The 121,896-nt window shown below is 40.9% G+C and overlaps 3 protein-coding genes across 9 annotated transcripts in view; all 3 read right to left on the minus strand.

Moving 5' to 3' along the window:
* Positions 1-7,181, minus strand: part of RWDD3 (RWD domain containing 3) — a 17,000-nt gene extending 9,819 nt beyond the window's left edge. Inside the window, exon 1 of one of the 4 annotated variants that reach the window (XM_073356975.2) lies at positions 6,944-7,181. In XM_073356975.2, the coding sequence (XP_073213076.1) occupies positions 6,944-6,970 (27 nt within the window). In that variant the 5' untranslated portion in view covers positions 6,971-7,181. Of the gene's footprint in view, positions 1-2,892; positions 6,897-6,924 lie in introns of those variants that run through there. The other 3 variants (XM_073356976.2, XM_073356973.2, XM_073356974.2) reach the window with 3 other exon arrangements.
* A 10,958-nt stretch (positions 7,182-18,139) lies between these two features.
* HCCS (holocytochrome c synthase) lies at positions 18,140-53,539 on the minus strand. 3 transcript variants are annotated; one of them, XM_073356987.2, is made up of 7 exons: positions 53,521-53,539; positions 27,085-27,246; positions 25,065-25,216; positions 24,256-24,404; positions 23,009-23,128; positions 20,786-20,872; positions 18,140-20,566 (listed from the first exon to the last, which is right to left on the minus strand). In XM_073356987.2, the coding sequence occupies exons 2-7, from the start codon at positions 27,197-27,199 to the stop codon at positions 20,368-20,370; spliced, it is 822 nt and encodes a 273-aa protein (XP_073213088.2). In that variant the 5' UTR covers positions 27,200-27,246; positions 53,521-53,539; the 3' UTR covers positions 18,140-20,367. The 3 variants fall into 3 exon arrangements, with proteins under 3 accessions (XP_073213088.2, XP_073213087.2, XP_073213086.2); XM_073356986.2 differs by lacking the exon at positions 53,521-53,539 and adding an exon at positions 28,606-28,694; XM_073356985.2 differs by lacking the exon at positions 53,521-53,539 and adding an exon at positions 28,125-28,694.
* On the minus strand, positions 50,884-101,014 carry TLCD4 (TLC domain containing 4). Of its 2 annotated transcripts, none has more exons than XM_073356988.2 (7): positions 100,772-101,014; positions 88,419-88,584; positions 77,005-77,094; positions 70,283-70,341; positions 68,947-69,041; positions 61,305-61,378; positions 50,884-53,605 (listed from the first exon to the last, which is right to left on the minus strand). In XM_073356988.2, the coding sequence occupies exons 2-7, from the start codon at positions 88,571-88,573 to the stop codon at positions 53,290-53,292; spliced, it is 789 nt and encodes a 262-aa protein (XP_073213089.1). In that variant the 5' UTR covers positions 88,574-88,584; positions 100,772-101,014; the 3' UTR covers positions 50,884-53,289. The 2 variants fall into 2 exon arrangements, with proteins under 2 accessions (XP_073213089.1, XP_073213091.1); XM_073356990.2 differs by lacking the exon at positions 100,772-101,014 and adding an exon at positions 90,802-91,924.
* Between the last annotated feature and the right edge of the window lie 20,882 nt (positions 101,015-121,896).

Consider the following 121,896-nt stretch of genomic DNA (forward strand, 5'->3'; position numbering starts at 1 on the left):
TCCCACATACGTATAAAACTGTCACATAATAAGTCACACAAACAAAGGCAGTGAAATTGGAAATTGCATATACAATTATTTCTGTTATAAAACCCTTTTTTGACTAAGATATGGTTCAAAGAGAAATAAAACAAAACTTCATTACATAAAAAGAGGGGACAAAGACCTAATCAGGCTACACAGCAATAAGAGAAAAAGAGGGTATTCAATAAAAGAAGCTCTTCCTCAGATCATCTCTCCTTAAACCTTTTGATGTATTCCAAACACTTCACCCCATTTCTTAAAGAATTGCTAAAATGTCAAGTTGTTTTTAAAATGAGGGCAAGAGGAGACAGATTTGAAAGGCAGAGTAAAGCTTACTTAAGTTTCAGATGAGTTCTTTTGAAGTGACCTGTCTTCTCAGTGCCCTTGTTTTACTTTCCCTTACATGATAGGCAGTTGAAGAATGTCTAATTGTCATTGCTGACACTGCCAACCAACCTCAGTGCCCTCTATAACATAACAGTTGAGCCCTGTTTAATAAGTGAAACAGCCTGAAAATGATCTGGACACTCTTTTAAGAGATCAGCCAGAGTTTTGTTTCCAAAGCCCCATCCTGGTTCATATGCAGAACCCTCTGTAACACTGTAGTAGAAAAGAAAAAGAAAGAAAAGAAAAAGAAAAGAAAAAGAAAAGAAAAAGAAAAGAACCAAGCCCTTCATACCGAATGATCAAACACTAACATTACATTCAGAAAGGTCTCCAAACACTCTCAGTCATCCTCATTCTGAATAAAAACACAGGGCCAAATCCACCAGTGGCACCAGCAGATGCAAATCCATTGAATTCAGTTGAATTGTACCGTCTTATGCTGATAGTTTGTTTGGCACCTGAGTACTAATACCAGGATTTCCAAAAGTGCCTGTGGGCATTAAGGGCCAGATTTTTAAAGGCATTTAGGCACCTAACTCCCATTTAACAGCCCAATCCGCATTCGCCTTCAAAAGGACTCCTTTGAAAATCCCAGCCTTTACAGTTTTTTAGAAGCAAATTTAGTGTTCATGAAAGGTGAAGGTTGAGAGCAGATTAAAGTCTCCAGATCTGTGCCTAACATAGACATATCCAGGCTCTCCCTCTACAGGCAGCAGCCCGCTGGCCAAGCAGTTGCTGGCCCACAACACTTCCAATGAACCTCAACCCTGACCTAGAAAGATTGCTTCTCAGGGTAAGAGATGAGTTCAGTATTCATCCCCCTTCAGTCCTTGGCCTCTCTGCTGAAATTGCCCATTATTAATTATTATTATTATTATTTGTTTTATTATTGTGAGAAGTTTGTGTATAGTTCACATTTGTTTGTTCTCTCTCTCTGTATACATATAATTTCATAAAAAGTTAATAGGGAAAAATATTATTTGTTTTGTAGTAGCGCTAGGCTCTGTACATACATATACACACACGACAAACCCTGCCCTGAAGAGTTTATAGTCTAAATACTATAATGTGTAATTACAATCTAAGTAACTATGATGGTAGTTTTGTATAACATGGACAACTGGACAATAAGAACTATAATGAGACCGTCATTTTGTCTCACACACATCACTAAATAGCAATCAATGGTAATTACTTGGTCATTACCACCTTAGGTCAGACTCAAACTGGAAAAGGGCTCTATATTCCATTTCCAATCTTTGAGTAACACAGTCCTCCCCTCCCCACTCTGCTTTCTGACTGAAACAATTTATATTATATTCATAACAAAGCATAAGAGTTCACCATTAATGTCCAAACTCTCTGGGCTGACATGAAGGGGGAGGAATCCTCACACAGACCACAGTTCTGCTATGGAGTCTCTATACAGCCTTCTCATTGGGGAGACAGGAAGATCCATCTAGCAGCAGATTCTCCAGCTTTATCACTGGCCTCCCCGTGCCCCCAACATCTTGTGTACTGCCACACAGGGACCTGGCAGTCTGTCTGTCTCCCTGGCAGTCTGTCTGTCTCCCTACTTTAGCTCTCTACTGCACATGGGATAACCTGCACATCCTTCTCACTCTAGCCTCTGTCAGCACAACAGGTACATTGCCAGCAAAAGTGAAGGCTGTATTTGCCCCTAATAGTACTAAGCATTTTTATATTCCTTTCCTTGAACCATCTTACTTAACAGTGTTCCAGTGAATTTTAAAGCTCAGACACTAAAATCAATTGGAGAAAAATTCATTTCCTGTTTAATTACTGCAACAGAAAAAGATGTTGCCATTCTGGTAATCCTACCATGTTTTTTTTTCACTAATTTGTAGTCCCAGATCTCACTGACTCAGAAGTAACTGATAGGGAGACAGACAAGCCAATCTTACCCCTCCGGCAAGAATCTCATGCTGCAGCGATCACATCCTTAAACCTACAACAATCTCACACCTTTCACTGTGGGAAACGCATTGCTATGATGGTGCACTAATCTGAAAGAAGCATCACAGCAGCAAATCTAGAGGCGTATCACTCTGAGCCATCATGAAAAAGGGCAATAAAAACCAGCCACACTCATTTACGTCTGCTGGAGGCAGTTACTTTTAAACAGAGGACTCGTGCAAAGTCTTTGTGGTCTTAGAATTTTTAAAAAAATCTAAGTATATTTACAGTTGATTTAACCATGATATTGGCCCTTTTATACACTCAGGTTGTAGACTGCTTGCAGCACAAAGACAGCAAATGATCAGCACCCTTCACAAATGTATTCTACAGAAACTGTTCCTATGTTCGCACAAACTACAGCACCTGAGTTGACTTCATATCAAAATGTGACAGCTGAAATAAAGAGCAGCATATTATCATTCTGATGACATTTAATGTGCTAATAAAACTGAGCCCAGTACAATTTTTTTCAAACATGTCGTCCTTCCCCTTCCCACTTACCCCTAGCATGCTTATCAGTAAATTCAGCTCTGGCATACTTCAGATTTTTTTTATGTTCCATGTCAGCCAGAGAGATCCCCTCCTCCTCTGCCAAAACACATACATTCCATTTTTAACTCAGAAACTACCTACAAAAGTACAAGCTTTGAATATGTACATATATTTTTATTGCAAGATTACCAAACAAACTAGAAAGAAGACAGTGGATTAACTAGTAAATTATGGAATTTTATCTGTAATACTAATCCTTCCAAAGAGGCATGTAAAGTAAGAGAGACATACTGTAATTAGCTCATTTAAATTAATCAACACATCATTTTTAATAAAAAACATCTTTTGCATGTTGAGCACATCATTGTTAAACCTTGGAAAGCTAAAGGTTTTAGTTTACCAAGAGATGTGCAAGAGCTTCTCCTCACATCCCTCAAAACCATCAGTCCCTAAGGCCCCTTTTCTGACCATGTAAATCAACCCAGGAATAACCTAAATTTCTCAGAGATCACATCATTTAACACAGAAACCTTAATGTAAAGTATCTCTGTGCACTGTTTATTAGTGACAAGTTGTATTATCAGAGAAAATTAAGCATAAGCAAATAGCATAATATAATAAACAACATAAGCTGTAAGACCTTAGTTTGCACAAACTCAGGGATTCTGCATCTCTAATCCAAAAGAGCTGGAAATTCCCTACAAAATCAATTACAAAACAATGTCCACACCCAAAGTGTTTTTCAGATTCCAGTGGAGAATGCTAGAGATCAGTATGAGAAATAAGAGACCAATGGATCGTAAAGAGAGCTTGGTTAAAAGCCATGCAAAGTCATATAACATTAAGGTAATTTAAATCTAGGAAGGCTTTTGAGCCTTTTACATTGAATCACTTATGAACATCTGAGACTATTCTCTCTATATATGAAAAAAGGCACAACAACTCTAATAGAATCCAAGAAATACATGAGTGTGCAATATTTGGGAAAGACTGGTATTTTAATATAATAATCCACTAAATTAGTTAACTACAGTCTGGATGCTACAGTTTAAAATCACGCTTGGAATAATTTTTCTGAAAAATCCAATTTTTGTTTTTTAAAAATTAAACTTCAACTGTTTCAGTTAAAATGTTTTAGCTAAGATGTTTTAAAACCATGACTTTTAATTCTAGTCTAGGAAAACTTTAATGTGTGTCATGTCAAGGGTACCCAGTTACAATACAATTCTACTTTGCAGTGCAGACAGATCATTAAAAGTGCCCCTGAATCGTGCTAATTCCTTTGGCTGTCTAAGAGTTTGTGTACAAACTACCACTGAAGTAACTCAATCAGTTTAAATCACACCTTTTATTTTGGTGCAAGTCTGTGTGTGGACATACATTTCATAATAAAACTGTCTTACTTTGATTTAGTTTAAGTCAATACCCTACTGATTTAAGTTAACTGAAAGAAAAGTGACATGGTAAGTGAGGTAATATCTTTTAATAGACCAACTTCTGTTGGTGGAAGATACAAGCTTTCAAGCTACATGGAGCTCTTCTTTAAGAGCATCCACACAGAAACTTGCACCAAAATAACAAAGACATGAATTAAAACCAGTTATTTCAGTCCCAGTATGCTTGTAGATAAACTCTAAGGCTTGATCATGGTTTGGGGATAAAGCTATGATCTTCTTTAAACGGGGTCCTGCAGCTCTGATTGTAACTGTAGGGTAGGCCCCTTTATATCACTCCAGCAGCATACAGGGATCTTCACATGGGTAAAAATGGCCCTCTCAGAATATCCTATGTGCAGGGGCCACCCTGGAGGCTCTGACAGAACTAGTGTAATGGCTCTACATTTACCCTGCTCCCAAGCCGCCCTCACAGGGGGCCTGACCAGAGTGCACCACACTATGGCTATTCTCTGCTTCCCCAGGGCTCATAGGGAGTCCTGGGAAGCATAGCATAAATTACAGAAGACCCGAGGATGGTCTAACTTACACCAAGCAGACCCCATGCAGTTCAAGAATATGGGGAACACAAACGTGCACAAAGCCACCTGTGATCACTGCACCAAGTGTAGGGCGGGAGTGACTGAGATTCAGGCCCCATGTGCGTAATGATAACTACCACCTATTAAACATTATACAATGCTATGTGGCCTCCAAGCCTTGTTACTTATCTGAAGTATAACTGCTTATCAAGTTAGTTTGTTACTGGCAGGTAGCAAATTCAGATTGATGTCATTAGCCTATTGTTATTTACTGAATGCAGGTGAAATGCTGGGAACTAGAGGAGATAGCAAATTGTGACAGGAGAGTGACACCCATTAGGATTTACCCTGTGCCAGAGATGCAAACAGTAAAAATACCTGGTAGGAAATTTACAGGCAAAAGACACCTTTCTGAATTTGCTACCACTAATAAAAGGCAAGAGATTACATGAGTACTTACAGTAGCATTTTTTGTGATGAGAAAACATGCAAAAATAGATTAAGATGTCAGAATTTGCTATGAGAAGCAAATTCTGACAGTCACGCATTTTATAATGCTACAGTCCAGAGAAACTAAGTGTTTCTCCAACATATTGGAAGCATATTTTATGGGCATTCGTATTGTTTAGTAGCCTAATAGTGAACTTCAGCAAAGCACCACAGAGGAGTCTAGGGTTCTTCAGCGGTGGCTGGCAGCAGAAAAGAATCCTTAGCTCAGCTCACAAGCAGATGCTAGGAGACAGGTACAATACAAGGGGTAGTGCTTGCTGTGAGGGTATATTATGGAAAGGTTTTTAATTGTCATAGATATTAGAGACCTCTTAGATCATCCAGTCTATTGCCCTGACAGCACAAACCTGGAGAGAAAGTGCATCCAATATTAAACAGACAAAAAAAGGAACCTGATAAAAAAGGAACAAGCCTGGGAAAATCATTAAGGGGTATGGAACAGCTTCCATTTGAGAAGAAATTAAAAAGATTGAGACTGTTCATCTTATAAAAGAGACAGCTAAGGGGGATATGAGAGAGGTCTATAAAATCATGAATGGTATGTATGGATAAAGTAAATAAGGAAGTGTTTTTATGACTTCACATAATACACGAACCAGGAGTCACTCAATAAAATTAATAGGCAGCAGGTTTAAAACATACAGAAGTACTTCTTCACACAACACACAGTCAACCTGTGGAACTAATTCCCAGGGGATGTTGTGAAGGCCAGAAGTATAAGTGGAGTTTAAAAAAGAATTAGAAAAGTTGATGGAGGACAGGTCCATCAATGGCAATTAGTCAGGATGGCCAGCAACACAACCCATGCTCTGGATGCCCTAAACCTCTGCCTGCCAGAAGCTGGGAACAGATGGATCACTCTGTAACTGTCCTGTTCATTCTCTCTGAAGCATCTGGCATCAGCCACTGGCAGAAGACAGGACACTGGGGTAGACGGACCACTCCCCGACCTTATAATCCACAGAACAGCAAAGAGTTAAAGGAACAAGATACCAGTTTTCCAGGGGAGAAGACACCCGAGGAGGTATCCCTTAGAACTTGTCTGACAATGCTTTCCACAGATCAGCACAACATCCTGCACAGGATGGGACCCCTGAATCCAGGACAGACTTGGCAAAAGTCTGCCTAGGACTGGGTGGGAAAGGGGGAGTTATGCCAAATGCTGGCCGGATTAGACACCCACCACCTTTGCCCCATCCCACCTTCACTGACCTGCTCACCCACTACAACTGATAGGAAATCTCCACGGACACTCAACCCGCGAAGGGGCCAAGTCAGTGGGCAGGAAAGGAAAGGAGGCGGGGAAGGGGGCAGTGGGGGACTTGCTACGAAGTGCTGCCTCGCGGTCAGGGGCTACCGGCTACTCGGCCTGGGGCAAAGCGGCCTATGTCTGCGGGGAGGGGACCGGGGGCTGCGGAAACAAGCGCTGCCGTGCGGCCTGACCCAGCCTCGCCCCACGGGACCCGCGCAGGCCGGGGGCTCCCAGCTCCCCGAGCAGGGTCTGCGCCGCTGCGGGGCGGGTCGGGCCGTGCGGGCAGCCGGCACAGCAGCCCCACCTGCGGCCGTGACAATCACCTGACACCGCCAGCACCGCGCACTCATCCGGCTGGCAGTAAATAGCCGTCAGAGCCGACAGCTCCTCCAGGGCCAGCGCCGACATGGCGACCACCGGCCCCTGCCAAGCGCTCCGAGGCCTGCTGGGGCGGCCTGCACAGGCCTCTTCCCCTTCCGCCGTCGCTAGAACCCGCCTCCGCCCTGCGGCGGCGTGAGCCGGACCAGCGGCCGCCAGGGGGCGCCCTGGCCCCTCCCCTCCTGTCGCAGCCGCCGCAGGTCAGTGAGCCGGCCGGGCGGAGCGAGCCGCCTCCCTCGTCACCTTCCCAGCGCGGCTCTCGGTGCAATGGCCCCACTCCGCCAGAGGGGGGCATTCCAAGGCAACGGGCTTACTGGCCGCAGAGCGCCTTTGGTGGGCCTTGTTCGCGTACAGCTCTGCCGCCTCCTTGTTGGTGGCCTTGGACAAACTCCTTGAACCTCCCTGGGCCTCAGGCTACTCCTCTCTACCATGGGGATAAAAACATTTATCAGCCTCCCAGGAGCGTCGTGAGGCTTAAGCAGTGAACAAAGCTAGCAAAGTGCTTTGAGACAGGCCATGAAAAGCACCATTTGGTACTAAACAGTAATAATAAAAATAAATAGTCAAAGCAGGGGATTATAGTGTTTATCTGGTAGCAAATGCTATAGTTGAAATGTCCAGTGAGGGGAAAGAGACTGCAGGGCACCTAGCACTTTTGCCTCAGAGATCAAGTATGGTTTGTGGAATCCTAAACTGTCAGTGAGTGGCTTTTCTAATGCCCCCATCTGAATGGACACTTCCCTATATTTAGTGCTGAATCAGCTTAGTAGAGACAGCCAGTTGTCAGACTTATTTCCTTTTTAAAATTGTTGCCTTTAATCAACATAGTGATAGCATTAACAAAATTCTTCTAAAACCATTAATTCCAAATATTATTGTTTGTATTGCATTGGCATTTTGTGAACCAAACCATCATGCTGTGCTAGACATAGTATGAGACAGTACATATCCTGTAGAATTTACAATCTAAAGAGACAAGGTGGGGAAATTATCTTCTTTTTACAGATGGGAAACTGAGGTACAGAGAGAGGAAATTACTTATTCAAGATCACACAGCAAGTCTGGGCAGAGCCTAGAACTGAACCTAGGTCTCTTAAATCCCAATCTAATACCTTCATCACAAGACCATCCTTCCTTTCTAATGGTCAGTCTAGAGAAGGCCCCTCTAAATTCTCTCTCATAGATATAAACCTGATAATTCCAGCTAACACCAAGATAGTATAATGAACAATAAGATAGTATTAAATATTTTCGGTATTTAAAAGTCCCCACACTCCATATGTGGCAGGATGTTATAAAGACTATACAAAAACTGACATCAGTGGGGCCCTTTTTTTATTAACATTTTATTTTAAAAGCAGTTTCTGAAAACTGCAACATAAACCCGCTGCTATTTTTAATTCCTTAAATCCTGTTAAAATAATGAAGAAATATTGGGAGGCTGAGCTGCAGATGAGTGAAATAGTGTGAAAAAAACAGAACTGAAGCTGTCAGAAGAGTTGCTAGGTAGTTCCTGAAGCTGTCAGGAAAGCATCTGTGGAAATTAGCCTTAAAATCGCCTCATTCTGTTATTAAGAACTTTCTTGCCACTAGTTCCCCCACACTCACACTTTTCCTAATCCACTTTGCATATTTCATTTTACATGTTTAAATAAAAAAAAGGTCAATGTAAACGTCTCTTAAATTGACACTATCACAAGGCATTGAGGTCTCCATGAATAAGTTACTGCACTCTGACATTTGGAAGTCATCAGATAAGACAGTATAATATTAGCTTGATATTTCTCATAGTATGAAAATATCAGCTTCATGTCAAAGATCTAAATTCCAACTTAATGTAATAAATTTTCTTGTATTCACAGACTGGTGAAATTGCTACACATTTATATGTGAACTGAACTTCTGCAGTACGGCCAAGCCTTCATATTCCATTATTATTAAAATGTAAGTCAAGATCTCTTTTCCTCTTTTTAAAAAATTCTTCAAACATTATGTTTGATAGAATATCATTAACTGCACTCACTTCTTCAAATGGATGCTTTCCCAGCAACACAAGAGAAATAGTTCAAAATTCCTCAGTTCTTTTGAGTCAGTCTATCTTAAAACAGCTCTGGCATCCTGTCATAAAATGGGTTTTACTCTGATGGAGCTAATATTTTCCACACATAGCATACAGCATTTGGGCCTTAATATATAAACACCAACAACTTTGGCAAGACTCTGATCTTCCCAGGGCTGTTTAAAAAAAAAGATATTGTCCTACACTATGATCACCTGCCCCAACAACTGAGAGACTTGCATCATCACTCATTATTGTGTATATATAAAGGGCATTTTAGACCTCTCTATTCCCCCAAATTATTTGACTTGAAGAGGAACCCTCAGCAGAGCAGCAGGAACCCAGCTGAAGAGGAAAGAGTAGCATGGAATGTTGCACGCCATATATTTACCACCAGCTTCTCCACTTATTCTCCATACAGGCTGCCTCTACAAAATTGAAAGGAGGGTGGACTTGCTACAGTGGACTGCCAGGGAACAGGTGGTCCATGTGCTCCATTTCTCTTTGTAATGGACACCTGGCACTTTGTAGGCATCCCTACAAATGTGTAGAAGAAGGATTTCATTCATTATGCTCAAAGTGTCATTATCTTTCCCCTTTTAGGGGTCACAGAACACAAATCTTGACTACGAGCCAATAATAGCATTGTAACTTGGATGGCTGAGATGTGGGGGTGAAAGAAGCATTGAGGGGTAAGATTCTCTGTATAACTAGGGAGGGTTCCACTTAATTTGATCCAGGTTTCCAATCCCTGACCTATGTCTCCCACCCCTACAGCACAGGCACTAATCACACCAGAATATGGGTTGCTGCTTCCGAAACAGATCCTCTAATCCTCCCCAACCCTTCAGGAAAATGCTACCCCTTGTCTCCCTCCGCCCCTCAACCCCAGAATCTTTTTATACTGAGCACAGAAAGTGAGAACCATTAGACTCTGTTCTGACAAACACATACATGAGTAACTTTACACGAGTATAAACTATGAGCTCAAAAGGACTAGTCACCTATGTAAAGTTACTCGTGCCTGAGTGCTGAATCAGAATCATAATTAACTTGTGGGACTTTTAATAATAGCATAGTTGCTTTATGACAACATTGTGGAGTGCTATTGCAAACGTGACTAACAGAATAAAGAGTGCATTTTTAATAAAAGCTTTCCATTACTCTGTAATATAAAAAATGCATAAAGATCTCAAGTAATTTGTTCTTGAGACAAAGCCAGAGAACATATGGTAAACACATATGGTATTTGTAGCCTTAGCTGAAATGAGAAACCACAGGTTACCTAATCCATCCAGGGTATGAATATATGGCTTACAATTTCCAAGCAGATGCTTCACCAGTTTGGAAGAGCTTATTTTACAGCTTCAGATTAGATGTCATAACAACAAGCACTTGTAAGTCTCTTTATAACAATAAAGTTACTGATGAAAAACCAACTGCACATTATACATTGTAAAAGAACTTTGATTTTAACTTTAAAAAGTACTTAATATCTACCTGACAGACATTGTACTTCTCAAGGAACTCAATATGCTACTGTATTATACTGCCGTTTATGTTAGGAAAAATAAACCTGTTGTGCACATGTCATTCCCAGACTTTCTAGGCAAACATGAAATTCTACTAACTTGACAAAACATTTCTTCTCTCACTTCCCCAATACACACATTGATAGACACCACATTAATTTTGTCTACAATAACATTTGTTGGGAAATCTCCTCCTGTTGCACCAGGAATAGTGCAGATCCTACAATCTCTGCTGACAGAGCACAGGCATTTTTACCACATAGACTTGTTCTGTGTAGGATTAGATAAAATGGAGGTTTGAGTTAGCAAATGGTCGATATTAATACTTCCACCGTAACAGCCACTTAATGCTAGCTAGTGTAATGGTGGGAGATTCTCAAAAAATCTAATACAGACACAGCTATAGAGAGCTAGATGAAAACCTATAAAACTACCCAAAATAAGACTAAAGGCAAGAAAGTAAGTAAAATGTTTAAATGGACACATCCATAGCAGATGTGAAAAAGATTTAATAAAGAACGAAGGGAGATTTTTCTTCTAAAAAATTATAAATGTGAGTTCTGCATATGCATTGTCTCCAGTAGAGCTAGTCAAAATATTTCCATCAAAAAAATTTTGGACAAAAAAAATTGGTCTTTTCAAAACAAAAATTTTGGCAGAAAAAAATTATTTAATTTGAAATTAAAAAATAATTGATGACAAACTGAAAAACACTTTTACAAACAAAAAATTGTTTTAAATGTTGGTGGGTTTTTTTGAAACTGAATATTTTGGTTTTTGTCAAAAAGGAAACAAAGGATCAAGATGCCTAAGAATATAGAAAATATCCGATGCTATTTGGCAAGATTTCAAGGATAGGCAAATATACATGAGCTAGATTGATGGGTGGCTGCATTTCAGTAGCAGACAAGAAGATCCCTATATATCTCATTGTTACCTCAATGTATTGTGGTAGTACTGGAGGCTTTCAGCAGGCAGCAAGGTTCCATTAGGCTAGGCACTGTATACACATCTAGGAGAAAGACTGCTACTCTCAAGAAGCTTACAATTTAGTTATATGATGACAGAGAACAAGACGATTAAAACAAATAAAGGGCGCACAAGATAACGGAGACAATTATGATAAGCTTGATAAGCTGCAGTCATGGCACACTAGCTGCCCAGCCACCACGCACTGTGCTGTTTCAGGCATTATATAATTATTTATAAAGCACATTTAAATCCTGACAATAAATTCATTATGTAAATATCAGGATTTGTATGGAAGAGATGTGCTTGTATGTTGTACTTTGCATATTCTGTACTTCTGTATTTTACCAGTGTGTGTCAGCAGAAGCTATGATAGCAACACAAAAGTGTATTTCATTCCTGTATATAGTTTGTAAAGTACTTTGGTAGCCACTGTGAAAAGAGCACAATACTAATAAAGAAAAGGAGGACTTGTGGCACCTTAGAGACTAACAAATTTATTTGAGCATAAGCTTTCGTGAGCTACAGCTCACTTCATCGGATGCATCACGAAAGCTTATGCTCAAATAAATTTGTTAGTCTCTAAGGTGCCAAAAGTACTCCTTTTCTTTTTGTGAATACAGACTAACACGGCTGCTACTCTGAAACCTGTCACAATACTAATGTAAGCTTATGCCTCAGGTAATACCATTGTTGCCAACTCTTGCAATGTTATCTCAATGTGCTGTTTATCTTAAAGCTAAATGAGAATCTCAACTTTCATTAAATAATAATAAGTTGCTAGCTGTCGTGGTTGCAGAGAAAAGCTTGAAATCATGAACCATATACACACTAAAAGCTAAGAAATTGGAAAACAAAATGAAACCCACGTTTTAAAAAAACCTCATGATTTTTTGAGGATTGTCTGGTTTTTGAAAATGTGGGATTGGCAATGCTGTAATATATAGAGCTTTTCAACCATAGATTTCAAAGAACTTGGCAGAGCTGGATAAGTATCATTATCCCCATTTTACAGAGGGCTGATAGTATAGTAAGTATGTTTTAGCTCACAAAGCAAGCATCTGGCAGAGCCTGAAACAGAACTCAGGTATCTGGACTTTCAGTCTGGTGCACTATCAGTTGGGATAGGTTCCCTCACCATGGAGCCAGAAGAAGAAATCTGTCCTTTCTTTTCCCTTCCTTGTCTGGTTTCTCATTTCTTTCCTTGGGCTACCCTCATTTTTTCTTGAGCTTCTTGCCCTCAAAACATCCCAGATCCAACTGCCTTCCCCTACTCTAGCATTTAAAGCAATAATTCTCCACTATACAGAATTACCCTATAAGGACTTCAATCCCTTCTAAAGGTGACCCACAACAGATGAAAATGGACTTGTGACTTCGACATTTAAAGGTGTGAAAGTTTGGGTTTGTTTGTTTTAAACAGGGATGTTTCAGGGCCGGTGCAAGGATGTTTTGCGCCCTAGGTGAAACTTCCACCTTACACCCCCCTCCGCCCTGAGGCGCCCCCCCGCAGCAGCTCCCCGCCATCCCCCCTCCTCCCTGAGGCACTCCCCCTGCAGCAGCTCCCCGCCCCAGCTCACCTCTGCTCCACCTCCTCCCCGAGCATGCCACCGCCGCCGCTTCTCCCACCTCCCAGGCTTGCTGCGCCAATCAGCTCTTTGGCATGCAAGCCTGCGAGAGAGAGAAGCAGAGCGGGGCCACGTACTCAGAGAAGGAGGCGGAGCAGAGGTGAGCTGGGGCGGGGAGCTGTTCCCCTGTGCGCCACCTCCCGCAGCCCCGTTACTTGCTGCAGGCAGCCCTCCCTGCACCCCTCTGCCCCAGCTCACCTCTGCTCCACTGCCTCCCCGGAGCGTGCTTTTGGCTGCCCCCAACCACTTGGCACCCTAGGCGACCGCCTAGTTCGCCTAGTGGTTGCACCGGCCCTGGGATGTTCTGCTTTTTTACATTACAAATTCAAGTCCTTTTTTAGCCTGGAATACAAAATAGTAACATCTCAAGAGTTAAGAAAATGTAAGCTGAGTAACTCTGAGGGGAAGAGAGTTTTAAATCAGGCTGTTTAAATGTTTGCGGTTCTGATATATGAGAACTAACAACTTCATACTCTGAGACACTCAAGTTCTCCAGCAAAACTACAAAAGACCTGTGATGATGTTTCTGATATTCCTCAAATAAAATCAAGACTTACCCTCGCTATTTGGAGCTAACATTAGTCCAGTTATCTGAAAAATAAAATTATCTTGAAGTATTTTCAGGTCTAAATTTTTATGACCTAAAGGGACTCATTTTATGAGAACACTCCCCTTCTTTAGTGTTTGAAAAAAGTAAAGCTCTGGCTACGCTGCTAGCAAATCTGGGTCTGTGCGACCCATGCCTGGAGACTTGGTGTTTCCAAACCCGTGCTTGAGCATCCACGCTGCATTGGAAAGCTGGGCCTCACAACCGTCCTGGCATGTCCATACTGCACTACAGGCCCATCACAACTTCTACTTCTGGGGGCTTATCCCAGGGTTCCTAGTGCTCTTGCCAGCTGTAGCCACTCTACGACTTGGTTCATAATGGTTTGTGGGAGAACTTATCTGTCCAGCTCATTGAACTTGACCAGAAGTGGGTTGAGCCCAACACATCCAGCTAAGACACGTCTGTATCCGAACACTCCGAGCAGCTAGGAGTCATCAACATGAACCCTGACCCAGTGGAAGAATGTCTTCAGCTCACACTGTCAGTCCTATTTCAGGAATCAGGCAGAGCATCTGTGAGACACTGGCAGTGATATCTGATCTGCCAAAGGCAGATTTCAGAGGATGCTATTGACATGGCAGCCATGACCCAACAGATGCAGTTCATGCCTGTTGCTGCAACCTCACATTCCCCAGTGCTTCTGGAGCAGAGCCACAGACACAGACTGGTGGGATCACATCATCATGTGGATCTGAGATGACAAGCAGCGGCTCCAGAACTATGTCATGAAAAAGCAGACATTCCTGGAGGTTTCTGATCAGCTTGTCATGACCCTCTAACAACAGGACACACATTAGGGAGGCCATGCCAGTCCAGAAATGAGTTAATATAACCATCTGAAAAACAGCTACTTAGGACTGCTATAGGTCAGTGGCTAACCAATTTGGAGTTGGCAAGTCACCTGTGGAGGCTGTTGTGGCAGAGGTTTGTGAGGAAATCAGGAGTGATGTACCCAAAGGTTGTGGGCACTACAAATGTTTCTGAAATAATTGCTGGCTTTGAGAGAATGGGCTTTCCCAACTGCACCAGGGCCATTGATAAGATTCATATGCCCCCAGTTTGCCCTCCACAAGAAGCATGAATACATAAACTGCACACTCCACCGTTATGCAGGCACTGGTCAACCACAGAAGCAGATTCATTGGACACTAACATGGGATGCAGCAGCAAGGTCGAGGGACGTGATCGTTCCCCTCTATTCGACATTGGTGAGGCCTCATCTGGAGTACTGTGTCCAGTTTTGGGCCCCACACTACAAGAAGGATGTGGAAAAATTGGAGAGTCCAGCAGAGGGCAAAAAAATGATTAGGGGACTGGAACACGTGACTTATGAGGAGAGGCTGAGGGAACTGGGGATGTTTAGTCTTCAGAAGAGAAGAATGAGGGGGGATTTGATAGCTGCTTTCAACTACCTGAAAGGGGGTTCCAAAGAGGATGGCTCTAGACTGTTCTCAGGGGTAGCAGATGACAGAACAAGGAGTAATGATCTCAAGTTGCAGTGGGGGAGATTTAGATTGGATATTAGGAAAAACTTTTTCACTAGGAGGGTGGTGAAACACTGGAATGGGTTACCTAGGGAGGTGGTGGAATCTCCTTCCCTCGAAGTTTTTAAGGTCAGGCTTGACAAAGCCCTGGCTGGGATGATTTAGTTGGGGATCGGTCCTGCTTTGAGCAAGTGGTTGGACTAGATGACCTCTTGAGGTCCCTTCCAACCCTGGTTGGTTTTTGGAGGGGGGTGAGGGAGTGAGAGAACCTGGATTTGTGCAGGAAATGGCCCACCTTGATTATCATACATTGTGAAGAGAGTGGTCACTTTGGATGGGCTATTACCAGCAGGAGAGTGAGTTTGGGGGGGGGGGGGAGGCGGAGGGTGAGAAAACCTAGATTTGTGCTGGAAATTGCCCAACTTGATGATCACTTTAGATAAGCTATTACCAGCAGGACCGTGGGGTGGGAGGAGGTATTGTTTCATGGTCTCTGTGTGTATATAATGTCTTCTGCAGTTTCCACGGTATGCATCCAATGAAGTGAGCTGTAGCTCACGAAAGCTCATACTCAAATAAATTGGTTAGTCTCTAAGGTGCCACAAGTACTCCTTTTCTTTTTGCGAATACAGACTAACACGGCTGTTACTCTGAAAATTGTTATAAATGGAGTTCTCACTGTTATTTCAGGGGAATTCCACTTAATTCTTTTGCCATGACTTCTGAAACAGTATCCTGAATTTCAGAAGACCTGGCAACAGAAGATTCAACGGCACACTCAGTAGCTGTAGCATGATGGTACAATGTGAGGACAAAGGAAAATCCTTTCACCTGGGTGGACTCAAGACACTGCTGGACTGCTGAATCAGTACACACAGCCAGAAAGCGCACCTGTCATTACTGGAGCTGGATCCACACATGCCATACAAATCAGGGTTTGCATGGTCCCATGCATGAGGGGGAATGAAATGGTATTTTTAATTGTGCTGTTTGTGGATGTGGGGCAGCTCTAGGAGATGTGTATTATTAATTGTGAACACTTGTAATGTACTTCTACACACAGTGCAGTGCTCACTATGCTGACACATATGGAGTTTTTAGTGTATTTTATAAGAACTGGCTACATATATAGCAACAGCTTATGGATTACTGTAATGAGATTGATTGAATTTTACTGAGACTGGACATATACATCAACCCACATCTTATGGATTACTGTGATGAAGTTCTACTTCATGACATATAATTAAAACTTGCTAATGAAGCCTTGTGTGGAAAGTCAATACGTTACTTCAACTATGACATGGCACTGTAAAAACCAGAAAGGTAGGCTAGCTGCCATCATAACATACAACACAATAGCGAAACAGTGCAAAAACAATGAAAGATGCATATTAATGCAATGGACAACTATTTTTGGGTGTCACCTGTCTGTTATTCTCAGCCTTTCTAGTTCATTTTTGTCACAGGTGCCACAAGAGGACTGGAGTGGAGGAATGCACTGAGTATATTTGACTGTTTCATGTACTAGTACTCATTACCTGTGACATGGTCCAGCCAACACCTGAATCATCCAAAGGCCGCATAGTCTGATAGCATGGAGAGAACTGACTGTGCATGGCTGAAGCAAGAACTAGACCTGGCACTAGAGCCTGCAATCAGGTGGACATGAGTGCAAGTAACCGCTCAAACAGCTCTTTGTGCTGCACTGTCTTCCTCCCTCAACCTGCTGACATTTCCCTAGAACTGTGCTGCCACTCTCTCCTCACACTGTGTGGTCTCTTTTCCCATCTTTCTTGCATCCTTATTTTTCTGACACTCAATCTGTTGATTGGTTTTATCAAGAACCTCTCCCATGAACTCATCTTGCCTATAGATGGAGGGTCCACTCCCACAGGTTCCTAGCTTACCGTGTGTGCCTTTCAAAGGTGACGCTCGAGGGCCTTGAAAGGAAAATAAAAGAGCATGTTATCTGACCATGATAAAAATAATTACATTTTTTACTCCTAAAGGAGCTGCTTCAATTCAAGGGCAGAAGATGATACTTTTTAATCAATGGATTTTATTTTATTCACACAAAAATCACTGGCCAATTTAGACGTCCTTTAGAACATGGTAACATACACATACAAAATTAAATTAAAATGATTAATAAATCCCCACCATTATTTTCTGGGCAGGACAGGAGGTGTCATATGAGGGGACCTTGTCACTAGCTAGTATCCTTTGTGCCTGGCAAGCTCTGGAGGATATTGATATTCTGAAGGTCCCCGAGTGGAAGTGAGAACTTTTGTTCCAGACCAGTGGAACACAGCTATCTGTGTATGCAACAGAGCTTCTTAGGCACCTGGTGGCTGACCAGCACATCGCCAAAAGGAGGGGGCTTGTGAGCTAGAGGCAGCCCTAAGTAAGCCCTGCCCTGGTGCATAACCAAGCATCTAGAGTTCCTACTCTGTGAGAGGTTTCAGAGTAACTGCCGTGTTAGTCTGTATTCGCAAAAAGAAAAGGAGTACTTGTGGCACCTTAGAGACTAACATTTATTTGAGCATAAGCTTTCGTGAGCTACAGTGAGAGGTTTTCCATTCATCCCCGGCCAGCAATGGGTGAAAATTCTCAGTAAAATTAACAAGATGCTCATTTAGCATGGAGACATAGTACAGTCTCCTCATATGAATATATACAGAGTGTATTCTCAGCGAAGGCTCTGACCCAGTTCTGTGTAGTTATGTAACAGAAGTAGAAAGGCTAGTCAAGTACAGGGTGTAAACAGGATCATTTCATTAATCACCAAACTTGGGAAAAGCCATCACCAGCACTAACAGCTTGGGTCTAAAACTAGAAAATATTACAACAGCAAAGTAAAAAAAGTTCACTTTATTAAAACAGAGAATCAAATGACAAGATATCACATTTAAGTAATAGTGTTCAAGCATTGCAAAGAATAAACCTGAATCCATACCACAGTCAGTGGAGCATACTAGAAAACAGGTAAACTCAAGTCGTGGTGTATATGACATCTTCTGGTTCTTCATTAAATGAATACTTCAATGATAATGAAGCCACTATGTTTCTGCAATCAATGAGGTAAGTGAGGGTTTTGGTTTTTGTTTTTTAAAGTTTTTGAATAACAATTTAAGAATTGCTACCTTTTCTGTTTTGCATGAGACATACAGCATCAAGACTGTATGTATCACAAGTTATCAAAACTGATTTGTAAGGTGTGAGGACACATCATACAAGGAGTATTGATGTCATAATTTCAACTGCTTATGTTGGGTTTGTAACCCTTCCACTAGCAAATGTAGGATTTTATGGGCTGTCCACTTATCTTCCTAGTAGCTCTGCCTCTTCTTGCACAATAGTAAATCAATCTCAGGTGGATTATTTATTGTCCAAAACTGCCTTCAATTCAGATGGCTATAGAACAGGATTATGCTGAACAAGGACAGAGAGAGAAAATGCACCTCAGTTATGTTAGACTTTAGGCTATGCAATACTTTCTGGAAGCCTCTGAAGGGGGATCTTTTCCTCTGGACAACAAAGGTGGTCTCCACTACAAGCATCAAAGTAGGAGCAATATGAGATCACTTCCTCATGAAGTGAAAGTCAGTTGATTGCAAAGCAGCTCTCTGAAGGCAGCTTCCTATATAAATCCAATTACACACAGCCCTTCATCCAAAAATTAGGATTATGTACATATTGGAGAAATTTCCCACCAGAGGGACTAGAATACAGTATTCAGTTACTCCTATCAATCCAAAGTGACATGCATGGATGGATCAGTCTCAAGAACAGGACATGCAGGAGGGAAGGAAAGATTAATTTAAAACTTTACACTAAGCTCCTGGTGCCATAGAACCCCGAAGTATGATTTATAGGGTATATCAAGTTTGTAATAGTTTTTAAGTAATTTCCCTTCCTATACACATGTAAGATTGTTCAAATTGTTACACGATATGCAATAATTTTAAATATCTACGTTATGATAGCAAGAAACAGCAAGTTAAATCAATAGCTTAACATTTCTGATACTTTACATTTATATCTTTTACATGACAACACATTTCAGCATACAGTAATTTACTGTCTACCAAATTTAAAAATATACTCTATAAAGTGTGAAAACTGAACACTGTGTCCAATTATCATCTTTTCTTTAAGAGAGGCAGTTACTTGCCACAAAAATTAAAATTTCACACACAAGACTTAATTCTGCTTTTCACCGTATCCATGTAACACCTACTGAAGGCAATGGGCTTTTAAGTATCGGTATATATACAATTAACTCAAACCCTATGGATTTTTCATAACTTCAAAAATGAAACTTAACTACTCTGAAATGTCCATTTTATTTCCTGCTTTTTGGAATACAATACAGAGGCAGCATTTTAAAAGAAAAAAGTAACCATCACACTGTTTCAAATTATTAATTGCATTTCTTTTTTAAAAAAGTCTGTTGAAAATAGGCACAACTCTTTCTACATTAGTTTCAGTTGAACATACCTTTAAAAATATTCACATGCCATATTTTTTATTTAAACAGTTAGTCCAACTGAAATCATCTCAGCAGATTTAGATACAAATGAGTAAAATACTGGTATATAACTGTATATAAATTAATTTGCAACAATAAGTTATCTACCTAGATTTTTACACCACACCCACCATCATGGTATCCATATACCACTTTTAATGACCAAGTAAAAACATTTACAAAACTCCCACTTTTTGTTATCTATACTGCAGTAGTGCCTAAAGGCTCAATTAGCATCAAGCCCCATTGTGCCTGGCACTTTGTGAGAGTCACTAATTTTGTGTAGTTTAGTCTTAATTGACTGTAAAGTACACAAGATTTTCCAGCTAGGAGAGAACTTGACCACTGAAATAAACCTAAATAGAGAAAAGCATGTACCTTACTTTTAAATTAAAGATGGTATGAAGTATCTGTTCATACAAAACTGCATAGTGTTTTCCCCCAGAGAGAAGGACAATGTTGGTTAATGAAGACAAGCACAGTTACTATAATCTTTATTTAAAGTTCAAATGGCAGCTCATCTTCAATCTGAGAAAGTACAGTTTCAGTGTAGTTATGAAGTCCAACGCCACCAAGCTACTTTCATTCTGTCCCACACAGCAGAGAGAGAATCAAATGCAGGACGGACATCCAAGATGGTGAACTGATAAGAATTATCTACTTCACCACCATCATAATAATCAATAACATATCTAACTTCCTTCCCACAACGATCAATAATCCAATCATGTCTGTCAAAAGGAAGTTCATATCTGGAAAGAGAATTCAGTAAATTAACACCAGCTATGAAATCAAGATGACATTTCATAAAATGGGCACAAGTCATATGTACTATATAGGCTACTCCTGCCTCTGTTATGGTAAATATAGTTTAAAATTGTCGTTCTAAAACATTTTTAAAAAAATCTACTTCTACATCACATTTCAACATATAAGGAAAAAACCCCACATTTCTGGTCCTGTAAACGTACCCCATCCATGAGCGAATTCTGGCTCTGGGTGAATACTCTTTAGCTTTACCTCCAAACCGGATCAATGATGGTCCACATGGGCATTCCCTAAATACATTTTAAACAATTAAAAAGACACTTTCAGTTTTAAGACAGATAACGTACAGTTTAAGAACTTGTTTTACTGATACATAAATTGTATATTAGAAAAAGTTGTGGTAAAAAATCAGTTATTCAAATAATAAAACAGTTACTTTAATAAATCTTTAAAATAGATTTACAAGTCAGCAGTAAGCTCTCAGTAAATGTGAAAATAACAGTGTGACTAACATATCTCTTCGGTATCTCCATCGGGGAGGACAGCAATAAGAGTACCCGTGACAGAAGAAAACACTAGAGATCATTTCTGGCCAATGGGATCACACTGGGTCAGATTCTCTTTTTTGAATAGACCACTCAAGTAAAGGAGGAGACTGTGGCCAAGCATTACCCACAGCACGGGAGCTCTCAGTTGGTGTAAAAATGGCAGAGTTGGATCCTACACCAAACAGCCACTCACCCCAGTGTAAAGGGTGCGTCAGAGGCAGATGGTGCGGTGGACCTCTGCTGATTCTCAGATGACATATGGTTCCCTAGGGTGGACACAATAGAGGTCGATAAAATCATGAATTGTGTGGAGAAAGTGAATAAGGAAGTATTATTTACTCTTCACAGAACACAAAAAACAAGGGTTGCCCAATTAAATTAATAGGCAGCAGATATAAAAAAAGCATAAGGAAGTACTTCTTCATACAACACACAGTCAGCTTGTGGATCTTCTTGCCAGGGGATGTGGTGAAGGCCAAAAGTATAACTGGGTTCAAAAAAATAATTAGATAACTTCATGGACAAAAGGTTCATCAACGGCTACTAGACAAGATGGTCAAGGATGCAACCCCATGCTCTGGGTGTCCCTAAGCCTCTGACTGCCAGATGCTGAGACTGGATCACACAATAGTTTCCCTCTTCTATTCATTCCCTCTGAAGCAATAGCATTGGCTACCATCAGAAGACAGGTTTCAGAGTAGCAGCCGTGTTAGTCTGTATTCGCAAAAAGAAAAGGAGTACTTTTGGCACCTTAGAGACTAACCAATTTATTTGAGCATAAGCTTTCGTGAGCTACAGCTTACTTCATCGGATGCATAAAAGTGGAAAATGCAGTGAGGATGTTTTTATACACACAGACCATGAAAAAATGGGTGTTTTTCTCCCCTCACCCCACTCTCCTGCTGGTAATAGCTTATCTAAAAGTGATCACTCTCCTTACAATGTGTATGATAATCAAGGTGGGCCATTTCCAGCACAAATCCAGGGTTTAACAAGAACGTCTGGGGAGGGGAGGGGAGGAAGGGGGTAGGAAAAAACAAGGGGAAATAGGTTACCTTGCATAATGACTTAGCCACTCCCAGTCTCTATTCAAGCCTAAGTTAATTGTATCCAATTTGCAAATGAATTCCAATTCAGCAGTCTCTCGCTGGACTCTGGTTTTGAAGTTTTTCTGTCTTTCATCAGAAGACAGGATACTGGGCTAGATGGACTATTGGTCTGACCCCGTATGCCCAGTCTTATGACCACATATTGCCAACACAAGTTAAAGAAGCCCCTAGGTTATTCTAACTTACTCTGAGAGACGAGCATTCTGACCCACATGACAGGATCTGTAACCAGCTTTCAGATAGCCTCTGCCACCAATATCCTGCACAAAGTGCATCTCAGATGTATGATAATCTAATACAATAGATTTTAAGGCCAGAAAGGAATTTATGATCATCTAGTCTGATCTCCTGTATATCACAGGTCATAGAATTTCACCAGTAATTCCTGCATGTAGCCCCTGCATCCTCTGGCTGAATTACAACATATCTTTTAGAAAGATAGATCATCTTGATTTGAGGACTCCAAGTGATAGAGAATTTACCCCATCCTTGATATGTTCCAATTGTTAGCTTATCCAGTCAATATTTTCATCTTGTTTCCAGTTTAAAAACGTTGCTGACTTAAACTTTCAGTCACTGGATCTTGTTAAACTTTTGTTCCTAACTAAGGGATTTTGGTACTACAGCCAAAAAACACACAAGTCTTAAAGTCTTGGAATTATAAACATCAGGTCATTTTCTGGGTAAATTGAAACCATTCCGACTTTTAAAGACTTACATTAGCAAGAACCAAAGAAATTTTTTGTTTTTCCATCTCAAATGTACTTACACAGCATGAAGAGCTTCCCACTTTAAAATCTCTTTCCAAGCCTGCTCATTGTTCTGATTGTGAATCTTGATAATATTATTCATATCTTTGGGGTTTATGTCATCATCTTTCCACCTCCATCTAAGAAAGGAACACTATATTGGAAATTTTTACAAATATTGGAGCTTAAATTCCCCACCTCCTCCGAGAGGTGAAAGATCTGCCCCAAGGTTACAGAGCAACTCTGTCAGAGTCAGAAGTCATGCATTGCTAGCTTCCAGTCCCCTGCTTTAGTCCTCTTAACTTTCTACGTACAACTTATAGTTATCTAACACTAATCACAGCTTGAACAAATAAACAGCATGAGCTAAGTCATGGTATTGGAATGTGCTGACAAAGCTATCTATAGTTAGTTTACATTTCACAACGCTTAGAAAATTTTGTGCAGGATGCAACCCAAATTCATTTTTGATAGATAAATGTACTAGATAAAGAAAAAAATTCATGTAAGAGTCATGTACAAATAACTCTCTTATTCCCTAATCCGGCACACGCGTGTTAAGATAGTTTATAATAAATGGACTAAAGTTTTACTACTTTGAATACAGTGATATAAATAACTACTGTATTTTATCATCAATTGGACCTTAAAAAGTTTAAATATGACAGTTTCAACAAAAACCCACTTTACACATGTATTATTTGTATGAAAAAAAAAGTTGTCTCACTCTCCCATTACTGATCCAAAGCATTTTTTAGGCTAAGAGATTTGTGCGCTTCATTCAGGCCTTGTCTACACTTAAAAAAAAAAAAAAACCCACAACACAGAAGTCACACTATTGCTAAACCCATTTCTATACTAGTCAACACTAGGCAACCCATATTGCTACCCAAAGCTCCTGCAGCCACCAACATTTTTAACACCACTTTCTCTTAACCTGTTTAGTGAATGTCTAACTGATACTGACAGACACAGAAACCTTGTCTACACGAGGGGTTCCATGTTGCTAACACCAGTGGACCTGATCTAATGTTCAAAATGGAGGAACTTCCGTTAAAAAAAAAATCCACAGTAACCAAGTTTTTAAGACCAATTTCCTCTTGGGAAAACTTTTTAAAGGGATACTGACTTCTCTGAACAAGCTGACTGATTACTGCCTGCAGCCCACCAACCCCTTAATTAAATGCCTACAATATCAACGCATAATGATTTATTTTGCAGTCTTCTGGCTAGCACACCTTCTACTGGGTAAAATCAGTTTACTTACCCTTTCCTTAGCATAGCATTCCAGAACATTTGTTCTGACGGATAAACCCATTTTTGTTCTGAATGCGCTCTAGGAATGGAAGACTCTTCTCTGATAGTTGATAATGGAAATGGTTGATTCAGGGATGGCATTTGATTAGGCGGTGGCATCTAAACACAAATGATTGCTTTAACAAAATCTCAGAGCCAAAAGTGTTTTGATATATCATAGTATTTTTTAAAAAACAATCACAGTATAACTATACAGTTGCTACAGACATCAAAAAGCATGGTCCTCTGAAGAAATAACTATTTCTCTTCTGAAGTTGGTACTCCTCATCCATGCCTAAGACTGCCAGATGTCCTCTTTCTCCTCTTTAAACCCAAAGCTCCACATCACAATTTTACTTTAAACAGAGAGAACCTTGCTGAGGCCCTGCAAAAGACCGATCTGAGGAACTCCATCAGGTAGAGCTCATCATTCAACATACCACAGTGCTCACATCCCTGTCAGCCTTGGAAATATTAAACGAACCCTTAACACACATATAGCAGTGGCTCTATGGGCCATCTTGTCTTTGTTGTTAAGTAGACATTTATAATTGTGAGGGCATTCCCTACCCAAGTGGAATGATTTTAAAAGAAGATCAACTTTTAGGCCTTAACTATTCAGCAGTTTATCTTCAAGAGTATTCGCAACACAAAGATAGAACAGCTTTAACATGGATAGTTCTTTTGTCTGTGCCAGTGCTACTACTGAGATCTCGTTTTCATAGCCACTTTAGAAGGGAACACACTACACAAAAGACACCCAGACTACACAAAAGTTACCATATTTCTAGGATCTATGTCATCTTTCATTTGAGATGTACTAGATTTCATCGGACACTCCACATATTCATATGCTCGTTCCTGATGTGCAGGATTATTATTATTTTGGTTCTCAACACCATGGTCAGGAGATTTCATGTGCATTGGACAACCTGAAAAAAAGAAAACATTAAACCATGCATTAGTACAAAAATACAATTCATAATCAAATGTAATGGGACTTGGAAAGGGAAGAACATGGTGTGCAAGTAGGTGTACAAGTCAATTTTCTTAGAGCTCACCAAACCACAATATAAACCAACCCCCTCCCCCCATCACCCCTTTGCTCTTTTCAGTTGAGAAATGGTTCCAACTCCCTCTGAACAAGATGCTATTGAGAGTTCCAATTACACACAAGTACTCGTCAGTCAAATAATTGGCAGTTTTTTTCATTCCTGTGCTCGTCCTTTCAACGCACCTCTTGAATTTATATTACCAATAACAAATTTTGCAGCTTTTGCATAAGTAATCTGATGATTCCTAAGAGAATGATATCCACAGATTTCATCTGATAAGTAACACACCAAAGTCTCTTGTTAAATGCTGACACCAAGCAACATGAAAATAATTCACCTTATTTTTTTACATCCATATACAACAAAAACCCTGTTCCTGAAATCCCAGACCCTATGTGGAGCCCCACTGACTTAGTTCAGACTCTCTACAGGTCTGCCTATACAGATGAGATTGCCTGGGCCTAAGGAGGAAATGATGAAAAAAAGAGACTTAATAGAGAAGAGTTAAAACACTAATTTTGTAATCACTTGATATAACAGAGCAGGTCATTAATTTAATGGAGAGCCTATAACAGTTTCTGTGATGAACTTTCCCTAAAAACAGTACTCCCACAATTATTATTGCAAGTGCCTAGTCGTGACCAATACAATTCAAGTTCCAAAAGAGTTTCTATTATAAAACCTTTTCCACATATTCAAATCTTTCAAACCCAGTTTATTTGGGACTGATGTTTCCATGCTTGTTTCTGCTCAAACATGAATTTATTGGGATGTTTTCCTCCCAAACTTTGTAGCCATCCAAATTCTCTAAGGGTATCAAATTTGCCCTGGAAGTTATAGGGAAGCAAACAGAATTTCACAATGCTATACTTACAGTCATTTCAGAGAAGACGCACACTTCAAGAACATATATTTCTACATCCCACAGCATTTGAGGCATCTTAAACGCCAAGACCACATTAAAGATTTTTAATTACTTTTAAGAATTCTAAGAACTGTGCAACTTAAGATTCATAGTTAGTTACCAACAGTCAAGAAATACAAATGCTAAGGTTTGGGGGAAAAAGAAAATCAACTCTGATGCTTTGCACATATACTGTATTTTCTGCTTCTGTTTTTCTGATTAAATGTGTAGTCTAACAATGTTTGCAACAGTATATACATAAGACTACAGGGCACGCAACACAGCTATGCAAATATTGCTGTTTGTTAGAACCTAGTCTTCTGCATGTTAATCATTATAAGTCAGAAGACTTATGTTCTTACTGTGGAACCCCAAACTTTAAATTAAATTAAAGTAGCTTCTGGCATTTACAGTTTAAAAGATCTCAAGTCACTAAGACTAGCCAGACTTAAAGAGTACATGCCTACACATTTTAAGAATGCATTTGGGAATCAGCTCCTCTTATCTTTCAAGACCTCAGTTCAGAGTTCTGTAGTTGAGGACACGAATAACAACTATAGCAATGTAAGAAATGAAACTTTAGACATCAGACACATCAGTCACTGTTACAGGAGACAGAATCCTGAACTATCACTTTAGCAGGTAAAACAGCTTGGTAAGAAACTCACACCTCTTTACCTTTAAAAATACAACTACTTGCAAGTTGCATTTTTGTGAAGGAAGACACTTGTCATACTAATACTCCTTTACTGATAAATAGCTTTCCTTTCTTGCAAAATACCTTTCAAAGCACTTTTCTGAGATTTAGATTTTGTTTCACTCTATTTTGGTAGGTAGTTACCTTCCATTTTTTCCTGGTGCATGGGACATTCTGAAGGTGGAGATGCTGTTTGAGGGTGTACAGATACATTTTCTGACTGAGCAGCAATAGATGGAGATGAAGTAGACAAACCCATCACAACTTCTAATTTTAGATCAGATTTGAAGAGAAAAAATTGTACATCTAAAAGACAAAACCATGGGCAATTCTTACTAAAACATAACCATGAATACATTTTCCACAGCAAATCACTAAAAAGAAATTAAAGTAAAAAACAGGCATAGGATGGTCAGCATATATAAATAGTTAAACAGTCAGCATTTACAATTAATGATGAATTCATAAACACCAGCAAAATATCTGGCTTTTTAGCAAATGTCCAAGACACTATCTATGAAGCTATATCAGAGCAATGTAAAAATGTGATTCCAAGTCCCTCAGTCTTCAATAAAAAAAAATCAGAACTATTATTTTTATGACAGTCACAAGCACCTTGAGTTATAGTCCAGTTCAGCCCCAATTTACCATGTGACCCCCAGTAAGTGTGGGTCTCCTCTGAAGAGTATCTTTAAAAATAGCACCTTAGGCAAGCCATCTGTTTCCTCTGTGTATACTGCCACATATACCAAAGCTGGTGAAAAAAATAATTCCTTTTGTTGTTCTTTTTAGACCTACATGAACTAATTAATACTGGTAACGGAGCATGAACTGAATTTTATACTATTTCCTATATCAACAAAACTGCTTGTTTAATTCTATTTGTAAGGTTAAATTTTACCTTCACCGTACTATAGCCTAATTTGAAGAGAAGAACAGTCCTGAGGTTAAAACACTGTATGTGGATTTGGGAGATCTGCATTGAACTCCTAATCCTGCCAGACTTTGGGTGACCTTGGACAAATCACTAGATTTCTCTGCACTTCGGATCCCCAGCTGCATAATGGGGAAGATACTTCTCTACCTCCTTGGGTGGCTAGGAGAACAAGTGTGAGCGTCTCCGGCAGGTGCCTAGATACTACGGTGATGGGGCCGTACACATCCAGCCGTAACCCAAGGCCTACCTTGAACAGGCGGGAGCCCAGGTCTAAGTGGGGCCCTAATCTGGCCCGGAGAGGGGCGGCCCTCGCAGTGTCATGCGGGGGGCGAGAGCCCCGGCCGCCCGGGGGCGCAGGCAGCCCCGAGCCCCAACACACGCGCGGCTCAGGAAGCCCGAGGGGCAGAGGCGCGCAGAGGTCACAGTGTGCGGGTCTCCTCCGGCCGGTGGTGCCCTGCCGGCCTGGCGGAGCGGCAGCGGACGGGCGTGGGGGCCCGCGGACTAAGAGCGCCCAAAGGCCCCAGTCCGCTCGGGTCGGCGCCAGGAACACGGGGGTGCCAGGCCCCCCGAGCCCGGCGGCGCCAGGCCCCCCGAGCCCGGCGGCCTCCGCTCCTCCCAGCGGGACCTGGGCAAGGTCAGGGCCGACTCCTGGCTGGCCCCCGCAGCGCCTTTCCCCGGAGAGCGGCCCACGCGCCCGCCCAGCCACGGTACCGCAACGTCCAACGCACCCGGCCAGTACCGGCCCTCCCCGCAGCCAACAGAACCCAGCACGCGCCGCAACTCCTCGCGCGGTTCGGCATGCGCCGCACGATCTGCGCATGCGCCAAACCGGAAAAGGGGGTGGAGCTAACGCGATGACAGAAGGGGCGGGGCCTACGGAACAGCGGGGTGAGGCGCTGAGTTTTGCCGTGCGGGTCGGGGACGTGAGGGGCGCTGGGAGACCGAGCAGCCGTCGGGGAGGTATTTTCTTAGGCACTTTTAAAAGGAGTGTCATGTAAACACCTTCCCTTGTTCCCCAAGCGGTGTCAGGCTGCGACCAGCCGGTAACAGCCGCAAGGGTGGTTAGAAACGGTAGCACCTCATGATAACGGGGCTGCCCAGTTACTTCCTTTAGCTGCGGGTCCCTGAGGCCTGACCTGAATGAGCTCTTCATTCCCCGCTGCAGCGTTTGAAAGTTGTGTTTACTGTGCAGCTGGATTTCCTGCCCCACTAGCCTTCGCTTTTGTTTGCAATCTGTAATACACCACGTCATATCAATTTAGAAGTGGAGCTCCGTCAGCTTTCGTGGACGCTGGAAAATGACAGTACGATTCGTGGATTTACAAAGCCCTGAGCACTAGCCCAGCCCCTATAACCTGAAGTAGCTGAAGAAACCTCTCATTTGTGTAACTGCTTCCTCAGCTCTGTTCAGTCCTCGCAGACAAGTGGAAGTGGGCAGCTTATTTAATGCTGCAATGCAGGTCGAAGCAGGAGAGGTTGACGCAGACTTACATAAGGAACCAGTTCTTCCCCTTGCACTTAAGCATGTAGCATGAAAATTGTTATGATGAATTCTCTAGGTCAACTACCATTTCTTAATTTAATAATTAGGTTGCTACTATGATAGAGTAACATGTAAAATGTAACTGAACATAGTTGAATTATCACTAGGAAATCAAAACACATTACCTTGCTATTGGTTGTGGGTACAGCACTGTTCTACTACATTTCAGATGAAGTTTCAGGTTGAGAAGTGGGAGATAGTATTTACCTTATGGTTATACCAAAGAGAGAAGCCTTTTTAACAATGTAGTAGTAGTTATAAAAGTTACAGAAAAAAATCCAAGTACACGAGCCATAAAACCTTGTTCTGAAATCAACACACCTGCCAGTTTGGGTAGAGATTTTTTTTTTTTTTTTAAGGAGGAGTTTAAAAAGAAATGAGAGAGAGAGAAGGTGGGACTGGTACATTGAGAACTTAGCATTTTGGGTGCCAAATATTTGTCTATGGAAGAAGGAAACTATCCCAATCACTTTCCTGCTGGTGAAAAAGTTTTAGTTTAAAGCATTAAAGAAAATGTAACTAGATGATTCATTTTACCCTATATAGTTAAGTGTGACTAGTAACTGAATACACCAAAAATAGCTATAGAATATTCTGATTCTAGCCTCACCAGTGTTCACAGGAATGACCAGAGTCCTCTCATTTAGGAGGTGACTTTCACCCTCGGTTAAGGCCACACACTTGAACACATTTGCTTTGAGGAAAAATATGGATCAATCATGACCTACTTCATTCTGTATGGCAAAACAGAAACACAAGTATTACTCATCTAGTAGTACTATAAGGGGGAAGCATGGATGTTGTCTCAGATGCACTCAGGAAAGCCTCTTCCTTGATAACAAATCTCTCTCAATTCTGGGATATACTCTCTGACCTAGTGTAGTGGGTGACTTCCTTGTGATTCATATAGGAGTTGATGCCCCACGAATTGCTTTGAAATTTGCTAAAACATCCGCTAACGTGATTATGTATGTCAGGGCTCAGATTCAGTCAGTACTCAGGCTACTACCTATTTCTCTAGAATCTCAGTATTCAGTTTTAAAAAATACATTAAGGCTCTCACGGTTATGACTGCACAGAAAAGTTAAAAAATCTGAACTCTGTAACCAGTGCAGAGATGTCTACTAGAGCCTACAGAGAGCCTGGAACAATAATTCAGAAAGACATGCACTCCACATTCATCTCAATGAGATGTTCACTCAGGGTACATCTACAGATTTCTTACTCCTGGGGAATTCTGCACCACTGTGCGCATACAGAATTCATGTGCCCTGAAATTTTTTTTCTCTGCAGAAAACACATTCTGCCAGAGAGGCTCTGCAGTTATGCCTTTTGCCCACAAAGGACTGCTGTGGTGCCAGAACAGAGGCAGTTGGCTTACCACTTACAGGCTGTAGCAGTCAGCAGCTGATAAGGAGAGAGCAGAGCCTTCATTCCTCACAGTGCACTCTCCGTAGGGCCAAGTGAGGAGGCACAGGGTATTGGGGGCAGGAGACAGAGAGAGCAGAGCACAAGGGGCTGCTGGGAGGTCACATAGACAGGGGTTCAGAAGGGCTAGTGGGGGGGGGACAGCCTGGAGCAGGGACTGGATGGGAGTGGGGGGGTGCAGGGACCCATGGAGATGCGGGGCAGGGAGGAAGGGACACATGGGGACAGGGGCAGATGTGCCTGAGTGAATGGAAGAGGCTAAGGGTCAGCCAGGATCTACATGGGTGGGGGAGCTCCCTAACGATCCTCGCCCCTCCACTCCCCGCCAAAAAACCTGTTCCATACTTCTCCCACTAGCACCGAACAACCCTCCACTTTCACTCCCCGGCTCCTTCCCAGAAATTACTTCCCTTTCCCTCAGCTCCTCCATTACCTCTGACTCCCCAACATTTGCACTGTTTCTGAGGGGTGCGAAAATTTGTTTCTGTATTGTAGTTTAAATGAATTATTACTCAAAGTTCTGTATTAATATACCTAATAAGGATTTATTCGTCAAAAAAACATTTCCTGAATCTTTTATGTTGTTTATATTGTTACAGACATAGTTGTTGACTGGTATTTTGAAATAAATTACCAAAATAATTGAAACTGGCATGATTATATTGTGTTATTATGACAAATAAAATATGCAGAATTTTAAAATATTGTGCACAGAATTTTTTTTTTGGCACAGAATTCCCCCAGAAGAAACTTTTGTTGGCATAGTTATATTGGTCAAGGGGTGTGAAGAGGTGTGATCCCTGATTGACATATAGCCATGACAGCAGAAGCCCCTAGTGCAGGTGCAGCTATACCAATGAAATTTGCCCTTAGCAGTACAGTTTGTTTTGTTTGTAGGGAGCAGTTTTACTATTCCAGTACAAACTGCAGCTTTGCCTGTATATAGACATTATCATCTCAGGAATCTGAGGCGATAATTTAAATGTCAACCTTGTTAACTGTTTTATTGCTTATGTAAGAAAGGAGCAGGAGGATTACAGATCTGCACAATTTACTGCAAGAGATATCTCAATTTGGTGTCACAAGCAGGTGCTGTCCCCTCCCGCCACATCCATGAGAGAGGTAAGCTGAGGGAGCCACCAAATCCTGTAGACATATTCAAGCTTCACCAAGGGGCGACCCAAGCTCAATGAGCACAGTGGAGTTCACAAAGCAAGCATGATCATAAGCAACTGTGCGTAGCACAGCAATTTGGTATCTCCCATAGGTGCTTATTCTGTCGGTAGAGCTTGAAAGACTTCTACCACCTCTTCCCCCCAACCCCAATTTTACTCCTGCATATGGTAAAACCTAGATATGCAAGTAAATGGAGCAGGAAGAGCGGGATACAAAACTAATGAGACTATAAGACTGCCCACAAATGACTTACCAAGGAAAATGGTCAATATGTTGGATCATATTAAAGACGTTCTGTATTAAAATCACAGATGAGTTTGATTTCCTCATAGTTTAAATTTCAGGGTATTACTAATTAAGAGGTCTCTTGGTTTTTAGTACTGTTTCTCTCCCTCTATGTGTGAAAATTGCAAGCTGCTTATTGTATTAGTACATTCTAAGACCGAGTCTGTTCTCAAAGCAATTCTTTGTAACAACAACCACTCACACAGAGAGAGACTCAAAGCAATACTCTGTAACAACAGAAACAGCACCCAGAGACTCCCCACCCTTTTGTTGTATTCATCTCGCTTTGTTAACAATTGTGATTAAAATAGAGATAGAGGATGTATGTGGATGGATGTTTGGTGTGGATAATAACTGAATGATCAGGGAGGTGCCAGCCTAAGAATCCAGTGTCCATCGGCTGAAGAAGGTGTCAAGTGGAAATAACCAGAGAACCCCCAGAGGGAAGACTGGAATCCACCCACCAGCCTCAAGCATGGGAGAACCAAAGAACAAGATAACATCTGGCATCACGGAGCCATCAGGAATGTGACATCTGCTGATTGATTCAGCCACAGCATGATGAAGCAATTCCCATAGACTGACATAGGAAGAAATTCCTATAAAAATGGACTCTGGAAAGTGAGAACTTTGGGGTCTGATTCTGCAAACCAACTTCCAGGAGCATCAGATGTACATCTGACGAGGCCCTGCTCCCTCCTCATGTCCAGGCCACCTGGCCAGTGGCTTGGCATGAGCAACTCCAAGGCTGGTAACTATGATAACAACCTTGCAGAACCTGTGTGTGTGTATGAATGAATGTATGAATACATATGAGATTGAATGGAATGTTATAGCCATAACTAATTGCTTACTATGAGTCTTTCTGTATTCACAATAAATGTGGTATTTTGCCTTTTCCCCTTTAATAAGATCATGCTGGTTTTTATTTTTTTGGTATAACAAATATACTGCTAATGCAACAGGAGAAAGTCAAGAAACATGCTTTACACATTCAAATTACAAATATGTTTCACAATCACCCATTTTTGGTAGGAGTCACTGTCCAATAAACCCATTAAAATTAAAAGTAGTTTGTTTATAAGATCAAGTTCTAATACTAACCTCGCCAAATTAGAATTTCTCTCATTAAAAGAACACTGTCACAATTAGAAATGTGGATAGTTTCAAAAATTGAGTTAGAAAGAGTGTCAGGTGTTATACCTACCCAAGTCCCCTCACCAATTGTTGCCATTTTAATCACTTTTAAAAATATATATAAAAGAAAAAGTCTCATCTTTTTTGCTGCGAGGAAGAGCTACCAATACACCAAGGTGAAAACAGACTATCATTAAAACAATGAAACTGTCTATACCAGGGGTGGGCAAACTATGGCCCGTGGGCCAGATCTGGCCCCTCAGGGCTTTGGATCTGGCCCACAGGATTGCCACCCCCGTGGCGCCGCGGGCCTCGCACCACCCAGGAAGCGGCCAGCGCTACATCCCTGTGGCCCTGAGGGGGGTGGAAGAAAAAGAGCTGAGCGCACTGCCCTTGCTCGTGGATACCTCCCCCAAAGCTCCCGTTGGCCATGGTTCCCCATTCCCGGACAACAGAAGCTTTGGGGGAGGTACCTACAGGTGAGGGCAGCGCACTCAGCCCTCTGCCCCACACCCCAGAGGCCCAACCCTTTCTCTGACCCCTCCCATACATCCGACACCTCATCTCTGCTCCAACCCCTTGCCCTGAGCCCCTTCCAGCACACCACACCCCCTCCTACATGCCAAGCCCCTGCCCCAGCCCCACATTCATGGCCCTGCATGCACTTAAATTTCCCCACCCAGATGCGGCCCTCAGGCCAAAAAGTTTGCCCACCCATAGTCTATACAAAACCTGCTGTCAAGTAAACAAAGTAAAGAAACTGAAAAATCATTTCCCTCTAGTCTTTGTTATAGAAAACTTGGGTATTACTAATTTCAGACAGAAGTGTGATTTTTAAGTTGGTGTTCTTTTAAAAACTTGTACTTGATACCCCTTTTATAAAAAAAATAAATAAATAAAAGCTCTAATCCTGTAGGATGAGCAAGGGGAGCTAACCTAAAATACTCCACAGGCTTTGAAACAAGAATCAGACCTTCATGGTCCTCTCCCCTTCCATAAGCATCCTTATTTACCATAAATCTGTCTGTTTCTAAGTCACTCTTAATACCAGCAGAGAACAGACTGATGGGACTAGAAAGCTATTACTTTGGCCTTTACTATCTGCATCAAGTCATGGAGTGTGCCTTGCTACCTATATGAGAATAGGCTTGACTTAAGTTACCTGTAGCAAACCCATATTCTACCACTGAAGGACAAAATTTTCTGTAACAGCAATAGACTCTAAATCTCAGATGTAGTGGTGTAGTGGCTAAGGGGGAGATTTTTAAAGGCACAAAGGACTGTTAGGTGCCTTACTACCATGTGTGCCTTTGAAAATCTGACTCCAAAAGCTTTGTTAAACAGGCACATTTGTTGTAAAGTTCATGGTATTTAAAATTAAATTTTAGAGCAGGGCACTCTCCTTTTCCTCCTCAATCAATACCTGTGTGACATGCTCTAGCAGATTGTCCTAACAGACCATTTTCCCTCCCATGAGCCCCATGTGGAGTTAAAGCACTGAAATCATGTGAATGCTAGCTACTGTTGCTTGGTAAATCTGGCATCCATATTTTCAATGGCAGCTTTATGCATACATAAAGATACAGAAATAGTTACACAGATAAAGATACATACTCTAAAGATACAGAAATAGTTAACCCTTGAAATTTGCCATTCTTAAGTGTATTTCAGATATAAGGGCCAAGTCGGTCTTGCACAATTGAATTCCAGTATAGCACTTTCTAGCTTTTGCAAAACCTCAAACAGATCTTCTCTTTAAAAAGTGAGAGGGAGATTTTAGTCATAATGGCTATTAAGCCCATCTTAAAAACAACAGTGTGCCCACAATTTGCTTGTCTTGATCTCCATAAGAATTCCTATCATTCAGGCTACATCAGGTTCTGAGTCAATTTCTACAAATCTCTGCATGGGCAACAGCCAAATAATCATTTTGATCATTGCCTTCGTTCCTGATAAACAAGCCCAGAGTATAGCAAGAATATCTAGCTCTTAGCTACCTCAGAGGCATCAGCAAGGGCTTGAAGTTGCCAAAAAATTGAAAACATCTTTCAAAATAAACTCAAGTCTTTTTAAGAAAGAGAATCTATTTTGAGATGCAAATAAGCAAATTCAAGGCTGTGGTTGGTGTAGTGCACAAATGCCACCATGAGAAGTGTCTTGTCTGTCTTTGGCTGCATACTACTAAAACAGCCCATATTTACTGCTGTACCATCTTAAATCAGGCAAACAGGCCAGTTTTGATTTGAGCTTTTCTGCAGTAATCCCAAATCAGTTTTTATTCCTTACGCACTACCATGAGCGGTTTCAAATTCCAAGTATATTATGTCAGTAAAGAGAGCATAAGGTTTCCCTTCATGCACAAATTAGATGTATACTACAGACTGTCACTCAGTTACTGACCTGTCAGTGGATCCACCAGCAAGCCCAATAATAAATTTAACTTTCTACATGGATTTCTAAAGACACTTCACTGAAAGAATTTACATTTGCCTCTTTCGAGTCTTTCATTCAGAGGGTTATAGTTAGATACAAAATTCTGGGCACATTTGGAGTGCAAGCTGCAGAGTATTGCCAAAATCTTTGACTACATTCATATTTAGAAGCTATGTAAGCATGGTTAAACAAGGCAGCAAACATTTGGCTCTCTTCTCCTCATGTTGCATTTTACAGAGCAATCCTAGTAATAAGAGCTTCTTGTGAGCAAATTGGAACCTTTTCTGCATCTAGGCATTTAACATAACAGGGGTGTCGATAACTGTTTATTTGTGGAGACTAGAGTTAAATAATAAAACAACAGCTGTTGACTATCACTTCAATGAGTAGTTTTGTACCATGATTAAATTTGTCCACTTTTAATTAAGTGATCTGAATGATCACACTAGCAGACTATCTAACCACAGTGAAATGTAGTAAACTAAGGCAGACTCTCACCAAATACAGGATCAGTGACCGTGAACTAGAGGTGGATATTGGAAGGCACAAAGTAGTCTAATCCCAAAGAAGAGCAACTGTGCACCCAAATGTGATAGAGGAGAGTGAGATACAAAACACTTTTTATATCCATATCTCAAATACAAAGTAGTACAAGAAAAAGATTTTACACTCTGGCTACACTTGGCTAGCTTGTCATGACAAAAAAAAAATCTCACTGAATTGAATCATACATTTGTCCTAATTCCATTTAGCTCCTCCTTTTTACTTTTCCCAAATCCAACAACTCAGTGCTGATATTAACGCCTTCCCTGAGACTGAGACTTCCTGCTTGCTGAACAGGGAAATAAGACACTTGTCCAAATAGCACTTCTGGGTCATTAGGTTTTCCACAGCATGCCTTACTTCATAGTAACTTCTAAAAGGAGACCAAATTATTTAGTAAACAGGTAGAAGAGGACCCATTTAATAAACAAAGACTATTACCCAAGAATGCCATCTACCAATTCAGGTAATTTTGCATAGTTCAGATTTAAAAAAAAAAAATCACAAGCAGGGGAAATAAAACCCTTGAAGCATTGGAGTGCTTTTCTCATAGTAAACAATTTGTGGTATAAAATTAAAGAAAATTTAAAGCATGAAGAACATTTGTGGGGTCAGAGAGATTAATAAGTAAAATAAAAGGTAGCTTCCTCTGAGGAAGTCATTTCATGAATTCTTTATAAAAATTCTTGTAGCTATCAGGTTAAAGATTACAGATTGAATCACCTTCCATTAAAGTCAATAGTTAAATTCCTATAAACTTCAGTGGAAATAGGATTAGAGCCTGCATTTTTTTTTAAATCAATCACTTAAACTTGGAAAGATGCCTTTTTATTTGAGCAGTTACACAGACAATTACATTGTATAGACATATCCATCTAATGATCTTGGTGCACATACATTTGTCAAGAGCTCCAGAGATGTGTAAACTCTGGGGACAAGGACAGTCATTATTTATTTGTACAGCACTATAGGGTCCAACCGGATTGCACCCATTTGGCACGATCACGCTACAAAATGTTAAATAGTATCTGGCTCTAGGGTATAGGCAAAGAGCCTGATTAAATGTCCTCCGATTCCCATTGGCTTCAATGGACTTTGGACAAAGCCCCAAATAGGCACACAGGTCATTCAAAATGTTCGGTAACTGTGGATTAATAGGTAATGATGATGTTCACCTAAGGCAGCAGAATCCCTACTCGTGGATCTCTCTTCCTTTTCCTTCATGCTCACTAGCTTTACATGGTATCCATATGTATGTATCCGTTTGTTCTTGCCCACATTAGGTGGCATTTATATAGTCTCAACATGATCTCTACACTCAAGTTAAGTACAACTTAAATTATTTTGTATTGCAGTTAAACCTAAACTGCCACTGGAAGTACAGCATAGTCAAGATGTAGAATCTCAGATGAGCATCCTAAACAGAGAATTTCAATAAATAAATTCTTTCTGGTCTTTTTAATGGCAACCATACAGTGTACAATAATGCAATTTTTAATTTCAGTGTAGTGTAGTTGAATAAGCTGGCACCATTGATTTTTTTAATTTTACTTTTCCAAAAAGTAGTATTTCTGGCACTTTAGAAGCTGCCCAAGCAGTTGTGCTGCCAGGTTTGGAGTTGTTCTAGGCCTATAATTGCCCGACCATATGGCATTATACTAGATGCCATATTCCTTGGATGGAATTTGATCCTGGGGGTTTATGGAGGCAGTCTTTTCATCCACCAGTAAATCTGACTCTGTAAATCTCTCTATCCAGGTGCCTTTTAATCATAAGGAATCTTCTTTTGCTCATGTTTTAAAAATTACCACCACCTCACTATTTGAAGCGTCAGTACAGTCTCCTGAAGTTAAACTTCATTTCCTCATCTCTCCCCTCATGTTCTTCCCCAACCTTAAAGTGCTGTGTTTGCTTTGAGCTATAGCTACTCCTTTGGCAGGCTCTCCCCATTCCTGGGCAGTCTGGAAAATGTTCATGCTGCTCTTACGCTGTCAGTTCACTTTTGCAGCATTTCTAATCAGATCTCTACTAGATACAGGTTTTGGAGAAGTTGTGGATCTCAAAACCACAATTAAACTTAGAAAGATGGAGATTGAGGAAATGTGGGAAGAAGATGGGGACAGAAGAGGTGGCAAAACAGTTCTTTGGGTACTTGCGAGACAATACCTGAGGCCTGAAAGCAAGAGCGAGGAGCCTTTAAGTAATCTCAAGTCAAGGGGAGAATATAATAGTAGGAGCTCTAAGAGATGTGGAAAAAAAAAAAGGGTGAGGTGCATGGCCTAAATTAAGGGTGGTGTTTGCTGGGAATGGCAAAGGCAATAGTTAAATGGTTTTTGTCCAACGGAAATCCAGTTATTCAGTTTATTTATACATGTGCAGTTACATGTAGGCTTCTAAAGAAATGAACTTTCCAGGGATTTAGCTTCCTTTGTATTATATCCATCTACTATAATAAAATCTTACTTTAATACATACAGTCACTTTATGATTGTTAGATCATCTTTGTTATCAAGATAACTGGAAGTGTGCACGTAACTACATATGAACAGAATGTAAGAACATAGGTTAAACTGGATTATAACAGTGTTCTGTCTAGTCCAGTATCCTGCCTCCAAAAGGAAGATGCAACAAATCACATTTGGAATGATCTGCCTAGTTGCCATTTTTCTTAACCCCTGTGATTTAGTACTTCTGTCCTGAAGCATGTGATATTTTATCTGTGATATATTTATCCTGACGTAATTGTGGGCATCCTCAACATCCATATAAAAGTGTAAATTTATTTGAATCCTTCTGAGCTCTTTGCCTCAGTGATATCTTGCATACATATGCAGCCTTAAAATGTAACCCTTAAAATTTAGCCATCACAAACAAAATTCTGACTACATTCTTCTATAGCACAGAACTATATTTTATGAATGATATATAACATGCACAGTTTCTAGCTACTGTACAAAACACAAGCCTTTCTGAAGGGAGCACAAAAATCCCAGTCCATGGGGCAGTTATTTTATTAACCACCCCACCCCATCATTTTAAAGAAAGAATCCCACAAAGGTAAAACTGCATTCTCTTCCTTTATTATGAAGTACTAGTACCTTGTGTACAACATGCAACTTATTGACCTTATTGCCCATGTCAATTTCAGCCTACAAAAATCAGTTTACATCAATTTATACAAACTGCAAGGCTGTTCAACTAAAATGTAGAAATACTTACAATCCTAGTGAAATACAAATATTGTTCATATGATTATTCTACAAGCAAAACCCGTAACATTTAATCATTCACACATTCATCTTATTACAATGTATGACTTTTGTAATCAATCCACAGTATTACCATTACCTTCCTAAATTCTTGAACACTACAATTGTTGCCATACAAACAAGATACATTATAGTTTGCAATTAATAAGGTTTCCATGATCTTCTCAGGCAATGCTGCAATATTAATTTTACTGCAAACAAAACTGTAGAGTTAATGGCAGTAAATTTAGTTTTTAACTTCACTCTACATAAGGCATTTCATACTGTATTTACCAAGTTTGTGTTTAGACAGAGGCCTATGTAAGGCCTTTAAGGACTCAACTGCAGTTGTCTAACTTGCAATTTTTTTTTAAACAATCTGTAAAATCAGTTTTGTATTTGGTTAGTTTAAATGTTAATTGTAAATAGGTATTTGGGATAAAGATCTGTAAACATTAATGGTATATGTATAAATATATTTGTTAGGGTATTTGAATATACATACACGACACGAGATATACTTATGCAAGAGTTTATTAGTAGCCAAAATCTTTTTTTTTCCCTCCAGTGTGCTGATTGCTTTCAGTTGAAATTCAGGATTAATTAAAATAGTAATTAACTTGAAAATAAATTCTTCATTACATTCAGAAGTTGCCTTTATGCCTATCACATTATATAAAATACTAAACTTTCAAACTTCAAAAAACAATCCTCATGCAACTTGACTCAGTCAGGAGCAATTCTTCAGAGCTCTAGTATTTCATATGCTCAAAAAAGTGTGTTACAAAACCAGTACAATATTTGACAGCCAAAGCATATACCAGGAGAATATACTACAAAGGATTTTGTTTGTGTCCATGTTTTAGATTTTACTTTCCAGGCATATAGCCCTAATGTATATTGAATTATAATATGGTTCAAATTGAGACAGTAAGGACTGAATTATATTGAGTTCAACACATTTCGTTCACAGGCATTTCCTTTAAAAAGTAGACATTTACTATTATACTCCTGGGTGCCAGGCATCACATTATGACACTGACCTCAGATCAGCCAGGCATGTGAATAGTTTTGTTTCCTAAAATCAGTTGCTCTATAGCTACCTTCAGTTCATCACCGGCTGCAGCATGCCTTCCCTTTTGCTATTAATTTTTAAAAAAGCAAGAATTTCAGGGTAAAATGTAAAGAGTAAGGAGGTGGCTAGTGGAGGTTTGATTACTACACTTTTTTTTTTTATAAAAAACCCAAACATCCTGAGTAATCTGCGTGCTGATAGAAAAGGAGTACTTGTGGCACCTTAGAGACTAACAAATTTATTTGAGCATAAGCTTTCCGTGAGCTACAGCTCACTTCATCGGATGCATTCAGTGGAATGAATGTGCTGATGTTATATACAATGTTGTTGTAACCATCTCAGTCCCAGGATATGAGAGAGACAAGGTGGGTGAGGTATTCTCTTTATTTCAAGCTCTGGTGTAAGCTTGAAAGCTTGTTTCTCTCATCAACAGAAGTTGGTCCAATAAAAGATATTACCTCACCCACCTCGTCTCTGCTGGCATTAGGTCATACACATCACCACATAAAAGTATGGTTTGGTGCTTGTCGCTAGAGTGCTACACAGCGCCGAGTGGCACACCACTTCTCTGTACAGAGAAACTTGAAATTGAATCAGGTAGTGACTGATTTCGCTTATTGTTGGGTGAATGCTAAAGTTCATGTAGATCCACCATTTCCAGTTTATTGACATCAGGATCTCACTAGTGAAGCAGTGTTTTCTCCATGTATTAATTATTTGATATAATACATAGGTTGTATTACAATGGGTTAGGAACAAGGAATGCTTCTTCATCCTTTGTTGTCAGTTGATGAAGCTATAGAACACAGGCCTTTTTAGGTCCAGTGTTCTGTGAAAGGCTCTTAATACCTTTGCTAAAGCTGGATCTTTGTAAAAGTTTCAGAATCTTGACAATTCCCCTTCAAAAGTTCGTTTCAGATATATTGTTTTTCAGTGATAAACATGGCCACACTTGGAGTCATCTTGGAGTGACCCTTCTTTTCTTGAAGATGAAGCAGGAAAAACCTTATAGATTTTTCAATCATCCATCTTTCATTGACAACCTACAAACTGATCAATAGCCATGACAAAAACCCCTTCCATATGTCTGTCAGTGACTGATAATTCATCATACATAGTGTATATCAAGACAGTGTGGTTACATTCTAAAAAGACCCCACACAGTTCAGGTATAATTTTGTGTTTCACATATCCTCAAACCTCACAGATGAGCCAAAGAGGGATATATCCCTTCCCTGATATTTGCCATCCTACTTAGATCACATATAGGACTCCTGGATTCTTATGCCCTGGACCCCTTCACTCCTTTTTACAATAGTGTTGCACTTATGTTTGTTACTTGTGTAAGAGGTTTTGTTTGGTTGGTTTTGCTGATTACAGTAGCTTTTTAATACTAGAAAACCCTCTTTAAATAAAAATACTTCTAGATTTATTTTGAAAATAAATTAAACATTGTCACTGTAAACCATCAGTGGAGAACCCCTGAAAAATGTGGACATTTTCTGTACCTTGCCAGCCACCTCTCCCAAACAGCCAACATTCACACAGAAATTGAATACAGGATCTGCTCTGCCAGCACATCTTTTGGAAGACTACTCAAACGAGTCTTTACTGATAGGGATCTACAAACGGGTATTAAGATCTTGGTTTACAAGGCAGTTGTCATCCTCACCATTCTCTATGGGTGTGAGACCTGGGTAATCTACAGATGACATCTCAAGCAGCTGGAGTGGTCCCAGCATCGCTGCCTCGGGAGGATTCTCAGGATCAGCTGGGAAGACTGTATGCCTGACACTCACCTCCCGAAGCAAGTACTCTCTCAGTTAAGTCAGGGAAGAAGGGCTCGCAGAGAGCAGTGGAAGCGTTTCAAAGGCATACTGAAAGTACATCTTAAAAAGGGAGGCATCAACCCAACAAACTGGGAGGACTTGGCGCAGAACAGAACACAGTGACACCATACCATACACCAAGCCACAGCTCACTTTGAGAACAGATGTGCTCATGAGACACAGAAGCGACAGGAGGAGGAAAGAAAGGGAACACTCCAGCCAACAACTATGCCTCCTCCAAGATTACACCTGTCACTTCTGTGGGTGTCATAAATATAAAGGGAAGGGTAAACCCCTTTGAATTCCCTCCTGGCCAGGGGAAAGCTCCTCTCACCTGTAAAGGGTTAAGAAGCTAAAGGTAACCTCGCTGGCACCTGACCAAAATGACAAATGAGGAATCATAGAATCATAGAATATCAGGGTTGGAAGGGACCCCAGAAGGTCATCTAGTCCAACCCCCTGCTCAAAGCAGGACCAATTCCCAGTTAAATAATCCCAGCCAGGGCTTTGTCAAGCCTGACCTTAAAAACCTCTAAGGAAGGAGATTCTACCACCTCCCTAGGGTAACGCATTCCAGTGTTTCACCACCCTCTTAGTGAAAAAGTTTTTCCTAATATCCAATCTAAACCTCCCCCACTGCAACTTGAGACCATTACTCCTCGTTCTGTCATCTGCTACCATTGAGAACAGTCAAGAGCCATCCTCTTTGGAACCCCCTTTCAGGTAGTTGAAAGCAGCTATCAAATCCCCCCTCATTCTTCTCTTCTGCAGGCTAAACAATCCCAGCTCCCTCAGCCTCTCCTCATAACTCATGTGTTCCAGTCCCCTAATCATTTTTGTTGCCCTTCGCTGGACTCTCTCCAATTTATCCACATCCTTCTTGAAGTGTGGGGCCCAAAACTGGACACAGTACTCCAGATGAGGCCTCACCAATGTCGAATAGAGGGGAACGATCACGTCCCTTGATCTGCTCACTATGCCCCTACTTATACATCCCAAAATGCCATTGGCCTTCTTGGCAACAAGGGCACACTGCTGACTCATATCCAGCTTCTCGTCCACTGTCACCCCTAGGTCCTTTTCCGCAGAACTGCTGCCTAGCCATTCGGTCCCTAGTCTGTAGCTGTGCATTGGGTTCTTCCGTCCTAAGTGCAGGACCCTGCACTTATCCTTATTGAACCTCATCAGATTCCTTTTGGCCCAATCTTCCAATTGGTCTAGGTCCTTCTGTATCCTATCCCTCCCCTCCAGCGTATCTACCACTCCTCCCAGTTTAGTATCATCCGCAAATTTGCTGAGTGCAATCCACACCATCCTCCAGATCATTTATGAAGATATTGAATAAAACTGGCCCCAGGACCGACCCTTGGGGCACTCCACTTGATACCGGAGACAAGATACTTTCAAAAGCTGGGAGGAGGGAGAGAAACAAAGGGTCTGTGTGTCTATATTCTGTCTTGGCCGGGGATAGACCAAGAATGGAGTCTTAGAACTTTTAGTAAGTAATCTAGCTAGGTACGTGTTAGATTATAATTTCTTTAAATAGCTGAGAAAAGAACTGTGCTGAATAGAATAACTATTTCTGTCTGTGTATCTTTGTAACTTAAGGTTTTGCCTAGAGGGGTTCTCTATGTTTTGAATCTAATTACCCTGTAAGGTATATCTACCATCCTGATTTTACAGGGGGGATTTCTTTATTTCTATTTACTTCTATTTTTATTAAAAGTCTTCTTGTAAGAAAACTGAATGCTTTCATTGTTCTCAGATCCAAGGGTTTGGGACTGTGGTCACCTATGCAAATTGGTGAGGCTTTTTATCCAACATTTCCCAGGAAAGGGGGGGTGCAAGTGTTGGGAGGATTGTTCATTGTTCTTAAGATCCAAGGGTCTGGGTCTAGTCACCTAGGCAAATTGGTGAGGCTTTTTTTTTTTTAAGCCAACCTTGTCCAGGAAGTGGGGTGCAAGGTTTTGGGAAGTATTTTGGGGGGAAAGACGCATCCAAACAGCTCTTCCCCAGTAACCAGTATTAGTTTGGTGGTGGTAGCGGCCAACTCAAGGACAAAGGGTGGAATATTTTGTACCTTGAGGAAGTTTTGACCTAAGCTGGTAAAGATAGTTTAGGAGGTTTTTCATGCAGGTCCCCACATCTGTACCCTAGAGTTCAGAGTGGGGGAGGAACCTTGACAGTGGGAAAATCTGCAGGGCAAGATTTGGGCTCCTCAGCCACTTAAAAACTCACCAATGAGCTCCCAGGTAGACATCATCCTCGCATTGAGGGATAGCCAAAGACGACAACGACTGTAAATTTAGAGCAATTTTTAGTAGATTTAAAAAAAAACCTTACCAAAATTAGAGATTGTTAAGAACTAAGGTCAGCTTGTCTCATCTCTGTCAATGGGATATTTTTTGCTATAAAGAGATGGTACATTATAGTTTAAAAATTAGGCTGAGAACTTACTGAACAACTTTGTATTGGCATATATTTGTAAAGACAATATGATCCACATGCAAAACTTAAAATTAGACTAGGAAAGAAAAACTATTATGGAATTCTTACCACTTTGAAGTAGGATACCGATATCCATTCAGAAGCTCTCTGACATAAGGCTATAAAACTCTGGCTCCTAACTCAGATTGAAAATCTATTAGAACACACATCAGGCAGAAAATCTTTTCCTGCAATAAAAACATTTTGAAACAATTCTCTACTCTATGTATAGTATACATAATTATGAGTGGGATATAATAGTACATTCAAATATGCCACAACACATCCAATTGTTTTGAAAGTGGCCATTCAAAAATGCAAAAAAGTCAGAAAATAGTACATCAATGCAAGAGAAGCTATATTTCAACATTTGCAGGTAACATCCTCCCACATCATATTACGTCTATGCCACATGCTATTCACAGAACAAAAGGCAAAAAAAATCCCAACCCCTCCCCCCCCAAGTTATTTAGGCACAGAATATTATACATGACTAACTCCATTAATCTACATTAACAAATGGAGATAAGGCTAGGACCAAGACATCTGATGCCATAGCAATCTTTTGATATACAAGACAATGATTGTCAAAAATGGAAGATCAAAACATGTGTTCATATTTCTTACATTATGAAGATAGTGTTCTACTGCAAATGGATTTAGCCAATTTGTTTTTTTCTAGGAAATATAGAAAAGATGGTAGGAAACAAGGCAAATTGTAGACAGAAAAATAAAGCAAATATTTAAGTTTTCTATATCAAGACTCTACATATTGATTGTGAAAATGTGTACAGGAAAAGCTCCTCAGGGAGGATCTTTGGGTATGTCTATACTGAAATGTAAGCCCAGGCTCGATGTTGTGAGCCTGAGCGTGCACACTGAGCATCAACCCCAGATGGAGAATTTCTGCAGCCTGGGTATCACACCTGTGCTCAGGCATTTACACTGCATTACACAGGCCCAAATCAAACTATCCCAGGCTTTGTAGCACCCTCCCCAACTGTAGATGCTCTAACCTTTGTTCGTGGTTCACTGTGGGAAAATGTCCAACCCACACATTACCGGAAGCCGTTGCAGCCCACCAAAACATCCTGCTGAGCCATCTTTTGGGTCTGCACACTCCCAACAAGCAGAGCCGCCAAGATGAGAATCACCATTTGAAAAACTTGTTTTGATTGGGCTTTCACTCCCGTTTTGGGAAACGGGTAGAGCATCCATGAGACAGTGGTGAATATTTAAATTGCTTTTTCTGACCTATCGAAAGCACCTATTAGAGGAAGGAGGATACAGACTTGAACTGGCTGGTGCTGCTCACGACTCCGAGTATTGCTCCTGATGCTCCCTATGTAGACTGGCACTTTTGGACTAGGGCCACAAGCACAGACTGGTGCAATCATTGTCATGCAACCTGGGATGACCTGCAGTGACTCCAGAACTTTCGCATGAAGAAAGCTACATTTCTGGAGTTGTGAGCAGCTTGCCCCAACCTTTCAGTGTCACAACACACACTTGAGGGTTGCATTGCCAGTCACAAAGTGGGTTGCTATAACCATCTGGAAACTATCACAGATTACCCAAAGTTGACTTTCTAGTGCCAAACTGGCTAGCAATGGACCTGTAGCAATCAGGCATGTGATTTACCCAAAAGGTGGTTGGTATAAAGAAACAATATCCATGAAGTAATTGCTACTTTTGAGGGACTGGGGTTTCTAAACTACACCAGGGCCACTGATGGGAATTGTTTGTCCATAGTTTGGCCTCAAGGAGTACAAATACATAAACTGCGAAGGGTACTACTCCATAGTTATATAGTCCCTTATGGACTACAGAGGCTGTTTTATGGATGCCAATGTGGGCTGCACTGGAAGGTTGATGATGCCAGGGTTTTTGGCCAAGAGTGAGTCTACCTTCATGGACAGACCAGTACACTATTCCCACCAGATGACATCATCATAAATGGAGTAACTGTCCCCACTGTTATTCAAGTTTGGTTACAATTTGCAGGAGACAATGTCACCTGAAAGTGAAAATAGGTGTTCGCATGGCACTGTTGTAGTCGGCGTCACAAGATATTTACGTGCCAGATGCGCTAAAGATTCATATGTCCCTTCGTCTTCAACCACTATTCCAGAGGACATGCATGCATGCAGATGATGGGTTCTGCTTGATAACTATCCAAAGCAGTGTGCAGCGACGCATGTTCATTTTCATCAACTGAGTCAGATGCCAACAGCAGTAGGTTGATTTTCTTTTTTGATGGTTCAGGTTCTGTAGTTTTCACATCTGAGTGTTGCTCATCTAAGACTTCTGAAAGCATGCTCCACACCTCATCCCTCTCAGATTTTAGATGGCAGTTCAGATTCTTAAACCTTGGGTCAAGAGCTGTAGTTATCTTTAAAAATCTCACATTGGTACCTTCTTTGCATTTTGTCAAATCTGCAGTGAAAGTATTCTTAAAACAAATATGTGCTGGGTCATCATCCGAGACTGCTATAACATGAAATATATGGCAGAATGTGGGTAAAACAGAACAGGAGACATTCAGTTCTCCCCCAACGTGATCAGTCACAAATTAAATTAACACTTTTTTTTTAAAAAACAAGCATCAGCATGGAAGCATGAAGGGACATGCAAATGTTTAGTATATCTGGCACATAAATACCTTGCAACGCCAACTACACAAGTGCCATGCGAACGCCTGTTCTCATTTTCAGGTGACATGGTAAATAAGAATCAGGCAGCAGTATCTCCCATAAATGGAAACTAGCTTGTTTGTCTTAGCTATTGGCTGAACAAGAAGTAGGACTGAGTGGACTTTTAGGCTCTAAAGTTTTCTATTGTTTTGTTTTTGAGTGCAGTTATGCAACAAAAAAAATCTACATTATGCAACAAAAAAAATCTACACTTTCACGATAAAGAGGTTGCACTACAGTACTACTATGTGGTGAATTGAAAAATACTATTTCTTTTGTTTATCATTTTTACAGTGCAAATATTTGTAATCAAAAATATATAAAGTGGGCACTGTACACTTTACATTCTGTATTGTAATATAAATCAATATATTTGAAAATGTAGAAAACATCCAAAAATATTAAATTTTAATTGGTATTCTATTGTTTAACAATGCAATTAATTGAGATTAATCGCGTGAGTTAACTGCAATTAAATTGACAACCCTACCTGTAATACATTTTGCATTGGTCATAAATCTGAAATTCCTCCCATTCCTATATTAAGAGCAACAAACATGGATCCAGAAATGTACCAGGCTCTGGGGCTACTTATGTCTCTTCTGTTTCTGCAGTTTCTACTAGTTCTGCAGCAGGCTCCTCCCTGGGAGTGGGGGGGGAGGAAAATCAAACAGCTCCTTGGAGTATGGACCCAGCATGTGCTGCAGCTGCTGTGGTGGTGGAACCTCTTGGAAACTAGTGTGAGCACCAGAGTCACTTCACTAGCTTGATCTGGTGCCTGCTGGTTCCCCTCTAGTATAGGAGTAGTTCAGGGGTCAGAAGGTCACCATCCCAGCTGACCAGGCTATCGTGAACTGCTGTTGGTTCCATGCTTGATGCAGTAGCCAACACCCAGTCAAGCTCCTCATTAAAGAGGCAGGATGTTGGGGAGTTCCCAAAGGTGTGGTTTTCAACCCTGGCTTTCCAATAGTCTTGAGCTGCCTAATCCAGATGCAGCACTGGTCACCAGTCCAGTGAATCATGCACACTGCCAGTTCATCTGCAATTTTGTAGTGAAGAGAAACTTGTTGCTTGCCTCGCACCAGAGATTAACCAATATCTGACTGTGGTCCTGTCACCAGGGAACAATGCGTTTGTCAATGGACTTATCATCGGTGGCCATAGCTAGCACAGAAGATGGTTCATTCTGTTGTCTGTAGCTCAGCAGTCAGAATACAATGTTAAACACTGAGCAGCTATACTTGAATAAGGGGAGGCTTCCATTTCCTGGGAGTCAGCTGGTTAGTCTTGAGATAGAAAGAACAAGGAACATTGGCCTATGGGACTGTGTGATAGAATTGGCAGATTATCAGGACATGAGTCTGGGGAACCCAGGCCCAAGCTACATCCACACTACATAATGATGCACTGTGGACTAGTGGGGCTTGGGTTTGGATGAACCCCTCTTGCTGGATCCTATATTCTGGGTCCAGGGGCTTACTGACCTTAGCTTTGTGTGTAGACAGAAGGGGGGTTAGCGCTCAAGCCTGAGTCTGAGCCCAGGCTTACATTGCACTGTAGACATACCCTCAGTGCCGTCTCTTCTACAGCACTGAGTGCCAAGTATGTAATAAGGGGAAGTGCCGTGGTATTCTCTTAACACATCAGCCAGTAGAGCTCGCTGAATGCAAAGATGGCAGGGGAAAAGGCAAACAATAAGCTGTGCTTTGCAATGGGCTGTTCAGGTTACTACCTCAGCTCAAAGAGGGAATCACTGAGTTCTTTTTACTTCCTAGGATGGCAAAATTCTAAGGAGAAAGAAATCTAGTCCCAAATGAATGTGTGCACATCTGCACACACCCCTTCAGATCTGCCACCCCAGACATACACCCACCAAAAAAAAAAACCCTGCAACTCCTCCTCCTGCCCAGAAAAAAAAACCAAAACACTCCATGCTGCTCACCACAGACCTATAGAATTTTGCAAGACTAAGGTGCATATGTGTATTAGATATTAATCATAAGTCCTTTACAAGACAGATGCTTGTGATCAGAAATTCTAGCAACAATTCTATTTTGAATAAAGGAGACAATTTAATCTGTCCAGTTTTAGATTGATACTTCAGATAGAGAAATGTAACTACTAAACTGAGTCTAGTAGAGGAACAAAACAGCAGCTGGTTTCAGTATTATATAATCTTAGTGACCTGTGAAGGAGCCCTAAATATAAAGGATAGGTGTATTCTGTCCATCACATATGTGCAATCTGTATATTTCTGTCCTTGCCCAATACATTGGCATTCATGACCATTTAAAAATTATTCTAGCACACAACTGCTGTGTGGTTATAGTATAACCTTGTAACACAAAATAAAATAAATCAGAGCTTAATTTAAACCAAATGGACATAGCAAATATGGTTGGATATATTTGCTGATCTTTTACAATGCAATTGAATCCTAGAGGATAAAAGCTATTCGGATCAAATGGATTAGTAGGTCATCTAGCCCATTCCTCTTCCACTGTAGATTGTTCCCCATGCTGTATTTACTAGGACTTTGTCCAATCTAGTTTTAATATAATCTTTCATACTTTTATAATAAACCTGAGTCTTAGTTACTATCTAAGATGTATAATGGAGAATACAAGGGAATAGACCATTTTAAAGTTTATAGCTTTAGTGAAGACTACATTGGAAATTAGGAATTTAATTTACTGTATGTAGGATTCAAATGCCATTAAAGATGAATGCTTAAAAAAGGATGGACTTCCAATGCAGTTGTCATGAAGTCCTTACTTCCTGTAAAATCATTTTCCTTATGAAAAATGTTTCATCCTACTGTATTTTCAGAATTAGTAAACGCCATACTTCTATGTTCAAGGTGTATTTTATCCAAAGTGCTTGCATCTACTCAATTACTGATTTTGAAACTGGCTAAGAGAAAACCAAAATGTAAACATAAAAGTTATTACAAATGCGCAAACTTAGTTATTAATCAGATTACAAAAAAACCCTCTTTCACTAGTTACCACCTTGAACACTAATACTTTGTGTACATATTGAATTAAATCACTATTTTTAAAAGTATCTGAATCTATATGTTGATAAAAAGGTTTTCCTTTGTTTTAATAAAAATGTAATGGAGGGCAATTGACTGATAATATGAATTTATTGGTACCAAAGACAAAAAAAACAATGTGCTAATTCAAGAATGACAATTAAAGAAAATAAAACACACCAGTTACTATGCTTTTTAGGACTGAACAACTCATCTACATAATAAGGCAACAGGACTGCCAAGAATATAGTGTAAGGAACTGAATGCATTAGCAATCTGTGCCTCCGACCCATTGAAAAATAAAGATAATGCTGAAAAAAATTACTGTTAAATAATGTAACTATGCCTGTAAGAGTGAGTATTATATCAACCCATATAACGATTATACTCTTCAAAGAGAAGAGCTGAACTGCTTTAGCCACAACTGCCTTGGCTATACTGCAAGACAATGCAAAAGACCTTTGCTAGCAGTTTGTGGAGTCTTCTTGGAGACCTAGGGAGACATAACCCTGATTTACACTACAAACTTATGTCAGTATTACTGCGGCACTCAGGGGTGTGGAAAATCCACACCCTGAGTGACGTAGTTATACCGACCTAGCCTCTAGTGTCAGTGCTATGTCGACAGGAGGGCTTCTCCTATTGATATAGCTACTGCCTCCTGGGAAGGTTGAGTACCTATGCCAACAGGAGAAGCTGTTCCATCAGCGTAGGCAGTGTCTTCACTAAGTGCTACAGTGAAGCTGTAAGTGTAGACAAGCCCACAGTAAATCATAAAGGGACAGCTAGTTCCTGGAAATTGTGTGTTTGTTTTACAGCTCTCCCTTCTAGCCCACACTAATAGCCAGACACCTGCGTTTGTTTAGAGGAAAGAAGAGAACAGCACACACACAAAACACACCACCTATTCCAATAGGACAAGAATTTGATAAATGTTAACAAAAGAAGTTGCTTGACTAGTTTGCTACAGTGTTTTTATGTAATAGCACCACACTAGTGAGTGAAAATGCAGTTTGAGCAGCACATACTAGCAGATGGTATCACAAACTACAAGTGATGACAAATCAAGTGAAGAAAGCATTGTTCCAACAAACAAAAACCACCACAAAACATCTAGCCCCTCAACAGTTATATGGGAAAAAACAAAATTCTCTCAGGTTGGCATCTCTTCCATATTCTGATCTTCCCACATTCTCAAATTTCCCCCATGGACATGACTGGAAGTTCTAGGATTGAAGAGAAAGCAGAATATCTGCCAAGGACTATGTGGATCCAAAAACAGAATGTTGTCCCTAACAAGGTTAGCGGCTTCTGTAACCCACTCTATAAATCTTCTCAGTTTTGAAGAGAACAAACTATTCTCTGTTGGGGCCACTGATAAGTCTTCTTGCTTATAAGATGGGATTTCTTTGGCCAGCACCTCAAATTTCCAGCCATATGAACAACAAGGAAACAATGACAAATACATATTTATATGAGCATTTGAACACAATATGAGCATTTTCATACTAAGGTGGCAGTTCTGGAGGGGAGAGGGTTACTGTGACATAGCCACATATACCAAAGTATTTAGTCTCCTATACTTAAGTTGTTTACACCCTAGAAGTCTCTTGGTTAAAATAATAAATAATAATAATAATACATTTAGAAGCAGAGTTGCAATACTTTTGAAAAGTAGTAGTAGCAGCAGCAGCCGCCGCCGCCTTCACAGTGAGAGCACTGTAGTAAAAAGGAGTTTGTTTCCACACACTGTTTATCATGGTAACTTTGGATCAGAATTCTGATCAGATTTAACAGTAATACTACTAGAAGGACATTAGCACAGCCATCCCTTCACACAAAAGGAGTTTTTAAAAGATAATACATTATACCAGTATCTGTAAAACTGTTTCATAAATTCCCAAAAGATTGTGTCCATGCATAAGGCAACAAAGTCAGTAAAATATTCATAGCATCAAAGCTAAATTCTTAGCCTTTGTTGCAAAAAAATAAAAAGTTGTCAAGGATGAAATCTTGATTGTTAACACCAAATACTAATAAGAGAAACCACAGAAACATGGCAGGAAACTTGCCATATCTGCATAACTTACAACAGAAGATCTTAACATTCACAGGCTTTTTAAAAAAAGCCACACACAACACATTGAGAAACCTGAGTGAAAACATTTTAGGAACATGCTGATAGAAGACCACCAACTAATCAGTCTGTTCCTTTTTAAGTTCATTTGTCAATTAAGTGCTTAGAACACAAGCTAGACTCATTTGTATGAACCTATACATACAGTATGTCATATGCTATTGTTTCCCATTCTATAGAGTGGGATTGTCTTTAAATGAAGTGACTCTGGGCATGCAGGCAGTGTGGCAAGAGAAAGGTTAAGATCAATAAAGAGGCAATACTTTGCTTCCTTAAAGGAGCATTTTATGGCAAAAGTGTGCATTGTTTCAATGAACCCAAGTGATCTTTATAGAGAAGTTCAGTTTTACATATATGATTTCTAGTCAGATTTTCCATTCTTACACATTTTGACTTCTTCTTGTCTAGTGAGACAAATAACTTTGTAGCATCCCTTTGTAATTTTGACCATCCACATCAAGTTCATCACATCCAAGACAACACTAGAGATAATCCAGGCGCTTTGGGCTGCAACTCCTACTCTGTGGAAAGCCTCTGTTCCAAACACAGAAATGACGTTGGCATAATAAACAGGCATGACTACAATCCTCACCATGAAGAACACGACCGTCATCAGCACCCCATTGATGATGTTGGCTTTTGAAGACCTGGGGTACCCCAGCACTTCAAAGAACCACCTGCAAGAGAGAAGTGTTCACAAAACCAAACAAGTTTCAGATTTTTCAAATCCCTTCTTATGACCAGTCACTATTCAATTTATCCTCAAGCCCTCCCAATCCTAAAATGCTGCCTTGTATTGTGGCTTCATCTAAAAGCTCTTTAGGCCAGTTAATTGTCTTGGTGCAAAGCATAGTGTAATCTCCATTACTACTTTAAAAAGTTTCATAACAATATTTTAAGGAACAGCATGTACAATAATCTCCTAATTTGAATTGTAAACTAATATGTAATAAGTATACGTTTAGTTGCTATCACTGTAGCGTACAGGAGTGGTTTTCAACCTTTTTTCGTTTGTGGACCCCTAACAAAGTTCAAATAGAGGCTTTGGAAATCTTAGACAATTTGTGGACCCCTGGGGGTCTGCAGACCACAGGCTGAAAACCATTGCTGTAGAGCATGGATAATTTGTTTTGTAAATTAACTTTAAAATGACTACTGTGAAATTTATTTTTTGTTCTTTGAACATTTTAATTTGCACTTTTTTTAAAAAAAGTGAAACTAAGCTGAGAAATTTAGCTCCAAACTTCCTCAGAATTATAGATTAAGGCCCCTACCAAATTCATGGTCCATTTTGGTCAATTTCAGAGTCATGGGATTTTAAAAATTGTAAAATTTCATTATTTCAGATATTTAAATCTGAAATTTCACAGTGTCGTAACTGTAGGGGTCCTGACCTAAAAGGGGGCTTTAGAGCAGGGGTCTCAAGGTTAATTTTAGGAGGGGCAGGGGGGTGTCACAGTATTGCCACCCTTACTACTGCGCTGCTGCTGGTGGCTGCGATGCCTTCAGAGCTGGTCAGCCGGAGAGCAGCGACTGCTGGCCAGGAGCCAGCTCTGAAGGCAGCACTGCTGCCAGTAGCAGCATAGAAGTAAGGATGACATGCTATGGTATTGCCACCCTTACTTCTGTGCTGCTGCCTGAAGAGCTGGGTCCTCTACTCTCCAGCCACCCAGGTCTGAAGGCAGCCCCGCAGAAGTAAGGGTGGCAATACTACAACCCCCCCACAATAACCTTGTGACCACCCTGCACCCCCTTTTGGATCAGGACCTCCCAGTTTGAGAAACGCTGGTCTCCCCTGTGAAATCTGTACAGTATAGGATAAAAGTACACAAAAACGACCAGATTTCACAGGGGAGACCAGATTGTATGGTCCGGGATGCATTTTTCACAGCTGTGAATTTGGTAGGGCCCTAATTATAGGGCAAGAAAGAAGTTTGGAATTGGTGTTGTGAGTAGGACCCCCATCTGTTATTTCACATTTGCTGGATTTGGGCTTTTGTGATTGGTGCCTTGCTACTGTCCTAGTAAGATCCTTTGAGATCAGTCTGGTCCCAAGCCAAAACCTCAGCTCTAAACATTACAAGTTGAATTCCATTATTATATTAATGCTTAGCTGTATGAAAAATGTCAGTGTGGCAGAGTAATTTTGAATAGGTTTTCTATATTTTGATGCCCTACTAGAGAGGTGTAACTATTACGTATAGCCTATTGCCTGGCAAGTAGAACCTGTAGGTTGGGTTCTTAAGAAAGTATTTATATTATTGTATGTTCCTCTCTTTCCCCTTCACTCACACAATAAAATCACTGCATTGAAGATTTGTACAGCTGTGACAGGTCAGAAAAAGGACAGAGAGGACCAAACCATAGAAAACAGCTTAACTGCTGAACCTGTGAAGGCATAACCAGCTAAAACTACTGACCATTAAGCAACAGATGTAATGATAGTTAGAACTTCCACTTTGTAAAACTAATCGTATAGCCTGTTACAAATTTATTACTAGGGGTCACAGCCATATTGACAGATGCTTGTGGTATGACTGATTATAATTACTAGGGATCTATAATGTCCAAAGTCAAAAATTTTCTTCGATATGCATCAAGATGCTGATTAGGTACTGTGCTGTGCCAGCATATTAATTTATAAATGCTTTTTAAACAATAAATGAAAAAATGGTAATAGCACAACTGCTCACAACCAAAGTCAGGCAAAACAAATTGTCATTCTATCACTGACTAAATCCATGCTAAAATTAAACTTGCCTTTCATATGGACAAGCCCAAATCAGAAAACAGTAGAACAGAAAGGAGATGCAAGGTAATAATTTAAGAAAAAGTAAAACCTCTATTTACTGTTATGACAATTTTTTAAAAAGTGAATTTAATGCTTGTGAAAGTGCTGGATTATTAGACAGCGCTGGAGACTAACTATAGAACAGATATAGCACAGACAGCATCAGAGCAGTTCATACTGCCCTCACTATTCTACTTATGTGCTTAATGCTGAGAAGAGTGACAGTCTCTAGGGAAGAGGGAGGTTCAGTCTCTAGGTCCATTTAGATCTTTGTCTTTATGCCAACAAGAAAGGAAATTGTGATAGTGTTTTTTGTGAAGTGAGCAGAGTAGTGCTCTGCTGGACTGTGGTTTAAACCTTTAAATTTTAGGCAGACAGTTCAATTCTACAGCTCATCTATTCCAGATAGTGTAGGTTCTGTCAGCTGGGTTAAAAAAAAGCATACATCTTTCAAAGAACAGAAATCTGCTCTATAAGAGCAAGACTTTAGTGTCCTGTACTATACTTTTTTTGCATTAAATTAGTCATTAGGAATACTGAACAAACTCTTTTCAGTAGTATTCATATTTACAGCTCTCCAGAAACACTTTCATCTGAGTCATAAAATTACTTTCTCAAAATATAAATTCAAGAGGTATATTATACCAATATTTTTCTAATTGCAAGATGGAGAGGAGAGGCAAGACTGACACTAAAATCCAGAACAATGGTCTGCTTTTTCTTCTATGGTTTTATTGTTCTAAATTTTGTCTTTAGACTACAATTTTTAGAAGAAATTATTGTAAATAAGAGGGTGAAAATATTTCACGTGCCAAGTATGTTATTTCATAACACTACATGCTACCATTAATTGGGCTACAAGATTGTTAGTTACAGTTTTCCTTTAGGGTTGTATTATCCCTACATTCAACTCTGGCACTTTCTGACAAGCTAAAACAAAACAATTTTCTTATGTTCTTTTAAAATTAAAATAAGGATATAGTGAGGTACAAATAGTTTAAAATGGTGAGATGAGATTTTTCATATGTTACAAAGAATCCTAAATTGAACTAAGTTGACCTGTATTTTGTATACTGTCTGGTGAGAATTTAAGCCAAATCATGAGAGTGATAAGTCCTGGCACAGTCAAAGAATTATGATGTGATTGGAACAACAGAGACTTGGTGGGATAACTCACATGACTGGAGTACTGTCATGGATGGATACAAACTGTTCAGGAAGGACAGGCAAGGCAGAAAAGGTGGGGTAGTTGCATTGTACTTGAGAGCAGTATGACCACTCAGAGCTGCAGTATGAAACTGCAAAAAAATCTGAGAATCTCTGGATTAAGTTGAGAAGTGTGAGCAACAAGGGGGATGTCATGGTGGGAATCTGCTATAGACCACCAGACCAGGGGGATGAGGCTTTCTTTAGGCAATTAACAGAAGTTACTAGATCACAGGCCCTGGTTCTCATGGACTTCAATCACCCCGGTATCTGCTGGGAGAGCAATACAGTAGTGCACAGACAATCCAGGAAGTTTTTGGAAATTGTAGGGGACAATTTCCTGGTGCAAGTGCTGGAGGAAGCAACTAGGGGCAGAGCTCTTCTTGACCTGTTGCTCACAAACAGGGAAGAATTAGTAGGTGAAGCAAAAGTGGATGGGAACCTGGGAGTCAGTGACCACGAGATGGTAGAGTTCAGATCCTGACACAGGGAAGAAAGGAGAGCAGCAGAATATGGACTCTGAACTTCAGAAAAGCAGAGACTGACTCCCTCAGGGAACTGATGGGCAGGATCCCCTGGGAGAACAACATGAGGGGAAAAGGAATCCAGGAGAGCTGGCTGTATTTTAAAGAATCCTTATTGTGGTTGCAGGAACAAACCATCCCGATGTGTAGAAAGAATAGTAAATATGGCAGGTGACCAGCTTGGCTTAACAGTGAAATCCTTGCCGATCTTGAACACAAAAAAGAAGCTTACGGGAAGTGGAAGATTGGATAAATGACCAGGGAGGAGTATAAAAATATTGCTTAGGCATGAAGGAGTGAAATCAGGAAGGCCAAATCACACCTGGAGTTGCAGTTAGCAATGGATGTTAAGAGTAACAAGAAGGGTTTCTACAGTTATATTAGCAACAAGGTGGTGGTCAGGGAAAGTGTGGGACCCTTACTGAATGGGGGAGGCAACCTAGTGACAGAGGATGTGGAAAAAGCTAATGTACTCAATGCTTTTTTTGCCTCGGTCTTCATGAACAAGGTCAGTTCCCAGACTACTGCACTGTGCAGCACAGTATGAGGAGGAAGTGACTAGCCCTCTGTGGAGAAAGAAGTGGTTCAGGACTATTTAGAAAAGCTGGATGAGCACAAGTCCCCTTAGATGCAGTGCATCCGGCCCCAGGTGCTAAAGAAGCTGGCAGATGTGGTTGCAGAGACATTGGCCATTATCTTTGAACACTTATGGCAATTGGGGGAGGTCCTAGATAACTGGAAACAGGCTAATGTAGTGCCCATCTTTAAAAAAGGAAAGGAGGAGGATCCGGGGAACTACAGGCCAGTCAGCCTCACCTCAGTCCCTGGAAAAATCATGGAGCAGGTCCTCAAGGAATCAATTTTGAAGCACTTTGAGGAGACTAAAGTGATCAGGAGCAGTCAGCATGGATTCACCAAGAGCAAGTCATGCCTGACTAACCTAATTGCCTTCTATGATGAGATAACTGGCTCTGTGGATGAGGGGAAAACAGTGGATGTGTTATTCCTTGACTTTAGCAAAGCTTTTGATACGGTCTCCCACAGTATTCTTGCCAGCAAGTTAGAGAAGTATGGGCTGGATGAATGGACTATAAGGTGGATAGAAAGTTGTCTAGATTGTCAGGCTCAGCGGGTAGTGATCAATGGCTCCATGTCTAGTTGGCAGTCAGTATCAAGCAGAGTGCTCCAAGGATCAGTCCTGAGGCCGGTTTTGTTCAATATCTTGATTAATGATCTGGAGGATGGCGTGGATTACACCCTCAGCAAGTTTGCAGAGCACACTTCACTGGGAGAAGTGGTAGATATGCTGGAGGGTAGTGATAGGATACAGAGGGACCTAGACAAATTGGAGGATTGGGCCAAAAGAAATCTGATGAGGTTCAACAAGGACAAGTGAACAGTCCTGCACTTAGGAAGGAAGAATCCCATGCACTGCTACCATCTAGGGACCGAGTGGCTAGTCAGCAGTTCTGTAGAAAAGGACCTATGGGTTACGGTGGACAAGAAGCTGGATATGAGTCAGTGTGCCCTTGTTGCCAAGAAGGCAAATGGCATTTTGGGCTGTATAAGTAGGAGCATTGCCAGCAGATTGAGGGACATGATCATTCCCTTCTATTCAGCATTGGTGAGGCCTCATCTGGAGTACTGTGTCCAGTTTTGGGCCCCACACTACAAAAAGAGTCCAGTGGAGGGCAACAAAAGTGATTGGGGGCTGGAGCACATGATTTATGAGGAGAGGCTGAGGGAACTGGGATTGTTTAGTCTGCAGAAGAGGAAAAAAAATGAGGGGGGGGATTTGATAGCTGCTTTCAACTACCTGAAAGGGGGTTCCAAAGAGGACAGATCTAGACTGTTCTCAGTGGTACCAGATGATAGAACAAGGAGTAATGGTCTCAAGATGCAGTGGGGGAGGTTTTGGTTGGATATTAGGAAAAACATTTTCACTAGGAGGGTAGTGAAGCACTGGAATGGGTTACCTAGGGAGGTGGTAGAATCTCCTTCCTTAGAGGTTTAAGGTCAGGCTTGACAGAGCCCTGGCTGAGATTTAGTTGGGGATTAGGTCCTGCTTTGAGCAGGGGGTTGGACTAGATGACCTCCAGAGGTCCCTTCCGACCCTGATATTTTATGATTCTATGATAATTGAGTTGTTTTTATATAAATCAATGGAATTTGGAGATTAAAATGCAATTGTATATTATAACTGCAGCTTGGTGTTATTTTTGTTAATACTATAGCAGAGTACAAACAACAAAAAGACATAATATAAACTAATCTTTATGAACAATTTACTTTAGTTACTGTCTCAGAGGTCTGGTTCTTCTCAAATTTAATTAAAGTTATATATATAAATTTATGGGACAATAAATCCCTTAATGTAATAGACTATCACCATCTTCTGCAGAGATTCCTGTTTGTCTGCTAAGATAATAATTCTGGGTATTTGAGGACACTTGGCCTCAGTCAAAGAACTTTTAAATAAACATTTAAAGTAAATTGTGTATCTTTAATTATATGATATGTTGTGATGCTTCATATCACAATCTTTTTAAAAAAAAAAAGAAGAAAGGATTGATACAGATACCACTGAAAAAATCTGGGTGAAATCCTGGCCCTATTGAAGTTAATGGGAGTTTACCCATTGACTGCAATGGGGGGGGGGGGTAGGATTTCATCCCAGGGAGGCAAGAATACCTTTTTATATAACCTTGATAAGGCCACAACTGGATCTTTTTCCTACGGACTCCTCAATACCGAAGTAATATTGATAGATTAAAGCAAGAACCACCACCTTGCAGTTTCTGAACAAATAAAAAGTAACCTTTATGGATCATTATAATCTCACCCCGTCTCTCTAACTGAAAAGCTGAGCTTGCCAACCCAGTGTTTGAGACAGACCCCAACATGGCACCTTCTCATAGAGCTACTAGAGACTATGTAGTATACTATACTCTACTGCAGGGGTTCTCAAACTTCATTGCACCACGACCTTCTTCTAACAAAAAATTACTACACAACCCCAGGACAGGGGACTGAAACCAGAGCAGTATTATAAAATATTGACAGCAAGTAATCTAGAACAATGATGAAGGTTTCTAAATATCAGAGGGATGAAGTTCTGGAACAGCCTTCCAAGTGGAGCCATGGGGGCAAAAAACTTAACTAGCTTCAAGACGGAACTTGCTAAGTTCATGGAAAGGATGGTATGAGACTACCTAAAATGGCATGTAGCTGATGTGCGACTGCTTGAAGCAAGTATCTTCAATAGCCACTGATGGGGAGGGCTCTGAGTTACTATAGAGAATTCTTTCCCAGGTGTTTGGCTGGTGGGTCTTGCCTTAGGGTCAGATTGCCAGAGACTGAGGGTGGTTTTTTCCCCCCCCCTTCCTCTGCAGCACAGGGCATGGGTCACTTGCAGGTTTAAACTAGTGTAAATGGTGGATTCTCTGTAACCTGAAGTCTTTAAATCATGACTTGATGACTTCAATAAGTCAGCTAGAGGTTATGAGTCTATTACAGGACTGGGCAGGTGAGGTTCTTTTTTATCTAATAACCTATTTATACCCATCTAATTTATATACTTATGCATACTCTTTTGTTCAATAGATTTATGCCAACTTCATGTTGCATACAGAATGCTATTTACAATAAGGAGGAACTCCTCTGGAATGCACTGGAACAGTTCTAGAAGTACAATAACCCGAAATTTTCATAGCAAGCAAGCTTTTTTCGGCTTATAAATCTGGCTATGTTCAAGTGTGACTACAGAAAGTGAATCAAATTTCTGTTATTTACAGTTAAATTCAGTTATCTAACAAGACAAGACAAGTTAAAGTAAAATAATTAACAACCACCTACCGCTGATTCACAAAAGGAGTAGAAAACTCTGCAAGTAGACGGAAGTTACCAAAATATGCCAACATTCCTTCATCCTACATAGCAAGATAAATATTAAAAAGAAGAATCAGGGATGTAAACTCTAGTCAGAAATTTAAATCTGAAGAACACATTGACCATTTCCATTTTGTTACAGTGTCCCAGCATTTGTAAAATTGTATAGGATCTCAAATACTTTACCAAATCTGAAAGTGTCAAGTAAATGTAATAAATTTCATAATCCTCTTTATAAAAAACTTTAAAGTAAACTGTTTAACATTTAATACTGCTGCCCTTTGATTTTTTTAAAAATGATAAATTAAGAAAGCAGGGAAATATGCAATGTGTCTTGTGACTCCAAATCATTGGCCAAGTATTCAAAATACTTTAGTTATTTGTGGAAATTAAACAAATGCCAAAAGTTGGCTAATAAATGATGGCACTCCCTAATCAACGTAAAAATAGTGGTAAGTTATGATAAATTAAAATGGATCTATTTTACAGTGATCTAAAATGATTCAAGAACATTTTGAATCTCATGTTTTAAATAAATCCAGCAGAACCATACTTTAAACTCAGAGAAAAGGAGTACTCGTTTAAGTAAGTTAGTTAGCCAAAACAGAGCCTGAAGGTCAGATCCTTGGTTCTGTTCCAACTCTTCTGCACTGCTCCATCACTGCAAAAGAGCTGGAAAGCCTGCATAACTAGCCAGCTGGATTCTCTCAGCTCAGGGGAAATCTGTGGATGGTGTAGAACAGACTATGCAAGCTCTACTGTAATCTTGTTAGAGGCCCCAGCAAAGGGGATAGGGTGGAGGAAGGGCATGTGGCTAGAATCTTTCTGCCAGCTGCAGATTGCCAGAGAACAGCAAGGCACCAAAGCACAGCTGCACAATTAAACTGAGCATTTTGTAAACTGTCAAATTACCCAAAACAACTTTGGATTGAGGTTTCCACTTATAAACCAAATCTTCCACTTATCTGCCCTGGTTCTTTCTGTCTACAGAAGAGTAAAGATATATTGTTCATCTCTATTACTTTTTGGCAGCATCACATACTCCTAAGAGCGGTAATTAAATGTTTGTGGGAGAAGCAGTTTGTGAGGCTGAATTCTACACTGGAACCCATTAAAAAGGTAGCATTCACCAACACTTGCCATACAGCAGTAGGTAAGGTGCCACGGTTTTTCCCCTATACTTGGAAAGAGGTAATAATGGCTGGCAAATATTGACTTCTTAATGACCACCACTGTATTGCTATAGGAGTTTATTAGTGTGCTCAGCATGTATAAAAAACTGAAAAATTGTGCATCCCGTGCTCTTACATTTTAAGGATCAAATTCTGCCATAAGATATATGTGCACAACTTCCACTGAAGTCAATGGTAATTTTATGCATATATCTGAGGGCAGAATTTAAACCTCGATTCAGTGATGACAATGACTTTTTTTTTTAAAATTCCAAGATCAATGTCAGAGATCCTATTATTTACCTCTTAAATCTCTGGGACTTGTTTTATTGTCATTGCAACTAAAAGAAGACAGTAAATATTTGTCATTCTTTGACTGGCCCTGGAAGGGATAACGTTGAATTTCTCTAATCTGGTCTCAGGAGTTCCATGATTCTACTGATACGTCTATTATCTTCAGCTAGAAATAGTCATCTTCTCTGATCCAGGTAATAGGAATCCTGAGACTAAATCCAAACCAAAGATTTGGACATGCAGATGAATTAACAACAGGCACACTGAATGATTTCAAGTGGCAGTAAGCAACTTTAACACAGGGGAAAGCATTGTATGTGAGAATGGGGGATGGCATATCAGACATTTAATGGGGTCTAGTACAAGGTTGCAGGATTCCTGCCATAAAACCAGCAACTGAGGATAGTTTGTTTCTGAATCTTCTTTAACAGCCCCCACCCCATGTCTATAGAAGGTGTAAAAGTTACCAAGAGAGGATTTCAGTGCATCAAGACTTCTTGTCTCCCCTTTTTCCCCATAGGTAAATGGGCCACCAGTGAAATCCAGGATCTCATTTACCTCTGGGAACTGGTCCCTTGTAGCCTTATCTGTACTGGACACTGGCTGCAAGTTGCAAAAAGCTAAAACATTTAACAAATTTAATATTAGGAAAGGAAGACTTAATTCTTATAACCTAACTGTGCTTCCATGATGCTGTGAGGAAGGGGGGAACCCACACTTTTGCCAATTAAGTCCAAGGGGAAAAATTTCTTCCTGATGCAGGCAGTTAAGTTAGACTTGCAGCATCCTAAAAACAAAGCTGTTATGCTACAACTAAGAGGAGTGAGTGCAGGGCAACTAGCTGGAACAAGAGGCTTTTGAAAACCTGGGGTGGGGGGAGGGAGTCTAAATAAGTGGGGGTGAAAGAGGCACTATGAGTACCAACTGGCTAGCCCATGCCCCTGTCAATGGGAAGCCTGTGGTCTCTCCCCCACCTCCATTCCCACCATGGGTGTGTTCTTGCATCCACCTCTCCTTCCCCACCTCCTGCTAGGACTGTGTACATCAGGGTGGGGCATTAAGAGTCAAGTGTATTAGTTTGTCAAACTGTAATTTTATATAAAAAAAGACAACCTCAGCTTTTATTTACATATAGCCTCCCCCTGATGTTTACAGGAAGAAGGTAACAAGTGAAAGCTTGCTGATATATTTGTATTACTGTATACTAGTTGCTCTCTCCATATTTACTTGGAAGGAACATCAGCTTGGGGGGGGAGGAGTCATTGGTCTGAAAAATATTTATGGGATTTCCAAATGTTCCTAAGTGATTTAGGAACACCATAAGACTTCCAATGGGAATGGTCATCTATGCACTTAGAAAATCCTACCCCACTATAGTTAAAATACATAAGATTAACTGAAATCAGTTAATTTTTCTATTTCCCTTCAATTTAGTTTGTGTATTCAAACAGCACTTTGTGTTTAGTCAATACCACTGTTCACCCAATAAAGTCATTTTTTCCCTTGCTGAAGGCACCCTTATCAATAGGAAAGAAGAACAGTGTCTACACTGCATTTAAATATATATATAATATTTTCAGGGACATTTTATTTAAATGATTCTGTACCGAAATCTGGAACGTTTAAAATTAGCTTTGTCAAAAAGTTGACAGTGTCTCTTTAATAAATACTTAACAATTTACATATTCAAAGCACTGTACCACCAACGATAAATATTAACATAAAGTGAGTGAGTGTCAGATATTAAAGAGACACCAACATAAATTAAAGTAGGATTCATTTCAGAAGTCTGCCAAAATAGGGCAGAGTTCCATTAACAATGGAAAGTGCTGTTGGGCTAAAATATGAAAAAAGTAAAGTGGGACAAGTTTTAAATCCCTTTTATCGTAATTGGATTTTTTTACACAGTAAAAAAAGAAAAAACACTGGATATACATACACTACACTTAGAGATCATGGACTTGTGGAAATGCATTGCAAATACAAGGAAAGTGGAAAACATGCAATTGCTTTTGGCTGTTTTGTCTTCTTCCTATGTGCAGCAAGCTACAGCTAAAAGTTGTCATCTACTTTTGGTCAGAGTGATTTATTTTAAGTAGTTTCCTACAGCTGTATGTGTCACCTAAATAATTTGTATCAAATATCTAGTTTAACAAAATTAAGAATTTTAATTCTTCATCTCATTAAACCAATGATTCCCAAATCATATCACAATCACAATCAAAATAGAGACTGCACTTAATCCCTTTCCTGGTTCCTTCTTTTGCACTTTCCAGTTGTTTGTTCCTCTTTTGTTTAGTCTTTCCCCTGCCCCCCCTTTCAGTCTCTCCCTCTATTGTCTTTGGAGTGTCAGGGAACAGAGGCTGCTCATTTGCGAGTGTAGTTGGAGCACCTTTCCATTCCAAAAAGTCACACTACTGGGGAAGTGTGCCTGGGAACTAGCAGCCCCCAAACCATCTAGAAAGCAACGACCGCTGAAACTCTATTCACAACCCCTCATAGACCTAAAATGTCTAGTGCAAAAATCAACATAAGTTTTCATTCCTTTCACCAAATTCAGAACATTGGGTAAGGACTTCAAAGTAGTAGGATCTTCAGAAGCCATATGCTGGCAATTCTCCATCAAGAATTGCCATATCTATATATATCCATCCCCTCTTGTATCTTAATTCCTAGGTTTCAAAATAACTTGTTGCACCTGCTCTGTAATTTCAAGGTCGACTAGATGCAGCAAGTCTGGATCAGGTAAAAAAATGCGGCCATCCTTTTGGGACAGAAGATCCGAAGACATTAGAAGAATGGCTCCAATGCTATTGCAAGGAAATCAGATTACCCCCCCACATACACACACAGAACCACCAAACAACCCCACACAGTAGTGATCATTGAAAAGTCAAATATTTTATATTAAACCTGCCATTAACTTAAAATATTTAGTACTTCTGAGGATGATTAAAGTCAGATGTCCAGTTACAAATTTACAACTTAAAGTATTAACTGACACCAGTTTTATACCTAGTATTTAGGTATCAGTAAATAAACATGGAGAGAGCAGTACACAGCAACAATGAAGTGCAGCTGCAATCTCCCACCCTATCCTCAATATAACTATCATCTACACTTTTAGGCAGCAATAAGCCTATAATAAAATGAAACACTGTTAGTCATGATTTGGAAGATTAAAATGTGTATGCATCATTGTATGTTATGTGGATTTCTTTGAAAGTGTGTAGAAGTACTTCATTTTAAACAGGTATTTGTTTCAAACTTTATGATGGGCAGTGATGCCTAGAGGATAGAGCACTAGACTAACTCTGGAGACTTGGGTTCTACTTCTGGAACTGCCACTGGCCTAGGGGGTGACTTTGAGCAAGTCACTTTGCTGCTCTGTGCCTCGGTTTCCCCATCTGTAAAATGGGGGAAATGATACTTGACTCTTGTGTAGCGCTTCATCTGTAGCTTACAAAAGAGCTAAGTATGAAATACAAGAGCATTGATGTTTCTTTCATTCATTTTATCAAATTACAATATATTCTTGACATAAAATTAGAGTCTTTCATAAGAAGGTATACGAAAGGACAATGCTGGTACACACTAGCAAACAGTTTAGAAACTTAAAAATAATCAGTACAATATGAAAAAAGGAGATTGAGGTTATTACAAGTCCTAAATTAAAATTTTAAAAACGTCTCTTTGAAACAAACAATAGTAAGGAAGTTTCAGCATTCATACTGACATTTCATACAAATAATCATTTCCTTTTTTATGTAATACTTCACCTGGGCACCTGTATAGCATTTTGCTGACTGTATTGGGGTAGATTAGATAGCTACATAAAATTTTTTTAAAACACTACATTCAGTATACTCTAAAGTTGAACTTTTTTAAACTTTAAAAAATCCCAGTTGCTGTTTTAAAAGAGTTATAGATTATAAATCTATATCTCCAGAGCTATTCAAAATGAATCGCAGTAAAAGTTATTTTACTGCTATTCTCCAGTAGGCAGTTTATGACCCAAAAAAAAAGAGAAGTGTTAATGAGCAGGCAGATGCTAAACAAACTGCGAGCTTTATAGTTAAACGTATTATTTGGTAGGAGAATTGTAAATATGTAAGTATTGTCGTTCATATTAAACAAAACCATTAGAATTTACCTTGACAAAAGGTGTCGTGAGAATTTGTTATTTATAAAAGCACTTTGAGGGTAAGTGCTCTGCCAGAGAACTTCTGGCAGAGTCAAACCTCTCTTGTGCATGCAAGTGATGAGTAGTACATTCTGCGTGACCAGCTATGGACTTGATCCCAATCCCATTGAAGTCAGGGTCAAAACTCCTACAAAGGGAGGAGGTATTAGATCAGACAGCAAGCTGATATTTTCCTGAGATTTAATCATTGTAAAGCTGAAAGATGAAATAAAAATTACAAGGCTTTTGAATAGTAGGTTTTTACAGGCAATATGTGCTGTAATACCTAGATAAATAGTGCTGGTTAAGTGCAGACTTTCAGCATTTACTCTGAATTTTGCAGTTTTTGTTGATGTAAGCAGCCATATACTCTTGCTGCAACTATATCCTTTAGTTTAAACATACAGTGTATATAATATATTTAAAGACATTAAAGACCCTTCCCCCACCAAGGAACAGGAAATAAACTTATGTATTAGGTATCAGTTGATAGCTCAAGTTAGCTCCCCCACAGCCATTATGTAGTACTGCATAAAAATTTATTGCAATAATTTGTAAACACCACACAAACAACAAAAGTCATTAGCTCATTGCAAAATAAAGTCTGAATAATTCCAAACTAGGTCATATGTAGAAAAAAGCTTTTTGAAAAGTCGTCTTAATTGCTGACATTCATGGAAAGTTTTAAGATTTAAAAGAATTCTAAAAAAACCTGTGTTAAGATCCTGATTCAGCAAGATACTTAAGCACATCAAAGCAACTACCCATAAGTTTAAAGTTCTGTGTTTTGCTGACTCAGAGTCACGTTTTAAACTGAAGACATTTGAGTTTTGGGAGTGGGCGGGCGACATTGAAATGTTCTTAAGCTACAGCCCTTTAACACAGAGCATATTTTTGTACTGACAAGCAATAAACTGGTAGAGAAAGTATCTTGCATTAGAAATCAAGTCAGTCTTAACTTTGTAAAAAGAGTTTTAACAGCATATACAACAATTTAATCTGTGAAAGAGAAAATGTTCAGTTCAAAACACATACTGGGTCAACTAACTCAAAGCTTTAACCGGTGGCCAAAAAATATCCTATAAAGTATTTCTCAGTGTTGAGTCATTGTAACGCAATTTACTGAAATTGCAAATATGGATAGAAAAAACCACCACCAAGAACAAATGTATGCTACCATTACATAGCTCAATACAGCTCTAATATTAGTCTATTGACTTTTAAACAACTTACATAATAAATCCTATTTCAGAAGCCAAATTGGGATCAACCTCCTTGAGCTATTGAACCCAGTATTAGAGTCCACCAGCTTTGGAGTTTTAGAGGCACTTATTACTTCCCAGTTTCGCTAAATCCATGCTGTTTGACTTACCTCTAACATCTCTTAATCTCTATCAGTATAATAAAGTTCTGGACATGAATGCAGAAGCCACCAGTGAAAGTCTAATTAATGGATTTTAGGATCTCAGATTATGCTGTGGGATTTAAGGTCTTAAAGTAAGCATGCCTGTGTGTGTTTAGGAATGCCTATGCAGCTGCTGGGAGTGTATTTCCCAATGTGGATAGACAAACACTAGCTCTGCTCAAGCTAGTGTCCTAAAAATAGCTGTGTGGCCACAGCAGCATGGCTAGCAACACAAGTCCATACCCATGAGAAGAGGGGTCAGGCAGGTTTATACTTGGGTGCCTAGTCTAAACCACCATTGACATACTGCTATTTTTAATATGCTAGCTCAAGTATAGCTAGCGCATGTATGTCCAGCCAGGCTGGAAAGCACACTCCCAGCTGCAGTGTAGACATACCTACCCTTGCTTGTATGTAGAAATACAAAAAGTGGAGTTTCTTGGGGCAACACTGTTGAGACACCAAACAGCCTAAATTCAGAGCCGTGAAATTCACCCTTAGTCACTATTCCCAATCTTGTCTGGTTGTTAGGATATTGGAAAATATAGCACTCACCAGTACAAAGTAGTAGGCATACAGAGCTGCCAAGTGATGAATTACAAAAAATTTATCACCAATTGCCTTCCAATAGTAAGTAATAAGAAACAAATCTGTAAGGGAAAAAAAACCCATTACTACAACGTAAGCTACCTAAGGACTATAATAGTTCTCTTTAAAGCTTTCAATATTACAGCAATCTAAAAGGAAAAACCCTTTTTGGTTATCTGAGCTATGCATATATTTTGCATGACAAATGGTGTCCAACTGAACCCACAAAAAAGAAAAATAATCTGAATTGTCTTGGACTAGAGCATTTTAAGCTCAAGACTTCTGTATTCCATCCCCCAAATCACCCTGCACTTCAGATGGACATTAAATGTGAAAGAAAAAATTAGGCCTGATCACTGGTTAAAATACTTTAGCTCTTCAAAAAAATGTTCATAAATCTTTATATTTCCTATGTGAAGGGAGCTGCCTGGCCACAGGAGGTACACTGTGAGCAAGAGTAGATCCAGGGACCCCCCAGTTATAGGTCCTGGTCTGGAAGAGGACTCATGAGCCCACAGTAATTGTATCAAGAAACCCAGAGAGAAAAAGGGGCTTGAGGACACTGCCAGAATATGACTAGGTCCACTATGGGAATGGTGGAGCAGCAGATATTAGCAAGGCAGGGACCCCTAATGCTAAAAACATTAGCTCTTTGATTTGTTGATTTTATTTAGTCAGTCCACCAGTGATCACAAAAGATAATGATAACCTATGTCAGATTATTTAAGAACAAATAATTGAGTGAAAGTACAACTATAAGTAAGGATGACAGCCACATCAGATAAAATTAAAGATATTTTCAACCTCTTTCACATAGGATCAGACTCTGGCTTAAAAATATATAGGAAGACAGGGACAATGGGGAGAGGAGTAAGTATGCAGCTGTTTCCCCCAGCTTTATTGGGATTGCAAAAAACTTGCACTCTATGGGCACAGGGGAGAGTGAGGATATTAAAACTGCCAGCAGCAGTAGACATCCCAAAAGGGGTTGGGGTCACAACTCCCATCCCTTCTGCATTGTCTGGAGGACCAGAGCTGAGTATTAAGGGTGTTCACTGGACCATCTTAAAGCATGCAGTAGTAGCCACACTACTGTTGGGTGTTCCTTCAGCACCTAATAAGGCAGTATTTCCATCTCTCTCCTCCACTAGCAGGTTACCACCAGAAACTGTACCACAGCTCACGAACACAGCAGTAGTTTTAAAAGCTACACTGGAACCTATATTGTTTATAGAAGCTCATCACATCTTCAGAATAATATTTAGATGTATCTTTGTAAGTGATAGACAACATATATAGTTACCAGAAATGAGGTAGCCTGTGGTAATAGCAATATTCAGTTTCACAATTGAAGGGTCACCCCTGTAAACATAAAAAAGGTACAGTTTCAGCCTTTATAATAAAAAGTTAAATTTGCATAGGACATACAAATATCGCAAACCATTCCCCTCCCCCCAGGCCACTCATGCTTGATCCAGCCATGTAGCATCATGGGAATTCAGGTGAGAGGGAGAGGAGAAGTTGCTAATTAGGAAGACTGATTCCAAAGACAGAACACATCTGCTGCCCCAGGGAGGCCAGCAGCAAGGATCACCTCATGCCTTGGGCAGCTGGCAAGGGAATGGAGCTGAAACTCAGTAAGTCCCCTGGCATACTGAGGAGATGAACAAAGGTCAGCTAATACAGAGTGCTTGTCAGCACCAGGGCCGGCTCTAGGTTTTTTGCTGCCCCAAGCTCCAAGAGCACAACTGCCCAAGCAAAAAAAGGGAGGTGGCAGGAATGCCGCCTCTGGAATTGTGCCACCCCAAGCACATGCTTGCTTTGCTGATGCCTAGAGCCAGTAATAATGTCAGCAAAGGTGCTGACCAGGAAACACCCCCTTTTATGCCTCTGATCCTGCTCTAATTTTAGCAAACGTAGTTTGGGATGATAAGTACCAGTTGAGTGAGAAGTGATTTTTAAAAAAAACCTAATCATAAGATACCATGTTGACAGCTAAGTGCAAGGGAACATGAAAATTACTCTCCTGTAACCAAGCTATTTAAGAGGATCTCAGCACAGTCTCACTTTTGGGAAGTGCTGAAATTGTAACTTGGACTGATGGAAACTTCTAAACAGCAGTGCCCACCGCTGCACTCTGTGCGCCCTGCCCCTCTCCTCATGGCTCCTCAAAGGGCAAAGCCATAAAAGCATACATGGTGTGCCAACCACCTCAGTTCTTTTACCACCTCAAGTCCAAAGTTGTAATTAGGACTCAGAGGAAAAAGGTGGGAAGCGAGTGTCATTATGCAGAATCCATCTCCAGGAGCTCTGGTTACAGGTGACTAACCTTCATTTGTTCTTTGAGTGGCCTCGGCACATTCCCACTCCTAGGAGTCTGGCAAGCAGTATTCTTCACTCTATACAGCGATCCAATGAGGTCTCATTAAAAATATTGTAAACTGCTTTACCAAATTGTGCATCTGATCTAGATGCCACATGTAAGGAATGTTTTATGAAGTATGAATTGAGACTAAGTAAAAGCTGTACAGATGCAGCTTTGTTCTCAGAGTGCACTCTAAGGTCTTTTGGAAAAGGTGCATTTAAAACACTCTTCAATACAGAGTCCAACCCATGTAGAAAGGTGTTGGGATGTGACTGCCCAAACTTCACTCTTTCCCCGTAAGAGACAAATAGTCTTGGCAATTTTCTGCCAGTCATAAAAGGCTAATGTTCTGTTAGCATCCAAGGTATGGAGTTTACCTAGAATGTAGCCTTGGAAAAAATACTGGCAAGTTTATGGATTGATGGGGATGATAGATGTTCATTAAACCCTTCAGAATCTTTTTAATTTATCATGACTAAATACAGTATTTTGTTCAACTAAGCTATAGTGAGCAGACATGGCTGCGAGATGTATTTTTACCAATCATATGGAGAGTCTCAAGCATTTCAGATTAATGAGATACTCCCATATGAATAGGAACTAAACCTAGGTTGACTGTTAGTTGCCCACAAAGAGAACCATTTCCACTTACGATCGTAAAAGTTGATGTTTCCTGGAGTTTAAACAGAATTCCTGTGCTTTTTACTCAGATCAGAACTATTCTATATCTGTCAAAATACTATTCTGCCCCATGGAGGCCTGGATGGCAAATCTGACCTCTAGGCTGGGCCCGTAATTCCAGGGAGAGACAGATAAACTGTTTATGATCGTTGCAGTAGATCCCACAACTGCCGTTGTCTCACACAGGCCAAAGTAACTTTAGCTTTCTCTTGTTCGAATATTCATGAGAACCTTGAATTAGAAGAATTTGGGGCTGAGGGACAGAGAGGAGGAAACCTACTCCCTAGTCTACAGGAAATGAATCAGAGATGGACCGGTTGTCCATTCCTTCTCTGGAGCAATACCTCGGACAATTGGCGTTACATCTTGTTGCAGATAGGTCCATCTCCAGGTACTCCCATGGGGAAGGGATGTCACTCTCTATAGAGTTCCCAAGTGACCACCTGTGCTGATCATGAAAGTCTGTCAACTGATCTGCCAGTATGTTGTCTTTGTCTGCAAAGTGAGGAGCTATATGATAAATTTGGTGTGCCATGCACCATTCCCACAGAGCCACCTGCCTGGAGTGGGCTAGACTGAGCTGCAGTTCTTCCTTTTCCTTCACCGAAACACAAAATTGCCATATCACATCAGACCAGTGGTCTTTAGATTCTAAAAGAGCTTCCATAGTGGACAGTGCTCGTTGGTGAAGTTTCATATTAATTCCTGTCAGCTAGTGATTTACTTATGACCTGAATCATAGAATATCAGGGTTGGAAGGGACCCCAGAAGGTCATCTAGTCCAACCCCCTGCTCAAAGCAGGACCAATTCCCAGTTAAATCATCCCAGCCAGGGCTTTGTCAAGCCTGACCTTAAAAACCTCTAAGGAAGGAGATTCTACCACCTCCCTAGGTAACGCATTCCAGTGTTTCACCACCCTCTTAGTGAAAAAGTTTTTCCTAATATCCAATCTAAACCTCCCCCACTGCAACTTGAGACCATTACTCCTCATTCTGTCATCTGCTACCACTGAGAACAGTCTAGAGCCATCCTCTTTGGAACCCCCTTTCAGGTAGTTGAAAGCAGCTATCAAATCCCCCCTCATTCTTCTCTTCTGCAGGCTAAACAATCCCAGCTCCCTCAGCCTCTCCTCATAACTCATGTGTTCCAGTCCCCTAATCATTTTTGTTGCCCTTCGCTGGACTCTCCCCAATTTATCCACATCCTTCTTGAAGTGTGGGGCCCAAAACTGGACACAGTACTCCAGATGAGGCCTCACCAATGTCGAATAGAGGGGAACGATCACGTCCCTCGATCTGCTCGCTATGCCCCTACTTATACATCCCAAAATGCCATTGGCCTTCTTGGCAACAAGGGCACACTGCTGACTCATATCCAGCTTCTCGTCCACTGTCACCCCTAGGTCCTTTTCCGCAGAACTGCTGCCTAGCCATTCGGTCCCTAGTCTGTAGCTGTGCATTGGGTTCTTCCGTCCTAAGTGCAGGACCCTGCACTTATCCTTATTGAACCTCAGATTTCTTTTGGCCCAATCCTCTAATTTGTCTAGGTCCTTCTGTATCCTATCCCTCCCCTCCAGTGTATCTACCACTCCTCCCAGTTTAGTATCATCCGCAAATTTGCTGAGTGCAATCTACACCATCCTCCAGATCATTTATGAAGATATTGAACAAAACTGGCCCCAGGACCGACCCTTGGGGCACTCCACTTGATACCGGCTGCCAACTAGACATGGAGCCATTGATCACTACCCGTTGAGCCCGACAATCTAGCCAGCTTTCTACCCACCTTATAGTGCATTCATCCAGCCCATACTTCCTTAACTTGCTGACAAGAACACTGTGGGAGACCATGTCAAAAGCTTGCTAAAGTCTAGAAACAATATATCCACTGCTTTCCCTTCATCCACAGAACCAGTAATCTCATCATAGAAGGCGATTAGATTACTCAGGCATGACCTTCCCTTGGTGAATCCATGCTGGCTGTTCCTGATCACTTTCCTCTCATGCAAGTGCTTCAGGATTGATTCTTTGAGGACCTGCTCCATGATTTGTCCAGGGACTGAGGTGAGGCTGACTGGCCTGTAGTTCCCAGGATCCTCCTTCTTCCCTTTTTTAAAGATTGGCACTACATTAGCCTTTTTCCAGTCATCCGGGACTTCCCCGGTTCGCCATGAGTTTTCAAAGATAATGGCCAATGGCTCTGCAATCACAGCCGCCAATTCCTTCAGCACTCTCGGATGCAACTCGTCCGGCCCCATGGACTTGTGCACATCCAGCTTTTCTAAATAGTCCCTAACCACCTCTATCTCCACAGAGGGCTGGCCATCTCTTCCACATTTTGTGATGCCCAGCGCAGCAGTCTGGGAGCTGACCTTGTTAGTGAAAACAGAGGCAAAAAAAGCATTGAGTCCATTAGCTTTTTCCACATCCTCTGTCACTAGGTTGCCTCCCTCATTCAGTAAGGGCCCACACTTTCCTTGGCTTTCTTCTTGTTGCCAACATACCTGAAGAAACCCTTCTTGTTACTCTTGACATCTCTCGCTAGCTGCAGCTCCAGGTGTGATTTGGCCCTCCTGATTTCATTCCTACATGCCCGAGCAATATTTTTATACTCTTCCCTGGTCATAAGTCCAACCTTCCACTTCTTGTAAGCTTCTTTATGTTTAAGATCCGCTAGGATTTCACCATTAAGCCAAGCTGGTCGCCTGCCATATTTACTATTCTTTCGACTCATTGGGATGGTTTGTCCCTGTAACTTCAACAGGGATTCCTTGAAATACAGCCAGCTCTCCTGGACTCCTTTCCCCTTCAAGTTAGTCCCCCAGGGGATCCTGGCCATCCGTTCCCTGAGGGAGTCGAAGTCTGCTTTCCTGAAGTCCAGGGTCCGTATCCTGCTGCTTACCTTTCTTCCCTGCGTCAGGATCCTGAACTCAACCAACTCATGGTCACTGCCTCCCAGATTCCCATCCACTTTTGCTTCCCCCACTAATTCTACCCGGTTTGTGAGCAGCAGGTCAAGAAAAGCACCCCCCCTAGTTGGCTCCTCTAGCACTTGTGCCAGGAAATTGTCCCCTACGCTTTCCAAAAACTTCCTGGATTGTCTATGCACTGCTGTATTGCTCTCCCAGCAGATATCAGGAAAATTAAAGTCACCCATGAGAATCAGGGCATGCGATCTAGTAGCTTCCGTGAGCTGCCGGAAGAAAGCCTCATCTACCTCATCCCCCTGGTCCGGTGGTCTATAGCAGACTCCTACCACAACATCACACTGAAGCATACCTTCCTCTTCCCCCCACCAATTTCTCTCTCCTATTCTCACACCCTCCGACTTCTCCCTCATTTTCATAACCTTAAACAATACCTAAGTAGTCTATAAAGTCAATGGTATTAAGAAGGGGGGGGAGGGGAACCTACTAATATGGAACCAATAGAAATCAAGGGAGCTTAGAATCTTGCAGGACAGAACCCTAAACAATTATAATATCCCTGTGAGGAAATAGTGAAAGCATTATCCTATTCTTAGGAATGAAAAACAATAGCATTAAAAAGAATATTCCCAAAGCCACACGTCAAGTCAGTTGCAAAGTTGTGATTAGAACTCCTAACTTCATAGCATCCAGTCCTGTTCAGTAGACTAGACCATATTGCATTCTATTACTGATCTGTAAACCGAACAATATCAAATGCAAACATTTTTTCTGTTCTTTTAAAACCAGATGAAATATTTTTTGCATTTGAGTTTAGTCAGATTCCCATGTTATGATTCAGTTTAAAATAAAGTTATGGTGGAAAGAAGAGTTAAAGCTTTAAAAAAAATAAAAAGTTTAATTATACAGGTAAAATCAACAGTATCTCTTATATTTAAAGAAAGGGAAAAGTCAGTCCCAATAAAGGGTAACAGCTTCAATCTCATGAATCAACTCAAACAAAATCCTGTATTATACTGCAAAAGTCTGTTGGGGGTGGGAAAAAAGGACAAACGCCAAGGACCAAAACCAGTAAACTTATTTTCTTTTGAGTTTTTAAGTTGTAATGCAGAAAGATCTTCTAGTTAGATGAACTACTGGAAAAAATCAGTGAAGGAGGAGCAGCAGCAGCATTTATTAGAGAGAGTACCTCTGTTGTACCACTATTGACAAAAATCTTTTCGGAGGGGGTGGGGAGCTGAAGAACTGTTATAGTGTCTTGGTTATACTAAAGAAACCAAAAAAATCCCCATCCATCTCATCTAATCTAACTTTTGGTCATAATCTCCCCCCCCCCAACATTCTGAGGGTGCAACCAACCTAATTTTCAATTATTAAGGGACAGTCTCCACTCATTGATATATTTTGCTTTCCACAACCAAATCTCTGTACAGCTTTTCATGAGTGATGTACCAGAGTATTCAGATTCTAATATCTAAACTGCGTTGTTAAATCTATTTACCTAAATTTGGGTTATTGCTGATTATGTACGCTATGTATCATATGACATTTAAAACTAACTTTATATTTGTGGATAATCTAAGCACTATATCCAGATGTACAGACACTTTCCCCAATCTATTATATATTTCTTTTTTTTTAACATTAGCTTTAATAAAATTTTTATAATTTCGCTGTTTCACTTTACAAGCAAAATAGTAAATAGATGCAAATAATGATGTTAAATCTTCAGTCACCTTTTTGACTGTTTAGGGTTGTATTTTCAGAACCGTGCATTAAAATTGGAGATTGAAATTCAGTTAAGTCCTGAGAAGTTGTAGAAACAGTTATACAGTAGACTTATGGCATTTTAATTGGCAAAATATTTTGGATTTTACCAGAGATAGTCAGGACAGACCTAAAATGGCCCTCTACATTTTAAGAGAAACTGAGTGATAATTTGGCTAGTTAATACTCTAACATGATAGCAACATCATGAGACAAAGATGTGGGGAAATGGGAACAAAGAAAAAAGTCATTCTTAAAAAGTCAGTTTGATATAACTTGTCTTACCAGACATGGTCAGCATTAACAGCTTCATCATACAACAAGATATATACACAAAAAGCACCAACCACCAAGGCATGGAATGTGGATACTGTCCTGAAAAAAGAATTACATTTGTGATTACCATTCTGAACGATACCACAATTTAGAATATACTATCTTAAGTGCAAGATGGTATATTTCCAAGGAAATTCTAAATGACATACAGAAGTTCTTGAATTATAAAGACATTTCATTTTTATATTATATCTATCAGCTCATGGATTGACTGGTTTTTAATACAGACAGCAAAAGTATACATGGGAAGCAGGAATTTTTTTTTATAATGACAAAGTAGTTAATTTTATGTTTTAACATACCTTGATAGCTGTCCTATTCATTGACACTTATCTGAAAAAGCAAACTCATGATTAAGCTCTTTAAATTCATTCTTCCAGCAGTGATCAACTTGTTAAATGGACCAAAAGACGTCTTGTACTTTATACTGAATTCAAAGTGGTCCATATATGCTATGTTAGCAGATTTCTGTTTGTAAGCACTAAATTTAACAGCTGGAATGCTTCCCCCCCCCCCCGCCTTTTTTTTTTTAAAAAAAGGTAGGTGGAGAGGGCTGGAGATTAAACAGGAACTCTAGCACTGACAGCTTCAGAGAGGGACAGTCTTGTGCATATGACCCAGCTTCTAGGTCTCATAGAACAAAATTTAGTAGTACAAGACAGCAAGATTGCAATTGCAAGACTGCAATACACAAATATGAGCATCATTGGTGTGCTGAGGGAATAGCAGCTATAGTATAAATGATCATGCTTATTTTGACACACAGCTTCATCTTCAGCAAGATTCCTAAACCCAATATATTCCCTCCCCTGCATTAAAGATGGCTTTGGAAGGGGGTCTGGCAGCATTTATGCTAGGCCAAATGCCTGCGAATTTCAAGTTGGATATATTTCATAGAAGACAGCATAATAAGGGGTGCATAGATCCAAAATTTGTGAAATGTGCAAACTAATCATTGTTCATCCAGTTGTGGATTTAAGACACTGCACAGTCAGACACAGGGGACACCATCTTCTCTCAAATTAGCACTCACCCCTACCTTTAAAATTTTAGTGCAAAAGGAAAAGCAAGGTGCAAAAATTGTGTTTACTGTAACAAATTTCAGACATGAAATTTCAAAATTATGTCATACAGTCAAGTCTAAAGTGTCAGACATTAGACAATTAAGGCTATATAATGCAATGCACACATATGCAAGGAGGCAAAGGGAACCCTATATTTGCCTTCTGCATTTAAAATACTAATAATTTGGAAAAAAATCAAATTTTCAATATATATAAACATTATCAGAGTCCCAAACACGTCTCTACAGGATTTAAATGGAAAACTACTTGTTCTGCTCAAGCCTTTCCCCAAATGACAAGTTAGTTTCTTACTCTCCCTAGTTACAAAAGCCATTCTTTCCAATCCCAATGGATTATACTGTAAATCTCCAATAAGAGATGTCTGGATGGTTTCCACTTTAATTTGTGTTACTGTGCTGCTTTCAGCAATTGCTTTTAATGGAATGTTCTACCAAATGGATAGAATATAGTCTTTTAATTAATCTTCAGAACAGTTAAATATAGCTGTATAGCACAAGTGTATTTACTGCAATAGGTTTTTTGGACAAATGCACAGAGTTGCCCACTCTTGTGATTTTATTGAAAATCTAATGAAAAAACTGATGCTTTAATAAAGGTCCACCTCCTGGAGACAAGTGATTTCAGGAGAACCTCAGTTTTTATGTTAAAAAAAAGTTTCTAATCTTCATGTTTAGATAGAAAATGTAATCTGAGAATACCCTGAAAGCTCATAAACTAGAAGGCAGATATTAAAAAACCCAAAAGGTTTCTTTTTTTCCTCCCTTTAAATACATTGTGATTTTTAAGACAATCCCATGGGGTTTCTGCTCAGGATTTTTGGAGTGGTCAGTACTGAAAGTGGTAAGTGTTAGATAATTTGTACAGATCTAGAGTACAGATCTTTACTTTAGAATCAGTTTCTTTTAAGAATGGCTGTTTTATCCAGAGTTTCAGAGTAGCATCCAAAGTTCACATTTTAGCACTTAACTTTTAAGATACACTACTGGTACAGAAACTGCAGGCTTCCTCCTTATCTATACACAGAGGTCCTCCACAGGGAAAGGGGGAGGAAAAGTACAACTCCTTACATTTACTTACAAATCTAGATCAAGTTTAATATATGCCTTGAAACCACTGTCAAATCCCACATTCTGAATCTATACACTTTAAAAATGTAAAGGAATACGTTGCATAGTATTATTTTACTATAGTATCAATATTAAGATTTTTTGCAACTGAATCACCACCACAACCAATAAGAATCAGGATTATATGAATGACAGATTAAAATTTTAAAACAATAACTGTGATGCAGTACAAATTTTGTCTTCACATTTAAGAATTGCAGAAGTAGTTACTGCAATGAAGCATAATTCCAAGTGATTGGAATACACAATCCAAATGAAGGCCAAACATCTGATCTATTAAATCCTCTGAATTCTAATGGCTTATCTACACCACATCAGTTAGCTCAAATTAGTACACTCAAGTGACTGCACCCATGCTAACCTAGCTTGAGTGAAAGCAACCGCACTAGGAAAAACTCAAACCATGCAGAGTAATTGGATTAGCAGTACAGAGCTATGAGATAAGCAACTGATTGAGCATCAACGGCACTAAAGCTTCAATCCATACTCCCCAATAGACCAGCCACCTTGAGCTTAGAGTACCACTTAACTCAAGCTAAACACTTTCAAAGAATAGCATTCATGGAAACGGCACTGGAGCAGGATAGTCGATAGTGTAAAGCAGTGTTGCAGATGCCTTACAATACTCTGGTCAACCACAAAACCAAGGAGTCTTGGTGACTTTTGGACCATAGAAACTAAATGAAGAATGAAGGAAGAAAGAAAACGTATGCTGGCTCAGTCATTGCCCAGACAAACAAGTGCCAGAAACTGAGGCGGGGGTGAAAAGTTTGTAATTGGAATAAATACAAACTTAATATTCAAAACAGGAAATTATGTGCTTAACTTCAAGGAAAAATATGTTTATTGGAACATACGAACAGTATATCAGGCTGGAGAACTTGATGCACAAGTTGAAAAGATATGAGTGGGAAAACATCAGCTATGCCAAAAGAGATGAGAATGCAAAGGAGAATTCTACCATGATAAACATAGGATATTGACATTGGGAAGAGAAGATGGTGGATACCAGGACAGAGCTGAATTGTGCTAAAGCCAAAGACAAGGCAGGGTCTTATGGCATTTAATCCAATATCTTCTCATATATTGAAGGAGAGATTTGGAATCAAACTTGGTACCGTTACAATAGTACAAATATGTGCTGACCTCAGTAGTGCCCAAGGAGAAATTGATTAATTTTATAATGATCTGCTGAAAACAATACAAGATGTTTCAAGACAAGCTCTGTTATTGGTGATGGGAGACATTCACGCCAAAGTAAAAGCAGACTGGAATTCCTGGGCTGGAGCAGTAACCAGATTTGGAACAGATGAAGAAAACAAAAGGAGAAAGACTTCTAAGGCTATGTCTACACCACATCTTATGTCAGAATAATTTAGGTCACTCAGGGGTGTGACTAAACCACCTCCTCGAGCAACATAAGTTAACTGACATAAGCACTGGTGTGGATAGTGCTATGCAGAGGGGAGAGCTTCTCCTGCTGGCATAGCTACTGCCTCTTTGTGGAGGTGGTTTATTATGCAACTGAGGGAGGGGTCTCCTTTTTGCATATAAAACCTTCACCAGATGCACTGGAGCAGTGCTGTAAGTGTAGATAAGCCCTATATCTCTACATAAGCAACAACCTGGTGATAACAAACATGCTATTTCAACAAAGCAAGCTGCAGAGGATGTGGACATGGACATCACTGACACTGGCAAACCAGGTGCCAGCTCTTGCCAAGGCTTTAGGCCTCAGCTGTGCACTGCCAAAATTAATTGCTGGAAACTAGTCTGTTTCACCTGTGCTTTAGTATGTTTAAAATGGGTATTAAACTTGTAACAATATGTTTAGTGTTTATGAAACACTTGTAAATTGCTGCATGAATTAGTCTCACTTATAGTAGATTACTAGGTAGAAGGTAATTAAGTTTTTGCTTTATCAAACTTTTTAAAAGTTTGCTCTGAAACTGAATCTGTTAGGAGGGATCATCTCCTGCTCATCAAGGCAGCTATGAAAACTAAAGTGGCAATTGTGGGATACCACAATACAAAGACTTTGTTAATTGCCCCTTGACACCCATGAAGAAGCTAAAAGCAAAAGGGCTCCTCCCATCAACATAAATTCTGGAAGAAGAAGAAGAGCTGACAAGAAATTCTTCTCTTTTGCTGTTTGGACTATGACAGGGCGAGAGCTAAGAAACAGATCTCCATGGTCAACCTAAAAGGCCTTCCGAGTGGACAGATTACTACAACTCTGCCACCTTTTGGAACCATAGTCTGTAACTCATTTGTTTATAGACTTTACTTGGAAGTGTTATGAGATGGAGTAAACACATGAACTAGGGATCACCAAATAAAGTTAAATAGGCAGCAGGTTTAAAACAAAAAGTATATCACAATGCACAGTTAACCTGTGGAACTCCTTGCCAAAGGATGTTGTCAAGGCCAAGATTAGACTAGGGTTCAAAAAGGAACTAGATAAATTCATGGAGGATGGTCCATGAATAGCTATTAGCCAGGATGAGTAGGGATGGTGTCCATAGCCTCTGTTTGCCAGAAGCTGGGAATGAGCAACAGGGGATGGATCACTTGATGATTGCCTGTTCTGTTCATTCCCTCTGGGGCACCTGGCATTGGCCACTGTCAGAAGACCAGATATGGGGCTAGATGAACCTTTGGTCTGATTCAGTATGCCCGTTCTTTTGTTCTTAACTAAAAAAGAAATGAGTTATTACAAGGTTAATAAACACTTAGTTTATTACAAGATTGTCTACAAGTGTTGTCTTTGATGAGATATAAAGAACAAATTGACTGGACTGCGAGAAACCTGAATATTTTGTGATCTTTGGTTTACAGCAACCAACTATCACTAAGGTCTTCTTGCCTGGGTGGCAAGATAGACTGGAAGGCCCAAGGAGACATTGACTCTGTAAGGTGGTTATAGTGCTTTAGGAGTTCACATGTGTTACTGGATTGGTGAAATCCAATTATAGATTTCTCCCAATTTGGGGCCTTTGCCCTGTTTCTTGAAAGTCTGCCCTGAGGTTGGCACTCATGGTTGTGAGCCACTCCAGACAGTGTAACAATCACCCGATAGGTAATTAAAGAACATGATGGACTTTGTACTTGTGAATCACAGGTGGAAAACAATTGTTGTGCAGATCATTTGCAGTTGATCATAAGTTAGTGCTGGCATCAATTGGGATGAAAAAGTGCCAAGAATTAAGATGTGGACAAATTGAAAGACAGGTATGAGGAAAGGATACAGAAGAGCCATGCAGAAAATCATCATACATCTGGTGAAAGAATAAATGAACATGAAGAGACATGGAACAGTAAAAATAATGGGATTACAAGAGTGGCTGAACAAATGTTGGACTACAAGGCCAAAATGAAGAAAAAAAGGTGGAAAATGGATTAGATGCTGCAACTGAGTGACAAGTGTAGGAAGCTGAAGGAGAATAAAAAGGAGGATAGAGAGTTTAAAAGCTCAGTACAATAGGCTGACTAGACATAAAACAGGAAGCAAAGACTGATAGGAACAACTGGATAAGCGAACAGTGTAAAGAAGCAGAAGACTACACAAAGAAATGCAACACAAGGGTTGTATTGCAAGATAAGAACTGTGTAAGACATATGAACTGCAGAGGTCAGTGGTAAAAGAAGTGTGGAGACATAATTGAGGATTAACAAGCAAAGAACAAACCATGAAAAAATATTTTGAAGAGACATACAATGTCTAGAACACAGAAGATGAAATGGTCTTGAACAAGCTTCCCAGCACAAATGAGGGAGAGCAAATGCTGGAATCCTTAGAAGTAAGGATCCCAATGGAAAGTTGCAAAGAAAAAAGGAGCCAGGAAAGCAACAACATAACCAAAAGCTGCTGCAAGCAAGGAACACTTGGTAAAGGCAATGCACAAGCTATTCAACAAGATTTACAAACAAGAACAAGGGCCGAGTGAATGGGGGAAAGCGACAGTAGTACCAATCTATTAAAAAAAAGTGAAGGCAAGAACTACAGAGGACTCAGCTTATCAACTGTGCTGGTAAAAGCATTCACCAAGATATTGCAGAGATCAAATAGGTGTGCGGAAATGGCACTTGCAGAGGAACAGGCCAGATTTAGACCAGGACAATGTACAGTATATCCGTTATTTGTGATATGATAGATATAAGAGGTACATGTAACAGGTTTGGTTGTGTGCTAACAACTGTATAGACTTCAAAACAGGCTTTTGACAGCACTTGGCAGAAACAGTTATGGCAACTTATGAGAATACATGGCATCTCAAAGAAAACGTCTACAGCAAGTTGATGAGTGCAGTAAGAGTAGACACGAAGCAGAGTGGATCAGGACAACCATAGGAGTGAGGCAAGGATACACACTATAATCAGTTTTGTTCACCTTGTTACTGGAAGCATTAATTAGTGTAGTACTGAGAGATGAAACAGGAGGAGTTATATTACGTTTTATGATAATGCATAACCTTAGATTCTCATACAATATTGACCAAGAAGGATTATAGATAATTGACAAGGTAGATCAGGAAAGCAGAAAAGTCAGACTGAAGAACACCATGGTGAAGAGAAAAATTATGGCAACTGGAAGACAAGATCAAACTCCGAGGCAAAAAACCAGAACACATGGAGGAAAAAATTGTGTACCTTGGAGGACCAGTATTGAAGAACAGGAATTGTGAAGAGGATATCAAAAGAAAAAAATTCAGACTAGTAGTATCTGAAGGGAGTCTGCCACTCATTTAAATGACATCTTGGAATGTCTAAATTCATCAGCCATTGATGGAGGAGAGGGCATTACCACTTCATCTGGTGAGTGCTGATTAAAAGAAAGGAAACAAAAGGGCAGGAATAAATGGTCAGTTTTCAGAATGGAGAGAGGTAAATAGCGGTGTCCCCCAAGGGTCTATACTGGGACCAGTCCTATTCAACATATTCATAAATTATCTGGAAAAAGGGGTAAACAGTGAGGTGGCAAAATTTGCCAGTGACACAAGACTGCTTTGGACTTAACTATCTTGAGTAGACTGAAAAGTTATAAAGAGATCTCACAAAACTGGGTGACTAGGCAACAAAATGGCAGATGAAATTCAGTGTTAAAAAATGCAAAGTAATGCACACTGGAAAACATAATCCCAAGTATACATATAAAATGATGGGGTTTAAATTAGCTGTAACCACTCAAGAAAGATCTTTGAGTCATTGTGGCTAGTTCTCTGAAAACATCTGCTCAATGTGCAGCAGCAGTCAAAAAAAGTGACCAGAATGTTGGTAATAATTAAGAAAAGGATTGATAATAAAACAGAAAATATCTATTGTCTCTATAGAAATCCATGGTATGCCCACATCTTGAATACCACTTGCAGATGTGGTTGTGGTCACCCCTTCTCAGAAAAGATGTATTGGAATTGGAAAAGACTGAGAAAAGGACAACAAAAATTAGGGTTATAGGACAGCTTCGATATGAGGAGAGATTAATAAGACTGGGACTTCAGCTTGGAAAAGAAACGACTAAGGGGGGATATGATAGAGATCTATAAAATCATGACTGGTGTGGAGAAAGTAAATAAGAAAGTGTTATTTACTCTTCTCATTACACAAGAACTAGAGATCACCAAATGAAATTAATAGGCAGCAGGTTCAAAACAAACAAAAGGATATATTTCTTCACACAATGTACAGTCAACCTGTGGATCTCCTGGCCAGAGAACGTAGTGAAGGCCAAGACTATAACAGTGTTCAAAAAGGAACTAGATAAATTCATGGAGGATAGGTCCATTCATGGCTATTAGCCAGGATGGACTGGGGATGATGTCCCTAACCTCTGTTTGCCAGAAGCTAGGAAAGGGGAACAGATCACTTGATGATTACCTCTTCTGTTCATTCCCTCTGAAGCACCTGGCATTGGCCACTGTTGGAAGACAGGATACTGACCTTTGGTCTGACCCAGTATAGCTGTTCTTATGGTACTTTTGAGGGGTGGTCTCCTTATCTGTCCTAGCTTTGTGTTCCGTCTTTTCCTGCTAGGGAATGGTTTGAGGTGGTAAAGATTGTGTCTCCCTATCATCCCAGTGGGCTAGGCTCAGAGCCCCATAAAATTGCTGTTTGCAGGCAGTCCAGGGATCCCAATATGGCCATTGTGGGGCTCCATATGGGAGAGGAGGTGGCATCCAGGATTGTCCCCACCATTTGGAGTGACCTTCCCAGGCTTCCTGCTTGTCTCTATGACTAACATGGAATGGGTTCCTATGAAGGTGGGTGGGAGAGCCCTACACCGAAATAGGAGAGGCTGACTGGACTCATTGGAGGTCCCCTTCATCTTCCATTGAACTATGAGGAGGAAGAGTTCCAGCTGAAAACGGTGCAAGGAGTCAGGCAGTACTGGTGACAAGCGGGTCTCGGTGCCAAAAGGCATTTGGTGCCCATGATCAGCAGCAACTCCTGTTCCTCTGCTACAGTCAACTCCTTCAAGTACCTATCTTTTTGAGGTACCAAATAAAGCATTGGTACCAATGTGATGATCGCTCTCTAAGTGGACAGTACCAAGGGTTTGGATTGCTCTGACAAGGACACAGACAGAGGCAGATGCTTCAACTTACAGTATACCAAAGGACCTGTCATGGGGCAGTACAGGAGGTAGGGTTGTGTACAGTAGTACAGCTGGAGGAATGTCTCTCCTTGCCATCTCTGACATGCCCACATGGTACTAAAGCTTGCTTGGAGCTGAGTTTGCTCTTAGAAGAGCTATGGAGTTTCCTGGCTCCACTGGTACTGCCAGGGTAGCCTGAATGGTACTGGGCAGAGAGGTTGATGATCCTGAGACCATTGACCCAGTGGGAGATCGAGATCTTTTAGGAAGAGACTCCCTGCAAGGTGAGTTGGAGTTCCTCTTCCTGGGGCTTCTGGAGGTCTCAGAAGCCTTCCCTTTTCTGGGGGAGTGATGAACTGAGGTTGACAGGACACTGGATGTGTCTGGAGACTGATGTACTAGAGGGGGAAGTCTCCTGACCTGCCTCTGAAGCAGAGAAAAGAGAACATGCCATCATAAGCCTCAGCTTGATCTTCCAGTTCTTCCTCACCCTGAATTTAAGGGTGAAACAGAAGTTACGCTCCAGTGGGACATACAAGTCTTCCAGGCAGTAAACACACTTGGAGTGGTCATTGCTAGCCGGGATGGTCTACTGACAAATGAGGCACCATTTAAAAAGAGGTGGACGTGCCCTCCCCAGGAAAGCAAACCTCCTGAAAGGAAGGAGGAAAAAAATGTAAAAACTAGACAGCTATACTAAGTTAAGACAATAAAATTTTAATAAATGAGGCACACTCAAGGTGGACATGCTAGAGCTCCATCTCAGGCTAAGGTGGATGAAAAGGAACTAAGGGTGATTCACCTGTCCAGCTTGATGTAGCCTCAGTGTGGAGCATGAGGTCATGTAGGGTGCATTGACAAGTCGAATGGAAATTTCCAATCGAAGGCATATGTGCATGTAAGCAGAGTCAGAATGAGCTCTACCCTGACATCTGGTGGTGAGCTGTGGAAAAGGACTTCAGGGGCTGATCTCGTTTGCCTGGGCACACCCACTCTGCCTAGCATGATGGGACTGCTTGCTCAAATGGTCACTTTGGCTTCTGTGCGATTCTCAGTCTTTGTTATAGGGGCAGGAGTAATAAAGTGTTGTTATCCTGGTTATGTGAATCAAGGATAGTAGAACTGTACTTGGCATTTTATGGTGGAGGGACTCGCCCTCAACTAAGTAGCACTCGCTAGGCAAGGGACATGGGTTCCAAAGCCCAGTGAATTGAGAGAGGCTGGCAATAAGTATTTGGGGCCCACACTACCAGGTACAAACACCACTTTGACCCCCTCCTCTCCCCACTGTGTAACAGAGCTAATTTTGACTCCATAAGGAGTCTTGTTACATGCTGCAGAGCTGAAATCACTGATACCTAGGTATAAACATTAGACCTACTTTGAACTAGTGGTTGAGTGCACCAGCACTGAGGCTGCCCTACTAACATAGCTCTCAGTGATTTTAGCTGTTAAGTGTGAGGGGAGGGGGCTGAAGACATATTGGTGAGCAGCCAGCAGGTAGTGAAGACTGCAGCAGAATCCCATGGAGAGTTGTGGCAATTGGCTGTCGACCCAAGGAGTGGAGCATGTAAGATGCCCCCAAACCTCCCCCTACTTCCACCCAGGCTGGGAGGTGAACTCTGGAGCTGCACTGACCAAGGACAGAAACTGTGGGTGGGGTGACTTTTGGGTTGCTGGACTTAAGACCCTGAGGGGAAAAGGACACTGTCAAACTTACTTGGGGGTGGGTCTTTTGCACATGGTTTGTGTTATGAATCCTGTTTGTGGTGTTTCCCCAACATAATGAACATTGTTTTCCTCCTTTATTAAAAGGCTTTTGCTACACTCAGACTCTGTGCTTGCGACAGGGAAAGCATTGCCTCTTAGAGGCACCCGGGGGGGGGGGGAGGTGGTATGTAATTGTCCCAGGTCCCTGGGTGGGGCTCAAGCTTGTTTTGCATTGTGTTATTTAAAAAGGAACCCCTAGATACTAAACCTGGCCCTTGTTGCTGCCAACACTGACCGGCAGAAGGGTTACATGCACATGAAGCACAGCACCCATAAGATGGACACTATTCAAAGAAAGATGACCTCTTACATACACATTCCTTCTTTGAACTCCTTAAAGCCAGATGTAATCCAGCATTTACAGTAAACTGGAGGAAATTTTGCTTAGATCTTCTCATATGTTTTGGGAGATGCAGGGAGGAAAGAAAAAAAAGACCTTCTAGTCTCTTCCCTTTTCTAAACTGCATTACAATGAAGAAACATTCTAAATTCATTAAATATTGCTTCTCACCTTAGCCTTTCATTGCTTTTTAAACTTTTAATTCAAACTTCATCCTGTATTCTTTTAAAAGGCATTTATGATCTACAGGAGCATTTGTAATGTCATCTGTTCAAACAAACCCAGAAGCCTGAATTCAGAATCTGTCAGGTGCCATAGAAATTTTTGGTTTAACATGTATTTTCATACTTTTTACATCCTCAGTTATATGCGGTTATATATTTGGGAGCTTAAAAACTGCTAAATTTCTGAATCAATTCATCATTTGTATTTCATTTTAAACACTTTACCTTGAATTCCATTCAATCTTCCTTTTTTGGCTGAGATTATTAAAAGCAGGAGTTATTCTTGTTGATGCCCAAGAACTTAGAACATGGAACAGAAGCTGAAATATGGTAAAACTGGCAACAGCAATGCCAGTAATCAGTGCGTTGAAGGTAGCCATTATTCTTCAGCCTGTTAATTGGAATGGCAGAATTATTGTCTCAGTCCAGACATTGATTAAACTATTTTGTTTAAGTAGCTGCAAAAAGAATTTTCAGCCTCCAAGATAGTATTTTAAGTAGAAACAAAAATAAAATATAGTGCTACACAGAACACAATAACCTTCAGATGTAAAACAGTGATATATTAAGCAGCCATTTGAGTTGCCCTATTAAATAGTGAAAGGTGCAGACTGAACACAGAGGGGAAAGGGGAGGAGAGGTGGGGAAGAAGTGCAAACAATGTTTTGGACATTCTTAGATATTTTCTAGACAGACATTGCAGACAAAGGCTCCAGTTATGAAACTATTATTTCAGAACCATTCGACTTCAATAGAAGTTACAGGGATTTGCAAAACTAAATTCCCATACACCATGGTGGGGGAGGGGGGGAAGAGGGAGAAGAAAACACACCCCCCCCCCAACTAGATGTTCCATACTGAACTCCATTTACATTCCTGTATCCCAAAAATAATCCAACCCTTTCACAAGGGAAGCCAAACAAAAGACAGGATAACTCATAGTAATTAAAGGATTTAAATACGTTCAAAGGCAATATTCAACTGTCTTAAGAGACCAGTGCATAGAAATAGCTTTTAAGTGTATTTTGAAGACCTTAAGTCTAATTAAGACACAGCTGCTTAACCAAGACTGACTAATATTTCACACATGGTAATAATGGTCTAACAGTCAGCATCTTTTTCTAGAATGTCCTAGGAATCTTTTTTTTAAGAATAGAAAGGGGGGGGTGGAGGGAGAAGAAAATGCCCACACCACCTTCTCTCTGTTCCCCTGGAGCTGGCAATAGCCAATTGGAATTATTTGCATACACTCCAGCTGCAGTCAGTGTGTTAGGTGTACATATACTAACTGGTGGAAGCAGTAGTTGGGCCTGTTTGCTGAATGTGTGAAATACTTTGAGGTGCGTGACAGAGCTCTGATCATGCATGAAGAGATCTGTATCTTGCTCCTTTATGTGAAGACTGGGAAGAGGTGCATACTTCAGCAGGCATTATGAATAATTTCTATGCAGAATTATGTAAGTTATTACAAGAGGTATCGTCAGCAGTGAGGTGGAATATGAAATGATTCTTACGATGGCTAAGTAGAGTGTAGGTTGAGATGTTATCCTGTGTAAGAGGTATAAAAGGCTGTGAAGCAATTCTTAAATTGTACATGTGTGGTATTCTTTCTGGGGAGTTGACCAAGTGTGTGAGCCTATGCCAAGATCTGGAACCTCCTGAATTTTATAGTGCCACAGGCCAGCATGAGGTATTGCTCAAAGAGAATAGAGGGAAGGTGGCATAGACAACTTTTAAACAAACCTTTAATAGTGTTAGATGGAATCCTGTGGGTGAGAGTGAATGTGTTGTAAAAAAGAGGGGAAGAGAAACTGTGGGGTTTGCAGAATAAAGTTATTAACGGAGTATATTGGTACACTGCTAAAAGTCAGCAGAGTTAAGGTTGCATGGGCACCTTAACTGTACATTTCATGTTTCAGAAATTTGAGTTTTGCTCAACTAGCATTCTGCAAGGATATGACATACCACCAAGTAATCTTCACTCTGCATTAACGTAGTTTATTGACAAAGAATTTTAGCTTTTTGAACAGGCAAAGATAAGTTGTTGGTAGGAATTAATAGTCATTTAGGCAGTTGTACATATCAAGCCAGCAAGGCCTAACCACCCCAGCCACAAAGGCCCCACCAGCCCCGCTTTGACACATCCACAACCATACCACTGACCCATTCACTGCATTTCCCCCTCCAACCTGGCCCCCTTCCCACTACTGCACCCTGGCCCTCACAAACAAGCAGGGATACTCCCGGATATCCCAACATTTCTATTGCTGTTACTTCCCACCTCTAACCTCTACCCCCAACAGCATGGCTCCCCTGGAGTACTGGAGGGAAGATCTGTTCTAGTGGACTGGCATTCCTGGCCATGTTTCAGAAGAATTGGAAGGTGAAGTGCTGGGCACTGCCACACAAGAGATAAAACTGTCTGTATTTAGGAACAAAAACCTTATGTCTGAGAAAAAGATCCTCTGATCCCAGTCCAACGGATGTACCTTATCTCCAAGAAACAGCGAGGCGACAGAGCTTGTAATGTTTCTATGGCAAACAGTACACATTTTCCAGTCATCCATGAACCCTCCAATTTCCCAATTAATGTTCTTCCAACACTTACTACTAGCTTTCACATTGCCCCGTAGTCATTAGTCAGATGCTCAGATAGAGGGAAAAAAACTTTCACAGCTCTCAGACACCAATCTCTGATGTGGTCCAAATCTTTTCATACTTTGTCCGACATGTACACCAGGAATATGGTCCAGATCATTTCCATCCAAGTAAACCACCACAATGTCCAACAGATCACCACCTCTTCATCACCAGCTAGATGCTATAGAGTGGGCAAGACTTGATGCCGACACAAGCCATCTCTCTCCACCAAAATCAGCAATCCCCTGTTATGGTGTACTCCTTGCTCTCATTCAAACTTCTGCAACATCATGATCCAGGAATCGCCCAGAATCTATGCAGTAGGAAGCCTGGCAGCACGCACATTTATTCACCCTCAGAAGTCCAGGTGCCTGTGCTTCAGTTCCAAGCTTCCATGCTATGTGTCTTGGAGAGGAAAAACAAAAAACCCCCCCACACAGATCTGCCCCAAGATCAGAAAGTAGCCACTTGCTGCCCTTGACCCTGCCCCTCCCCGGGGCTAGTAAAATACAGGTTTTCCCAAACAACCAGTTCAAGGCTTGCCTACCACCCATCCTCATTTCCTGCCCTTCTCTGCAGCCACAACTCCTCTCCCTGTCCCCATTCTTTTGTCTGTCATACACAGATATTTGTCTCTGGCTTTTCCCCAGCCAACAAAAATTTTGGTTAGACTATTCTGCTGTCTTCACAGTCAACCTCCCCACAAAATAAACACACATGATATAATAGACAACTTGCAGCAAGCCACATGAGTTGTTAAGCCTTTATTGCACAGCTATACAAAGGCCTGAACTAGAAACATCAGTGGCAGGTTGTTCACCGGGGGAAATTGCATTGGCACATTCCCTTGTACTTCCAAGGGAAGCATGAAATGGCTCTGTAGAAACCCTCTTGTTTTTTTTCTTGACTGGAGCATTTGCACTGTAATCCTTCCAGACTGCACATCTGTGCAAGTGAAAAAATTCTTTAAAAACCATTCACAGGTGGATCCCCCAGAGACTTAGTGAGTGCCATGCACTGCCCTGGGTTTAAAATAAACCCCACACACACACACTAACCAACTGAGTTTGGCCTAGATCACAGCAATAGTTTGATCTCATCCAGTCATTAGTGCCTTTCAGTTTAACAGTACAACACAAGGCAGAAGGAGGAAAACTTTGGGGGCGGGGTGGGGGGAGGAGGGGGAATGCCTTTAACTCAGGAATCCAAATGACCCCATACTTGGATCACTAATGATACCCTGCACCCTGAGGCACACCAAATTTTAAAGCAATCGCTTGGATTTTAGAGCGCTTACAGGAGTCAAGCTTTAAAGCACATAAAATGGTGAGAAGAGAAGCACTAGCCTTTTTTCTCCTGTATTTGTGCATGTGCACTATAAAAAAAGTACTTTCTTAAATATTGTTCTCAATTTGAGTAACCCAAAGATTTAGTGGGTGTCATGTGCTACCTTGGGTAAAATTCAACAGACATTTTGACCCCCAGATCTCTAGCTCTGCACAAAAATACTCACCTAGAAATTTTTTTGAAAAATGGCAATTTTGGCTGTTTGTATCTCCACAACCCCTAGATCAAGTGACCCCATATTTGGATCACTATTCTTACTCTGCATCCTCCTAAGGCACACCAAATTTCAAAGGAATCCAACTGAGCATGTTGATTTTGGAAGACTTCAAAAAGTCAAACTTTAGTGGTGCTGCTGCACCACTACATCTACACTTCAAACTGGGGTGTGATTCCCATCTTGAGGACACATCTGTCCTAACCCGATGGAGCTAGTGCGCTAAAAATAGAGTGTAGCCATAGCTGTGCAAGCAACAGGAGGGGTTACTCACCCAACATATCTATCCAAGACAGTAGGCACATATTAAGGGCAACTAGCCCACCGTGGTGCAGAGGCTACAGACCTATCACAGGTATGTCTCAGAGAGGGGAGTCTGATTCCCAGCTTGAAGTGTAGATGTACTTCATGATGTACAAAACAAGTCAAAATGTGAAGGAAATTGGTTCAGTAATTCTGAAGCTATGAGCAGTTGATTTTAAAGTGGAGTGCCCCAGTGATAGAGACTTCCCAATGTTCTAATGTAGTGATCCCCAAACTTTTTCCATTGAGCCCCTGCCCCTTACCCATAATGGAACCTGTCTGAGCTTCCCCCTTGGAAGCTGTGGTCAGGAGCAAAGCTGTGAGCCAAGGCTAGAGCTGCAGCTGGATCTGTGGCTGGGAGCAGGGCCGTGGCTGGGAGCCCGAGCTGCAGATGGGGGTGGGGGCAGGGCCAGGACAAGAGCAGTGCTCCCTCCCCACCCCCTGGACATTTCTCCAAGCTGCCTAAGGGGATACACCCCACAGTTAAAACAGTGGTGCCCAAATGCCTGTTCGCTCTCAGATGAGACACAAATAATCCTATTTATTTATTTCTAATTCAAATATGTTGACATATTTCAAAATATTATGAACCAATTTTCCTCAAACTTAATTTAGCCTTTATTAGAATAACCTTATCTCAGAGATGCTTTTTCCTATGTGGTACCCTCTATTGTAACAGTTACTGTACTTGCAGTGTAAGGGAGCATATTTGCATGCAGACAGCACCCCAAAGTATGTAACTTCTCCCAAATGGAAATGGCTCATGAAGTAATTTGTGAGTAAGTCAGGTTGTGTGTTTTTGGAGAAAAATGCATGCATGCAACAGCAACACTAGTTGCCTGTTTACTTTTTTCCAGTGCTAAAGAGACCCTTTGTTTTGTTTAAATGAACTTGCACTTGCGGTCATTTCTCTGGGGATTGCGCCAGGCCAAAAGGTTGTATAACTAGTACATTAAAAGTTGCTCTTCGATAGCACCACTGCTCAAACATTTACAGATATTAATGAATTAAGCCTCAGTACCCGGCAAGATTAGTGCCATTATCCCCATTTTGCAAATGAAGAAATAAAGGCTCAGAAAAGTTAAGTGCCTAGAATGCACTTGGATCCTGTGGCATAAATGTGGGTCTAGTAGTTGAGATGCCTGGGGCCAGATCTTCAATTGGTGTACCTGGGCACAGAGCCTTCAAAATAAAAGGAGCTATAACAGTTTTCACCAGCTGAAAATGTGGCCCTATGTTCTAATCCTGCTTCTGCGGTTGACTTGGTGAGGGGTCGGGGGGGGAGGGAGAGAAGGACATGACAATCATTTAATCTGTCTCAATTACTCCACCTGGAAAATGGGTGATAACATTTACAGGACTAGAAAAAAAATTCACCTGACATCTTAGCATGACCCCCCACACACACCCCATATATCCTGTCCCACCATGCTTCTCCAGAGTGATGCACCCAAAGTCATATCCTCTACAATATATAGAAATTAAACAGTTGTGTACTGTATTTAATTGTAACACTGCCAATCAACTTTCCATTCACACATTTTAAAATATGTAACTTACTACTAGGGCTGGTAGAGTAGCAGAAAATATATTTTTCTATTATTCAGTGCATTTTCACTGGTGTTCAAGTAATATAGTCACCATCTACACTGTTGGTAAAATACAAAAAACCAAATTTTTGGAATAAGTTATTTTATGAATACTAATGACAATGTACTTTTCAAATATTACTGAACAGGCACTTACTACTACTACCTTGCTTTTGTTGTACCTTCACTGTCTTGTATCCTTCATTCTTTCCTTTAAAATTTCTCATCTCTCCTACATTTTGTCACTGCTTTCCTGTTCCACTTCTCCATGCAGAAATCTCTTACTCCATGTTTATACTACTATGCAATTCACATCCATCGCCAGCCTTCAACACACAACCTTGCATGCATACCCACCCTAATATATATATATAGGGTTTCTACAGACACTCAAAAGAGCAAGGGTTCTCAAACTGGGGGTTGTGACCCCTCAGGGGGTCACTAGCTGCACCTTCCACTCCCAAACTCTGCTTTGCCTCCAGTATTTATAATAAATTTCAGTATAAAAAAGTGTTTAATTTATAAAGGGAGGGGTCACTCAGAGGCTTCCTGTGTAAAGGGGGTCACCAGTACAAAAGTTTGAGAACCACCGTAATAAAGGACTAAACCTACTAGCCAAAGTCATATATGAGATGCTTGTCTACACTGTCTAGGGGACAAAACCAAACTGAGGTGCAAAACAGGAGGGTGCTTAACTTTCATTGCCTTCTACCTGATGAATGTGAACCTTTTCAGCACCTTTTGCCGCTGCAAGTCAGAAGTTGGCTCTCTCTCTCTCACCACCCCCCAAAGCTCCCCATGTGCTGTGAAAGTTGGTGGAGAATCACTGCCCTTCTATACTCCAGAAACCTAGCTGCTGCAAAGGGGGGGGGGGGTGACTCAATGTATTATTCATCCTCTCCCCAGCCTCCATTTTGGGTCCTCCCCCGTAGTGAATAGTTTCAAGTGATTACCTAAGCTATTGCTCAGAGCTTTCCTCAAGAAGCCAGAGTGTAAAAATTGATCTCATTGTCAGTTTCACTGTTACCCATGGGGTTCTGAAAAGGAGAAATAAAACTCTAAAGATTCTGGTTGAGAGTTTTCAGCTCAGCATAATGGCTATAGGATTTGATTTTATTTTAAATTAAAGCTTAGATTCTCCAAAAGTTAGACACTCAAGAAAATTTCCTACGCATCCCAGGGGAGTGAATTTTTCAAGCACTAGATATTTGCTTACTTAATTAGGCCTCACAACCACTCTATGAAGTATTTGCAAGCTGCTATATACCTACAATGTATTAAGGTCAGTCTCTCCCAGCCCTATCGTAATTTCCCCAAAGAGCATTGTGGCTTCTGGGAAAACATCTACTCTTTTAGAAGATCCTAAACTTCCTAGAGCAGAGGTTCCCAAACTTTTTTTAAAATGTGCCTGTTTGGAGATTTGTGTCCCATGTGTGCCCCTGGTCCAGGTGACAAGGCTCCACAGTCTGAAAGTCTCTGTTCTACAGTGATTAATGTAAAGCACTTCATAACATTGGCAAGTCTTTGAATCTATTGAAAAATGTATATTTTGGCAATTTTTAATACACACTTTAAATTCTACTGAACAGGAAAAAATCAGTAGTGTTTATGGTACATTCAACACCCCCCATCTAAGTCTTAGATAAAGCAGAAACCAAAACAGCAAGTCATACTGTGCACTTTTTAAAAAATTGGTTGAGCACTACAGAACCATTTTTTTCTTAGTCTCTGACATCAACAAACAGTCTGAACAAAATCCAGGTAGCCACATGCTCAAATTTTCCTATTGAAACAAAATATTCAAAGTTTGTTTTTTTTTAAACAATCAGGAAAAGCTGAGTGGATTTGCTGACAACTACCTCCCTCTCCAAAAAAGGTCTATACCATCGGGCAAAGGATGAAGTATGGACAATTTCATACTGAAGTATTTGTTTGATGAACTTGTGAGCTTAAGGACATGCAAGTTTGTCTGTGCAGAACATCAATGTTCCAGAGCTCAGTTTTGAAGAATTAATACCCAAGAGAAAAAGTGAAACAATTTAACTCCTAACATACATGAAGTAAAGAAGCTGAATTACCTGCGGAAGCCAGTTTTCCAGAGAAAAGCAGCAAACACACTGTACATTTACAATAGCTTCTTCACTTTCAACTAGTACATTACAATAAATAGTTCTGCAGGGCCCATTCCTATTGATCTCATGTATGTAATAATATACTCCCAACTATTTATGCTGTGTTTTGTACAAATATTGATGTTGCACTTATTAATGGAGAAAATCCATTTTTGCTTACTTACTTTTTGTAGCACCAGACATGCATATAAAATCAAGGAAATCCCTGGTGCTATCTACTTATATGTAATATCTTGAAACAAACATTCATTGCAAGAGGATATTTAAGAAGTCTACAAAATAAACCCTCTTTCAAAACAGTCTCTAGAAGGAATTCTACCCCTGCCTCCAATCCCCCCCCCCCCCCATTCTGTAGCATGATTCTCACAGGTATTAGCCATCCAGAGCTCCTGCTGATTTTTAATAGAAATCATAGGTAAACACCATCACTGGGAAAAAAAATCAGGCCACATACAGTTGCTAAAAATCTGCACCTACATGAAAATTTTGCTTCCCTATGGCTACAGTCTGGTCTGTTAGAAAGCCACAAAGCAATTAACTGTGCAAAATTCTCCTCAGACTTTTTTTTTTTAAATGGACAAGAAATTCTTGTCTCGGTACAACCATTATTATAGAAAGGGGAAAGCAAGTAAGTTTTATTCTTGGTCTGGTAAGCATTCATGACAATTTTGCCAGACTGAGTTCAAGAGCTAGTTTTACATAGGTTCTCCCAAAAGACTTTTGTACATACTGAAATTAAAATCTAGGAGCTAACTTGGAATTCCACTTGAGCAAGCTGAAAACTCAAATTTTAACTCAATAAATTTTATTTTAACTCAAATAAAATAAAGGAGTTGAGTGTGTATGTACTTTCATAGAGCAGTTCAACCATAAAAATATTCATATGAGCAAAAATTTAATCTTTTAAGTGAGGGGGTTAAGTTAGCCCTAATTGTGTATCTTGTTTAATTTAGTAACTTTTACTAAACATGGCTTTTTAAACAGAGGATTATATTGACAAAGAGGACATAGGCGCTTCAATCCAACAAGTGCAACAGGCATCCACCACTTGCTACCATCTAATCTTGTAGGCACCTAAATTTTCTCTACTAGTGAAGTCTACTCAGTGCCTAAATTTCTGCCTATGCTCATGTGCAAAGCTGCCTAAGTCCTGGTGACACCAAGCTACTCAGCCCCTAACTCACTCCTAAGCCCTGGCACGATTTACAAACTAGGTGTTCCCCTGCTATCTGATAGGCATGCTCAGAACACAATGGACCTGCACAAAAGATAAGGAGGTGTAGATCTCCTATCTAATAGCTCCATGATGATGCTGTTAGTGTAGTATGACATACTGTTCAGAATCATTAATTATCTGATGTAATGCTTCCACTTAAGAAGCAATCAGTTGCATACATACAAAATGGGAAATGAGAGCCTAGGAAGGAATATTGCAAAAAGGGATCTGGGGGGTCATAGTGGATCACAAGATATTTATGAGACAACAGTGTAACTCTGTTGCAAAAAAAGAAAACATTCTGGAATGTATTCATAGGAGTGTTGTAAGCAAGATATGAGAAGTAATTCTTTCACTCTACTCCATGCTGATTAGGCCTCAGCTGGAATATTGTGTCCACTTCTGGGTGCTACATTTTAGGAAATTTGTGGACAAATTGGAGAAAGTCCAGAGAAGAGCAACAAAAATAATTAAAGGCAGGGCTTTGGAGCTGTGCTCTGGTTCCGCTCCAGCTCCAGGCAAAAACCTGCAGCTCCACTGCTCCGGAGCTGCTCCACGCTCCAGCTCTGGGCTCCGCTCCAAAGCCCTGATTAAAGATCTAGAAAACATGACCTATAAGGGAAGATTGAGAAAATTGGGTTTGGTTAGTCTGGAGAAGAGAAGACTGAGAGGGGACATGGTAACAATACATAAAAGGTTGTTAAAAGGAGGAAGGAGAAAAATTGTTCTCTTTAACCTGTGAGGGTAGAACAAGAAGCAATGGGCTTAAATTGCAGCAAGGGTAGTTTAGGTTGGACATCAGGAACAAACTTCCTAACAGGCACATTTGTTAATCACTGGAATAAATTGCCTAGGGAGATAAAAATCTCCCATGATGGAGATGCCACAAAGAGCAGGTTAGACAAACGTCTGTCAGGGATGGTCTAGAGAATACTTAGTCCTGCCATGAGTACAGGGGACTAGACTAGATCGGTGGTTCTCAACCAGGGATCTGTGTACCCTGGGGTACAGAGAGGTCTTCCAGGGGGGTACATCAACTCATCTAGGTATTTGCCTGGTTTTACAACAGGTTACATAGAAAGCACTAGCAAAGTCAGTACAAACTAAAATTTCATAGAGACAATGACTTGTTTATACTTCTCTATACACTGAAATGTAAATATTATTTACATTCCTATTAATATGATAAAAATGAGAATGTATGCAATTTTCTGTAATAATGTGCTGTGACACCTGTGTCTTTTTAGGTCTGATTTTGTAAGCAAGTAGTTTTTAAGCGAGGTGAAGCTTTGGGGTATGCAAGACAAATCAGACTCCTGAAAGAGTAATACAGTAAGAGTACAGTAATCTGAAAAGGTTGAGAGCCACTGGACTAGATGACTTCTCAAGGTCCCTTTCAGTCCTATGATTCTATGAACATTTTATTTTATAAACCGTCTTGCTTCAATCATCATAATAGCTGGACAAGTGACAACAGACTGGATAAAAATGTTCAAAACTTTTTTCCCCTAGTGAAAAATGCATATTTGGCTCAACTGAAACATTTTTCAAATTCATGTTGAATTCAAATTGTTTTGAATAAAAACACTGAAAAAGCTAAATGCTTTGCATCAACATTTTTGAAACAAAATGTTTCACTTTTCTAATTTGAAATTGCTTTTCCTTTCAAAAGTTTGGTTCAATTAAAAAAACCCTAAACTAAACATTTCATTTTGAGTCAAATGAAAGATTTGTAGGACCCTAAACAAAATCTGACATTTTCAGTTCCACAGCTGAATTAGAAAAAAAGCAAAAACAAAACAATAAGTAGTTATTTGCATAGCTCTAGATGATAAATACAGATTGCCCACAGCACAAGCAGCCTCCTTCCTGTTATAACTCAGTCATTCATTCCTAATGACAACTTGTATTCAAACAACTAAAATGCTTAAAAGCAATGTGTTTTGTACCCTGCTCTGAAACTGCAGAGATTAGTCATCCCCCTACCAAAAAACAAACTGCAAGGTGAATTACTTTTTGCAAATTATATCACTTATCAAAAAAAGCTTTTTTTCTTCAAAGCTTTCAGATACATCAAGAGTCTTTAGTAGGAAAGAGCTATTTTTAATAAAATTCCCACTTTTCCTCTCTAACTTAAAAAAACCAAAAAACATATGGGTACTGTTAGTTCAGGAAGATAAGTTTCTAAAAATCAGAAAGATTAATAAAACATTTCCTGAAATTTCAGTTTCGGAGTATTAGGTGGGTGGAGGAGAAGGGAGAAGAAAATAAATCAATTAAACCTATTTTGTAATTTGTTGAGATGCGAACATTTGCAATGTTCAACAATCAAACACTGCGATACTCGCTAGCAGAGAAAAGCCAGACAGTAAACAAACTGGAAATAAAATGTAATTACAAGTATTATTTCTTTGTCCAAGAGGACAGATATTCAAACACACCAAAAGTTAACATTACATTAGTATTTACAAAGTTCAGTTTAAATAACAAACAATCTAAGACGGGAAATAAGGACATCGGATTTTAAAACAGTATTTTGAACCTGAAAGTGTCCCTTTAAAAGCATTAGTTTCTTCAGTGCAGCATTTCAGGGAGGCTGGACCAGTTTCACAGCATTATAGCGGTAGCATATTGTAGAGACAGGACTTGATGCAATTTGACAGCAACCCCGCGGTTCTAGTGAGCAAAACCTGGAGCTGCAGTACCAGCTGTCTCCCCCAACTCCAGCTTTCATTTCCCCTCTCCCTGCTAGGACTACACAACCTCCCCTCCCCCGCGCCACCATTCCCACTGACCCGCTCCCTCCCGGGGCTGCACAGCCGCCCCCTTTCCCCATTAACCCTCGCCCTGCTGGGGCAGAACCCCCCGCCCCCTGTCCCGTTCACCCCAGACCCTCTGATACACTGCCCCGAGCCCTCGCTCCCGGCAGGCAGGCAGGGCGAGAGGATTAATGGGAACCTGCCCGCCGCCTGCCCCTCACACGGAGCGGGGCGCCCGGCCGCTCCCGGTTCCACAGCCCCTGAGTACCCCGCCCCGCCCCCACCCGAGGCGGGCCGGACGTTTCCCTGTGGCGAGCAGCCGGCGCTCCCTCCGGAAGGCTGCGGGCACTGCCCCACCCGAGCCCCGCGCACCCCTACCTGGGGTGGGAGGGCAGGCGGGGGCTAGTGTGGCCGCAGCACCTCCCCCATCCCTGCCGGGAGAGCCCTTCGCTGCTTGCCACACGCAGGATGCTCCGGGGGCAGCGGGTGGCGACAGCTCCGAGGGCTCCTCCGACAAGCCACTCACTGCGGGATCGGGTTACGGCAGCCTCGGCCTTAAAGGGGCCGAGCCTCCGCCACCTGCGAGGGATGCTGCTGCCCGTAAGTGCCGGGGCTGGGTGCACTGAGGTGGAGCTAGCGGCCTCCGCACGCACACGGTGCCCCGTGGGGATGGGGTCTGGGGGAGGTGGGCGGATCGAGCGCCCCGTCTCCACCCCGTGGAGATGGGATTCAGGATTTGGGGGGGCAAGTCGGGGTGACTGCCTCCTCGCCCACCCGCAGAGGCCCCTGATGCTAGGATGTGGGGGGCCTTCCCAGTTGGCTCCCAGCCTCCACCCTTCTGAGATTTCGAGACCCTAGGCACGAAGTATCGAATGTCTGATGTTTGGTTTTAAGGGCTGCTACGATACGAGATATTAACAGGACAGCACAAGAATTAACGTTTGAGATTTTAACTACAAAGCAGTCAGACACAGCTGAAGTTATAGGTTCCACAGCAAACAATTTAGTATCTTCCGTGCAGGACAAAGTGTGTGTATGTATAAACACACACACACCGGGGATATTCTAAAGAAACTCAGCCTTGATTTTCTGAAGTCTCAATTGTACCATTGCATTAAAATAAATGCAAAAGCTATCTAACGAGACAACGATCAAAATAAACGTAATCTACAAGAAATATGTAATAAAGCAAAAATAGGCGCAGCTCATAATATGTGCCTATCCAGATCTCAACTCCGGCACTTGGTTAAATAATTACTGTACCTAGGAATAGACAGTGGATGGAGACCAGCGCTCCATCTAGTTCAGTAACATGTCTTTGTCACGAATACCAGAGAGAAACACTACAATAGGAACTTCTAAAATCTGCCCAAAGTTTCTTCCTTAACGCACATCAATGCACCATACCAAATGCCACCTATGGCTATGTTGGTATGGAAATAATTCTGATCGCAAGAGACCCGGATCTACACAGATTTTATAGTTTAGGGGCAGACAGCAACATTAGATCATTCACACACCATATATGTCAGACTAAGTTACCAACAGAATTTGGCCCACTATACTTGTCAAGGTACAGTTTATATAGCTGAATATTCTCATTGTCTAGAAGAAATCATTTGCTGATTTTATTGTCTGAGGTCTAGATGTACATTCATGCATGCCTCAGTACAGTGTGAAAAATACCATAAAACAAAGCGCCAACTCATCCAAAGGAACAGGTGCATTAGCACAATTACCCTTGGACTTTCTCCACAAGACTACAGGAATAGAAGGGATTTCATTTTAGGGCCAATCCTGCAGGACTTACTCAGAGTTATAACTGAAGTCAAACAGAATGCTGCATGAGTAAATACTGTAGATAGATCCCAAACCTGCAGTTTTACAGTAGAAACTCAGAGTTACGCTCACCTCATGAATAGAGATAGTTCATGACTCTGAAATGTTGGTAACTCTGAGTAAAATGTTTGGTTGTTCTTTCAAAACCCTACAACTGAACATTGACTTAATACAGCTTTGAAACTGTACTATGCAGTGGGAAAATGCTGATTCCCTTTATTTTTTTTAAATTAATTAATTTAAATTTAACAGTACTGTATTGTATCAGCTGGGGGCAGGGGGTCTCTACTGCTGCCTGATTGTGTGCATCTGGTTCCAAATGGTGTGTGGGGTTCACTGGTCGGTTTGTAACTCTGGTGTTGGAAACTCAGCTTCTACAGTAATATTCAAATTATAAACAGAGGAAAAACAATGGAAACAGTTATAAGCACGTAGGTTTGTCGTGTGTGAAGTATGGAAATTCCATTTCACTAAGGATTGAATTTTTTTTTAAATTTGGCTTCATTTCAAATTGGAACAAAAAACTCAAATTTTGAAATTCTCCACAAAAGAAATTTTAAAAAATTGTTCCATATCAGTTGAAATATTTCATTGACTTTAACCTTTTAATGTTCTAATAGAAAATAGAAAATTCAAAACAAAAAGTTGGTTAAAAACAAAAAATCAAAATGTTTTGTTCTAAAGCATATTCCAACTAGTTTAGAAATCCAAAGGAAGATGTAAATATTCATAAAGAAATATTTTGTAATAAAAAGATGTAAATAATGGATTGGTATATACTAAACAGAGCTGGTCAGAAAAACTCAATTGAAAATGTAGTTCTGTCAAAATGGAAACACTTTACAAAACCATATTGATTTTGCAGAAATTTCATTTAACAGAAAAAACTAGGGAGGAAAGGTCCAACAACTTCCCATTTCAACATAGTTGGAATAAAATATTGTTTTCATTTTGAAATTATTTTCATTTTTTAATTTTGTTGTAGCATGACAGGTACTCACCGCCAGCACCCCCTGCTGGTGATCCAGGAATTAGCTCAGTTCCAGCTTTGGAGCTCCTCCTGCTGACTGGTGTCTTCCTACCAATGCTTGTTTCCTCCTGATTTCCACCACTTATAGCACTTCAGGCCCCACATCCCTCCCAGACACCAGTGCCCCTTACCTTGGGGTGCTGCTCCACAGCAGTGCCCCCACACTCTGGTTCTCCCTTTCCCAGGAACCCCAATCTTCTAAGACCACTTCGCCCCAGTGACCCACTACCAGGCCTAATCTAACCCCTTCCCTCAGGGGCAAACTGCAGTCCGAAGTGGTCACTCATCATTAGCAAGGGGGTTTGGACCTGCTTCCTTTCCAGCCCCAGCTGCCTCCCTGTAGCCCTAGTACCTCCCCTGGCCTTTAGCAAGGCCTTAGCCTGGGGGGTCCCTAGCTCTGCCTGCCCTTCCCCAGTACTGCTCTGTCTCAGGTACCCTGCTTGCTGGCCTAGTCCTCTCTACTTCTCAGCAAGAGCCTTCTCTCACTCCCTCAACCTGCCCTTTTATCAGGGTCAGCTGGACCCTAGTTGGGTGTGGCCACACCTGTGACTGTTTACCCAACCAGCCTCCCCAGGCTGCTTTTAACCCCTTCCTAACCAGAGCGGGGTGACAACCCCACTACATTTGTATTATATTTAAAAAGTCAAAATCCAAGCAAAACCATTTTGTCAAAATTAAACATTCTGATCTAAACAACTTTTTTTAAAAAATTTTCTTTCATGGAGAATTATGAAATTTTCAGGTTTTGTTACTATTCAAAATGAAGCTAAAATTCAAAATTCTTTGCAAAATGGAATTTCCATCGTCTGCACAGTTCTTATACTAGGAATATATTTTGTAATAAAAACAATAATTTAATCCCTCCCTTTAAACACACACACACACACACACAACATTCAGGGTATCCCACCCTAAAGAGACATTCAGATAGTGCCAAATTCATCAACAGGGTTTGGAGAATAGCCATTGCCTTTAATAAAGTAATTTGCAGGGTCCTGTAGCCTCATTCTGATCCTTGTCATAAATGCTGGTATTCACATTTGTGATGATTTATGGTGCCAAAATATTTATCCTGGAATTGGGTAATGTGTGTCTGAGCTACTGGAAGATGCTATGTTGCTGCTTCCACAGATTTTACTATGTCTGTTTTTGTGCCCTTATCCTATACACTGCATAATTAAGTCTCAAACAACAAATTTTAAAATCACTTTTTAAGTTGTTATTCTTTATTAAGGGTTCTGTATGTAAGATCTTGTTTTTTCCTCCCTCCATATTCCCTACTCCTATGTTGCTTTGTATGCTCTTCCCTCAAACTATGTGACATAGGTAAATCAAAAACCGCATACTCCACTTTCCCTATTCTGCCTCTTTATACAGTACCATTAGTCTCAGGACAGAAAACAAGCTATTTTCCTTGTTTACAGGCCCATCTTTACAGGCATTAAGGAGGCAAAACTACCATTGAAGTCTGTATGAGTTTTACCTGAATAAGGACTGCATGGTGGAATCATAAAGTACTTCCAGGAAGAAACACACTACAGAAGTGCTAAGATAATTTTTCTTCACTATTCCAACAGAGAGCAGCCCATCTACATTATTCAGCAGAAGACCACCAAACCCTCAACATTTCCTTCACCGTACTCCTTCCCCTCCTCAAAGCTGTGAAGGCTGCCTTCTTTCTCGATAAAGAACTGGTCTTCAGAATTCTGGAAGGCTTTGAAGTGACAGTTAAGACTGTAACTGTCATTGTCAGAGCTGACAGCTATTCAGGTTGTCTGTGGGCCCTACGACTAGGGAGAAGGCTTTTCAGATCAGGATTCTACTTCCTGGAAGTTGTAGACTGTCAGGATAGCCCTTGTCCTGTCATTCAGGAGTTACAGAGCTAGAATACAGCAAGGGCATCAGAGATTGGATTTACTTCCAGCCTCTAGATCCTTCTCCCAGCTGAAAGTGATTTTCAGTGGGGCACTATACACGTTAAATATTTAGGGCCAAATTCTGCTCTCATATGATCAGCTGCAATTCCCATTAAAGACAGTGCGAAAGATTGGTTCATTAGTGGAAAACCATTCTATGCATTCACAATACACATTTTTCAAAGACTTACAGCTTTGTTATTTCAGAACCAAAATTCTTTACCTCTGAGGCACTGCTCTTCAGGGATGGTTAAATCCGTATTGAGTTTGCTGTGTTAAAAAGTAAGGCATTTGTGAATCATTCAACTGCATTTGAAAATGGTTCCAGTTATGAGAAACTCTTGTTTTATGTTCATCTTACTGAGAAACAATCTAACAGAATTTTACCCAGCTTTCCACACAATATGCAAAATTACTTTTGGTCCAAGAACAAGAATGAGAAGTTTCATTCTAGAGAGAATTTTTTCAATAAACTATCATACAAATAAAAAACAAGAGTTTATAATGAGTGGGGTGCTGTAGTTTACAGAGTCAGAATTTGTTGTATGCCTAAGTAGAGTTCCTGGGTCTCACTGTCAGCAGCAGGAACCACTTCCCAAAAATCAGTAGGGCATGTAGGCAGAAATTTCATGAGGATGGAAAAGCACATAAAAGGTAGAACCTGAGTCTCCTGTCACAATGGTGTGGATCCGAAGTAACTCCAATGAAGCCAATGGAGTTACAGTGGTGTAAGTGAGAAGAGAACCACACTCATAGTTTGGAAGCTGCTTAGGCCCCCAGTGGAGTCCGCTCATAAATCTCTGGCAGGTAACTATGGGCAGCTAATATCACAGCAGCAGTTGATCCAGATAAACCAAGGGACAAAGGAAGAAGAGATGGCATGGGAAGGAGCTGAATTTGATATTGGTTGTAAATCCCATGTTGGTGGAGGCAGCAGAGGGAATGAGGAGAAGAAAAAAAGGGGGAGGCCTTAAAAAAATACTTCTGTAGAAAAAAATCCAACCTTCATGCCTTTTTTAATATGGCCCTTATGCTTGGGATAGACTCCCAGTTAATGGTTGCCAAGTTTCTTCTCTTCACCAAAAGTTTAAAAATTCTCCAGTTCCATAGGCCTGAATGCTTCATGACATGATCCCATTCTATGCTCTACCAAGTCAGACTTTAGGCTACAAGGTCTGTAGAATATTAATCTTATGTTTTCAGCACAGTTCACCTAGACCAGTGGCTCTCAACCTTTCCAGACTACTGTCCCCGTTTCAGAAGTCTGATTTATCTTGCGTACACCCAAATTTCACCTCACTTAAAAACTACTTGCTTACAAAATGAGACATAAAAATACAGAAGTGTCACAGCACACTATTACTGAAAAACTGCTTATTTTCTAATTTTTACCATATAATTATCAAATAAGTAATTTAGAATATAAATATTATACTTACATTTCAGTGTATAGGGCAGTATAAACAAGTCACTGTCTGTATGAAATTTTAGTTTGTACTGACTTTGTAGCCTGGTGTAAAACTAGGCAAATATTTAGATGAGCTGATGTTCCCCGGAAGACCTCTGCATACTTCCAGGGGTCGACATACCCCTGGTTGAGAACCACTCACCTAGGCCATGTATATGTATGGTGCCACATAGTAATACAATAAGCATTTCAGTGTCCAAAGAAGCTACACCATTCATTACTTTGTTCCTTCTTCACTGCATTTTTCCGCCTCCCCTCCCTTGATTTATCGTCTTTGATCAGACAAGTGGGGCTCTCCTGTGCTTCTGCCACCTCCCATTGCCTGAAATAATTTTTCTGGTATCAATGCTTCCTGTCAGTAAGTGACCAAAAGTGCTGTTTCTGGCAAGATGTACTCTTGGTCCCTAACCTTTTTCTCTGACTGAGCATCACCGCTTCATAGACTCACAGACTCATAGATTTTAAGGCCAGAAGGGACAATCATGGTCATCTAGTCTGAACTCCTGTAGGCCACAGAACTTCACCCATCGACTCCTACAACAGGCCTTTTGGCTGAGTTACTGAAATCTTCAAATCTTGATGTAAATACTTCAAGTTACAGAGAATCCACCATTTATTCTAGTTCAAATAGCAAGTGATCCATGCCACATGCTGCAGAGGAAGGCGAAACCCCCCCAGGATCTCTGCCAATCTGCTCTGGGAGGAAATTTATTCCTGACTCCAAATATGGCAACCAGTGAGACCTTGAACATGTGGGCAAGACCCATCAGGTAGACACCTGGGAACTAAGAGTCCTCCCCCTCTAGTGTGCCCTCACCAGACATTGGAAATATTTGCCAATAAAAGGCTTAAAACAAGTTAGGTTTTTTGCCCCCACTACTCCCCTTGGAAAGCTGTTCCAGAACTTCACTCCTTCAGTGGTCTCATTTCAAGTCTAAACTTATTGATGGCCAGTTTATATCAATTTGTTCTTAAGCATTGGTGCTTAACTTAAGTAACTTCTCTCCCACCCTGGTGTTTATTCCCCTGACATATTTATAGAGGGCAATGGTATCTCCCCTCATCCTTTGTTTGTTAGGCCAAGCTCCTTAAGTCTCCTCTCATAAGGTAGATTCTCCATTCCTCTGATCATCCTAGTAGTAGCCCTTCTCTGCACCTGGTCCTGTTTGAATTCAACTTTCTAAAACATGGGAAACTAGAATTGCACACAGTATTCCAGATGAGGTCTCATCAGTGCTTTGTATAATGGTAAGAATACTTTCCTACCTCTACTGGAAATGCTTTGCGTGATGCATCCTAGGACTGCATTAGCCATGGCTACATCACATTTGTGGCTTATAGTCATCCTGTGATTTACCAATACATCCAGGTCTTTCTCTTCCTCTATTGCGTCCAACTGATTATCCCCAGTTTATAGCAAAAATTCTTGTTGTTAGTCCCTAAGTGCATGACCTTGCACTTTGTACTACTAAATTTCATCCCATTTTTATTACTCCAGTTTTTAAGGTAGTCCAAATGTCTTTGTATGATATTCTAGTCCTCCTCCATACTGGCAATGCCTCCCAACTTTGTATCATCCACAAATTTTATTAGCATATTCCCACTTTTTGTGCCAAGGTCATTAATGAAAATGTTAAATAACATCGGTCCCAAGACTGATCCTTGAGGAACTCCACTAGTATCATCCCTTCAGCCAGACAGTTCACCTTTCAGCATGACCCTCTGCAGTTGTCACTTTAACCAGCTCTGTATCCATCTTGTGATTTTTATATTAATTCCTATCTTCTCCAACTTAACTAATAATTTATAATGGAACTATATCAAATGCTTTACTGAAGTCCAGGTGGATTAGGTCTACTGCATTTCCTTTGTCTAGAAAATCAGTTATCTCCTCAAAGAGATCAGGCTGACCTGGCACGATTTACCTTTTGTAAAACCATGCTGTATTTTATCCCAATTACCATTTACCACTGTGTCTTTAATAACTCTTTCACAATTTGTTCTAAGACCTTGCATACAGCTAAGATGAAACTAATGGACCTGTAGTTTCCTGGATCACTTTTTCCCCCTTTTTTAAACATATTTTATTTGCAATTCTCCAGTCATAGAGTACACCCTCTGAATTGATGGTTCATTAAAAATCCCTGCTATTAGGCGTGCAATTTCCATGTGCCAGTTCCTTTAATATTCTTGGATGGAGGTTATCTGAGCCCCCCAATTTGGTCCCATTAACCTGTTTTGAGTTTGGCTTCCACCTTGGATATGGTAATTTCTACTTCATATCCTTGTTCCCATTGGCCACCCTGCCATTTGCCCCAAGCTCTTCATTATCCTTATTGAAAAGTGGCAAAGTATTCATTTAGGTGCTGGGCTACACCTAGGTTATTTTTAATATCTACCTCATCCTCAGTGTATAGTGGTTCCACTTCTTTCCTTGTTTTCTTTTTATTTATATGACTAAAGAATCTTTTACTAGTGGTTTTAATTTCCTTTGCAAGGTCCAACTTTGCTTGGCTTTTGGCAGTTCTCACTTTTTTCCCTATGCTTTCTGACCTCTAAGAGGTGGCGTTCCTTGCTGATCCATTCCTTCTTTCATTCCTTGTATGTTTTCTGCTTTCTCTTAATCACCTGTTTGAGATGCTTGTTCAGATTGCAGTTTAGTCTGTAACCCTGCCCTACAAACTGTTTCCTTTTGCTTGGGATGTAGTCTTCAGCTAGCTTCTGCAACTTTAACTTTAAAGTAATTCCAAGCTTCCTCCATATGAAGATTCTTGACTTCTTCAGTCCAGTCTACATCCCTAATACCCTTAATTTTTTAAAGTTTGCACTTTTGAAATTAAGGAACCTAATTGCAGACCTTTTTTGTTTTTCCTTCCATTGAGTTTAAGATGAATTAACTCATGATCATTCAAACCAAGATTGTCCTCTACAACTAGTTCTTCTATGAGGTCCTTCTTACTTTACCAATACCAAACCTAAAATGACACCGCCTCTTGTTGGTGTGGTGACTATTTGGTAAAGAAATCAGTTTGCTACAATATCCAGGAATATCTAAGCCCTACCATTATTAGTAGCACTTTTTGCCCAATCTATATCTGGGAAATTAAAGTCTCCCATAATCACACAATTCCCAATAGTATTTATTTCATTACAAATATTAAAGAGGTCTCGAACCATATCCAAATCAGATGTTGGCGGTGCAACAAATTCCAAGCGCTATCTGAGTCAAGTGTCTGTTGCCTTTCTTCCCCAAAGTGATTTTGGCCCACACATATTCAGTTTTATCCATTCCATCACTTCTAATTTTTTAAAATCTACCTCATCATTAATATATAATGCTACTGCAACACCTTCCCCTATATTTCTGCCTTTCCTAAACAGCACATACTCTTCAATACTTATATTCCAGTCATGACAACTCTTCCACCAGTTTCTGTTATCCGTCGAATATCTGGTTTCACTTCCTGCACCAGTAGTTCTAGTTCCTTCATTCTGCTACCAAGATTCTTTCCATCGGTGCACAGACATTTTAATTACTTCTTCTTGGCTTAACCCACATTCCTCATCTGGTTAGATACAGTCATTTCACTGACAGCATTGCCTACCTGACTGTTACTGTCAGTGGTATTATCTTTCCTCTTGTTGTCCATTCTCCATTGCTCTATCCTCTTTTACTTGATTCTCCCCCATCCCTGTCAATATCAAAATCTGGTTTGGAAATTACATGAGCATCTCCCAACCATCTCCCCTGAATTTCTAGTTTAAAGCTCTTTTAGTCAGTTGTGTCACCTCCATCCCAGAGGTCTATTTCTCCCCCTACTCAAGTAGAGTCCATCCCATGAGAACAGTCCTCTGTCCAAGAATGCTTCAGAGTGGTCAAACAGAGCCCTCATTGCAGAACCATTACCTCAGCCATCTATTGATCATCATAATCTTGTTTCGCCTTTGCTCTCCTCCTCTAGGAGGTAAAAGATCACCTGAACCTCCATTTCTTTAAGATAGGGTTGCCAACTTTCTACTCACAAAAACCAAACACCATTGCTCCGCCCCTCCTCTTAGGCCCTGCCCATACCCCACCCTTCAATGAGGCCCACCCCCTGCTCACTCCATTCCCCCCGCTTCTGTCGCTCGTTCTCCCCAATCTCACTCACTCATTCATTTTCACCGGGCTGGCTCAGGGGGCTGGGTGCGGGAGGGGGGTGAGGGCTCCAACTGGGGGTGTGGGCTCTGGGGTGGGGCCAGAGATGAGGGGTTTGGGATGCAGGAAGGGGCTCTGGGCTGGGGGGTGATACCAAGGGGTTCGGAGTATGGGAGGGAGCTCTGGGCTGAGGCAGGAGGTTGGGGTGCAGGGTGTGTGTGAGGGCTCTGACTGCGGGTGTAGGAGGGTGCTCCAGGCTGGGACCGAGGGGCTAGGAGTATGGGAGGGGGCTCTGGGCTGAGGCAAGGGGTTGGGGTGTGGGAGGGGGTACGGTCTCTGATCCACCTCCTGCACTCCAAATCCCTCATCCCCAGCCCGGAGCTCCCTACCTTCTTTTCTCCATTTATCTCCTGCCCCATGATCTCTTTCCCCTACTTACTCCTAGGGTTGCCATCTGCACTGGTATGATTGTCTTAGTTACAAAGGGGCTGTTACCCACAGTGACTTTATTATGAGTTTGTCATGTTGCATCACAACCTGATATTTTGATGCACTACGATAGCATTGTGGTAAAATATTGAGCTGTGCTGTGAGAGTTGTGTTGAGTTTGTTCCAGAGGATAACTGTCAAAAATGTTACCCCTTCTGTCTATTCCATGTCCTTCTGTTTCCCTTTTCTCTCTTCCTTTTCTTGTTGCTTTTTCCCTCCTCATCACACTATCTTTTCTTTTCATCCTCCCTCACATTCACTCTCTCCATTCCTTCCCCCATTGTCCTTCCCATCCCACCTTCCTCCACCAAACTTCTCCCCTCTGATGTGCTCTCACAAAGCACCATAGCGGAGGCGGCACTGCAGCTTTACTGAATGCAACACTTCCTCTTCACAGTGCTGCCATGGATGCGTGAGCGTGACAGGCAAGCTGGGGGTATGGAAAGAATCAAAGGCCTAAACCTGAGGTCTCCATGGTTAATCTGACTTCTCATTTCCCATGTGTGTGACACTGGCACACCAAAACAACAGAAACTTGAAATAATGCAAGGTTATTTTCTTTAACGGGCATAAAATTCATTTTGACTTTGTGACAGTCAGTGCTCTTGTCATCTCATTCTATAATCTCCCTGTTGCCAGTAGTGAATAGAATCTGGTGACATCAGAACAGCAGAAAATGAAAGGGTGTACTTTGCAATAAAATAAAACCGTAAGGCATGCTGCCTGGAGCAGACCAGCACTAAACAAAACAAAAACAAAAAAACAAACAGCTTTTGCAACACAGCCCCAAAGATTAGCAACTGTTCAAAATTCAAGCTGTCCAAAAAAACTGCCTTTTTTGTTAATATTCCAATTTGTTAATTAAAATGGGTGTAATATGGAGCAGAGAACAAACAGTTTTTGTAGCTGTAGTTTTTGTCTTAAATGATAATATCAGGTTTTGAAATAAAGCACAGCAATTAGAAATATTTTATACAAATTCAAAATATTATTGACTATCTGTAGAAGCCTTGCTATAAACCAGTCAAAACTTAATGATCACACAGTATCACATGCCCTAAAGACTGTGTGGCACTTAACTGTACATCTTTCAAATGCACATCAGTATGAGATTAAGATAGCTACAGAAGGAATGTTTTATTAAAATATTATAAAAGATACTAAACCTGAAATATACCCAAATTAAAAAAAGTTAAGTAGTTTCAGATGATACACTTATCTCTTAGTCCCCATGCCAATTTCTGTGATTCTGCAATCACTTTTCTATTATTTTTTATTTTTTTATCTCCTCTATTGATGTGTGAAAGACCCAAAGAAACAAGAATAGAAAACTATTTGATTTCATAGGAGAGACAGAGAAGCTCAACAGTTTGTGGGATTAAGTTGATAATGATCTTTCTAGTAGACCTCTATCGAAGACATCCTTATACATATCTCTTCAGGGCAGGGACGGTCTCTTTGTTCCATGTTTGTATCATGCCTAGCACAGTGGGGTCCTGGCCTCTAGATGCTACCACAATACACATAAATATTACTACTATAATTGTTATTTATTATTTGTATTACGGTAGTGTCTATGAGCTCCTAATTATAAACCAGGGCCCCACTGTGCTAGTCACTCTGTACAAACACAGAATAAAAAGTCCCTGCCCCAAAAAGTTTACAATTCAAGTAAATAAATAAATAAATAAATAATCCTTAAAAGTGCTAAGTAATTGCTACTCCCATCAACTTCAGTGGGAATGGCAGGTGGTCATTGCTTCTCAGGAACTGGCTCTTCGACTAAAATATACATAACTTAGGGAGAAGATAACATATTATAACAAAAAAAACATATTATAACACTATGAGTTTCTGATTAATTGTTTTTCCTTTTGCAGATGATGCAGTTCAGAACATTATTATTAACTATTTTGCAGAAAAATATATGGAATTGTAAAAAATATATGCTACTACAACTTCATGTTTGACTGTCTTACATTGAAGTAACATATTTATAATTGCAATTATCTTCAAGTTTAAAGATTGTACTCAGAACATGGGATATTTTCTCTTTAAAATATTGTTTAAAAAAATCAATGAACATTGGTATAGAATTTACTTTTGTAGGACATCATTTTGAAATTTATCTGTATATTTTTTATTGGTCAAGTGTTGGTAAATCAGCAAATGGATTTTTCTATAAGCTAATATGAAACCTTATAGGTGTTACCAAATGCAAAGTATTTAATTCTATTAAACAGTGTATAAATGAGCTATCACTGGTAGTCAATAAAATAATTATTATTGTCGTTTAATTCTAAGCACCTATTTCTTTACATTTCATGATTTATTTCACTTATAACAAGAGGAACCCATCCAATACACTGGGCACCTTTACACTACTTTAAAATCCACAATATTGGATACAATCAATAAATACCTTCTAACACTGTCATTTCATTTATAATACATAATTTAAGTACACAGCAGTGAAGACTTTTAATGTACTGTATCATGCACTAAGAGAACACAGTAACGGAAAGTGCTATGCACGTATATAAGGTTACTGAAAAAACTGTAATTATATTGTATTATTTGTGAAAAAGAGTATGTGATCGTGTAATTAAACACTATATTAAAATGCATATGCATAGGTGGGATGGAGTTATTTTTGACATTTCCTGACTCTGAAATGTGAAACCCTAACTTTTTATGAACGCAGCTTATTGTGTATAACTTCATAAACATTCTAAAAGAAAGAGATATAAAATCAATAGAGGATGCTTCAGACTTCATGATTTCAAAGTTCTGCTGCCTTCCAAGAATTATAGACAACGCACAGAAATTCAAAAATCTAGACACTTTGCATCAGCTCCTGTACACTTGACAAAGGGCCCAAATGGCTCCCTTTAGAGTCAGTGGAGAAACACAACTCATTTTAATGGGAGTTGAATCAGGCCTAAAATCCACAGACCTACCTGGCAACATCCTCAAAACAAAAACCAATTGATTGCATACATTTAAATAAATCTGCAAAGAGAAGGAAAGACTCAACATTTCTTTCCTCCACCTTTAATATTTAATTCTTACTCCCTTCTTTCCCCTTTAGGATCTTCTACACAACAAAAGCTGTAAGTGAACTAGCCTACCTGAGCTAGGTTGAATCCAGTTAGCACAGGTCACAATAGCAGTGAAGACAGTACTGTACAGGCTTCAGAGCATGCTAGCAAGCCAAGTATGTACCCAGGGTCTCTTCCAGGTATTTACTACCCATGCTGAAGCCCATGTTGTGCTGTTTTCACTGCTGTTGTTACCTGCACTCATTGGATTCAAGATTGCGTGGGTTAGCTAACTTGTGCACATCTTTTGCTGTGTAGACAGACCTTTAAAAGCCCAGGCAGGTCCTGGAAGTTCTCTTCATCCCCTTTCAGGCACAGGAAACTCCCTTCACACACACAAAACCCTTTCAAGCAGTGGGATTGCAGGAGCAGGTCCCTGAGGTTGTCTTCATGCCTCTGAAGCCTGGGGGATGAAGCAGCACTGGACACTCTCTCAGCCTTCTCCCTCTGAGGCCTAGTAGAGTGGAGGAGTAGAACACTGGGAGTCAGAGAAGTAGCTGCAGAGCCAGCAGCTTCCCAACTAACTATCTGCCCTTCAGCAGCAGGAGGGGAAAAGAGCACTAGCTGTTACCTATGGTGAAGGTCTCAGCTGTCCCTCAGTACAAGCAGCAGATTTGATTGGCTGCACTTCACCATAGGGTGGCCAACTTTCTAATTGCACAAAACCGAACACCCTAGCCCTGCCCCTGCCCTGGGGCCCTGCCCCTGCTCTCCCCCTTCCCCGAGGCCCCACCCCCACTCACTACATTCCCCCTCCCTTGGTGGCTTGCTCTTCCCCACCCTCACTCACTTTCACTGGGCTGGGGCATGGGGTTGGGGTGCAGTCTCTAACTGGGGGTGAGGGCTCCAGGGTGGGGCCAGAAATGAGGGGTTTAGGGTGTAGGAGGGGGCTCCACACTGGGGCAGGGAGTTGGGGTGCAGGAGGGGGTGAGGGCTCCGACTGGAGGTGAGGGCTCTGGGGTGGGGATGAGGGGTTTGGGGGTGCAGGATGGGGCTTCAGGCTGGGGGGTAGGGATGAAAGATTTGGAATGTGGGAGCAGGCTGGGGGTTCATAGAATCATAGAATATCAGGGTTGGAAGGGACCTCAGGAGGTCATCTAGTCCAACCCCCTGCTCAAAGCAGGACCAATCCCCAACTAAATCATCCCAGCCAGGGCTTTCTCAAGCCTGACCTTAAAAACTTCTAAGGAAGGAGATTCCACCACCTCCCTAGGCAACGCATTCCAGTGTTTCACCACCCTCATAGTGAAAAAGTTTTTCCTAAAATCCAACCTAAACCTCCCCCACTGCAACTTGAGACCATTACTCCTTTGTTCTGTCATCTGGTACCACTGAGAACAGTCTAGATCCATCCTCTTTGGAGCCCCCTTTCAGGTAGTTGAAAGCAGCTATCAAATCCCCCCTCATTCTTCTCTTCCCAGACTAAACAATCCCAGTTCCCTCAGCCTCTCCTCATAACTCATGTGTTCCAGTTCCCTAATCATTTCTGTTGCCCTCCGCTGGACTCTTTCCAATTTTTCCACATCCTTCTTGTAGTGTGGGGCTCAAAACTGGACACAGTACTCCAGATGAGGCCTCACCAATGTCAAATAGAGGGGAATGATCACGTCCCTCGATCTGCTGGTAATGCCCCTACTTATACATCCCAAAATGCCATTGGCCTTCTTGGCAACAAAGGCACACTGTTGACTCATATCCAGCTTCTCGTCCACTGTAACCCCAGGTCCTTTTCTACAGAACTGCTGCCGAGCCATTCGGTCTCTAGTCTGTAGCGGTGCATGGGATTCTTCCGTCCTAAGTGCAGGACTCTGCACTTGCCCTTGTTGAACCTCATCAGATTTCTTTTGGCCCAATCCTCTAATTTGTCTAGGGCCCTCTGTATTCTATCCCTATCCTCCAGCGTTATCCACCTCTTCTTCCAGTTTTGTGTCATCTGCAAACTTGCTGAGGGTGCAATCCACACCATCCTCCAGATCATTTATGAAGATATTGAACAAAACCGGCTCGAGGACTGACCCTTGGGGCACTCCACTTGATACCGGCTGCCAACTAGACATGGAGCCATTGACCACTACCCGTTGAGCCCGACAATCTAGCCAACTTTCTATCCACCTTATAGTCCATTCATCCAGCTCATACTTCTTTAACTTGCTGGCAAGAATACTGTGGGAGACCGTGTCAAAAGCTTTGTGGGTGTTGTGGTGTGGGAGTGGATATGGGCTGTGGCCTGGGGGTGCGGGCTCCAGAGTGGGGTCAGAGATGAGGGGTATGGGATGCAGGAGGGGGCTCCAGGCTGGGGGGTGGGGCCCAAGAGATTCGGAGTGCGGGAGGGGGCTGTAGGTTGAGGCAGGGGTTGGGGTGCAGGAGGGAGTGCGGGCTCTGGGCTGGGAGTGTGGGCTCTGGGCTGGGGATGGGGGATTCAGGGTCTGAGAGGGGGTTCTGGGCTGGGGAAGGGGGTTGGGATGCAGGGGCAGGTGAGGGCTCTGGCTGGGGGTGCAAGTTCTGGGGTGGGACTGGGGATGAGGGGTTTGGGGTACAGGAGGGAACTCCAGGTTTGGGGGGGCTTAGGCCTGGGGCAGGGGATTGGGGCTCAGGGTTGAGTGCAGGCTTACCTCAGGAAGCTCCCAGTCAGCGGTGCAGCGGGGCTAAGGAAGGCTCCCTGCCTGTCCTGGCTCCACGCTTTGCCCCGGAAGCAGACAGCAGCAGATCTGGCTCCTAGGCAGAGGAGGCCAGGAGACTCCATGCACTGCTCTCGCCCGCAGGAACCTCCACCCCCCAGCTCCATTGGCCACGGTTCCTGGCCAATGGGAGTGTGGACCAGTGCTCAGGTGGGGGCAGTGCATGGAACCTCAGGCCCCCCTGCTAAGAGCCGGACCTGCTGCTGGCTGCTTCCGGGGCACAGCACGGTGCCAGGACAGGTAGGAACTGGCCTGCCTTAGCCCTTCAGCACCGCCGACCAGACTTTTATTGACCTGGTCAGCAGTGCTAACTGGAGGTCCCTTTTTGACCGGGCATTCTGGTAGAAAACCGGACACCTGGCAACCCTACTTCACCAGCCTGTAAGAAAATGGAGAAGGACACCCAGTCAGATGGAAATATCCCCACAGACCAATGGTTTTCCCCATAGACCTATAGAAGTGTTCGGAAATCCATAGGTTAGGGGGGAAACCCATATAGGTAGATCTGCACAGGAATCCTTACCTCAGTCCCTGAGCACCTTACAAACCTCAGTTTACGCTGCAATTAAATTTGAGGACCAAGATTTTCAAAACTAATCTCGTCAGAGTTCTATGTCTATATTTAAACACCTAAATAAGTGGCTTGATTTTTGTAAGTGTTGAGCAGTTGCTTAGCTAATTCCTGCTTTTCACTTTCAGTTAATGGGCAATACATAGTGTGATGGGTTGAGACACAGAAACCCCCTTGGGACTGCCACCTGATGTACTGAGACTACTTCTAAGCCTGTTTTCCCTGGCAGCTTGGGACTTCAGTGCCCTGCCTGGTTGTGCCAGACATGCTAGCCTGTTGCAAACACAGACCCAGGTCTCAACCACATCTCCCAAAAGCTGTAGGTTTAACTGAAAACAGCTTAAGAAGTGCTCCTGTCTCCAACACCCAGTTCCCAATGGGATCCAAATCCCAAATAAAGCCGTTTTAGTCTGTATAAAGCTTATACAAGGTAAACTCATAAATTGTTCACCCTCTGTAACACTGATAGAGAGATATGCACAGCTGTTTGCTTCCGCAGGTATTAATACTTGCTCAGGGTTAATTAATAAGTAAAAAGTTATTTTATTAAATATAAAAAGTAGGCTTTAAGTGGTTCCAAGTAATAACAGACAGAACGAAGTAAGTTACCAAGCAAAATAAAATAAAACACGCAAGTCTAAGCCTAATACAGTAAGAAACTAAATGCAGGTAAATCTCACCCTCAGCGATGTTCCAATAAGCTTCTTTTACAGACTAGACTTCCTCCTAGTCTGGGTCCAGCAACCACTCACACCCCTGTAGTTACTGTCCTTTGTTCCAATTTCTTTCAGGCATCTCTTTGGGGTGGAGAAGCTATCTTTTGTGCCAGATGAAGACCAAATGGAGGGATTTCCCAGGGCCTAACGTAGTCGCTCTTGTGGGTGGAAACCCCTTGTGTTCTCCTACGCAGAATCACAGCTACAAGATGGAGTTTTGGAGTCACATGGGCAAGTCACATGTCCATGCATGACAGTTCTTTACAGGCCAACAACATTGCTTACATGTTAGTTTGAATGCTCCCAGGAAAGCTCAGATGTGGATTGGTATGTCTTAAAGTCCGTTGTCAGCTTAAGTGTTTCTTGATTGGGCACTTACCGAGAATAGTCTTTTCTCAAGAAGTGACCAAATGCTTTACTGAGGCTACCTGAAATCAAACAAGTACATAGCCAATATTCATAACTTTGCATTAAAAAAAGATACACACCTACAGACAGCATAATCATAACCAGCAAACTACAACCTTTCCATAGACAACCCACTTGGCCTCCCCTGTACAAGACCAGGTGCAACAATGATCTATATGGTCACAGTTCCTGTCAATAACGTCACACATAGCCTGGGGATTTAGGTATTTGAACCATCACTGCTGAATGTCTTTCCATTTCTTCCACTGATTCAACAGGCTCATCTTCCTCATCCAGGAGTTCAAACACCAAACTCCCTTCTCGATCCTTCACCATCGTACCAACAGTATTGTATTTAGCTCTATATCTCTGTTTTCTAATCACTTGTGGACATCTTACGGGTATATCAATGTTATGGTATGACGGCTGACTTGCTGCTTCACTCCTATACTTTTTGCCAGGCCATAATGACACACACACCCTTTTGCCATTCTTTCCGTATTTCATACATTTATATGGAGATGGAGGGACACTTGGCTTTACATATTCCCCCTCCTTCTCTTATGCTTTTTCCCTCTGCCACTCCTTCACAACATTTTCCCATTCCTCATCATTCCAGGGATTATGATCAAAAGCCATGCTACAAATAGTTTTTTTCGTCACCAAAGCAAACTCCAGATTATTAATCACTTCAATGTATTTCTTATGATTCTCTTTTCCAGATGGCTTTGTGGCTTGTTCAGTTAAAACTGACACAGCCCCTTTATATAGTTTTGCCTCCAATTTATACTTTTGTTTTTCCTGCATTTGTGCATCCATATCACATTCCGATTCCTGACAAGTTTGAGTTAAAGCAGCCATCTGCTGGACATTAGTTACATTTTGCATCAGAGCAGTTTGCAAATCTTTTTTCATCCCCTCATTTTGTAATCTCAGCTTCTCCAGCTCCTGTTGCAAACTTTCCTTCTTCTGTTTCCAAATCTCACGCTCCTCTGCAATCTTATTCACAGCCTGATACATAATCCAATCAGAGGCATTTGTTATTTGTTCCTTTTTAGGAATAGGAGTGCCACATGTCTGATATTTTAACAGCATTTCATTCAAACACCCTGCCTTGTATGGGACAGGAATAGCGTTTGGCAAACATGGATCAGAGCCAAGATTTTCACATGCCTGTCTCAGTAAGCATCTCTAAACCATACCCAGGGGCTTTAGGATGTCCCCCTTGTCTCCCAGTACGATGACCCTTCCCTGTCTGCATTTGTGAAACATCGTCGACTCCAAGAACGACCAATACAACCCTGCTAACTGGTGTATTTCCCTCTCTTTGTACTATAACTAAATCTGGCCCCTGAGCTATAATTAATGTCAGAACTGATTCAGAACAATATTCAAATTAGTCAAACAATAGTCAAATTAGTTAACACCAAGGATTCAAGATACCAAGCTCTTAACGAGCAACCAGTTCAGACACAGTTTGATTCAGTTTAAAGACTTATTCACTTAGACACAATAGTAAACTGTCGTCTGCTACCAAATGTTGACAACAGGGGGCACTACTACCCCATAAATGGATCTTTACTGGCTCCCGGTGGAGAAGATTACTGTCATAGCAGTGAAAAAGTAGTTATCTGCAATACACAGCAGTTTATTGAGAAGGAATTACACAAGCAGTAAAGGGTTATATTAAGCACATAACTCCTATGTTAGACATTAAGAGCTGTACATTAACAGCTATACATTCCTCTTAATTAGTCTCTCTTTCACAAACATACACAAACAGGCCCTGCGCTAGCCTCATGCAGTTCCTGCTTGGCAAACAGAGAAGGTGGTTACCAATTTTATAGACGGCTTCTTCCCTCCTGGTCTGTTCTTCTCAGCCCTCTGGTCTGTCTCAGATTCCATTGGTTGTCTTGACACCCGCCTGTGGTTCACAGTCCTACTTGAGCCCACAGAGCAGAGTTCTGGCTACTCTGTCGAGCAGCATTGCTTCTTCAAGCGTCAATCAACGAATCTCAACCACAGTGATTTACCTTGCTTGATTCTTATACTCTTTTTCCTCAAAGAAGTCACATGTCTTAAAAGCATGCCCCATGGGCATGTGGTTACTAATTTTTACCTAATTCGTGGTTTAGAAGGGGCTGGGGGTGGCACTGAATGAAGATCACCCCACGTTGACTCACTCATCAAACATTCACTCTGGCTCTCTGCGTGATGTCCTTGCTGTAAGGTCACTATAACCAGGTCGACCTGTGCTCCATGCTGGAACTTTATACATGTGATACTTCTGCATGGGGCCATATTTGCCAACTAATAGGTTCAATATCGATCGTACATGCAGACTTTGCCAGTTCTTTATCAAATTTGCGTCTGCTTCAAGGGAACCTGCTCTCAGGATCCTCTGCAGCCATTCAGCCATGTTTAAGTCATGTCAAGTTATGCTCTCAGAATTCATTCAGTATGGCCACACCAATTTGGCACCATCCCAACAGTAGCTCCCAATGACTTCAGTGAGAACTCCTGGGTGCTCAGCATTTTTAAAATCTTGAGCAATAGTTTCATTCTCAGAATCCTGGGCTCTTGGGGAAATAAAAGAAGATTGAGTTATATTATCTAACAGAATTCACCCTAAATACACTAATCAATAATAAGAGCAAGTTGCAATCTATAATTTCAAACCTACCTACCTCCTCTGCAAACCTTGGCAAATTTTCTTGCTTCATCAAAGCACACTCTGAATGCCTCCAGATTGTCACCCTACATTGCCTCACACAGAGACAATGTGAGACTGTTCCTAACTCCTCATCTGTAGCCATTCTGTCAGGTGCAATAAGTTAAGGAAACAACCTTTAGCCATGCTGCCTGCATACAATAGTGTAGATCATGCTTGCTGGAGTAAGACATTTTTCCTTCAAATTGCTAGTCCATTGAGTACCTCCTATGAGTACCTAAATCATAGAATCGTAGGACTGGAAGGGACCTCGAGAGATCATCTAGTCCGGTCCCCTACATTCATGGCACTAATGTGCTGCTATAAAGCATTAAGGCTCAATGCTATAAACACTTATGCATGTGGGTTTACTCACATATTTAATGTTGCCAACTCATGATTTTATCACAAGTCTCATGATTTCAGCCCCAACTAAAAG

This window comes from Lepidochelys kempii, chromosome 8 (genome assembly GCF_965140285.1).
Source record: "Lepidochelys kempii isolate rLepKem1 chromosome 8, rLepKem1.hap1, whole genome shotgun sequence".
Lineage (NCBI taxonomy): Eukaryota > Metazoa > Chordata > Testudines > Cheloniidae > Lepidochelys > Lepidochelys kempii.

Bases quoted from the DNA above. Each gene is read 5' to 3' on its own strand.
- TLCD4 (XM_073356988.2), bottom strand. From the start codon at position 88,573: ATGGCTACCTTCAACGCACTGATTACTGGCATTGCTGTTGCCAGTTTT. The intron at 70,342-77,004 runs GTAAGACAAGTT...TTATGTTTACAG, and splicing joins GTTAATGCTGACCATGTCTG to GGGTGACCCTTCAATTGTGA. The intron at 53,606-61,304 runs GTAGGTGGTTGT...TCTCTCTTGCAG, and splicing joins ACTCCTTTTGTGAATCAGCG to GTGGTTCTTTGAAGTGCTGG.
- HCCS (XM_073356987.2), bottom strand. From the start codon at position 27,199: ATGGGTTTGTCTACTTCATCTCCATCTATTGCTGCTCAGTCAGAAAAT. The intron at 23,129-24,255 runs GTAAGTAAACTG...TTCCTTTCTTAG, and splicing joins AATGCTATGCTAAGGAAAGG to ATGGAGGTGGAAAGATGATG. The intron at 20,873-23,008 runs GTAAGTACATTT...AAATGTATTTAG, and splicing joins TGGGAAGCTCTTCATGCTGT to GGAATGCCCATGTGGACCAT.